Genomic DNA, 106,999 nt, shown 5'->3' on the forward strand with positions numbered 1-106,999 from the left:
GAGTTTTGTGGCTGAGTGTGACACATGCCAACGTGTCAAGGCCGATCATCAGAGACCCCCTGGTCCCTTGCAGCAGTTGAGCGTTCCAGAGTGGAAGTGGGAGCATGTATCGATGGACTTCATCGCAGGTTTGTCGAGGACTCAGCGCGGTCACGATACCATCTGGGTTATCGTCGATCGTCTGACAAAGTCGGCTCATTTCATTCCAGTACGTGCTTCCTGGTCTACGGACCGGTTAGCGAGGATATTCATTGAGGAGATAGTGAGACTGCTCTGCATCCTAGTTTTGATCATTTCAGACCGAGACTCTAGATTTACGTCTTAGTTTTGGAGGAGTTTTCAACAGGCATTAGGGGTCACTTTGCATCTCAGCACCGCATATCATCCGCAAACGGATGGGCAGACCAAAAGGGTCAACCAGATCCTTGAGGATATGCTTAGGGCTTGTATGATCGACTTTGCGGGTAGTTGGGATGATCATATGCACCTCGCCGAGTTTGCATACAACAACAGCTATCAGGCAACTATCGTCATGGCTCCTTTTGAGGCACTTTATAGCAGACCATGCAGATCTCCTAGTTGTTGGACCAAGATTGGAGAGCGTCGTCTCTTAGGTCCCGAGCTTGTGTTACAGACGTTAGAGGTTATTGATGTTATCAGGCAGAAGATGCGCACAGCTCAGAGCCGGCAGAAGAGTTTTACTGATCGTTGGCGTCGACCCCTCGAGTTCGCAGTCGGGGACATGGTGTATCTCAAGGTCTCGCCTATGAAGGGCGTGGTTCGCTTTGGTGTGAAGGGCAAGCTCACCCCGAGATTCATCGGACCTTTTGAGATTACCGAGCGCGTGGGCGCTGTGGCCTATAGGCTTACCTTACCTCCTGAATTGTCTGCGATCCATAATGTGTTCCATGTTTCTATGTTGTGGAGATGTGGGACGGACACTATTCCTGTGATTGATTGGCAGCCACTTGAGGTCCGTGAGGATGCTTCCTATATTGAGCAACCGATTCGTATCCTTGATCGGAAGGAGCAGGTCCTCATGACCAAGGTCATTCCCTTGGTGAAGGTGCAATGGGGTCATCATTCAGAGGCCGAGGCATCTTGGGAACGCGAGGCCGAGATTAGAGAACGTTATCCCCATTTGTTTGATGATTGATTGATATATGATTATTTGTATTGCCTTCCTTATATGATGATTGCTATATGATGGTGGTGTTTTGTCTTTTATTTTGTCTTAGATTATTCAATTTTGAGGATGAAATTTCTTTATTGGTGGGGAGGGTTGTGAGACCCGACCCGAGTTCGCATGTGTGCATGTGTGTGTGAGTATGCATTTCGTTCATTTTGGTCTTGCGGTCCTACCGGTCAAATTCCGGCGACCAGCGACCTTCGAATAGTGTTTGCAGTTACCATTGAGTTCGGTCATGTAAACCGACTCGGATCGAGTTAAAACCTATGCCATTGTGACCGCATCGTCGTCGTGATTCCAACGACGCATCTTGTGAGTCCATCCGATGTGTGGATCATAAGTTGTGTGCATCTCAGTTGTAGCCTTTGAGCATGATCATGTGGCCCACCTAGTGTAGAGGGCACGTTTTTCAAGGTGGCCACCCTTTTTTGTGCAAATTCCAACACACACTACCCATACACTACCTAAACCCCCCATATCCTACACCACCCACACACTACCCATCCCTACTCTAGCCTAGCAACATAGTTTATATCACCATAGGCTATGATGATTTTTCTCTTATCTAGGAGAGAGAGTGATGATTACTTTCCCTCTCTCTCTTTTCTAGAAAATTTCCATACTCTCCCTCTCATTTCTCTCTACTCTCTTCTCTCTTTCTTTCTCTCTTACAAAAAAATTCAGCCCCATTTTCCCTCTTCTCCAGCCCCTTCTCCCTCAAATCCTCTCTCATCTAACCTTCAACAATCCATCTCACCCATTGAAACAAGTCCCTTGGAACATGAAGAGAAGATTGATGTAAATTTGGAGTGGGATCCATTAAGGTGGGTGATTATAATTTTTGATCTTGTTTTCTACCCTTTGATCTTATTTATCTTCCTAGATGGATCATGTGGGACCTACCAATCCATGGTGGGGATCCCATTTGATCCCATGGATGTGGCCCTTTGGCCCATCCTACATGCATGTCATGATCCATGATGGGGCCATTCTCCAAGAACCCCATCATGATGTATTTAATGATCCACTCCATCTTAAGGTCATCTAGACCCTAAGGATCATGTTGGGATGGCATCCCAACCATCCATAGCAATTATAAATCATGCATGTAGTGATTTTATGTTGCATGTACAATCAATGTATTTGTATGGGTATGATTCATTCTTGGGAGGGCCTATTACTGGCGGGGCCCTACCCCATGGCCGAATTGTGTTTCTTCTCCATATTTTCTTTCTTGTTTTTATGGTAAATCTGATGTGTGTGTGGCCCACTTGATGTGCCATGCAACTAGGCCCAAGTGGTTAGATGTCAAGTCCCACCTTGTTGCCCCATATTCTTGTCATGCTTTAGACAACCTTTGGGCTTGATATTATGGGTGATCTTGGAAGGGGCTTGGGTCTGAGAGTTGTGTAACTCATCTAGGTGGACCTCACCTTAAGAAAATGGTGATTTATCTCCCTTTTAATTATCTTTTGGAGTGGTTTGGACAGCAACATGTTGTTGTCCAAATCTGTCTGGACAGATTTTTGGGTTATCTTGAGGCCAGATTTTGGGCATTTAGAGGGGTGTTTGGTCTCATGTAATATATGTATCTTGAAGGTGTGGACCCCACCTACAATTATACCAAATTTCAGCCCCAAATGACTCCATTTGGTTATCCAAAAGAGTGGGCTAAGAGGGGTGGTCAGCCTGATTTTCTGCTATGCAGTCCAGCAATGTAGACTGTTGTAAACTAAAATTCATAAATTATTTTGATGGTGGTGGGCCATATTTTTGGATTCTCTCTTATTTTATACATGATTAGAGACTTGATCCTTAATTTTCAGAATTTTGAAGGCCCATGACCCACCCATTAGAATGGCCCAAATTCAGCACAGTCATATTCCAGCAATACTCCACCCTGTATAGATTGTATCCTTTAAATTAATTAAAATACTTTTAAGTATCCTAAAATCATGAAAATTTATAAAGAGGTGTTCCACCCATGTTGCGACCCACCCACAAACTTTTAGGGCCAATGGACACCTGTACACACTATGGTGGTGGCTAGACCGGCCCATTACAATACGGTGTCCAGATCAGTCCAATTTTCTGGATAGTCTGTTTCATTTAAATAAATTAAAATATTTTTAAGTATCCAAAAATTCTGAAATTTTGAGAGAGTGTGACCCACCTATGTATGTGTCACTCTACAAACTTTCAGGCCCAACAGTCATTCGAGCTGATTGTGGTGTGGCCTGCAAATTTGGGTCAGTTTCGGCCAAATACCCAGGCCCATATGGGACGCCCCATGTGGGCTACCTGCTGGACTTTGGTCTAGCAGTGTGGCCCACCTACTCTCTTGTATCGTATGATGTAACCCTATGTGGTGGGGCCCTCTGACTTGATAGTTGGACCACTTAGGCTGATGTCCTAATCAAATGAAACAATTACTGGACTTCAATAGGCCTATAAACCTGTTGGGTTAAAAATCCAGCAACTTGTTATAATTATGCTTGGCCTTTGGGCTAAAATTTTGAGGGGTGGGGCCCACCGCATTGTGAAGATCTTAGAGGGAATAATTTATACCTTTGGTTCCCTAAATTTTGGGCTTAATAAATGCACTTTTGAGGCCCACTATAGTTGAATTTAATCGGGTCCATGAATGTAGCTAGTTGTTGAACTCTTTAGGCCCAATTGGGCTGGAACTTTCCAGATAGGCCCATTGAACTCTTGGGCCATTTTTCCATACCATTGTGTTGGGTTAGTGGGCCAGATTACACAAGTAGATGGGCCCTTGGTTGCCCACCAAATCAACTTTAATAATTGGGCCGGGTTGTAGGCCCAACTTACTTGACTAAGAGCATGACATTTGCCCATGTGGTTTGAGCAATGGGCTACCCACTAGGCCACCATAATATATGGGATTACTGGCCTTTATGTTGGGCCCTAACCCTTCTCCTATGGGCCCATAGTGGTATATATGGGTTGGGCTATGCGTGTTTCCCTTGGACCCATATTTTGGATAGGCCTTGGGCCACCTTTCTGAAGCCCAACATGAGTGTTTGTGGTATGATTATGGCTGCCCGTTTCTTATTTCTGATGTTGCGTGGGCCTTGGGCCTTGATCCATGATCAATTAGAGATGGGTTACCTCTTGGGAACCAATTGTGGTTGGATGTCCACATTGGTGGCCCTAAGGTAAGCCTATAGGCTTTTATGGGTGATTAAAGGTCTACTATAGACCCTTGCTAGGCCCATTTCATCTATTTAAGCCCATACCATTGTTCTTCTTAGTCTCGTGGGCTACTCCAGGTATATAGGCCCCCACTAGAGGTTGTATTCCTTATGAGGAATTGGTTAAGTACCTAGACCCTTCATGGTTAGGTAGAGAGTTCATCTTCACCTCATTGGCACCCCTATTCATCTTCATGGCTCACTCCCATACGCATCATATACATGCTTGGTTGAGGTATGATTGGCCATGGTTGTGCCATTGTGTAGGACATGTTGGTATCTCCCCGAGAGATGGATGCTTGGGATTGATGCGTGGGTGATTGTGTGATTCATGCATCTGGCATTGCATAGCTTGTGGATATCCGCCCTTACTTCATCAGGGCCTTACCTCCACAGGGGTATTCGTGGATGGCCATATGTGTGGACACCGGAAATATTAGTTGAGCATACCGGGTGCATAGGATGCCCATGGGTGAAATTTCCAAAACTTCCATGGTACCAAGGATTTGCTCTAACGTCGTAACCGAGTGAAAACTATGAGCGCACCAGGGCCTTATACCGTTAAGCCGTGACTCCCACTGTCGTATAGTCAGTTGGATAGGGGTGTGGCCTTACCTGCCTGGTGTGAGGAGGCATTGCTAGGCTGAGTCTGACCAACTCGTAAATGGGTCTGCTACCTTCAGGCCTTGTTGGTGATTGGCTGTCCACAAGCGGGTAGTGAGGTCTCTTACGCTCGTTTAACTGTGCGAGGTCTGTAGAGCGACAGTCATTCAACAGTGTAATGGACCCCGGTGATTTCCTTACGATTGAAAATGTACTTGACTTATGATTTGGATATGAGCACTGACATTACTTGCATCGCATTAGCATTGGCTGTACAAGCCCCCCCTTCATGCATTGCCTTGGTATGGCACCATTACTCATTGCATCGCGTTCATGGTAAGCCTTGGTAAGGCTAGTGATATGTTCATTAATCATGCTTCTCTCCTTATACCTCCTACTATTCTTCTGTGCACCATTGTCACACACTTACACCACCCTCTAAGCTTTTATAAGCTTATGCACGATTGATGCGTGCAGGAGACTCTAGGTAGGCGTCGTAGCAGCAGAGCGTGGAGTAGAGTTGAGCAGTGAGGACTCCAGTGTTGCTAATTTCTCTCTCTTTTCCTTTTATTCTCATGTATGTCCTTTTAGACCTTATGGATGATGTAAAAGTTTAAATTTATAGTGGATTTTGCGATGTGTGTCTTTATTATTCTCAGATGTACTTGTTGTGATCTTGGGAATGCTCGTATTGGAAATGATTATACTATTAAGAAAATCCTCCTTGTAGGATCCCAGGATTGGAACCTGCCTCAGGAGCTGAGAATGGGGTACTACGGAGGCTGTTGCGGCCAGAACCGGCCATCGGGTTCCTTGTGAGTTCGGTTACCGAGTCTGGGGCGTGACAAACACCTTCATCCTATCCTTGTAAATTCTCGAGTTCTCGTATGTGTCGTTCCAAATTTTCTCAAGTTCATTTAATTGAAGTTCGCACAACAAGCCAACGTTGTCCAACTTAAAGTTTAGATTTTTGATAGCCCAGTAGGCTCTATGTTCTAATTCCACAGGCAAGTGACAAGTTTTTCCATAAACAACTCTAAAGGGAGACATTCCAATGGTAGTCTTAAAAGCTGCACGGTAAGCCCATAAAGCATCGGTCAAGCAGATTGACCAATCCTTACGGTCATAGTTAACCGTTTTTTTCAGAATTTGTTCAATTTCCCTGTTGGAAATCTCAGCTTGTCCGCTTATCTGCAAGTAATATGGAGTGTTCACCTTATGAGAGATGTCATATTTCTTCATTAAGTTCTTAAATGGCCTATTACAAAAGTGTGAACCTTCATCACTAATAATGACTCGAGGCGTTTCGAACCAGGAAAGGATATTTTCTTTTAACAATCGAATGACTGTTCGATGATCATTATTCCAACATGGGATCGCTTTGACCCACTTAGTGACATTGTCTACCATCAATAAAATGTAGTTGTTTCCAGAGGATTGGGGGAATGGCCCCATGAAATAGATGCCTCAGCAATCGAATGCTTCAATGATAAGAATTGGGTTCAGTGGCATCATATTTCGACGAGACAATCCTCTCAATTCTGACAGCACTCATAAGCTTTTCGAAACTCATAAGTATCTCTGACATAGTGGGCTAGTAAAAGCCACACTGTAAAATTTTGGCCGTGGTCTTTTTAGTATAAAAGTGACCACTGAAATGGCCAAGCTATATGTCCTAGAGGGGGGGTGAATAGGACTATGCCAAATTAAATTTAAATACTGCGGAATATGAAACAAAGAATAGATAGCACTATACACCAATCACAATATAGGAATGGAAGGCAACCTAAAATAGAGAAATAGAAACAAAAATTATTCTAAGGACAACCTTACACCAAAAACCAAAGTTTATGGTCGGACGACCTTATTTCTAGAACAAATAGAGAAACTGAAGCTCAACATAATAAAGAGATAGCAAAAATATAATGTTGAAATGTAAATCTAAATTATTACAACATTCCCCACTGAGCTTGAAATGTAAAATTTACAACATTCTCATCCACACATACATTCCACAATTCTGAATAATAAAAGATAGGAAATATAAATCACACATCCACAACACAAAGAATTATAGTGGTTCGCCTGTGTGTTCACCAAATGTTAAACAACAACCACACAGAATGCTACTCTACTCCTAATATCCTCACATAGGGGATATTAGCATTCACTATCAAATAGGTTTTCACAGGTTCACCCAAAACCTTCACAATTGTGTCTTTTTCAAAGGGCTTACACAATTCAAAAACCCCCACTTCTGAGTTTTCTGGCTCTCCTCAAATAACCAGCAACTTTGAGATTTTTCTAGCTTAACCTCAAATAAAACCAAAGAATGTAAATTACACAAATTGTAAAATACCTGATTTTCTCCTTCATTGTAGCAGCCCAGAAGAACCAAGTCGGAGTAGAGATTTGAATGTCAAAGTTCAATGTCCAATACTCACTTTATAATGGTTCTAGGTTCTAATAGATTTTAAATTAAAACAAAAGGGCTAGCTCTAATTGATTTTGATTCCAGAAAAAAGAAAACAGCAATTCCTCTTTTTAAATTAGATTAGAATGCAAGAAACAAAATCAATTAACAAAGCTAAAGAAAGAGAATATTAAATATGCACACTTAGCTTAAATGGAGCACCGACTTATCTCTCAGAAGACCGAATTAAATTAACTTGAATTGCTTTATTTATTCTGAGATTCATGCTCTATTTATAGGTGAGCAAATCACGTCTTCGACTGGTCTAAGGACCTCTACGACTAGTTATAGAACCAACAGATATTTGAAAATTTGGGCGCGATAAGATTTGGCAGTTTCACGACTGGTCGTAGGTCTCCTTCGACTGGTCATAGGTCTCCTTCAACTGGTCGAGGTTGTCTAATTTCAACGTTATTCTTTGAGTCGTAGGTCTACGACTGGTCGAAGATGTAGTCGACACTGTTCCTACGACTGGTCGAACAGCCCCCAGGACTAGTCGAAGCCTAACAAAAAAATTTTGATTTTTGTAACAAACTTACGACTGATCCAGGAAATGTTTAGACGGGTCGAAGCAGTACTATGACTAGTCAAATAAAGTCCAGGACTAGTCTTAGAACAGACCAAACTCACTTATATAAAACATATGAATTATGTATCCAAAATGGCCTACTCTAAAGGTCAACCTAAGGTCAGTCATACCTCAATAGTAAAGTAAGGACATTGAAACTTTAAAGACGAGTGACCTTTGAAAGTAATGGAGCTTGAAGTCTTGTTATCGTTTAAACTTGAGAGCTTTTTGAGATCTTGAGATTGAACTTTAAAGCTTCTTGAGATCTTGAGTAGAGCATTGTTCTTCACAGATGCAAGCTTCATTACAATGTCTTTAGCACCACAAATTTGACAACTATAAAGGACAATAAAATATGGCACTTACAATCTGCCCCTTTATCAAATTAGTGACAAAACACACTTTCAAGATATGTTACATAACACAGAATATCTGATTAAAGAATCATGCACTAGTTGTTATATCTAATTAAAGAATCATGCACCAGTTGTTATCAACCGGCATCCTGCAGACTTGTAAATCAATATTCTGTCCACCTCTACACACCTCTGCACATACTCCCCCTGAGTAACATACCCAAAAAACACCATACAATACAATCTCCCTCCTCATGACAACATCCATATCCATATACATATCCATAACATATCCATACTCCCCCTTTTTGTCACAATAGGACAAAGGAAGCACAAATAGATAGCTGAGGAGAAATAATCAATGAGGAATATGAGAGGTAACTAGTAAAGATATGAGAACATAGCATAAGCAACACACATAATTCATAGACTGAGCTAAGTTAAAGAGAGTGACAAACTCAAAAAAACTAGTTAAGAGTAATAAAGTTATTACAGACCAATAAACTTAAAAATACTAATCTGACCCAGATGAAGGAGCAGGAATGGAAGGATCAAGTTGATGTATGACTTTATTCAAGCGCCTAAGATATTTGCGCATATATTTAAATTATAAATCATGGGCAGCAGACATGTTTTCCATCTTAACATTTAGATTCTCAACTTTATCTTCCAATGCACTCAGACGTGCATCAAATGAAGAAGGCTCATAATCTGGATCATTTGTAGAATCAGACTCAAGTTCTTCAAAAATATTATCCATGTTAATATCATCAGGAGGAAGATCACCAGCTTCTTCCTCATGCTCAGCTTCAGCACTGCCAACACCATCACCTTAGCCTGGAAGGCAATCCAGCTTCATCTTATTGATATTAGAATTGCTAAATATCAAATGATGGATAGGGGCCTATCCAATCGGCATGTCGACTGACATATGTGTAGCCAACACAGTCATCAAAAATCCAAACGGAATGTCACTGTGACCAGGATGGAGTCAAAACTGAATGATGAAGTGACAAATCAAGGATGGTAAATAAATGTTAACACCACTGACAACAGAATGAAGAATATGAATCATGAAGGACATCAATTCAGATTTATTACCCAACCGAGGATACAAATTAGAGACAAATATTTTGTGAAGAACTCTGTATTTGGGTAACAGATATTTTGAAGGAAGCGCATTCCCTTTATGCGTCCATTGTACATCCAAATTACATAAGTCCTTAGTCAGCATACGTTTTTCAGCGACAGAGGGTTTATCAAATAAAGTATGGATGGGAATACCCTCATCATTCACTAGAATATCCATAAGGGTTTAAATCAAATGATGATCAACTTCAAATGCCCCTTCTCTTATGGAGATAGAAAAAGTTAAATTTTCTAGTGAGAAAGCACATATGCATGTAAACATGGATTGGGCAATGGATCGGTATGCTGGCCCACCCCAAAGCAATAAGTTATTCCAACCTACAGATTGAAGCATAGAAAAAATATCAAAAGAAGCAACATGATTAATATCTACTGGATGTTCAACAATAACATTACGCAATCTTATGTCCTGAACATAAGATGGATCGTCCTCAGGAGCCCTAAGATGACGCTTAGTGATAGGAACTGATCTGGAAGAGGAAGACGGACCACGGGACGTTGATTTTCTTCCTTAAAAAGCCATATGCAACAAAGATTTCAAGAATATAGAGAGTTGCAAAGGACTGAGAAAAAGGTTTTCTCAAATCAGATTTTTCAAAAGAAAAACCCCAAATCTCAACCAAATTTGAAATAGATAACTCCAAGAGAGAAATAGAAGCAATCTAGACACAAATCTACAAGAAAAATGCAAATGGAGTACTAACCTTGAAGATTTTATAAGATGGGTTCGACTAGTCATATGTCGGCTCGTTGGAGAGTGAAGTTGAAATGAAGAAGAAAGTGATTTCCCCCAAATTTTAAGTGAATCCACGTGATTCACGACTGGTCGTGGATATACACGACTGGTCGTAGCACGACTGGTCATGGATACTCACAACTGGTCGAGTATAGGCCTAAAAATCTTATTTTTGGATATTTTTCAAGATTTGAAAACTAAACTAGCAAATATATATACTATGATACAAATAGGCATAATTAATCATTTTAAAATGCACATGTCGAGATCAAATTTCATTTTGTTAAACCTGCTTTTGTCAAGCGGTTTAGTGAAAATATCAACACGTTGAATCTCGGTAGGGATATATTCCAAAGATATAACCTTTTCTTCAACTAATTCCCAAATATAATGAAATCTAATATCAATGTGCTTAGTACGAGAATGATGAATTGGATTTTTTAAAATATTTATGGCACTGGAATTATCACAATATAATAACATAGAATCCTATTTAATTCCATAATCACTTAGCATACATTTTATCCAAACAAGCTATGTACACGTATTACCAACTGCGATATATTCAGCTTCAGTTGTTGAAAGTGATATAGAACTTTATTTCTTGCTAAACCAAGAAACTAAATAGTCTCCGATATAAAAACAACCACCACTGATTGATTTTCGATCATCAAGATTACCAACCCAGTCAGCATCCGAGTACCCAGCTAATTGAACACTAGTCTCATGAGGATACCAGAGACCGAGATTAACAGTACTTGCGACATTTCTTATAATCCGCTTGACAGGAGTCAAGTGCGACTCTTTAGGTTCAGACTGATATCTAGCGCAAATACCAACACTTAGAGCGATATCAGGTCTACTAGCAGTTAAATATAATAGACTACCAATCATACTTCGATATAATTTCGGATCCACATTTTTACCTGCAGAATCTTTTGAGAGTATCAAGGTTGTACTCATAGGAGTATCAAAGTTCTTACCATTCTCAAATCCAAATCTCTTAATCAAGTTCATGGCATATTTAGATTGAGAAATGAACATTCCATCAGGTTTTTGTTTTACTTGTAACCCGAGAAAATAATTCAATTCCCCAACCAAGCTCATTTCAAACTGAGATTTCATCAAATCTGCAAACTCAATAGTCATGTCAATACAGGTAGATCCATAAATGATATCATCAACATAGATTTGTACTAATAAGATGTGATCCTTATTTTTTTAATAAACAGAGTTTTATCAACTCATCCCATTTGAAAATTATGGCTTAATAAAAACTTTGTTAGTTTCTTGTACCATGCCCTAGGAGCTTGTTTTAAACCGTAAAGTGCCTTTTTAAGATGATACACATGATCAGCATTTTTGGGGTCTTCAAAACCCATTGGTTGTTCAACATAAACTTCCTCATGCAGATCGCCATTTAAAAATGCACTTTTCACATCCATTTGGTAAATCTTAAACTTTCTAAAACATGCAATGGATATAAAGAGTCTGATTGATTCAAGACGTGCTACTAGTGCAAAGGTTTCATCATAGTCAATACCTTCAATTTGAGTGTAACCTTGTACCACTAGCCTAGCCTTGTTTCTAATTATATTACCAGGTTCGTCAAACTTATTTTTGAAAATCCATTTGGTTCCAATGATGTGTTTATCTTTAGGTCTAGATACAAGATACCAAACATCATTTCTCACAAATTAGTTAAGCTCTTCTTGCATCGCAACAATCCAGTTTTCATCAGCAAGAGCTTCTTTTACGTTAGATGGTTTTATCTGGGATGTAAAACATACGTAATTGCATATATCCTCAAGTTTTCTACGGGTACAAACACCAGTGAGAGGGTTTTTAAGAATCTGTGTGGTTGGATGATCCTTAACAGTCCTCAGTTCAGAATCAGTCTGATTAGATGAAGTATCAGATTTATCAATTACTAGTATTTCATCATTATATGGACTTGAGACTGATGTATTTAAGTGATCATCAATGACTACATTGATGGACTCTTGAATCACACCGGTCCTTTTATTCAGAACCCTATAAGCTCGACTGTTTAAAAAGTATCCTAAAAAGATCCCTTCATCATTCTTCGTATCAAACTTTCTCAGATTTTCACGATCTCATAAAATATAGCACTTGCTGCCAAAAACTCGAAAGTATTTGACAGTAGGCTTTTTATCGAACCACATTTCGTAAGCTGTTTTATTATTACCTTTACTAGTGTAAACCCGGTTAATAATATAGCAAGCTGTATTGACTGCTTCAGCCTAAAGATTCTTAGAGAGCTTCATACTATTCAACATGACATTAGCCATTTCTTGAAGCACTCTATTTTTCCTTTCAACTATACCATTTTGTTGTAGATTTTTGGGCATTGAGAATTCATGTAATATTCCCTGGTCGCTACAGAACTTCTCAAAACTGCTATTCTCAAATTCAGATCCATGATCACTACGAATCTTACTGACTTAAGAACCTTTTTCAGTTTGAATCCTTTTAAGAACCTTTTTCACTTCTTCAAAGGTTTCTGATTTGTCCCTTAAGAAGACTACCTATGTATATCTGGTAAAGTCATCTACAGTTACCAAGATACCTCGACTTTCCATCCTGGTAGGTCCTACTAGGTCCATATGGAGAAGCTCGAGTGGTCTTGATATGGTATTGGAATTCACCTTTTTGTGTGAGTTCCTTATTTGTTTGCCAATCTGACATTCACCACATATTTTATCTAATTTTTATAGTTTGGGTAGACCTCTTATAAGTTCCCACTTGCTCAATCTATGTAAATTTCGGTAATGTACATGTCCAAGACGTTTGTGCCACAAATCAGTCTCTTCTGTTTGGACCATATAACATGATTGATTAGATGAGCTGGATTCGCTAACAATATAGCAGTTTTCAGACGTTCTACGTCCAGTTAGTATTACTGAACCCTTGTTGTTTAGAATCTCACAGTATTGATTAGAAAACCGTACACTATGGTTATTGTCACATATATGAGATATGCTAAGCAAGTTATGTTTTAGACCTTTAACATATAAAATATTTTTAAACAAAGGAAGGTTATAGAGTTGAACAGTACCTTGGCCCATAATCTTGCAGTTGCTGCCATCACCAAATGTGACTGAACCGTCAGTCATGTCTATGAGATCGGTGAATAAAGCCTTGTCGCCTGTCATATGCCTGGAGCATCCACTATCTAAGTACCACTTAGAATGGCTTGTTGCTTTGAAAGTGGTGTGGGCAACCAAGCAAGCGACCTTTGGAATCCGTTTCATAACCATTTTGGGTTTAGGAGGATAGCAAGTCTTCTTTTGATTGTAAGAGTTATAAGTATGACCTAGTGAGTTAGACTTTAGAAGCTCCTTAAGAAGATCAATTATCTTTTCTGCCAAAGGAATTTGGCTTTGCTTTTTATAGTTGATATGTCTTTTAGGTTTTTGAAAAGATTTATAGTTTTTATAAAACATTTGATCTTTCCCTTTTGAGTTTAAGATCTCTCCCTTTACAAACGTGGGAGAAGTATTCTTCGGTTTAAGAGGAACACTCTTGTCATAACCCAGACCGGATCGATCACCACATTTCTCGATCCAGATAAGAGTTTTTCTAATTTAGGATCACCTTGGGCATATTTTCAGGTTTTCTTTAAACTCAAGAGAGAAGAGACTTTATGTTTTAGTTGTTCGTTTTCAGATTTAAGATTTTCAAACCGGGAGGTTTTAAAATCTAAATCGCATTTTATCTTTTCAAAATAGTCTGAAATATGGGACTTTTCTAAAACAAGAGATTCATAAATATCTTTGAGTTTAGAAAATTTCTCTTTTTGAAATTTCAATTTTACAGCAATTTTACAACTTTCCTTGTATAGGGCATTGCAAGCATCTTGAAGATCATCTTCATTTTCATATTAACTATTCAGATTTTCTTCATAAGTCGAGTCATCATTATCTGAAAAAGTGAATTTGGCTAGAGTCATAAGGGCCTTAACATTACACCCTGACTCAGTTTCAGAATCTTCTGATTCAGAAGAGACTTCAGAATCAGAGGACTCATCCCAAGTAGCCATCATACTTTTCTTTTTTGACTTGCCCTTATTAGGACATTTGTTAGTTAAATGCCCATACTCATGGCAGTTGTAATATTGACTGTCTTTTAAAGATTTTCTAGTTTTAGGTTTAGGTTTCTTTTTATCAAATGCTTTTTGAAAATCAACCCTCTTTTTACTTTTAAAAATTTTATAAAATCTCTTTGCCAAAAGAGCCATATCATCCTCAGAGTTTTCTAAATCAGAGTTTAAATCATTTTCATGAAAACTATTTTTAGAAGTTTTTAAAGCAATAGATTTACCTTTTGGCACTTTAAAGGTTAACTCATAAGTCTGTAATGAGCTAACTAATTCCTCAACCTTCATATTGTTCGTATCACGAAGTTCCTGGATTGTGGTTACTTTAGAATTGAACCGTTTAGGAAGTGAGTGTAGTATTTTAGCACATATCTTACTTTCAGGAATTTTATCGCCTAGACCCCACATAGAGTTTACAATGTCATTTAATCTAGTATAGAAGTCCATGAACATTTCATTTTCTTCCATACGTATTTCCTCAAATTTAGTTATGAGGATTTATATCTTAGATTTCTTGACAATTGAAGTACCCTCATGTGTCATTTCCAATATATCGCAAGCATGTTTTGCAGAACCACAGGATATAATTCTTTTAAATTCATCCGGTGATAGTGCATAAGTAATTGCATTTAGTGCTTTAGTATTTGCACTACTCTCAGTTTTCTGAATTGTGGTCCAAGAGAAATACGATGTAATTTTCATAGATTTTGAGGAAGATCCTTATCCTGGCTTCAGTGGTAGGAGGGGTCCATTTATTCACTGTGGATAGCCACACACTTTTATCCATGGATTTGAGGAAGATCCTCATCCTGGCTTTCCAATAGGCATAGTTGGAGCCATCAAAGGGTAGAGGCCTAGTGGCTGATAAGCTATCAAAATTTGACATCTTTTATATAGCTGAGATCGTTAGCTCAGGAATTAAATCTAAATAAAAAGCAATAGGAGAGAGCTATTAGGCTCTGATACCACTTGAAATGGCCAAGCTATATGTCCTAGAGGGGGGGTGAATAGGACTGCCAAATTAAATTTAAATACTGCGGAATATGAAACAAAGAATAGATAGCACTATACACCAATCACAGTATAAGAATGGAAGGCAACCTAAAATAGAGAAATAAAAATAAAAATTGTTCTAAGGACAACGTTACACCAAAAACCAAAGTTTATGGTAGGACAACCTTATTTCTAGAACAAATAGAGAAACTAAAGCTTAACGTAATAAAGAGATAGCAAAAATATAATGCTGAAATGTAAATCTAAATTATTACAACATTCCCCACTAAGCTTGAAATGTAAAATTTACAACATTCTCATCCACACATACATTCCACAATTCTGAATGATAAAAGATAGGAAATATAAATCACACATCCACAACACAAAGAATTATAGTGGTTCGCCTATGTGTTCACCAACTGTTAAATAATAGCCACATAGAATGCTACTCCACTCTTAATATCCTCACATAGGGGATATTAGCGTTCACTATCAAATAGGTTTTCACAAGTTCACCCAAAACCTTCACAATTGTGTCTTTTTCAAAGGGCTTATGCAATTCAAAAACCTTCACTTCTGAGTTTTCTGGCTCTCCTCAGATAACCAATAACTTTGAAATTTTTCTGGTCAAATAAAACCAAACAAAATAAAACCAAACAATGTAAATTACACAAATTGTAAAATACTTGATTTTCTCCTTCCTTGTAGCAGCCCAGAAGAACCAAGTCGGAGTAGAGATTTGAATGTCAAAGTTCAATGTCCAATGCTCACTTTATAATGGTTCTAGGTTCTAATAGATTTTAAATTAAAACAAAAGTGCTAGCTCTAATGGATTTTGATTCCAGAAAAAGGAAAACAATAATTCCTCTTTCCAGATTAGATTGGAATGCAAGAAATAAAATCAATTAACAAAGCTAAAGAAAGAGAATATTAAATATGCACACTTATCTTAAATGGAGCACCGACTTATCTCTCAGAAGACCGAATTAAATTAACTTGAATTACTTTATTTATTCTGAGATTCGTGCTCTATTTATAGGTGAGCAAATCATGTCTTCGACTGGTCTAAGGACCTCTACGACTAGTCGTAGAACCAACAGATATTTGAAAATTTGGGCGCGATAAGATTTTACAGTTTCACGACTGGTCGTAGGTCTCCTTCGACTGGTCGTAGGATCCCTTTGACTGGTCGTAGGTTATCTAATTTCAACGCTGTTCTTTGAGTCATAGGTCTATGACTGGTCGAAGATGCAGTCGACACTGTTCCTACGATTGGTCGAACAGTCCCCAGGACTAGTCGAAGCCTAACAGAAAAATTTTGATTTTTGTAACAAACTTACGACTGATCCAGGAAATGTTTAGACAGGTCGAAGCAGTGCTAGGGCTAGTCGAACAAAGTCCGGGACTAGTCTTAGAATAGACCAAACTCACTTATATAAAACATATGAATTATGTATCTAAAATGGCCTACTCTAAACGTCAACCTAAGGTCAGTCATGCCTCAATAGTGAAGTAAGGACATTAAAACTTTAGAGACGAGTGACCTTTGAAAGTAATGGAGCTTAAAGTCTTGTTGTCATTTAAACTTGAGAGCTTTTTGAGATTTGATATTGAACTTGAAAGCTTCTTGAGATCTTGAGTAGAGCATTGTTCTTTACAGATGCTAGCTTCATAACAGTGTCTTTGGCACCACAAATTTGACAACCACAAAGGGCTATAAACTATGGCACTTACAACCACCATAGGCCTAAGAGTAACGAAAGGAGATAACACTCTGATGTTCATTGTCTAACCCACATCTCCTTAGAATTTGGCCTGGGCAATATTTAAACAGATAAGGATCATCCCAAAAGAACTTTTGTGCCTTGATGAAGAATTTTTTTCTTATCTTGCGTAATCCAATATGTCGGCGTAAAACCTATGGCAAGATAATTCACAATGTCAACAAACCAAGCTAATTGGGAGAGTTTAAACAATTGTTCGTCAGGGAACATATCCTTTATCGGTGTCAGCTTAAGGGATTCGGGGAAGTCGAGTCTCGAAAGATAGTCAGCCACTACATTCTCTACTCCCTTTTTATCTCGTATTTCCATATCGAATTCTTAGAGTAGAAGGATTTATCTTATCAAACAAGGTTTGGCATCCTTCTTAGGAAGAAGGTACTTCAGCACTGCATGATCAGTGTAAATAATGATCTTGGATCTGATCAAGTATGACCTAAATTTGTCCAAAGCGAACACTACAGCTAAGAGTTCCTTCTCCATAATAGAGTAGTTCACTTGGGTAGAATTTAAAGTTCTACTTACATAATAAATCACATAGGGCTTCTTTTCTTTTCTCTAGTCTACCACTGCCCCAATAGCATAGTCAGATGCATCGCACATAATCTTAAAAGGTATGCTCTAATCAAGTGGTTGCATGATAAGTATGGTAGTTAACATGCCTTTGAGCTTAGTGAAGGCTTCTTGGCATTGCTCAGTCCACTTGTATGGTGCATCCTTTTGAAGTAGATTATATAAAGGACAAGAGAGGTGGCTAAAGTCTTTTATGAATCGTCTATAGAATCTGGCGTGTCCTAAGAAGGATTTCATGACAAGTACGCTCTTGGGTAGAAGTAGGTTAGAGATAAGATTAATTTTTTCCTTGTCTACCTCAATTCCCTTGGACGAAATTATGTGTCCAAGCACAATTCCCTTGGGAACCATGAAATGGCATTTCTCCCAATTCAAAACTAAATTCTTTTCCTCGCATCGCTTCAGCACATTTTTAAGATTTTCTAAATACTTGCCAAAGGATCGACCAAAAACAGAGAAGTCGTCCATGAAGGCCTCTAAATATTGCCCCACCATGTCAGAAAATATGCTCAACATGTATCGTTGAAAGGTGGTAGGGGCATTACACAACCCGAATGGCATCCTTCGATAAACAAAGGTGTCATAGGGGCATGTGAACATTGTCTCCTCCTGATCTTCAAGGGCTATCTCTATTTGATTGTAGCCTAAATACCTGTCAAGGAAGTAGTAGTAAGAATGACCAGCTAGCCTTTTCAAAATTTGATCAATGAATGGCAAAGGAAAGAGGTCCTTCCTTGTGAAGGTATTCAATTTTCTATAGTCAATGCACATTCTCCAACCAGTAATGACTGTAGTTGACATGAGTTCATTGTCAGCATTGGCTACGATGGTGATTCCGGACTTCTTAGGAATCACCTGAGTTGGACTCACCCATTGACTATCAGATATAAGGTAAATGATACCAACATCCAACAACTTAAGTACCTCTCCTTTAACTACTTCCTTCATGTTTGGATTTAAGACGTTGTGGTTATCGGGAGGTTTTTGCATTATCCTCTAAATGAATGTGGTGAGTACAAATCAAATGATCAATTCCTTTGAGGTCCGCAATTGACCATCTAAAGGCTCCTTTACGCTCAATGAGAGTATAAATAAGCATACTCTCTTGTTCCTTCTCAAGGTAGGAAAAAATCACCACTGGGTATGTCTCATCTTGACCTAAGTAGACATTTGAGATCAGCGGGTAAGGGTTTTAGGTCAAGCTTCGATGCTTTGAGGCTAGTTGATAGAGGCACTACATCGGTTTAGGATAATTTCTCAAATTATGGCCTCCACTGGTTAACTTCAAGTACCGGTGCAGCATCAAGCATGGCACCCGTCTCCCTAATCGTGTCATCATCAAAATCAGGGGAGTGGACCAAAAACATCTCTAGAGGATCTGAGTATAGATTCAAGTTACTCTATCTTCCACAAAAGAGTCGATTATGTTAATGTCATGGATATCGTCAACATCTTCTAACTATTTGCTCATGTTAAAAAAAATATTGAGCTCCAACATTATATTTCTAAAAGATAAACTCATAACTCTATTCCTACAGTTAATTATGGCATTTGATGTAGCAAAGAATGGGCAACCAAGAATAACGGGGATCTGAGTGCTCAAATCTATGATGGGTTGAGTATCCAGGACAATAAAATCTACTGAATAGTTGAATTTATCAACTTGGACTAACACATCCTCAATCATCCCTCTCGGTACACGAACCAAACGATCAACAAGTTGTAATGTAGTTCAGGTGGGTTTTAATTCACCTAGACTCAAACATTCATATACTGAGAAGGGAATCAAATTAACGGTCGCTCCCAAGTCAAGAATAGCATGCTCAATCTAGTGATTCTCGATTATACAGGTGATAGTTGGGCTACCAGGATCTTTATATTTTTGTGGCACATCTTACTAGGGATGGCACTCACTTTTTCTGTCAGAAAAATTTTCTTTTGAATACTCTTCCGTCTCTTGGTTATATATAAATCTTTTAGAAATTTGCTGTAAGAAGGGATTTATTTTATAACGTCCAGCAGGAGGATGTTGACTATCACTAAGTCCATCATTCTTAACTTCTTTCGAGTCCTTAGGCTTTTCATCCCTCGCCAGAATAGTTTTGTCAATTGTCTTTCCACTTCTAAGAGTGGTGATAGACTTAGCTTATTCCACATATTGATTTAAAGAGCTCGGGTCGCTAATTTCACATTGTGGTTTTGGATTGAGGAGGGGTTAGGATGGAAAAGTCCCTTTCTCCCCAATCGCAAAGTGCGACTCAATCCTTTGTATAGCCATTGTAAGGTTTTGTAATACTTGGAGTGTACTTTGTTGGATGAGCTCTTGAGTTTGTGTAGAATTTTAAACCGATTCCTCATAAGGTTTCCCTTGATTTAAGAATTGGTCAGGGATTCCTTGAGAAGTAGCAATTTGTTCATTCCTCCAACTGAAGTTTGGATGATTCCTCCAACTAGAATTGTTTGTATTTGAGGTGGGTCCTTTGAAAGGCCTTTGGTAGTTGTTCACAGCATTTGATTGCTCATTCAGTATCTCTTGAAAAGCAAGAATTGTTGGGCAATTTTCAGTTGTACGTATGTTGCAAGCATAAATACTACAAACAACTTCCGCAGCTTTATCCTTCTTAAGTTTCATGGCTTCAACTTTTCTTGTGAGATTGGCCACTTTAGCACTTATATAATCTTCCTCCTTCAAAATATATATTTCGCCCCTCTCCTTTGATTGAGTAAGCTTGAAAGTGGTGTTAGGTCTTGGGATGATGTCCCATGATTGTGCATTTTCAACAAGTTTGTCAAAGTAATCCCACACATCATCGACATTCTTGTTCATAAATTTCCCATTACACATCATCTCAACCAATTGGCACATAAGAAATGTCAGTCCATTGTAGAATAAGTTTGTTATGCGCTACATTTCAAATCCATGTTGTGGGCATGAACTAATAAGATCCTTCAACTGTTCCCAACATTGGAAGGTCTCATCTTCCTTTTGGGCGAAGTTCATGATTGACTTTCGTATGGTGTTTGTCTTATGGTCTGGGAAGAATTCCTTTATGAACTCCCTTGTCATGTCGTTCCATACGCTAATGAATCATGGACGTAGTGAGTACATCCATGTCTTACCTTTCTCTTTTAAGGAGAAGGGAAAGAATTTCAGCCTGATCGAGTCGTCAAACACGTTAAGGAAGTGTAGAGTGACTATTATCTCATCAAACTCTTTCATGTGTAAGTATGGACTTTCATATTCAAGTTCATGGAACTTCGAAAGGAGTTGGATCACTCCTGGCTTAATATCCATATTTCCTGCATTGTCTGAAAAAATCATGTAAGAAGGTGTGCTCAACCAGGCCGGTTGTAAATAATCTCATAGAGTACGAGGCGGGGGTACATGATGCACCTCATTCTCATCCTAGGTTTCCTCAACTGGGTGTTGAGGTTGATGTGTAGTCATAACCTCTGTTGACTCTGAGGATCTTGAGTAATGTCTAATCCGGTGATGGATAGGCAACCCTTCAACCAATTCTCCTTCACTTAAAAGACGAAGAGTGTTGTCACGAACCTGATTAGACATAAAACACTCGCAGCCCTCAAGTAACAAAACAACTAAAAATTTAAAAAGAAAACTACAAAAATAAGAAATCTAAAAAAAAAGAGAGAATTGGAACGAAGTTACCAGATAAGAGTCGCTATGTTAGGATCCTACAAAACAGAAAACAAAGTTAATTCTAAAAAATATTTGTAAAAAATCCTAACCTAGAAGCAAAAACTTAACCTTAATCCTAAACTAATTCCAATACTAATTAATCTCAGAAAATGTAATCGTAGTCCCTGGAAATGGCACTAAAAACTTGTTCACAACCCCAAGTGTAGGGTCACGATGTAGTAATAAATCGGTGAGACCGAGGCCGAATCCACAGGGACTAAACTTGTACGTATTCTAAAAATAACTAGAAGCAAAACTCAAATCGGAAACTAAACTAAATGTTAAAATAAAAGAAGTAATTGTGAATGAGTATCAACAATCAAAAGGGAACTAGAGTGCCAAGGATCCACTTGTAGATATTAAGATGCTACCTTGTAGATATTAAGATGCTACCATGATTCAATAAACACAATTGGAATCGAAGTCCTATCCTATCCAGCTAGAAGATAAAATAATTGAAGCACAATCTAAACTTTACATTGAATTAGTTCACACATGAAGGAGTATTGTGATGATTGGAAGGAATTCCATCATCCTACCATGCCCAAGAGAAAATGATGAAAAATAAGCTTTACTGATCTCACAATCTCATAATGAAAAAGAAGATATTCAAAGCTATCGTAGCATCCATTGTAATTTGAGTCACAATAAACCATAGAAAACTAAAAATATTCCTTAAATTCAAAATAGAAATCAATGAAGTTCAACATAAATAAGAATCAAAGTAAAATAAAGATCCCAACACGCTATAAGCTTCACCTCTTACTTCTGGCTAAGAGGTTTAGTTAACCATCAACATGATTAAAACTAAATCTCTTAAACAAAACATGAAAATAAAGTAAGGAAGATGAAGAAAAACTCTTGGGAGGTTGCTTCACCCTTTACCTCTGCTTCTTGAACCCTAATTCGTCTCTAGAACTCCTTGAAAAACTCATATCTATAGCCTTTCTCTAGCCGACTTAAATCGCCTCAAATTTATGCACTCTGTGTAACACTTTCGATGCCATTGAACAGACTTCGATGCCATCGAAGGAAGAATTCAAGTTTGAATCAGATTTGAAAGTCATGCCCTTTCGCATTGTGTAAGTTGTCGATTCCATCGAGTGTCACTCGGATTCCATCAAATGTATCTTCGATGCCATCGAACATGTCCTTAATCCATCAAAAAATGTCTAGAATTTTCCAGCAAGTTGCTCCAGAATTCTCTAAAAATCTCGGTCCTATCGGACGGTCTTCGATGCCATCGAACTGGGTTTCGATGAATTAAACATATGGTCAATGCCATCGAGAAATGTACCCAATTAGTCCAGCAACCAAACTTGATTTTTACATAAGTTCCGATGTAATCAATAAGGTCCCGATGCCTTCAAAGGGTGTTTGATGTCATCGACAATGAAGCTTCAGATTTCTGGATTTCTGCACTTTGATCTGTCGATTTTCTTCCTTCTTCACTTGGTTTCGTTGAATCTTAAGGGATTAAGATTTCGATCTTGGTCTCCTAAGATCCATCATTTGCCTTGGTGGTTCTTGAGCATCAAATCCATGCTTTTAACATTCTTTTCAATCTAAGCTCTTGAACTCACCTTTTAATATAAACATATATAAAATATACTGTGGGATCCCGATCTTTTGCAACGTTGAGACCAAGTAGACACATGAGCGCAAGAGGGCTTAATACCAGGAGACAACATCTCCCACTGTGTTGTTATCGATTAGAAGGGGTTGTGGCCTTACCCGCCCGAGGGGAGGAGGCATTTTCTTGGCTGAGATGACCAGCTCATAAATGGGTCTGCTATCGACGTACCAGATAGATATTGGCTGACTATTGGCCAGGCGGATAGTGAAGTCTCTTCCGCTTACATGGTGGTGCATCCAGTGTAGGGCGGCAATGTGGTGTATAGTGTATTAAACCCCGGTGATTATCCAGAGAGAACTGTATTGATACATGTGATTCTCCAGAGATGAGCTGGATTGATATATGGATTAGTATGCTTTAGCTGCATCTTGCATATGACATTGGCTATGTAGGCCTTGCAATCCATCTATGGCCTTAGTGTGGCCGATAGCATTCATGCCTTGCATTGCATAGCCTTGGTACTGCAGATAGCATTCATGTCTTGCATCCCATAGCCTTGGTACGGCAGATAGCATTCATGTCTTACATCGCATAGTCTTGGTATGGCTGACAGCATTGTACTAGTCCATGGTGATGATCCCAAAGATGTCCAATACTGGTATTATGACACCCCGTCAATGTTGTACACATGGACGGGCACATGTGGGCGGACGCTGATGTGGGCGGGGCCTAAGGGCCTGGGCATGCTACCAGTGGTTGGCAGACACTGTGCTGGCAGGCTACTGTGTAGGGGTTGTATACTCAGCATTCGACTCATTCATTTATTCATCCACTATCCACTCGAGCTGGTGGTGCGTAACCAAGTTATTATGTGTATCTTCGCAATGGCCAAGATTTCAGTTAGGGCGCGCAACCAACCTGTGATCAGGAGTTTACCACATTGAGTCTAACTATCCAAATTTAGGTATGAGACTGGTTTGGATAGAAGTCCCTTGTGATGAACCCCACAGCTTGCGATACCATGCACTATCATCCTGACTACACACTCTAGCTCTGTCATTGTCATTCCATCGTATGCCATATAGTAGAAAATGAAATCTGATTATCTTGTCCATGATGATTGGCTATTTTAATGATTCATGGTCGCTTGTTGAGTGACATGTCTATTATTGATGTCATATTCTTAATAAACTGTGTAGTTATACGATATGCTTAATTGATAACCTGCACACATATGATAAGATGCTCGGTTGATAACATGCCTATGGTTGTTTTGGATGTGTTTACGGGAGTGCCCTGATAAGATGTGTTTTACTCCCGGCACACAATAGACTCACGAGCTGTGGTTTGCTCATACGTATGACTTACACTTTTTTAGCATGCATACAAGAGTTGTTGGAGTTTGCTATTGTTTCCTTCGTTACTGTTGAGCTGGTGCACCATACTATGTGTGACATGTCGATCAGGTTCGTCTCTACGATATGCGTTGATACCATGTACAAAATGTGTAATCGTCTAAACAGATTAATCATAAAAAAAAAATCACACTGAAAATCCTCCTTGTAGGATCTTAGAATCAGAATCTGGCATATGGGTGTTGGGAGCCGAGAATGGGATACTACGGAGGCTATCAGCACTGGATTCGACGATTAGAAATTTTGTGAGTTCAGTTTCCAAATTTGGGGCATGACATATACCCATTAAGCATTATCATATTCATAAAACCAACATATAAACATAGGAAAATATGCAATATTTGACACTCAAGAGCAGGCATTAAGAAATTGACCACTTAGAATACAATTAGTCAAATTAAAATGTCCAAAGTATGATCTAAACTATGTATATATCATGTAGAAAATATTAATATTATTTGATTAGCTAAATACTTCAAATGTTTTTATTAACAGAAGATTTCATAACCAATATTAACACCTTTTTTCATCAAGCACTAATGTAATTCTCTTCTCAGCCATATATATTTAAGCCAATAGTCAAAATACCAGGATTATCAGCTCAATGATATTTTTGAGGCACAATGCATCCAAGATGGGGCATAATAGATCAATGGTTAAGATTGTCGAATCATGGTCCCACTTATCACAATTAAAGCCTCATGTGTACCACGTAATGATGTAGACCACACATGATATCTCATGATACTTGTAGTTGTACTCTTACCGAAAGATCACGTGGAAGGGAAGAGTATAAGAGTATGTTAGCAACTAGATATCATAGAGAACGCGTGACAGCCTGTAACATGTATAAAAATTAGGAAGAAACAACTTATACTCCGCCAGAGTATGATGGTTGATACTCGGGCAATTCAAAATTGTTACATAATTGTTAGGCAGAATACATGTAATTAAAACTAAACTGCTCGAACTATCGTTGCTAGTTTAAATGTATCATGAATCGAAAATTACTCTTATTTGATAATCTGAATATTAGATTGTTGGACATTAATTGGACGGTTAAAATGAAAATATGCAACGGTCTTATTTCAAAAAAATAAGTGTCCACCAACCAAAGGTTGACAGTAGGTTCTTCAGTTTGAGTTAATATATCTTAAGTGTACTAGTTCTTAGTGCATGAGTATCATCCATCATACACCGCCAGAGTATCAAATAACACCTCAAAGTCAAGAATAAGAGTTAATATATCTTAAGTGTACTATTTTGTCATTAGCTGACTACTAAAATACATATTAGTTCACTTGTTAGGCCATGTATATGGGAGATCAGAACCGTTCAATGGGTAGATCCCACCATGATAAGGTTATGTTCAAAATGGAAGCTTCCACAAATTACCCTTTCCATATATAGACGAATAAGATTAAGGAATGCTTGGTGTATATTAACACATATTAACCGAATAATTGTAGAATGCACTGCATCAGATCTGCCCAGTGAAAATCCACCCATCTGATGGTTAAAAATGAGTGCAATTTTTGGTTCGTGGTACATCTAAACTAGGACCCAAATTTTAGTCATTTAAGTTGAGTTACTAGTACCACATGTATACAATTGCTAAGTAATATTTTAAATGCTTGTGTACCATCTACCATTCTTCGCTGAAGTATTTATTATTTACTCTTTTAATGGTTTACAACCATAGAAGCGGTTGGAAGGAGCTACACGTTTCTATAGAAAGATAGAAGAGTTGTCAGCAGCTACTTGATACTTATTGGTGCACTGTGGGGCCCACCATGGTGTTTTTTTATCCATGCCGTCCATCCATTTTTCTAAAACATTTTAGGCTATGATCCCAAAAATCAAGCATATCTTAATCTCAAGTGAACCACACCACCAAAAAAAAGGTGATTGAAAGCTGACCATTAAAAGCTCCTTAGGGCCAAAAAAAATTTGGATCAACCTGATATTTTGTTTTCCCTTAATCCATATTGATGTAACCCTATGGTGTGCTCCACTTGAGATTTGGATATAAGTTATTTTTGGGTTCATGACATAGAATAATTATACAAATTTGATAGATGGTGTGGATAAGACTAATACATTATGGTGGAGACCACAAAGAACTATCCAGCAGCAGCGATGAGTGTTACTATGTAGTCCACACTGTTTAGCTCCATTTTTTCTTTCTTAATCGTCCAATGGTAGCAATGTTTTGTGGACAGTCATTGAAATCAAGATAGATATGAAGGATCCAAACTTGGAATGAACCCCACGACAGAAATGGATAGATCTTGCTTATCTCTCCAATTAAAGCTACCCGTAGAGTTGTGCTCTTCCTATCGCCACCTTTAATCTGGAAGGTCCATGAGTAAGCATCTCCATTCAGGGTATAAGAATAGGAAATGAAAAAAAAAAAAAAAAAGGAAAGAAACGAGTCTTATGTCATCACTCGGAGATGAAATCTGGTGTTGGGTGAAGCTCTGCATCATTCTCCTTCCTATATAAGGTGTGGAAGATATCTTGTATCCAAGGATTGAATGGAGAAGATCGTATACTCCTATTCCCCTCTCCAGACAAGGTCTGCTCGAGGGCTTCAGGTGTATCAGAAAATATACGGCGACTATGAGATGGATTTCTCACTTGATACCTATACTTACATAAGTCGAAAAAACACTAGACGTCAACAATTTATGTTGGCCCAGCATAAGTGGTGTTTGATCCACACCGTCCATCCGGTCGATATGAGATCATTTTAGGGCATGATCCAAAGAATCAAGCATATCCAAAGCTGGAGTGGACCCCACGACAGAAAACAGTGTGGAGAGGGACACCCACTGTTGAAACCCACCTGAGGATCACCATCAGGTACCTTTGTGATCCAACCCATTCATGTGTTAATGCGAACATGAAAAAAAGGAAAACACATCATTCATATACTCGAAAATGGTTGTGGCCCTTACAAGGGATCAATGGTTGTCCTCGTCAGTCAATCCATTGTTCTCTGTCGTGGGGTCCACATCAAGCATTGGATTTGACTCATTTTTTGGATCATGCCTTAAAATGATCTCTAAAAAAGGTGAACAGTGTGGATACGTAACATACATCATAGCGGGTCCCACAGAAATTGGTCACATCACTTCTATAGGAAGTCTCGCGTTTCACTACAGCATATAATCCTTGCAATTCCAAGGAACTGTTATGATTCCTAAATCTAGCTATGGTATTAAATGGAAGTGACTCGAAGCTAGCTCAAGTACCAATGTGTGATTTAGTAAATCCCTCGCCCAAGTGCAGGACCCGAGTAGTCCCTTCAAACTTGCAATGGACTTCTTCCCAACAATTTATACTTTCAAACCTGAGATTTGGAAATCCCACTCCCACTGAAAACTGCCTAATCCCATGCGCCAAACACCCCCTTAGTCCATACAACCATTTTGTAATCCCACAACATGCCAACATGCACATGACCATCTCATACTTCATACTTCACATGCAATGCATCAAATTGATCAAAACTAGCCAAATAAGAGCACGGCGTAAACTAAGCAAGCCCGGTGGTTAGGCGTGAACTCTACACATAATCATGGGAGCTATGTGAGTGTTCATACCTCCCATATATACAAGTGTTCACTAAAATATATAAGGTACATATAAGTTTATCCTCATTATTTAGCACATAAGCAAATCCCAAGATCACATAGTTCAATGATCACATAGTATAGTTAGGCCACACATTCTAGTATGCTTACTTCTAGTAAACATCTAATATCATATGTTAAACATATCATCAAGTCATATAATTACGGGACCACATTTTAACACATCATTATAAGATTTAAATGGTCACATTTCCACATGTTGTCACATAGTTGAGTGGCCACAATTTATCACATTCATCTCATAGTTAAATAGTCACAATATATCACATTTTCACATAGGTAGGTAACCACATTTTTATTATATTAGCATAAGGTTAAGTGGACACATCTTCATACACTTTTAGGTGACCACTATTTATAATATTTATCACATATTTAAGCAACCACAATTTATTGCATTCATCACTACTAAGCATATAAACAAAAACTCGAAATGATATGGTTTAAAAAGAGGTCATCATTCTATGCATAATTAATCCACCTACTTGGCGTACTACCAATAGTGAAGCATCATCATTATACCGTCCCTTACTTTATATAGTTAAGTGGTCATGCATATATTACAAGTTCACCTAGAAAAGTGGTCATACACATATCATAAGTTCACATGGTCCGATGAACACCTAGATTTATATAGTTAAGCGATCACACACCTATTGTAAGGTTCCATTGTCAAATGACTATACAGTTAGCATTAATTCATATAATCAGAGGCCACACACATATCACAAGTTTCATATTCAAGAGGCCACACAATTAGTGCAGTTCATAAGTTCAAATGATCGCACGGTTATCATAAGTTCACATGACCGCATGATTATCATAAGTTCACATGATTAAGTGGTCACACGAAATCATTCATTCTACTCACCATGGCTAAGGATCTAATATCACATAATTAAATGATCTTACTACACCACAATTCACATAGCTAGATGGTCACCTATTTATCATACTTTCATATGGTTAGGTGGCCACATAATATCGCAAGTCCATATTGTTAAGCGGCCTCATATATCTCATAAGCCTACATGGTCAAGTGCTCACACCCATATCATAGGTTTACTTAGATAGGTGAACACATACACATATCAAATTTACTTGGCTTAGTGGACACACTAATACCGCAATTTCACATGATTTAGTGGTCTCGCCAATATCACAAGATCTCATGGGAAGGTCGGCTACAAAGTTATATTATCACATGGTTACTAAGTATCATAAGGTCGAATGATGTTTAGTGTGAAATATTGCATATTTTTCTTAATTATGCATTAGTTTTATATGCATAGGTATGCTAAATTAATCTAATTATGTGTGTTTTGTTATGCGATATGATTTGGAGATATAAGATAAAAATGATTATTAAATAGAAGATTTAATGCTTGAAGAATGATGAAGTGAAGGATTGGATCTATAAAGGTCAATATTAAAAATTTCGAAGAATTCAAGTGCCAAATATCCAAAAAAATCAAGTGCAGATGAGAGAGAGAAATTGAAAAAATCACACAATGTATTAACAAAAATAATAGATTGTTTAGTCACACCTAAAGTTGGTTCGATATGAATGAAAGTGCCCAGAACGGTCTAACAATAAATTATAATTTTCAGATGTAATTCGGTTCGAAGTTTAGTCCAACTGAAGACATATTCAGTGGGACCAAAGGAGAGTTCGGTGCACACAAAGGGAAACAGAGATTTCAAAAGAAATTTAAAAACATTTGGCTACAACCGAGAGGCAAATTCAGTGCGACTAACGTAATATTCGGTGCAACCGAAGGTTACAGTCATTACGATCGAAGTGTAACAAAGTATTGAAGTTGGCTCAAGGTCTGTGTGAATCAAGTCTATTGAATATGGTGATTTAGGCTCTTCTAAGTACAATTTAAAACTTGGGAGAGAGAAAGGAGTAGCAGAGCTTCTACGAAGTCGTTCCTCCTCTCCAATCTTTCGGTTCTAAGTTATTTTTTATGTTTGTTTTAGAATTTAATTTAATTATGACTATGGTTGGCTAAATCTCTTTACTATGTCTATGAGGTAAAACTTGTAGTGGTTTTTAATTTTCTAGTTTACTTTGATTCAAGTTATTGGTTTAATATTAAACAATTCATTGATATTAGTTTGAATAAACCTTTATTTTTAATTTAGTTTGGTTCATTGTAAACTTTGAACACTTTGGATGCTTATGAAGGTTAAGATTGATTGTTTATCTCTTTTGTGAATAATTGATCTGTAAAATCTATTGATCTATTGTATCCTAAGGGCGTGATAGATGCTTTGAATTCCCTATGATCAATACTTTGGTGTTTCATATGGGAACTGAATCAATTGAAATTCAAATCTATTTTGGCTTGTGAATGATGAATTAACTACTTTATTTTCCGGGTGGATAGAATATGACTTTGATTTCAATTGAATTATATAATTGAATTAAGTAAATTAGACATTAAGAATGGTAGAAGTGAATCATTAATGCTCTAGTATTTTGCTTTATTGATTTTTCTCATTACATTGTCTAGTTTCAATCATTATTTCTTCTAATTCAATTCTATAGTTAATTTAAATTTAATATTGATTCTTAAGTGTTTTAGAGAATGCATAAATATAAGTCCATATGGATTCGATCTCAGTCTTGCCGAGTTAAAACTACATCGCAGCCTTGCACTTAGGGTTGTCATCCTTTTGAATAGATCATATGGTTAGGTAGGTATATAAGTTTCACATTATTAAGTGGGTCACAAATTATAACAATTTCATATAGCTAAGTAATCAAACAAACACTACAAGACCATAGAGTTAAATGACTGCTTATACATCACCGCTTCACTTATTTAATTGGTTATTCATATATCACATGATCACATGATTAAGTGGTTGCACGGACATCACGGCTTCACAAGGTTGAGTGGTCACATGTGCATTATATAATCATATGGTTAAATACTACACATATATCACAAGCTCTCATGATTAAGTGATCATACTAGAGTCATGAGTCCTCATGGCTTGATGACCACACATGCATTACAATTTTTTATAGTTTAGAGGCCATACGCACCATATAATTACATTGTTGGATGGCTACACTTACAACTTAATTCTACATGGTCTTATGGCCCTAGATGTGTCATATAATCATAAGGTAAATGATAACATACTCATTACAAATCTCACACTATTTAAAGGTCATACATACAATATTACGTATATTGATCACATGATTATATGATTTGTGGTCATGTATAACTCACTTTTGCATATGATTAAGTGATTGTACACCCATTCCATAAACACTTGATCTAGTAATCTAACACAATACAATTGTACATAATTCAATAGCACTACACATATCACAAGGTCACATAATTTAGTAGCCCTACATAAGTCACAAGTTCACATACTAAAATAACTCGAACATGCATCTTATAAACACATGATTTTAGAGATATACCTAAGTCACATTATTCACGGAACTAAGTAACCCTACATGCATTGTATCATCATATATTTAGTGACCCTACTTACATTGCATGATCATATGTTTAATGGCCATCTATTTCTTATCATTCTACTTAATTAAGTAACCACAATCTATCACATTTACTACATTTATAGGGAGTTATAATTCATCACAATATTTTTTAAATTTTCTGGCCACAACATCATGTAATAAATTACATTTCATCACTTTTTCACATATGTGTGTGGCCACTTCTCATCACAATAACACATGATCGAGTGGCCATACTTCATCACAAGGTTTTGTGGCCATATTATAACACATTGATCATTAAGTTAGTAGCATACTCCATCATATAGTCATAAAGTTAGAGAACCATACATCCACACATTTTATACATAGCTAGGTGGTTTCTCATACCACTATGCACTAGATCGGGTGACAATAAAAACATACAACTTTCAAGGATTGAGTGGATCATATATCAGTCACTAATCATATGATTTAGTGATTACATATACATCACTTCATCACATAATTCGAAGCGCACACATACACTACAATGCGGTCCGATCAGTGGCCCTATTTAGTCCCTAGTTCACACAAGTGGTGGGCCACTTATACACAGTTCAGGCCGCAATCATCTCACACATTTACAAGATAAACGGCCCAGATTTGGTGTTACATAGTCAAGAGTATAGGACAGAATTTACAACATAATTCGTATAGTCTAGTGGACCACACTTATGCCACATTTGGCATTGTTAAGTGAGCCTACATCCATATCATTTTAAGCATGATTCAATGGGTCCCACATATACCATGTTACACCAAATCAAGGTTCAGCAAGTTAGTAAGCTATGTGGTCCACCCTACGTAACGAATTTCACACGTTCACGAGATCAAACATACATCAGAATGTACATCATGGTGGGATCCGCTATCTAAACAAACTGCATGATTTTATAGCATCTACTAATGTAGTTCACTGTTTAAATTGGGACCATGCTCTAAAATGAGCTAAAAATTTGGATGAATGACGAGGTATAAAACACATATGTCAAAGTAGGGTCCACGTGGGCCCCACACTTTGGACGGTTTGGATGCCATATCAACATTATAGCGGCCTCCGGGAAGTTTTTATTGGTGGACGTTCAATAACTACTATTTTCTGTGGTGTGGTCCACTTGAGGATCTGGATCTACCTCATTTTTGGGCTTGTGCCTAGGGGTGGGTCCCACCGACCCCCTTGAGCTGAAAATAAATGGACGACCAACGAGCCCACCCAGGTTTGAGTTGGGAAATTTCGACTGTTGGATGAACAACATATATCAAGGTGGGTCCCAACAGGGATGATGTGGGCTACAATACATACATCAGGGTTGGGTCCCACTGATGTGGGCCCACCTAAAAATGAAAAGGAAAAAATGATGGACAATTGGATATACAATACATACACTAAGGTGGGCCCCCCCTTCAGGTTTCAATGGAGGACAGATCCCCCACAGTTTTTCAGACAGTGGGGCCCACAAATGTGTTGGATCAAACTGATATTTGTAAGCCCATTAAGGGGTGAGAAGAGGTGCATTTCTCCTCTCATTGGGTACTCTTTGCACACTTGGTGTACGTGCGCTTCTTCACATGATATTGCGCAAATGTGGGGGCATGTGGGTGTAGGATTGAGTCACACACGTACGGAGAGTCGTGCTCTCACTCACAGGTTATGCATACACACACGAGGGTCGGGATACATGTGCGCAAGGGCACGGACACACATGTTGCAATCTGGGTCTATGGGGGATTGAGGAACGCACACTCGCGCACAGGAAGGAATACGGGACACGGACGGTAAGCAGAGTGTATGTACGGGAAAATGAGGCGCACATGCAGGAAGTGCAGTCGCGCGCACACACGATCGAGAAGGTTATAAGAACACATCCACCTTGACCTGAAAAAAAAAAAAAAAAACTCTATTATTCAGCCAAGGTTGGATTGCTGATTGTTGACATTGCATTGATTTAAACCATTTCATTGCTCCATTACAGCCAAGACATAAATGGTCCTTGAACAAATGAATCTTGCTAATCAAAGAATTCTTATCTTTTCAAGGATAAGTAGGTTTTCAATTTTGCTAAGTGGGACCTATAGTTTGCTAATCACAACCATTGTTCTATTGCATCTTACTCTGAATCATGCCCAAACATCTCCCAATCTTGAGACCTTTTTCAGCTGAAAGTGGACAATTGTTGTATTTTTCTTCTTACCCATCTATTCTACGCCACAAATAATAAAGGATAAACTTTTCCTATCAAGAAGATTTTTTGGGCATGATTCATCCTCAGTGGGAGGCCAAAAGGTGCTCGGGACAGGAATTTGGGTCCCACTTGTCAGGACTGGAAACCGACCCGCAGAAAAAGCTTGTAGAGAAGTAGTGACTCGGACTGTTTGATTGCCACGAGATCTTTCCTCGACAATTCTAAAAAATACCTATTTGCATCCCACCTTTTTACCGTGGCAAGCACATTTTCGGATAAATGCCATGAAATTTTATTTTTCTAGCCATTGATTAGACGACTATAATTATCGGATGATAGTGATTCACGATAGAGATGAGCAAGCAAAGGCAGACCTGACAGAACATGAAATTCAAATCAATGATCGTTTCTAATAATCAATGCAAACCGTGCATCATTCACTCCAACATCAAGCGTCATCCGGTCTACGTACCTTTTTGAGAGAGATGGGCAATCAAAGGCCCCCCCACATGATGGGTAATGAATGATAAGGCCTTTTCCACTGTAATATGTATGGACCGTTCATTTCCTAGTCATTGATCGGATGGTCAGGAAGATCTTAAGAGTTTTTTTTTTTTTTTTTTTGGAATGATGGCAAAGGTGAGCCCCACATGATGGATGATACAAATTCATGGAGCATACTTTTATTGTAACAAATTTGCACCGTTCATTTGCAATCCATTGATCAGACGGCAAATATTGATCGCCACCTTGGATGGCTGATAAACCAAATAAAAGGTCGACAGCCATGAAGGCAGTTTATAAAGAAAATACAACGACTGTTCACATTGGAGCGAAGAAAAGGACGCGGATTGCATACTGACACTGCCAAGTCGCTATTGAATGGTTGTCCACGGGCCCAACCACGATGTATGTGTTTTATCCCTGCCGTTCATCCATATTTCTGGTTCATTTTAAGACGTGAATCCAAAAATGAGGCAGATCCAGGCATCTGGTAGACCACACCGCTTACCATTAAAAACTTCCTAGGGGCCATAAAAGTTTTGGATCACGCTCATATTTGTATTTTACCTTCATCCATGCCTTTGTGACCTAATTAACAGGTTGGATGGCAAATAGAAATGACATTGTGCCCTAGGAAGTTTTTAATGGTAGGCATTTAATGAACCATTATTTTCTTGTGGTGTGGTCCACCTGAGATTTGTATCTAGAGTTGGGCATCGAGTCGAGTCGGACCGAGCTAAGGTTGACCCGACTCTATTCGATTTTGAAATATGCTTGACCTAAAATCAACCCAACTCGGTACTGAGTCCAGCGTGCCTGATCCGATCCGAGTTGAGTTGGTTTCGAATCGAGTCGAGTTTGACAGGATCGAGTTTCGAGTTGAGTCGGATCAAGTTACCGGGTAACTCGGACTCGACTCGGTTTGAGTTCGGATTGGGCGAACCCTATTCGGTTCAGACCAACTCACCTATTCGTTTCAGGTCAATTTGGATATGAACGAGTCGAGTCATCCCATGCCTAGCTCAATTTGTGTCTGCCTCTTTTTTTTATCTAATGCCCCAAAATAATGATCCAAAATGGATGGAGGGCGTGAATAAAAACACATACATCATTTTGAGGCCCACAGAACACCTTCCAATAGCGAGGTGGCTACTTGCAGTGTGAGTATGCAATCCGCGTCCCACCGAAAAGGCAAAATGTTCTACCGATGGAATCTTTAAATCTGGGGCAGGTTAAGGCCCATCAAGGTAAGTATTTAAAGTAGTTAAAACGGCCCAGCCCAATTTTACAGACCGAAAACGTTACGTTACAAACTCTCGACCGAGGCCTCGGTTTTAAAAAGGAAAATGTAAAGAGGAATTCAATCTGCCAGCTTTCAAGTATCATACAACAGAATGCTAACGCTCACACTCGCCTCACACGTGTAAATGAGGACTAAGCATGCAACATTGTAGCTGTCATCAGACGCGGTTTGGCTAGCGAGGCTGCCACCAGCCAGTTGGCTAGTGGTCGGTGCTATGTGGACCCCACCATGATGTATGTGTTTTATCCACGCCGTCCATCCATTTTCAAATATAACTTTAGGGCTTGATTCCAAAAATAAGGTAGATTTAAATCTTAGGTGGACCACACCATGGGAAAGAAGTTGTGATTGAGTGTCCACCATTAAAAACCTCCTAGGGCACACTGTAATGCTTATTTGACATCTAACCTGTTGATTAGGTCATACAGACTTGGATGAAGGGAACGAATATATATCGGCTTGATCCAAAACTTTTGTGGCCCCCAATACGTTTTTAATGGTGGTCGTTCAATCGACACCGTGCGGTCCACTTGAGATTTGGATCAACCTCATTTTTGGGCTCATACCATAAAATGATCTGGAAGAATGGGTGGACGGCATGGATGAAACACAAACATCATGGTGTGGCCCACAGATCACCGACCACTAGCCATTGGCTAGTGGCAGGGTGAGTAGCCGATCCGTTTCCGCTGCTCATCAGGGCAGTCTGCACTTTGTTGGTTACATGTCCTGAAACTCGTACCGATCTAATCATCTGGTGGGCCGCTGATCCACATGTAATTTGGACCACTGGAGCATTTCTCTTAACCGTTCATTTACTTCGCACGCGTCTAGCCTACCCAAATAATCTCGTCGGCCTGAACTTTGAGACATCTAAGATACGCAGAGGGTATCGTCTGATGAATGGCTTCAATCTCGCACACATGCTTGCGCATCCACGTGTGTTGCAAGTATTCCCTCTCACATAATGCTGGGCAGATAAGTTGGCTTATTCAGTTAATACAAGTAGCGACCATGATTAAATGATCCACACCATTCCTACCATGGACCTCAGTGGGGATGGCCAATGCACAAAACCCCACAGATTAGAAGATCCTACCCATAGAGTATTTGGCTTTTTCTAAGGTGAATGTGAACCATTACTATATTTTCACTCTTAATCATCTATTTATTGGGTCCATCCATTGAAGATTAACATACAAATATCACCCAGATTTTGAAAATATCAGTATATATATTGAGGAAAATTCATGAAGCGATATCATCATGATAATATTATGACATTTTCGAAGTCTCATCAGCTTTTAATATCTATTTTATCATGAAATTATTGTGATTTTTATCAAATAAATATCTAAAATTTTAAATTAATCCAGTTTTACCTAATTTTTAAAATTTTAATCATTTATTAATTTAATAAATATTTTAATATTCTTTTTCCAGCAAGGTTTTCCAGATATTATAGAGATAAAACGTCAAAAACTGAAAATCTCCCAAGACATTCGCTTGCTGAGAAATTGCCGAGAAGGAGATTTTTCACTAAGATTAAAATAACAATAATAATAAAATAAAACAAAAAAGATTTGTTTCTTACTAGCTATATGCTGGCGGCAGTCGACCTGGTTGATGTACTCAAAATATACAAGATCCAATAAGCGATTCGCATGGTCCTCTTTTCTTGTTAAGATATCAAGGAGGCGATTTCTTCGCTGGCTAATTCAGCTAGGTGTCTCTCTTTTCTTTTTCTTTTCTTTTTCTTTTTTTATTTTTTTTGGTTATTTAAAAGGTACTGAGAAGATAATATTAACCATCTGATTTTCCATTCAAATTTGAATAACTCCTTATTTTACTTTTAACCATTCATTCTATAGTCATTAATTGAATGGTTAGGATTGCTTGATCACTGTGATTATAGATATGCTCAATCCACAACCAAATGTGTAACTTTACAGCCACATGACCAGACGTACTTATTACGTTGAAGGGGAAACAACTAACATCACGTAGACAACGCTGCGGCCATGTTTCCTTCACGGAATCTCACGCTTCGGTAGGCAACAAGAAAAGCACCAGCCAGCCATGCAGACACGACTAACATGCTGTTCCCTCCAACTGCCAATGACATCTTGTCATTTGTCATCCTGGCCATCTTCTAAGGAACGGTGAGATGAAAGGTGATGGCATGTAGTAGGAATTTGGTTGTAGGGGCTAGTGCTAGAAAGAGAGGGGTGCCAACTTCACCTAGTCTTCCTCATCCTTTTTCTTCACTCTCATTCTCATCTATCTTCTTCCTCTTTAGAGGGAGAGAGAGCTTCCTTGAAGGAGAGCAATATGGGGAACTGCCAGGCAACAGATTCAGCTATGGTGGTGATGCATCACCCGGGTGGAAGAGCAGAGAGGATGTATTGGCCGATAAGCGTGAGCAAGGTGATGAGAAGTAACCCAGGTCACTACGTCGCACTCGTCACCTTTTGTCAACTAGAGGCGGGGAGAAACGAGAACAACAGCGTGCATGTGAAGATCCTTCGGCCAACGGATACACTTCTTATAGGCCAAGTTTATCGGCTTGTGACATCTCAAGGTTTGTCTCCATTCCATAGTTCTAAAACTCTCTGACTCAACTCAAAACTAAGCACAGGGACAAGCTGAATCATCAAGTTAATAACTCAATCGACTAGACACAACTTGCAGTGACTCAGGCCAAGTCACTTGCCCTGTTGAACTGATTTTTAACAAAATCTAAATAAGAGATGTTAGACTCCAGGTTAGAAATGGGTGTGTTGCATAAGGCACTGTTCACCACCAACTCCATTGCGCTCGTATGTTCACAGCTCTCATATCAAGCTGTTTCAGACCGACACACCCACATTGTTCAGAGGAAATACTAATACATATCAAGCCAGTTTCAAAGTTACGCATGACTTTGTAGTTTAGTTTCTTTTTTTTTTTTAATACGAATGCTATGGGCATGTTCGGATACATAGAATTCATGGAAAAGACAATAATATTCCTGTAGTGTTTTGCTTGAGATCTATTAAAGCATGGATTTCAATCTTAAGTCTTATTTGAATAGCAAGTGGAAATCTTGTATACCTCTCAAAATTCTCACTTAGTTTCTTACGCCAATAATCCAAATTATGAAAAAGTGTAATGACTATTGGGTAGAATCCATCCTTTTCGTTGCTATCCAAATCGTCATATCGAAGACAAACCCTTTTTTTTCCCATTGTTTGGCATGCAATTCATGGTTTACAAACATGTCCCACATGTAATTATTTTAAATATTCTTTACTATTTTTAGAAATTATAATTTATATTTGGTAACAACTGAGTCAATCGGGATCGACTCATTTAGCCGACCCAACCTAGATGAATATCAAGACGAGTTTTTGGGTTCTTTAACTATGCTCCGTTCTTCTTTTCGGTTTGTTGTTCATAGGTAATACTAGTAAAAACCAATCCAAATCGTCTAATATAGGCTGTTTCATCCATGAAATTGGCCCATACTGGCCTGAGATGGGGTGATACAATCCAGTTTCAGTGGTGATCGACATGGTGCACCAAAACCAATTTTGAATCTTTGGTAGTGCTTTGCTTACATGGGTAGTAGGATATGATATGTGCTGCCAAAGTATTGTATGCATTGATTTGCTCGTTTATTTACTTGTGGGTTTTAGAGGTTATGAACGATTTGTGGGAAAAGAAGTACTGGAGGATGAAGAAGAAGGAATCAGATTCAGAGAAGCAGCAGCAAAGGATAAGTAGGAGCTTAGAATGTTTGAAGGAAGAAAGCAAAAGGAGCTCTGAATGGGAGAAGAGTATTAAGGTGAATAATTCTGTATCCACTGGTTGATATGAAGCAAACTTTCTGTTTTAGGCTTTGTTTCATCTATTTATAGGAGAATTGTCTGGTGTATGACACGTACACCACATGATCGATGCATGAACTCATAATACCATCAAACAAATGTTTGAAAACCCAAATAAGACCGGACGGATCAAATACAGCTGACCATTTTTGTCTGGTGGGACCAGAGGCACGTCAATAGTCTGAGTGGAAAATTTTAGTTGTGGATGACAAGACAACCTACCAGACCTTGTCCACTCTAGCACAGACATTTTTGTTGGATGATTTTTAAACAGACATCAAGGGCGGACCGTTTTGCCTATGGTGGACCAGTTTAGACAAAAATAGGTCAGGGTCGAGTCTAACTTCTAGACCATTGCCTTAAACAATCAAACGATGGTGATGAGTTGAGGGGCTCAGATAAGCAGGTATGGCAGATTGGGATTGCAATCCTCGCCATAGACAGCAACAATGAGAGCATGAACCTTTTGTTAGTCTATGCACAACATCCACTGTAACAATTAGAGCTTTCGCAGAATGTTAGTCATTTCCCTTCATTTGTATCCAGATCAATGTTTTCAAACCTGGACCAGATAGAGACCAGTTTCTGTCCGTTATTTGATCCCAAAATGCCCAACTGACTGTTCAAGCTGTTCAACTGACTAGTCTGGTCAAAGTTTTAAAAAACTGATTTAGGCAAGACATTCAAATTCAAACATTCTGGCTAAAAATGAACAAACTCATCTAATCTCCACTTGTGTACATGAAGTCTTTAGGTGCGTCCGTGTGTGTGTGTGTGCGCGCGCGCGCGTGCAGACATGTATATCACATGCGTAGTCCTCAAAGATCTCAAAAGAAGAAAAAGAAAGTAGAAATAATGGTATATTTTTTTTCTATTGAAGAAATGGAACATTTTATATCTAGAGGAAAATCAAGTATTATAAGGTAGCTTGAGCATGTTGTTTGTGCCCGTGTGAGTGCTTGTGCTTGGGGCTGCAAGTTCGGGCAAGGTGTTCCGTATCAGTAACGGTGGTTGTAAGGGTCATGATTGTTACTGATACCGATATCGATCATAACGGCTGATACGGGAGCGTAACGACCACTACGACCCCTGTAATGGTTCAAAAAAATTTGCTCGAAAAATTCTAAAATAATATCTAGAAAATCTAGAATAATGTAAATATTACAAATCTGCATTTATTTTTTGTTTTGAACATTTTTATGGTAGCTTAACGGTCAACTCTTTGGTGAGAGTGTTGTATTAGGTTGTTTAGTGAATTTATGAACATGGTTATATATCTTTAATATTTACACATCACAATCAAGCATTACAATTAGAATTCGGATAAAAATGCATATATACCACTTTTTTTGATTTTTTGAAAAAATGGCTCTTGGAGCTTGTATTTGCCTAAATCGCTTCAATCTACTATTTTAATCCTAAAGACTATTGTACGAGTGTTTGAAATCTATTGTAGAATGATGTAGGAAAGTTTTTGGAATGAGAAAAGTAGAAAATTGAACAAAAAATGGATTTACATAGAAAGAATTGATTGTTTTTCAACCATTACAGCTGTAACGGTCGTTATGCCCCGTAACAGCTGTTACGGCCCCTGTAATAGTTGATACGGTCCCAAAAAATCAATTGCCCATTTTCACCCCCGTATCGCGTAATGGTCACAACTGTTATCTATATGTATCAACCTTTATAGCTGTATCGTAACGGATACAGTATACCTTGGGGTTGGGTCAGGTTGTCAAGGTCCTTAAGTTTGATTCAGGTTGAAAAAAGCTAACTTGATTTCAAATCGAGTTGGGTTCAAGTTGGGCAAATTCGGGCTGGGAATACTCACATGTATTTGGGTTGGGTCAGGTCAGGTCGAGCATAGAGGAATTCAGGTTAGGTTCAGCCATTCAGGTTGGGTTCAGGTTGGACACCCTGGATTGGAATTCAGGTTGGATCGGCTTACAGGTTGGGTCTTCTTGAGGTCAAGTCGGGCTCGATTTGACCCCCAACCTGCCCGAGTTGCACGGTTACTTGTGTTAACAAGCATGTATATCCAGACGCATGTATTACATGCTTTGTGTTTTCCACACCATGTCCATGTTTGCATGTTGTATGATTTGGAGAGGAGCAAGATGGAGAGACTTACTAAGCTGCTCTTCAAGGCATTTCAAGACACTCCCGTAACCATCAAACCTTTTTCAGGAGGCAAAACAAGAGCGGCATCAACCAAAGACAACACAGTGCATCATGAGGTCGAAAAGACAATGGCGTCCATCATTACAGAGTATCTCTGAAGTCGGAAGCTGATGTCATAATCTTTGAATGGACGACAGACAGATGAATTGAAAGATAGATAGTCTCACCTTGATGTTGAACCAGTCTAAATGGTTCAAACACGGAAAATAGAAGGACAATGCAATGGATGAGGCCTAGCATTGTCAGGTATCCCATAAATAATTTCGAGCAGTTGTAAACCAGAAGAACTTCACTTGAATGCAATCCTTGTGTAATGCCCAAAATAAATAAAAGGAACAGATCAGATGCAGTTGTAATCACCTACTATGTTGAAAGGAAATAAGCATTGGTACCATGATACATAATCAGTGAATGATAGGGTGCTGGTCATCATGCCACAATTACCATGCAGGGGCACCTCCCATTAATGTACATACAGCTGGCACTTTGAATCCAAACCGCCCGAATAGCAGGACCACCTTACATGGATTATAACCCAAAAGTTACATGGAAATTATGATCCTAACTAAATAATTATTGGACATCTAATGGATGGTGTTGAAAAATAATAATAAGAGAAGTAATAAACGATACAAATTCAACTAACAAATGTCCATTTAATCAGAGTCAGGATTGTCTAATAAGCTGACTCTGGGGTTCTGACTGACCTACAGTGAGTTCAACTATTTGGGTGGTCCAGATTTCAGGTAAATGCCACATGTACAGTAGGGAGTTCCTAGCATCATCGTTTTTGTACCATATATAATCAGATAGGCCCCATACAAATGATAAAAAGGGTATAAACTTTCCATGTAGTCGTTCATACTAACATTCTACATTTTCAAAGACCTATGGCAGAGTAGTTTCCTGTCCACCACAGAATAGAGTAGCTACATGCTGCTAAGTGCGAGAAATGATACCAATGGTGATATGGAACTGACCAAATCAGTTCGGTGGTTGCGAGGTCCAGATTTCCCAGTCATGATCAACGTAGTTTTGAGCCCATAAGAGAGCAGCCCGTGCAGCCATGGGAGCTCCTGCCAGTTTCTTCTCCTTGAGAACTAACAACATGTCTGTAAAAGGTTCCACCAAGAGTGTCCCTGGACCTCCGTATTCCTTATGCAAGAAGTCATTAAATATCTGGTTTTTCACAGCCACGCCAACCTAATTAGTTAGCATCAAATCAAAGTAGATATATCTAAGACATTGCCAGTATCTTGTTTCATCATCAAAGAAATTAATGACAAGGAATTATATGATCCTTCAACCCATGAAGCAGTTGCCAGATCGCTTCTTGTTTTATCATCATCACAAAAAGGATTATCTTTAGTTGATTGGGTGGTGCAAAAAGCCTATCATCAAACTAACAGTCACAAGTCCCCTCATTCCCTCTCTCCATAGATAGAAAGGAAGGGCCATCACACCCTCCTAATAAAAAACCTCTACCATGGACATGCCATGAAGAGTAGGATGAAATACTCAGCTTCATTTGCATGTAAGGAGTTTAATCAAATGCCACTTGAGGCATTGGAGGTATAGAAAGCCCAATAAGCATGTCATGCAAGGATAAGATCAGAATCGCTCATTCAATAGATCCAATAGTGAATGGTATACAAACCCAAAATCTTAAGTTCTTGAACGGTCTGAACCAGTGTTCGAGTTGTCGGTATCGCTACAAGTTTCGTTGGCCAGAGATAAAGATATAATATTGTTATCGCCGATAATATCGCCGATAACCGGAAATGCAGGAAAAAAGGGGGAAACATGGAGAAAATGGTAAAATTTTTCAGTGAAACTTTAGGACATGCATGAATACATATATTTACATATTCATGAATGAAAAAATTGCAAAAAAAAAAAAAATGCATTACATGATAAGTTTTCATTTAATGGAACACAAAAAGCATGCGATCCCATAAAAAATCACTTTAATAGCAATCAAAATGAGTTTATATATTACAAATGCAGCTGGCATACAGTAATTAAGACATGTAAAAGTGAATGAACTCAAAGATACCAAATCAAGGATGGATTGGATTATCCAATTAGGTGTGGTTTTTGCATGATAGAGATGTACGTCACAAATCCACTCCTACCATCTGTTTTGAAAGGCCACAATAGGACAATGTTCTAAAAGTTAGGTAGATCCAAAAATCTGGTGGTGGGCCATACCACTGTTTTTAATGGTGGGCATTTAATCACCACTGTTTCCCTTAGTGTGGTCCACCTGAGATGCAAATCTGTCTCATTTTGAACTCATTCCTTAAAATTATCTATCAAAATAAATGGACGACATTGATAAAATATTTATCATTATGATGCCCCTACAGAACATCGACCCATCAATCCAAAGATACAAACAAGTGACACATGCGCACCGTATAAATCAGTATGCTTATCGTACTGAGTCAACTATGCAGGGCCCATTGTGATTTATGTATTTTATCCACCCCATCCATCCATTTTACAAGATAATTTTCAGGCTTGATCCCAAAGATGAAGCATATCCAATGCTCAAATGCACCACACCATAGGAAACAATGTGAATTGAACATTCCTACGGTTGAAAAATCATTACGGGCCACAAAAGTTTTGGATCCATGTCATTTTTGTATTTTACCTTTATCTATCTCCGTGTGATCTTATGAATAACTTGGATGACAAATAAACACCACTGTGGGCCATAGCTCCTAGGAAGGTTTCAACTTGGATGACAAATAAACTTCCCTAGTCCACCGTGATGTTTATGTACATTCAAACTGTTCATGGTCCCATTCCTGCTGGGATGAATTGAAAATAAATAAATAATAAAAATAATAATAATAAATAAATAAATAATACCCCGCGTATTGACTCCCACCCACTTAGTGGTGCAAGGAGTAGAGTGGATTATGTGCAACCTTAGCTTGACATAAGACAATACAACACTTACAGTGGGGCCACGTTGATATATTTATTGTATATCTATCCTGTTCATCTATTTTAAAAAATCAATTTAGGGTATAATCTCAAAATTGGAACAGATTCAAATCTTTGGTGGACCTTTACATAAGAAACAGTGGTGATTGACCATTAAAACCTTCTCATGGGTTACAAAAGTTTTGGACCAACCTGATATTTGTTCTTTTCCATTCATAAAGGTTTATGTGACCTTATTAATGGGTTGGATGAAAAATAAACATTACAAAAACATTAATGTGGGCTTGAAGAAGTTTTTAATGGTGGAGGTTCAACCACCACTCTTCCTTAAAATATGGCCCAACTTAGATTTCTATCTGCTTCATTTTTGGGCTAGCGTCTTATAATGATCTGGAAAAACCTATGGTCAGCATGGATAAAAAATAAATACATTAAGGTGAGCCCGCCGTGAGAGCCGCACCATCATTTGTAAAGCGTAATTGCACCGAGTTCACGCTCTCAAAAGAGAGCTTTCCTCTGCGCTGGTGTACCAAGTAGTTGGGTGCATTGACGTTGGCAAGTTCTGTGGGTCCCATCATGAGGTATGTGTTATATCCAAACCGTTCATTTATTTTATGAGCTCGTATTAAGGCTTGATTCGAAAAATAACACAGATATAAAAATCAAGTGGACCACACCGCAAAAAGCAATGGGGGATTGAACGTATACCATTGAAACCCTTTTGGGGGTCACAGAACTTTTAGATCAATATTATATTTGTTTTTCCTCTTAATCCAGGTATTTTTGACCTTATGAACAGATTAGATTGAAAATAAACTTTATGGTGGGCCCTACGAATGTTTTAACGGTGAAAATCATTACCCACTACTATTTCTGGGGTGGTCCATTTGAGCTTTGGATATGATTTATTTTTTGACTCGTGCTCTAAAATCATCTTGAAAAATGAATGAACGGTATGGATGTAATAAATACATCATTTTGGGGCCCATTTAACTTTGATCTCCTTTGAACCGTTCGTACAACTCGGAGCTCGAGAAGCATCAGCGCTTGTCATCGCATGACACGTACCCAGGCTGGTGTATACAATCCCTTCCTTTCGTCTCATCTTCTCCGGAAAACTTCAATCGTTTTTTCCGCATGAAAAAAATCCCAAAACTTCTCTCGTTTTTCAAATCCTAACCCAAATCCCCTTCAACCTCGCTGGAATTGGGGTCGAATCTATTCTTTTCAAAGAAAAAAAAAAAAAAAAAGGAGATTTCTTACCTCTGAAAATCCGGCGCTATCGACCGTGATTGGCCCACCAAATCCATCCGAAAGCCACTCCAGCAGGTAGATTTTGAGAAAAAAATGGTAAGAGATTTTTTTTTTCTGCATCTATTTTGTTTTTTCGAAATAATAGGAAGAGTTGTCGCTGATACTATTTTTTTCCCGATAAAATCGAAAATATCGCCGATATTTCGTCGACATTAGGAAGAGAAACGAATTTTTGGTGTTTCGGTATCGCCGGTCCAGCGACACCGATAATATCGGCGATATTATCGATTTTTCGTCGACAATGGAAACACTGGTCTGAACCTATTAATCGGTGTCACACAAATCAAAAGGAAAAGACAATTGTCAGCAATATCACATATTCAGCATGAAAAAGTTCACTTAATTATTTGAAGATTAGGATAGTCTAATCAGGGGCAATTTTGGGTTGGTGTTGGTTAGGATATTCTATCAAGGCAGTTTTGGGCTACTGGCCCATTAATAGTGGAGCCTGTTATATGCATGGTTAGAATATCATACATGTGCCACGTGTATGGCACACGACATGGCAGCATGGAAATGGAGGAATTGGATCTCTTCCCCTGCTATTTGGGGTGAAGGATTAGGGGCAGGAAATTGTGATATCCACGAATTTCAAATCTCCCGTTTGTTTTTTGTTGGGGATTTGCCAAATCCATGGATTTCCCACATCCACAACTCCACAAATCCATGAATTTGGGGAAAATTCAAATCCCCAAAAAAATAAACAAAAGACTTTGCAAATCCTCAAAATGAGAAATCTTACAAAAGCAACAAAAGAAAAGACAAGAAAGAAAGGAAATTCCTTTGCAATAAAGGCTCCCATGGATTTGTAGCTTGATTGCAAAAACATTGGACTTTAGAATTTGCTAAATCCAAATCCAACAAGTTCATGGATGTACCAAATTCATATTCTTATTTCCTCGATCCAAACAAGGCCTTACTTAAATGGCTAAGTTGCTTGCACTAATTATGGATTAGGGTTACAGCTTCCATGCAGAGACTGGTTCCAACTATTGGATGGTGTGCATGTCAAAGATCTGGGCATAGTCAGGTAGTGTACACCCATGACATCGTGACGATTCCATGGACCAAACAATTATATTGATCCACTGATCAGGCATGTCATACTTATATGTGAAGAAATGGGTGCTTAGAGAAAAAGTCCAATTTTATGAAAGAATATGCGCTCTTTGAATCAGTGTAACAAATATCACCGAGATTTTGAAAATCCCCTGATAATATTACAAGAGATGCTCTTAAATGATATTATCGCGAGATTTTCAAAATCTTGACAGATTTTAAAATGCAGCATTTTATCGCAACACTATTATGATATTAACTTGAAAAATAGTAAAAACATTAAGGAAATTGTTATAGAAATAAATATTTAAATTTTAAATTCATATAGTAATTTACAATAAATATTTCTTATTTTCGGCAATATTTTCCCAATAATATCCTGAAAAAAAAAAACTCAAAATTTGAATCTCCCGGGAATTTCGGGGCCAGGAACTTGCCAAGAAGGAGATTTGTCACTATGCTTTGAATAGTAATAAATTTTCTTGCAGAGCTTGGCTTTGTGCTTTGTCGGGTCGTCTAAAAATCCTTTTGTGACCAATGTTTTGCTGAAGAGATATCTATACGATTGATTCAACATATGTGCGGCTCACTTGATGAGTGTCCTACCTTTATTTTTGGTATGTGGCTTATTCACAGCAGACCCCGATAGATCACAGATGTGCCATCTGGAGGTGGAAACCAGGCCCCGATAGATCACACACGTATCATCCAACAGTGGAAACCAGGCCCCACATGCTAGCTTGATGCAAAGCCCCACATTCTATCAAAGCCCTACGGATGAGTCTAAATTCCACCAACCAAACGCAAAATCCATCATGATACAATTCCAATCCACATGACACCCATCACAAAATTGGAAATCATACCCCAACCAAAGAAGTAATACCTCAGTGCAAACATTCACAACTGCATCCATGTCGTTGCCAAAAGTATCCTTGTCCTTGGAGAGCTTCTTTAGAAGCTGGCTTCGGAACTTCCTGGTTTCCTTTGGAAATCATAAAGATAACAAAACCACAAATCAAAATGTATGTTACTGTTGCTGCAGATGGTTTACCAGCCTTGAACCCTTGCCCTTAGGTCAATGCTGCGAGGCTCTCACCATCAAGACAGGGAAAGGCCAGCTCAAATCAAAATGTGCAATCTACTACATGCACAAAATAGGTCAAATTGAACAAAAGTTCATGATTCAAACCATTCATCTGATGGGCCCCCTATGATTAGGTCAACAAAGAATGTGGGAGATTCTCAGTTATCATTTTGATGTTTGAAAAATATTATCTTAAACTGTTCGTTGTCTTTTTTTTAACAGTAAATTTACTGTTTCATTCTGTCATGTTTGGATAACTGGTAAAGCGCTTACCAGGTAAATAGTTTTCTATGTTTGGCCAAAGCAAAACTGGTAATCTATTTGCATTCACAATGGTCAGAACCAAACAGGAAATGCCCACAATCAAAGAGATAGGATGGTCCAAACCGTTTGATTATAAGAGAGTGGGCCCACACACAATAGGAGAGACCCAATGAATGGTGTGGATCGCAGGACCTCTGTGACATGTTTCCGATTTTTTGCAGCCAACAACATAAAAGATGAGTTACTTGAGTCAGTGGACTGCGATGGATGATATGCACTCACTTGGAAATTTATGGCATATATCTACTAACCTGTCCAAATCATGGAGACCACTGTAGATAGGTTAGTTAACTGATTACCTACAGGTGCCTGTATTGCTATTTGTGGTACAGTGCAGTTTTAGCCAAATGATGAAAAAAAAAAAAGTTTTCTTTAAAAAAAAAAAAAAAAAATCATTTTGCATCTTGTGTCTTTCTGGCTGAAAGGCCCCGTACTGGCAAATGGTAGTACAGGCGCTTGTAGGTGATCAGTTCTCATTGTATAAACCTGAAATTATATGTTCTTTGGATAATTGTATTCTCTGACTTTCTGAAAGGTACAATCCCATACACAGATTATTTTTCACATGGACCGTCCATCAGATATCAACTAATCAAACAGTTACAGAATAGTTTCAGTATGCTTGTTTTCTAAACCATCAAGTCATTCATTGCCACATGAACAATTTTTGTTTCCCTGCATCTCATCCATCACTCTCTGTCGTAGTACAATGCTTTTCTTAGGGGCCGTTTGGATGCCTATAACTTTTCTAAAGGCCGTGTTTGGATGCACGTAAGTTTTCTAAGTTGTAAGTTACAGATAACTTACTTACAGGTGAAAGAAAGTTACAGGTAATCGTATTTGGATGTAAGTTGTAACTTACTTACAGGTAACTTAGTTTCTATGTTTAAGTAACTTATAAGTTAGTTACAAATAAAAAGTTGCATATTCATACCAACTAGAGCTTGAAGTAGGGAATCGTTTCAAAATCAGATTTACAAATGAGAAGCTTGGATAATAAGTATTCAATTTTATCAAGCCCATGTAAATGAATAGTTTGGTTGATTCTTGGGCTAAACTAATCAACAGGTGAGCCATAAAAGTTAGCTCACATATTCAAAATACTTGTAATATGGAAAAAAAAAAAAAAAAACAAAGACAGAGACAAAAAACAAAAACAAAAAAACAAAAAACAAAAAACTTAAGATTAGCAAAATAAACTACAGATTTTCATTTTCCTTCTAAAATATGTTTACAATGCTGCAAATGAAAGAACCATAAAAACAAATTGCATCAAACTAGAGTCATCCATTTCAGGAACCATATTCTCTAACCAACCATACATGCCTTTAGTTAGAGGACATACCATGAAGCAATGTATGTATAATATTCAGTCGATTCGAAAGGAACCTAAAAGCCTTATACATCATGTCCTCATCGATAGTTGTCATGTTCTCCAACTCCTTCCATAATGTCGTCGTCATAACTGTAGCATTAGTTGAAAACTTGAAGGTGACAAATTTATCTATTGACCCGCAAATGCCATCAAATCTTTCTACGATAGTCAATTCGATAATGGCCTTCTTTTTCTTCGATGGGCCTTGACCTAAGGTTCCTGCCTTCCTTTTATTAGTTCCCTCGGATTGTTGATATTCATGTTGTGTCACATCCCAAAATGCACAATCTATGAGTTCAAATGGTGCGTATTTTCCGAAGTGAACTGGAGACAATTAGATGTCATCCATTGGGTGAAATGTCACGATATCATCTTCATTAGGATCATCTGACGTTCATGCATAACTCCATGTCGCAAAATGGTCTCTATATATAGACTCGATCTGCTTAAACAGTGGGAATGGCTTATTTCTAATCTTTTTTATTTCAGGTTTTGCCTGTACAAGATGAGAAGTTCAAAATTGGAATAATATTTATAAGTATATTATAAGAGGTGTGTTAAACATTAATTGACCTTGATTAACTCATTCAAAACTACTGGTTTGGCAGTCACGTATTTTCTTTCATTATCCTAGCTGAATCCACTCTTTCTCAGTGCAAGCTTATTCAACAAATATTTTCTCTTCAACGGTCATAATCGATTCCTGCAATTTTCAGTATTCACTTGCACGAAAAAGACTTCTCCCACCATTTTGCATACCTTATTCATAGTGGTCTCTCTAAAAGTATTATCGGATTTTCTTCCTACAAGGTATTGTCAACTAGCAATTTAACCATACATTCATCCATATAAAAAGTCCAGCTGACTTATGCCTTTTGTCAGCTACTACTTGGATTTAAAAGTTGCGACATGCCTTACAAAGATATTACATTTGTACGTTACTTAAGATATATTGAAAACAGGAATAAATAGATTTAGAAACATAACTTGAAATTATTTTTGTAAAATATTACATTCATATACTAAATAAAAAATTAGGCTTTTGCCATTAATATTCATTTAAAAAATTATTTAATAAGAGACATCTAATTATTGTTATGTCATGGATTATATTTTGCCCACATAAGAGACACAAGCACGAGTCTAAAAATTTTTCATCTCTTCTTCTCCCTTTTAACTATCGCGGATTCATTCTCAAATCCGCTGTCATCCTCATCATCAATAGTTTCGATTTTTCATTATTATCTCCATCTATATCCACATCTTCTCCCATATCATCATCGATGTTATCATTGTTATAATCCAAATCAAGCTCTTAATTAAGATTCTCATTAATAATGTCATTATGCAGGATAGGATCAGAGCTATACACGAGTCAAGTTAGCTCGGTCAGCTCGCTGATTTGACTCGGAAAAGCTCGACTCGCCTCAGCTCCAAATTGGATTCGGACCGAGTCAAGTTGGCTTTTGGAGCTTGAAAAAATTTCGAGCTGAGTTCGAGCTTGCCCGAGCTCGACTCGACTTGGATCGAACCTCAACTCCAACCGACTTGGATCGAATCAACTCGGTGACTCGGTTATTTTGATATGAATGTTGCTCGCTGAGTGTTTGATGAAATGACTCAACAAAGTGTTGGCGCGGAAGGAATGGATACACCGGTTGTTTGATTTTGATATTACTCGCCCAGGTGTTTGATTTTGATGCTGCTCTCCAGGTGTTTGATGAAATACCTATGAAATGTTGTTACTGTTTTACATTCTGTGAGAAATTATTTTTTTTAGAAGCACATTCTGTGAGAAATTGAAGATGCATTCTACCTGTTTGAGCAAATGCCGAACGGGCTCGAGGACCAAGCCGAGTCGAGTTCAAGCTGGGGTTAGCTACTGGCCAAGCTGTGCCAAGCTCGACTCAATTCGACTTGTGTACAGCACTATATAGGATAGGTTGGGGCAGTCTTCAACATAGGAAATAATGCCTTCAATACGCCGAATGCACGTTCTATAATATTTTGTAACGAGAAATGGCGAAGATTAAATAACTCTTCCTTCGCCCTTGGATCGCAGCCCTGTTTGAATTCTTTTAGGTAATATTGAACTCCACGAAATGATGCTAGGAAACTGGACATATTCACAAAACTAGCATCAAATAAATAGTATTTGCCTACAAAAAACATAAGCCCAAAGTCACCTGATTTTTAAGGTACATATTAACTAATTAATATGTACTTACTGATTGACTTGAATTAATATATATCGGGACAATCAATTTGTTGTTTCAGCTTACAGCATCTGCTAACATCCGTTAATCTGATGTTGATCTTTCCCACCCCGCTAGTACATATCGAAATTTTAAATCCATTTTTATTGTGTCACTTAGCTTGCTCCTTCAAACCAACCATAGTGGACTATGTGTGACATCTTATGTCTCTAACACAACCCTAAGGAAGAAAAGTATAACTTATCGTTCCATACTTTAAGATTAAAACTATAAAATACAAAATATGTACTTACAAACCTAAAAACAAGAAGGAAAAAAAAAAAAAACTAGTATTATTCATTATCTCAGGAGACAGCCCATTCACTAGTTTTAAAAAATTAGAATGTATCCCAGCAATTGCCTTAAGCATTCTATTAAAGAGGAGACCAATTGTTTCTAAGGAATTGTTGAAATGATGTTGCATAACATAGCTCTTTACATGATGGCCAATTGTATGAAGGAAGATCATTAACTCTTCCTCTAAGGATATGCCAAATGTGCCTCGCATGTGACTTTTCTCTTGTATAATAATGTCGCGAAGGTGAAAAATGTCTCTTTGTGCATACAAATGTAATTATAGCGCGTTAACCCCGGTCCATTGCTAACCGCATATGCAGCTTGAGCGCCTATCCAAATCCATGGTTGTTGTTGTTCATGCGGCTCTTCTAACATATTATATTTCTCACGCCAATAGATCATTATTACACTTGTCACAACTACTACAACCATGAAGAGTTTCCTCTCTCTCTCTCTCTCTCTCTCTCTCTCTCTCTCTCTCTCTCCAACTCCGGCGAGGTATGTGTCCTAAAAAAAACCCTTTCATTTTTTCCCTCTTCATCGTTTTTTTTTTTTTTTTTTGGCGTCAGAGCTAAGACGAACACAGTTTGGCTAGTGACATTGTTATAGCCATGTGGCTACTAGTTGGTGCTCTGTGGGGCCTACCATCTTGTATGTGTTCTCTCCACATCGTCCATCCATTTTTCTATATCATTTTAGGGCTTGATCTAAAAAATGAGGTAGATCTAAACCTCAAGTGGACCACACCACAAGAAAACAATAGTGATTGAATGTCCATCATTACAAACCTCCTAGGGTCCATTATAATGTTTGTTTGACATCTAACCTGTTGATTAGGTCATAAAGACCTAGATGAATGGAAAAAACAAATATCAGTTTGAGGCCCCCAACAAGTTTTTAATTGCAGGCATTCAATCAACATTGTTTCTTGTGATATTCTCCACTTGAGATTTGGATCTACCTTATTTTTGGGTTCATGGCATAAAATGATCTAGAATAGATGTGTTCTATCCATGCTGTCCATCCATTTATGATTATTATTTTAGGGCATCAACCCAAAAATGAGAAACATCCAACTCTTAGGTGGACCACACCTCATGAAACAGTGGAGATATAATGCTTACCATTTAAGTGTTGAAATGACCTATTCTTGTGTAATTGATCTTGACTGTTGATACTAAAGGCCATTAATCAAATGGTTAATATTGTCAAATTGGTGTGATGTTGGCATGGTAGCCTAAGAAATGTGCGTTGTACATGATGAACAGTATAGATTAATTGATTGGGCTGTCTAAAGGTCCCAGCGCAACTAGGAGCATTGTAACTTGTGGTGCTCTAAGGGCATTCGAGCATTTCTCCATATCACTAAATTGGTTAAAATTCACACTGATAGAGATGATGAGTAGTTTTTGTCATCTAGTACGTCTTGATACATGTTAGTTTTGGAGCTGATGGATAGATGCACTGATAGTGATTTTTCAAAATATGATTGCATGGTTACTGAATGAGTAGATTTGTTCTTGCTGTTTGGGCCATTTTCTTTGGCCAATGTCTTATTGCTTAAAAGAGAACATTTAAGTACAGTCAACTTCTCTTTTCCGTACGAAAGGATCCAGTCTAAGGTAGTTGCCCAGCATTCTATATGTGTACAAGTTGCTTGCATCTTTGAGATATTGGTCGTTCAACTAGTGTGCCCTACCATTGATGGGGCATATCCCAAAAAGTCAAATTGTTTAAGCGATTCTTGCCACTTGGTAGACATGTCCATTGGATCTTGGTCATTGGTTGAACTTCCCTACTATCCAATAGGCAGATAAGATCATCCGGCCATTGTGATTCTTGGTGCACATGGCATCTATTGCAGGGCCAGTCAATGAATCGCTGGATCTCATGCATATAGGGCACATGTGTGTGTAAAGTGCTTGATAAGTAACTTAGGAGTTAGGACACTTGTTTTGCTTCAACCCATACAAATATAATTAAAAGATAAGAGACCACGATAGCCATTTGATGACTTCATACTTATTTGAACTTTTGTTGCACAAACCAAAGAGATTTTTGGGTTCAATGAAAACTTTCTAAGGAGCTTCAGTACCCAGTTTGGCACATAGTTCAAAAACCTCAAAACTTGACTCAGACTCAATGTCTAGCTGGTTTGGGTCAACCCAATGACAACATCTTTGACGGCATTCATCTTTGACAGTAGACAAGGATCTTCTCCCCAACACCTTTTTTATTATAGTAAAAGCTCTGGCAAGGGCTCTCAAAGCAAAACATCAACAATTACAATTATAAAGGTGTATGAGTTTCGGTAGGAATGTTATTGCACGTTAAACTAATTGCCTCCTTGGATACTACTTCCAATTGGATTTGTGAGGCAATTAGATTGATTATCAAGTGTTCCAGTTGGATGCATGGAATTATGATTCTCTGGACTCAAAATGTTATTGCACGTGAAACTGAATGCCTTCGTAGGAGGAGAAAAGATCCAGTTCCCATTTTCCTTTTTCCTCTCTTTTATATCTGGCCAGTCAAGAATATATCTGTCTAACCATATTTCAGTATTATATCGAGTTTGTGGCAAGAGCAACTTGTGAAATCATGCAATGCAATCAAACAAAGGCACCACTTGTACATCAAAGCAATTGCTTTGTTCCTTCTTTCTTATTTTTTACTTTCCTTCTTTTTGGTCCTTGGTGCATGTTACATGGACTTTGGACTAATTATTAGAATTCAATTTGATAGCCTATCCAAACACACCTTAAACATGTCAGAATAAAATTCTGACACGGAGCTGAATGTCTTGGTTGTAGCAGTCGTAGCAAGTGTATTAATAATATGTTGGCTTGAGAAAAATAATATTATAGAAGAACCACATGAACATCAACAGCCACGAAATTGACAGGCGCTCAAGTTGTAGATGTGATTATCAATAGATCGAATTTAACACATTACAATTACATTTATATGCACAAAGAGGCATTTTTTTGCCTTCGCGACACTATACAAGAGACAAGTTGCTTGCAAGGCACATTTGGCGTATACTTAGAGGAAGAGTTAGTGATCTTCCTTCATACGATTAGCCATAACGTAAAGAACCGTGTTTTACAAGATCATTTCAACCATTCTAGGAAAATAATTAGACGACACTTCAATAGGATGCTTAACGCAATCACTGAGCTACATTCTAATTTTTTAAAACCACCCGAGAATGGGTTGCCTCCTAAGATAATGAATAATGCGAGGTTTTTCCCTTATTTTCAGGTTAGTAAGTACATACTTTGTATTTTATAGTTTCAATCCTAAAGTATGGAAAGATAAGTTATACTTCTCTTCCTTAGGGTTATGTTGAAGCCATAAATGACACACTTATTCCAACTATGGTCGGTTTGAAAGAGCAAGCTAGTGGTGCAATCGAAAGGGATTTATCTCCCAGAATGTGTTGGCAAGTTGTTCTTTTGATTTAAAATTCCAATATGTACTAGTAGGGTGAGAAGGATCAACCTCAAATACACGGATGGTAGCAGATACTGTCAGCCGAAACAACAACTTGATTGTCCTAATAGGTATTAATTCAAGTCAATCAATAAATACATATTATTAGAGGTGGGCAAGATCCGACCCGACTCGTCGGATCCAACTCGACCAAACCAATCGGATCCAACTCACCCGAACTGAAAGCCAGGGTCAGGTCAGATCGAGTAGACCCACTCAGATCCGACGCCCGACCAAATCAAGTTCGAGTCACGTATCAACTCGATTCGATCCAATCCGAAATCCGATCCAATCCGAAACCCGATCCGAACAGGAATCGGGTAATATAAAGTCAAATTTTCTTTTCTTTTTTTTACCTTTACCCTTCATCTACCTGAACCCTAACCCTAACCGAGCCGACACCGCACCGAACTCGATCGGAATCCAGGCCACTCAGCAGCCCAACACCCTATATTCACCGGTCATCCTCATCCACTCATCAGGTAGGTTCCATTTATATGTTTTTTTTCTGTGTATTTTCAAGCTCCCGCCCTGGCTTGGGACCTCGGGTGCAGCCGTGCAGGCCGTTGGTGGCCCACCCTGGATCAGGACCTCGGTCGTGGCCTGCCCTGGATCGGGACGAATGTGGATTAGCTACTGAATCGTACCCAACTCAATCCAACTCGGTTTCCCTAACCAAGTCAGACTCGGTTCGGGTCAGGCCAGTAAGGAATCGGCTCGGATAGAGTTAGCCCTACTGGACTCAGTCCCGAATCGGATCGAGTTCGGGTTAGGTACTTGCAAAAACCGGATCGAGTCGAGTTGGACCTAATCCGATCCGACTCGACTCAATGCCCACCTCTACATATTATATAGTCAATATGTACCTTAAAAATTAAGTGACTTCAGGCTTATGTTTCTTGTGGGCAAATACTATTCACTTGATGCTGGTTTTGTGAATATACCTGATTTCCTAGCACCATTTCATGGAGTTCGATATCACCTAAAAGAATTCAAACAAAGTTGCATACCAAGGACGAAGGAAAAGTTATTTAATCGGAATGCTATATAATGTATATTCAGAGTATTAAATGCACGATTTCCTATATTGCCCCAGCCTATCCTTTACGCACACAAGTGAATATAGTCCATGCATGTTGTATCCTGCATAATCAAATCGTTAATAAGAATCTTGATCAAGAGCGTAATTTGGATTATAACAACAATAACATCAACGATGATAAGGGAGAAGATGTGGATATATATGGATCTAATAATGGAGAAGTTAAAACTATTGATAATGAGGATGAAGGCAAATTTGATAATGAATCCGCGATAGTTAGAAGAGAGAAGAGATGAAAAGATTTCAGACTTGAGCTTGCGTCTTATAGGTGGGAAAACTATAATCCGGGACATAACGATATTTAAATGTCTCTCATTAAATATTTTTTGATGAATATTAATGCCCATGCCCTGATTTTTACTTAGTACGTGAATGTAATCTTTTACAAATACAATTTAGAGTTACGTTTTTAAATCTATTTCTTCCTGCTTTCAATATATCTTAAGTATCTTACAAATGTGATATCTTTGTAAGGCATGGCACAACCTTCAAATCCAAGCAGTAGCAGTCGAAAGGCACAAGTCAACTGGACTTTCTATATGGATGAATGTACATTTAACTTACTAGTTGACGATGCCTTGTTGGGAAAATAATCTGATAATACTTTTAGAGAGGCCACTATGAATAAAGTATGTAAAATGGTTGAAGAAGTTTTTTCCGTGCAGGTGAATACTGAGTACTGCAGGAATCGATTACAAGTATTGAAGAACAAATATCTGTTGAATAAGCTTGCACTGAGCAAAAGTGGATTCGACTAAGATGAGGAAAGAAAATCGTGGTTGTTGAGCTAATAGTTTTGAACGAGTTAATCAAGGTAAATTAATGTTTAACACACTTCTTATAATATACTTGTGAATATTATTCTAATTTTGAACTTTTCCTAACTTACAAGTTATCCAAACATAGAAAATAAATCATATGTAAGTTACCACTTACATCCAAATAGAATTACGCATAACTTTCTTTATCTCATAGCCTAGGCCCCACATTGCATAAGTTAGGACTTCGGCTAAACCCCCCTCGTGAGCCCCACTTCACATGGGTTCCGCTTCACACGAGCCGCCCACCCCGAGTGTGCCCCGGCATCCCATAGGCCACCCCACTCAAGCCTGATGTGAAAAATAAAAATGCCCATGCATTAGCTTTTAGGTTCCTTTCGGATCGACCGAATCTTATCCATACATTCCTTCATAATGTGTCCCCTAACCGAAGACATGTATGGTCGGAGAACATGGTTCCTAAATAAATTACTTTAGTTTGATATATTTTATTTTTTCTGTTTTTTCCTTGTAGTATCGTAAACGTATCTTAAAAAGAAAATGAAATTTTGTAGTTGAGTTTTGCTTACCTTAAGTTTTTTGAACCTTACAAGCATTTTGAATACGAAGGCCCATTTTTATGTCCCTCATGTTGATTAGTTTAGCCTAAGAATCAGCCTAACTACTCATTTACATGGGCTCAATAAAACTGAATACTTTTCTCCAAGCTTTCCTATGCATCAATCTAATTTTTAAATAATTCCCTTCTCCAAGCTCTAGTTGGTGTGAATATACAACTTATTGTATGTAACTACCTTACAAGTTTTCCAAACACAAAAACTAAATCATATGTAAGTTAGAACTCACATCCAAACAGAATTACGCATAACTTTCTTTCACATTACTTACAACTTACAAAACTTACAAGCATCCAAACACGGCCTTAATACGTGCCACTGCATAAAGATGGTTTGCACTTGCCACCATTTATGCAATGGCAATCATCCAGTGTCAAACATGTGGCACGCGTAAGTTGATTAAGACCATCAAAAGCATCCGCGCTCCATCATGGATGGGGCATGGCTCAAAAAATCAAACTGTTGGAACACCCTATCCATCCAACATGTCCATCCAATGGGCAATTTAAAAGGTTTTCTGGAAGAAAACAGTATAAAAAGAAAATGGTCGGTTCAAATTCAATAGACAAGATCAGCCAGTCAAGGTTATCCAATCAGTGCGATTTTTTGGCTACGCTCCATCCATGGCAGAACCCACGATTTGGACGGCCTGGATTGCCCAAATATGTACGGATGAAGAACCTCAAAAAATTAAACCGTTGAGCTATCCTATCCATCCACCATGTCCATCCAAGAGGCAGTTTAAAAAGATTTCAGGACAATAAGAAAGTGGTCGGTTCAAATTCAATAGGCAAGATCACTTATAGTCAAGATTATCCAATCAGTGCGATATTTTGGCAATGCTCCATCCATGCCGAACCCCACTGTTTGGACGGTCCAGATTGGCCAAACATGTATGCGAAGTGAGATGGGTATCACTCAAAATGGCGAAAGGAAGAAGAGGAATGGAAACAGAAGAAACTTACAGCTTCAGCGAATTCGGGAATGGGGTCAGGATACACGTACTTGGGCTGCTGCGTCGACGCTCTCAGAGGCTTTTGAGAAGAGAAAGAAGGAATTGGGGAGTGATGAAGGTGGAGTAGAGGCTTCGTAGAGCTTCTCGTCCTCCATTTGGAAGGAAACGAAGGAGAGAAGGAGATGAGACTGCTTGGGTTGGAAATGAGAAGGGCCATCGTTGTAGAGACCACACAAGCGTCGCCCAATTGCAGCTCTCTCGTGGTCGGGCTCACATGTGTGAGAGATCCCTGCCGATTATCACAAGTCGTAAATTCAGCCAATTAATCAGGTGGGTTCGGGAAGAAATCGGATTGCGTACTGAGTTATTCAGTACGTTCTTATCGTACTCGGTAAGCTCAGTTGGGCCCACCTTGAATGTACGTGGTCTATCCACGCCGTCCATACGTTTTTTCATCTAATTTAACGGGTTGGGCCCAAAATTAAAGCATATCCAAAGATTAAGTGGTTCATGCAACTGGAAACAGTGGGAATAATGATTTCCAAGGTTGAAACCTTTCTAGACCCCACAGTGATGTTTATTTGCCATCCAACCTGAAAACACAAATATAAGCTTGATTTAAAACTTCTGTGGCCCTGAGAATTTCCAACTGTAGTTGTTCAATTCAACTGTTTCATGTGGTGTGGTCCATTTAAACATTATATATGCCTCACTTTTTGGCTCAAGGACTAAAATTATCTAATAAAATGGATGAACAGATCAGATAAAATACATAAATCATGGTGGACCTCACAAAGTTTACTCGGTATACTAAGCGTAGCGAGTTACCACGTAATCCGCTTCCGTTCGGGAAATGAAGCGGATTGCCTGTGACGCCGGGCGCATAGATATTCCTGTCCCCGGCGCTTTGTGGGGCCACAGGATGTCCGTGATAAATCCAATCCGTCCATCCGTTTTGAAAGACTACAATAGGACAGGATTCTAAAAGGGCATACCACACGAAATGGTGGGATTGAACGCTGGGTGAGACGATTTGTATCAGGATAATATCTGTTCCTACAATTTATCCGAGTGATAATAACCCTATGAACGGTTTGGATGGCATGTAAACAACATGGGCAGCTCCAGAAAGGTTTCAACGGTGGATCGTTTCTATTCCCAACGTTTCGTCGGTGGGACTTACCTGAATCTTGGATCCGTGTGATTTTTAGAATACTGTCTTACCATATAGCCTTTCCGAAGGCGTTTGGCGCATGGATTAGGTAGGATGAACTGGAATGGAATTGTTTGAAATCAATATTACGGACAGCTAGAGGAATTAAAAATTTTCATCACATCTCATTTTATGTTTGGAGTGTAAAAAATCTTCCATGTATATCACAGATTAATCAGATACTGTGTTTGGGTAGCTGGGTGAAAACCCACCGGCCCAGTGGAGTATTTATCTAAGTTACTTGAGCCGCAAAATGATGTATGTATTATATCCACAACGTCTATCTATTTTAGATACCATTTTAAGGTATAGGCCAAAAATGAGGCATATCTAAACCTTAAGTGGGCCACACCACATAAAGAAGTGGGGACTTAATGTCTGCTATTGGAAACTTGCCAGGGCCTACAAAAGTTTTGGTTCAAACTGGTATTTGTTTTTTTCTTCCATCGAAGTCACATAACACATGAACAACTTAGATGACAAATAAAAATCATGATGGCCTCTAGGAGGGTTTCTACCATCACAATCATTGTCCTCACTGCTTTATGTGGTGTGCTTCACTTGAGCTTTGGATCTATCTCATTTTCTTGGTTCACGGCTTAATATGATCTAAAAAAAATGGATCAACGGTATGGATATTGTTGATGCAGTTTTTCGGCAGACCCTTTGTGATTGACCCTCCTGCACCTGCACACGGGTAAAAGAGAAACAAAGGAAACTCTGGCTAGTGCAGGGGACTCTTCAATGCATAAGTCAGGAACGATGTCTTTTTATAGAGTAGAATCTCCAGAAAAGAGACACCAGTCAAATGTTAGGGTTATAGTGTACGTACCTTTGATAGTTGGGGGTACCTCTATATATATATAGGGAAGGAAGTCCAATCGTATGAGGACACGTCCCAATATCTTGGAGATCCTTTCAGATCCAGAATCTTCATAAGATTACCAGATTCCAACGTTATCGGGATATGATCTTATCCCCTGAAGATTTGGGGAGAGATCTTCGAGATTATAGGAGGTTTCTTGAATCTGTGGCTTGGATTTAGGCCGGCTCCCATAGGTGGGTGATGGCTTGGGAATGAACAATCCGACCTTCTCAACAGATCAACATTCACCATCTTTAACCAATAATCAGGTCGGAGGATCCGTGTTTATCTTTAGCTGGGTGCTAATGGTCTTTGACCTTGTCTTAGGACGTTGCTTGATCTGTGACCAGATGTTGTCCGATCTATGGCCGTCCAATGGACGAATTACGACTGATCTATAATTGGACAGTGACTGATCTAGAGTAAATATAAGGTCGACCTATATCCGACCAATGGTCGATCTGTGATCGATCTGTAATTGACCCATTAGGTCAGAACATGGTTTATCCTAATGGGCTCGTTATCGTGTTCTTTAAGCGTCCTTATAGTTACCTCGACCTCCTTGAAGGTCAAACTATTTATGGACATAGACGCCTTATCAGGCTTGGGTTTCACCAGACCCGTGCTGGTTAAGTAGAGATGGTCCATTCCATAATCCGACCTATGGACTTGTCAATTTTTCCCCTAACCGTGACCCCTCCTTACTTTTCGAGTCGATCTAGGTCATAGCTATATAAGAGAAGCCCTAACCCTTAGGGTCTTTCCTTATGCATTAATGTCAGGTAGGCCGGGTTAGACTAGGTCGAGTCACGTTGTCATTAATGTCAGGTACGGCGACCAGCACAGTAGTCGAGGCATTGTTAGTCCGCAATCATGATGTGTCGTTTCATGGCCCCATGTCACATGGGGTGTCAAGCCGTCTTTTCGATGACAGACTAATGAGATCATGACGCGTGGCGTTGTAATTGATATTGGGGTTGAGCAGCGCATGGGGTCACGCCATATGTCAAGTTGAGGTAGTCGAGGGGGCGTCATACGGACTCGCATTAATAGGCGTCTTCAATGCCTGCCACATGGCACGGCTATATAAGAGAAGCCCTAACCCTTAGGGTCTTTCCTTTTACATTTTCATTTTTTCTTTTCTTCTTCATCTCCTTGCTTCTCTCTGGGCGATTACCGGCGTCCATTTCTTCTGCAATCAGGCCAACGTCTTTCCAGTTTCCTCTCCAGTGAGCTCTATCTCTCCCTCCTCCTGTCGTTTTTCAATTTCAAGTAACCTTAATCGCAAACACCATGTCCAGCTCATTGAGCTCACGAGAGGAGGCATCTGGTGACGACAACGGGGCGAGTTCTCGCCTTAGGGTGATGTCGAACCCACCGTCGCCGCTGGTGATGATGACGGAGGCTGACTTTCAGTCGCTAGAGTCACGGGTGCTAGAGCGATCTCCTGCCCAGAGGCCGACGCCTGTGGCCAGGCCATTGAATTTGTCCCCATTGCAGAGGACCGCGCCTAGGGCGCCAATCATATCCTCGACTAAGGGCCCGATGGCTGTAGGGTGCGACCCTTCTGGGGAGGTCGATCCGGAAGAACCCGATGATGAAGAGGGCCCGAGGGGGCCGGTGCCCTTGACCTTTCCTGAGAAAGAGTTGGCCTGGATCAAGCTTGGATACCATGTCCCCAAGTCTGTGGTCCTCCGGCTTCCTTCATGGGACGAGCTTCCGAACCAACCTCTAGAGGGGGTCGTCGCAATCTTCCAGGTCGCGCTTCAGTGCGGCCTGCGGCTTCCTCTATAGGGAATAGTCAGGCGTCTGCTAGCTCGCCTTATCTTAGCACCGGGACAAATGATCCCGAACGGGTGGAGGGCTTTGTTCGGCTGCACGGTCTTGTGGGCCGAGCTAGACCAGCCCAAGCTATCTATGGACGAGTTCCTCCACCTGCACCAGTTAAAGCCGAACAATCTTCAGCCTAACTGGTAATACTTCTCCGCCTGGCGGAACACTGGCGGGGCCCTTATAACCGACCCTCCGTCCTCCAACAAAAATTGGAGAGACAAATGGTTTTGGGCTTCTGGGTGCTGCGAGACAGCCAAGCCATAATCAACTCCCATTGTCCCCCGAGCTTTCTTCAACCCAAGACAGTATTTCTATTGTAGTAGTTGTCCCTTAGTTGATCAGTTTTTACTGACATCTGACATTTGTTGCATGTGTTTTTGTTGTAGTCGTACCCAAGCATCCTCCTTTGCTTAATAGTGGATCATTAGCTCCGATCCGTGATTTGCGGGCGATCGAGGAAAGGAAGAGGTCTTGGAGAGTGCTTCTTCAGCCCAAACTACTCCTCAAAACGAGCTTGGACTCCGCTCTTACCAATAAGAGCTTCTGTAAGATCTTTGGCCGAGCCTCCTAACTTAGTACTTTTCAAGAATATTTCTGACATGTTACTCGTGTGTTATCACAGAGATGCCTTAAGCTCGGCCCTTCATCTGTCCCCCCTCTAAAGTTCGCGTTCCCCCTCGAGATGAAGCGGGGGCACTGACGAAGAAGAAATAAAAGACCTCCTCCAAGGCCAAGGGGAAGGTCGGCCCCTCTTGCCTGGTCATCTACGAGGTCGAGGGAGAGGGCACGGAAGTGGAGGTACCTTTTGGAGCGATGGGAACAGTCGTTTCTGAAGATCCAAGGGGCTTCCGAGCTTCCTACCACGACCCGACCTTCAAGGAAGGGGGAGGAGGAAGAGAGGCGAGGGACCCTTTGCCAAACTGTGGAAGAGATCCTCCCATGGGTAGACCATCATACGGTTGAAGAGGAGTACACCAGTTTGTTCGACTCTCCCATGGATAAGATTCTCGGGCACATGTTAACGACCCTCCTCGGAGTAAGTACCTCGTCCAAAGCTGATTTGAATTACATTTTTTTGTTACTTGTCCTTACTCCTCTTTTTTCCTGTAGTTCGCCCCGTGCATGTTGAGGGCGCGTGCCAAGTTTTCTCGAATGCGGACTCGGGCGGAGGTGGCCGAGTAACAGGTGGCTCACTCTGAAGCTGAGTTGTAGGCTGCGAAGACGACTCTTAAGGCGTCTTTCGCTGAGAAGGCTGAGGTAGTCGCACGCCTGGAGGAAGCCAAGGGCTTACATGACGAGTGCTATGTTCGGCTTGTCAAGACCAAGGCGAAGCTGGAGAAGCTGAGGAAGGAGACCAAGGCTATTGTCATGCCCTAGATTCGGTGACCGGAACACGTAAGAATCCTGATAGCCAACTCCGGCACTAACAGCCTCCATAGTACCCCATTTTTGGCTCCTAACACCCATTCACCAGGTTCCAATCCTAGGATCCCACAAGAAGAATTTCTATAACATAAGTCCAATCCATAAGAGCATACCCAAGATCATAACATAGTAACCACATGAAATAACTACAAGAACACATTACAAGATCCACTAAGAATTTAAACTTTTCAAGATACAAGGTGCAAAGGGAATACAAAGTCTATATAAAGGTAACTCCAAAAGGATCAGCGACATGCCCCAGCTCCTGCTCTGCTCTCTGGCCTAGAATCACCTACACGCATCAATCATGCATAAGCTTATAGAAAGCTTAGAGGGCGGTGTAAGTGTGTGTAATACCAGTGCTGGAAAGAAATATCAGAGGATGCAGGAGCTCGGCATGAACCATAAACACTATCAATGCTACTAGCCATATCATGGCTAAGTTATGACAATCATGAATGCAACAAGCCGTACCAAGGCTATACAAAGAAATACATGAGTACTAAATGCCATACTGAGGCGATGCACAAAAGGCCTATAAAGCCAATGCCAATGCAATGCAATACATGTCAGTCCCCATATCAAGTCCACAATCATATACAGTTCCACTATAAGGAAATCACCGGGGTTAAATACACTACATGTTAACTGCCGCTATCCTGGCTACGCAGGCCAACGAGTGTAAAAGACCTCACTATCCGCCTGTGGATAGTCAATCACCAATAAGACTCGACGGTAGCGGACCCATTTACGAGCTGGTCAAACTGGGCCTAGTATACACCCTCTTCACCCGAGCGGATAAGGTTACACCTCATCTCAACCAACCACGCTATAGTGGAAGTCGCGGCCTAATAGTATAAGGCACTCAGGCGCTCATGTTTTTTACTCGGTCTCGGCATTGAGGCGTCTCCTGGTACCATGAAGGTTTAGGAGTTTTCACCCATGGACATCCTACGTGCCCTAAATGCTCAAGTAACATTTTCGATGTCCAATACGGCCATTCACGATACTCCTATGGAAGCTACGGCCCTGATGAAGTAAGGATGAATATAAACCATGTAATGAAATGCAAGATGTATGAATCACGCATACCACTCATGCATCAGAGGGGAACTTCAGATGCTCAAGAGGGGAACTCCATCCCTCTGGGAAACCATCATATCTGCCCAATGGCACAACCATGACCATACACACACAATGTCAACCAAGCACACAATGATATATATGGGTCATAAAGATGAACAAGATGCGCCATGCGGTGATGTACGATGTCGTACACCTCCCCTATCCAAGTAAGGACTAAGTCTAGGTACTTAGACAAATTCTCTAATGGGGGCCCAATAGTCTGGGGTAGCCTATAAGGCTAAGGAAGGATAATGACATGGGCTTAAATAAATAAAACGGGTCTAGAAAAGGTCTATGGTGGACCTTTAACCACTCATAGAGCCAAGTGGGCCTACCTTAGGGCCACGAATGTAGATATCTAACCACTATTTGTCCCAAGAAGGTAGCCCAAACAAAAATCTTTCACGCATCAAGGCCCAAGGCCCACACATCACCATAAATAAGAGAAGGTAGCCATAACATACCATATAGAACCTCAAATAAATGGCCTAAGACCTACTTAAACATAGGTCCAAAGACAACACATAGCCCAACCCATATGCAATACTATGGGCCCATAGGGAAGGTTAGGGCCCAACATAAAGATCACCAATCCCATATATTGTGGTGGGCCTAGTGGGCAGCCCATTACTCAAACCGCATGGCAAAAAAAATCATGCTCTAGCCAAGTAAGTTGGGCCTACAACCCGGTCTAAGAATATAATTGATTTGGTGGGCAACCAAGGGCCCAACCATTTGTGAAATCCAGCCCACTAACCCAGCACAACATTATGGTGAAAATGGCCCAAGAGTCTACCAAGCCTAGCAAGAAGGTTCTAGCCCATTTGGGCCTAAAGAGTCCAACAATCTAACTACATACATGGTCCCAAATAGCCCAATCTATGATGGGCCTCAAGGGTGCATTAATTAAGCTCAAATTTAGGGATTAAGGGCATGAATTAATCCCTCCAAGGTCCTCACAGTGTGGTGGGCCCCACTCCTTAATTCTCAACCCAAAGGCAATGTATATTTACAATATATTGCTGGATTTTTGTTCCGCCAGTTTTTTTATGAGCCTGTTTGAGCCCAGAAAATGGTCCATCTGATTGGAGTAAGGATTTAGAGTGGTCCAGCATCAGGTATAGGGGCCCCACCACATAGCGAACACCCCAAATACACCAGAAATAGGTGGGCCACACTGCTGAACTAAAGGTCCAGCAGTAGCCCCACCATGGGCGTCCCACATGGGCCTGGGCATCCCAATGGGCTGGACGCCCATCCTACATGAATTCATACGGTGGGCCCCACCTTAGAAAGCTTCACACCAAGGTGGGCCACACACAAGAGGGCCTCAAAATGAATGGCCACATGGATAAAACACACATCATGGTGGGCCACAAAACAGGTTGGACGGCCAGCCTTGCTGGACGTCCCTACCATGGGCATCCACCCAGGTGGGCCAGTCCAACCACCATATCCGGAAAACTAGTGGCCCAATTGGCCTGAAACTCGGTAGGTGGGTCCTAGCAAGGGTGGGCCACCTCTAGAAAAAATTTCAAAAATTTACAAGCGTGAGAAATATTTTTAAATTAAATGGCAACCAAATATGCTACAGAAATCTAGTTGTTGCAAAATTCTAACTGTCCCTATGTTTGGGACCTTATGGAGTGGCCCTAGACCTACCCAAACCCTTGAAAATTTTGTGGAAAGGGTGGTCCTACATCTGGACAACAAGTGAGGTCCTCTGGGGTGGCCCACTTCTTCTAGAAAGTTAGGTAAACATAGTGATTTTTGTCATATAGTATTGTTAAACTGTCCAGAAAATTCTGAACAGTTAGCCATCTTTGGCCCAACACATGGGCCTCAATCATGGGAGATAGGGTGTGAGTCCCATACCACATCAAAGTAGGGTCCACGCACTACAAAAGCCCTAAAGAAATTTGGGGTGAAAGGGGCCCGAAAATAAATCTAAACATCAACCCAAAACACATAATCCAACTGGGCTGAAATCTGGACAGCAACATGTGTTGTTCATAGTTTGGCCCATACAATATAATCAAAGGACCCATAGCCCTGATTCAACATGTGAGGTCCACCTTGATATGTCAACAAAATTTCAGGCCCATAAGTTCACCCAAACCTCCATGAAAGGTGTGATTTAGAGGTCACCCAAACCATGGATGCATGGTTGGGCTTGGACGCCTAATCAAGTGGGCTTGGACGTCCACCTTACTTGCGGCCTGGGAGGTGCTAACCTACTTTGGTGGGCCACGCCTCATCAGCATACATAGAAGAAAATACAGAGAAAGGGAAGAGAAAAGGAGCAAGAATCGGCCATAGGTGGGTGATCCCGCCACTAACGGGCCACCCGCACACAATGCACACCATCATTATTCATATGAGTTACATGCATGGCAAGATACATTAAAATAAATTACTGGATGGTAGGAGTTTTTTCCTACATGCATGTAAAGGCCTATATGGCGCATGAGATGCAAGAAATAAGAGGAAATCATCATGGTGGGTCCATGGAAAATGGCCTACTATGGAATGGGTTATGTAGGATTTAGGCCCTTAGCCTTCATCCTAGGAGTCATGTAGGGCCTCCACCATGGATTGGTGGGCCCTACATGCTTCCATGCATGTAAAAGAAAGAAGAAAAGAAAGGGAATAAGAAGAAGAGGTGAAGAATGTTAGTGAAGCACCCACCTTGAATAGATGACTCCAAAACTCAAGATCTAGGTTCTATTCTTCAAAAGGGGGGTCTTTGAAGTTGGAGATGGGTTCTTAGTGGTTAGATGGTGGGGGAGAGAAGGAAGAAAGGGCTGAAATTAGGAAAAGAGGGATGGGACATCCATTGCTAAGGAGTGTGAGAATGAGAGAATGAGAGGGAGAGAGAGAGAGAGAGAGAGAGAGAGAGAGAGAGAGAGAGAGGTATAGGGAAGAAATGATTTCTCTTGCTAGAAAAGAGAGAAACCCATGATGAGTCTTGTAGGTGGTAACCAAGGCTAATGATAGCCTCTCTAGCTAGCTACTCTAGGTTAGGTTAGGTTAGGTGTGTAAGTTCCCTAGAAAAGAGCACCTAGGTGGGACCCACCATGAAAAATTGTGTGGGCCCCTATCAAGTGGGCCCCATGCATGATGAGTTGTCAAGAATTGATGGGTCAATAACATAAGATGCACATGACGGATTCACACACGAGACGGGGCGTTGGAACCGCGGCGCAAATGCGGTCGTAATGGCATAGCTTTCGAGTCGATCTGAGTCGGGTCTACGTGACTAGACTTAAGGATGACCGCAAACACTATCCGTAGGTCGTGGGTCACCGGGATTCAACCGGTAGGACCGCGAGACCTAAGGAAACGAAATGCATACTCGGGGTAGGGTCTTACAGCTATGATTGCCATGGCTCAAAAAGAGACTGTACAAGAGTTCGAACGTCTCAGGCATTCCTGGACAAGAGGGATAATCTCTTCCGCCAAGGTTACGCTGAGTGTGCGAGAGCGATAAGGCAGACTTTCCCAGAGCTCGATCTCTCTGCTTTTGATGAGGTAGAGTCAATTTCTAATGGGTCGAGTGACGAAGCAACTCCTGAGGCGACTTCTGAGGTGACTCCCGAGTAACCTTCTGAGGTTTGATGCTCAGGTTTTGCAAAGCAGTATTTTCTTCATCCTGCTCTACCTTTCCCTTTTTTTGGGCTTCAAGCACTTCAAGCGCACCTCATCCACACCTTTTTAAGCTTTGAGCACTTCAAGTGCTGCTTGCCTGTGCCTTTTTGGTTCTTAATACTAAGCCATTTGTAGATCGGTGTACATGTATTTTTCTAGGATATTACTGATGTAATCACGCCCTTTGGGCCTTTATCAATGAAAAATACTTCTGTGTCTTGAATTCCGAATTTCTGAGCTAAGTAGATAGTTTTTTTACTTCACATGAGTGTATCAGACTAAGCTTAAGTTGTAACTCGGGCATCAGTTAGATATTGTGCGGAGATTTGCTGAAACTTATCTAAACCAGTTAGTTCGAACGTAGCTCAGTCGTTGATCGGATCAAGATCGCTCATTCATTAAACCTTGGTCGGTCGTTGATCTGATCTAGATCGCCCAATCATTAGATCTTAGTCGGGAATTGATCCAGATAACGTACTTACATTTTATTAATACAATTCAGAATTGAATACATAATGAACGTTGTACCGACACAATTTAAGGGTAATAAATCTTCAAATGTTCGGCGTTCCAAGGGTGCGGGAGTAATTGTCCAGCTAAGTCCTCTAGTCGATATGAACCAGGTCGGCTTGTGCTTGAAACCACATAAGGTCCTTCCCAGTTTGGACTTAAGTTTCCTGACCCTATCTCCTTGGTATTCTGGAACGTCCTTCGAAGAACTAAGTCTCCGACTCGAAATCTTCTGACCTTCACCTGCGTGTTATAAAAGCATAATACCTGCTGTTGGCGAATGACAGTCCAAGTCCGAGCTAGTTCCCTTTGCTCTTCTAGGAGGTCGAGGCTAAGGGTTATAAGCTTAGTATTGGTTTGTTCATCAAATGAATCTATTCGGGCTGTATGCAGTCCGATCTTTACGGGAATGACTGCCTGTACTCCATATGTTAAGGCAAAAGGGGGCTCTCCGGCAGCTGTTTGGGTAGTAGTTTGATACGCCCAAAGAACTTTTGGGAGTTCTTCGGCCCATGCTCCTTTAACATCCTCGAGTTTGGTACGGAGATGATGCTTGATGATCTTATTGACTGCTTCGACCTGTCCATTCGCTTGTGGATGTCGTGGTGAAGAGTAGACATTGCGAATTTCGAGGTTCTTACACATCTCCTGGTACTGTTTGTTATCTAATTGTTTCCCATTGTCGAAGATGATAGTCCGAGGAATTCCAAACCTGCATATGATATTCTTCCAAATAAAGTCTGTGATCTTTTGCTCAGTTATCTTCGTTAATGGTTCTGTTTCTGCCAATTTGGTGAAGTAGTCGACGACCACGACGACGAACGAGGAGGAAGAGAGGCGAGGGACCCTTCGCAAGACTGTGGAGGAGATCCTCCCATGGGTAGACTCATATGGTCGAAGAGGAGTACGTCGGTTTGTTCGACTCTCCCATGGACAAGATTCTTGGGGACATGTCAATGACCTTCCTCGGAGTAAGTACCTCGTCCGAAGCTGATTTGAATTCCATTTTTATGTTACTTGTCCTTACTCCTTCTTTTTTCTTGTAGTTTGCCCCGTGCATATTGAGGGCGCGCGCTAAGTTTTCTCGGATGCAGACTCAGGCGAAGGTGGCCGAGCAACAGGTGGCTCACTCTGAAGCTGAGCTGCAGGCTACGAAGACGGCTCTTGAAGCGTCTTTCACTGAGAAGGTCGAGGTAGTCGCATGCCTGAAGGAAGCCAAGGGCTTGCATGAAGAATGCCATGCTCGACTTGTCGAGACCAAGGCGAAGCTGGAGAAGCTGAGGAAGGAGACCAAGGCTGCGATCGCCATGGTTCGGAAAGAGGTTGTCCCTGAGTTCGAAACATCTCAGCCATGCCTGGACGAGAGGGATAACCTCTTCCGCCAAGGTTACGTGGAGTGAGCGAGGGCGATGAGGTAGACTTTTCGAGAGCTCAATCTCTCTGCTTTTGATGAGGCAGAGTCAAGTTCTGATGGGTCAGGCGATAAAGCAACTCCCTAAGGCAGCTTCTGAAGTGACTCCCGAGTAACCTTCTAAGGTCTGATGGTCAGGTTTTGCAAAGCAGTATTTCCTCCATCCTGCTCTACCTTTCCTTTTTTTTTTAAGCTTCAAGCACTTCAAGCACACCTCATTCGCACCTTTTTAAGCTTCGAGCACTTCAAGTGTTACTTGCCTATGCCTTTTCGGTGCTCAATACTTAGCCATTTGTAGATTAGTGTACATGTATTTTTCTAGGACATTACTGATGTAATCAATGAAAAATACTTTTGTGTCTTAAATTCTGTATTTCTGAGCTAAGTAGATCATTTTTTACTTCACATGAGTGTATCAAACTGAGCCTAAGTTGTAACTTGAGCATTAGTCATATATTATGCAGAGATTTGTTGAAACTTGTCTAAAGCAGTTGGTTCGGATGTAGCTCAGTCATTGATTGGATCAAGATTGCTTGTTCATTAAACCTTAGTCAGTCATTGATTTGATCTAGATCGCCCAGTCATCAGATCTTAGTCAGGAATTGATCGGATAACATGCTAACATTTTATTAATGCAACTCAAAATTAAATACATAATGAACGTTGTACTGACCCAATTTAAGGGTAATAGATCTTTAAATGTTCAGCGTTCCAAGGGTGCGGGAGTAGTTGTCCAGCTAAGTCCTCTAGTTGATATGAACCAGGTCGGCTTATGCTTGAAACCACATAGGGTCCTTCCCAGTTCGGACCTAAGGTTCCTAATCCTATCTCCTTAGTATTCTAGAACGTCCTTCGAAGAACTGAGTCTCAGACTCGAAATCTTCTAACCTTCACCCGCACATTATAGAAGCGTGATACCTGCTGTTGGAGAATGACAGTTCGAGTCCAAGGTAGTTCCCTTTGCTCTTCTAAGAGGTCGAGGAGAAGGGCCATAAGCTTGGTATTGGTTTGTTCGTCGAATGAATCTATTTGGGCTGTATGCAGTCCGATCTTTACGGGAATGACTGCCTCTACTTCATATGTTAAGGCAAAAGGGGTCTCTCCAGTAGCTGTTTGGGTAGTAGTTTGATATGCCCAAAGAACTTTCAGGAGTTCTTCAGCCCACGCTCCTTTAACATCCTCGAGATTAGTACGGAGGTGATGCTTGATGATCTTATTAACTGCTTCGACCTGTCCATTCACTTATGGATGTCGTGGTGAAGAGTAGACATTACAAATTTCGAGGTTCTTACACATCTCCCGGTACTGTTTGTTATCGAACTGTTGGCCATTGTCGGAGACGATAGTCTGAGGAATTCCAAACCTGCATATGATATTCTTCCAAACGAAGTTTGTGATCTTTTGCTCGGTTATCTTCGTTAATGGTTTTGTTTTTGCCCATTTGGTGAAGTAGTCGACGGCCACAACGATGAACTTGGTTTGACCTTTACCCATGGGGAGTGGACCGATAATATCGATTCCCCACTAAGCGAATGGCCATAGCCCGGCATTGGGGTGAGCTCTTCCGGGGGTTGTCAAGGTATACTGGCGAATCTTTGACATTTTTTGCATCTCTGGACGAGTTCCATGCGCTATGCTAGATGGTTCGTCAGTAGTAACCCTGATGAATGACCTTGTGCGCTAACGCTCGTCCTCCAGAGTAGTTCCCGCAGATTCCATCATGGATTTCCCAAAAGATATATTTTTTTCCTTTGGTCAAGCACATCTCAGGTAAGGAAGGTAAAATCCTTTCTTATAAAGTATACCGTTGAGTATGGTAATCGGGCAGCTTTAGTCTTCATTCATCGTGCTTCTATCTAATCTTCAGATAGCTCGCCATTCTCGAGGTATTTGATGATTGAATCCATCCAAGTTGACTAGAAGCACGGCCGTAAGCTTGGCTTCATTAATGCTCAGTTTGGCTAGGATTTCGATCAGGATGGACCTCGAGGTTTGATCTTCGTTTGTTGTAGCGAGTTTTTCCAACATGTTAACTTTTGAGTTCTCGACCCATGGGATTAGGGCGACACTGCATTTCTAAAACTTAATAATTAATTCTTTGGCTTTTTGGAGGTAGGCTTTCATGCATTCTTTTTTAGCTTGATAAGCATCGGTTATTTAGTTGATGACCAATTGTGAGTCGCTAAAAACTTTAAGGTGTTGAGCCCTCATGTTTCCTTCCAATTTGGGTCCGACAAGCAAGGCCTCGTATTCTGTAGTATTGTTGGAGGCTTGAAATCTAAATCTCAAGGCATACTATATGCACGTATGGTCAAGAGTTTTCAGGACTATCCCGGCCTCGCTTGTCTTAGAGTTGGATGAGCCATCAATGTAGAGCGTCCACCTAAGTGGGTCAGGTATTGCCTGGGAGTCAGACGGTTTAATGATGTCTGAGGCGAGTTTCGACCTACGTAGATCTGTTGTAGCTCGGTCAGTGATCGGATCTTGCTCGGGAGAACAAGTTAACTCAACGATGAAGTCGGCCATTACTTGACCCTTGATCGCGGCCCATGACTAGTATTTTATGTTGAACTCACTTAATTCAATCGCCCACTTAGTTAGCCGACCTGAGGCTTTGGGTTTTTTGAGGACTTATTATAGTGGTTGGTCGGTTAGAACAATAATTAAGTGAGCTTGGAAATACGTCCGTAGGCGTTGGGAAGAGATCACTAATGCCAAAGCCAGCTTTTCCAATGTGGGGCATCTTATCTCTGCAGGGACTAAGGCTTTACTAATGTAGTAGACTGGGAACTATTTTCCCTCATGCTCTCTAATCAATGTCGAGCTTACTGCTGCATCGGATACAGCCATGTATAGCAACAGAGTCTCTCTTAGCTCAGGTTTAGAAAGTAAGGGCGGTCATCCTAGGTATTGCTTGAGCAGATGGAAGGCCGCCTCACATTCTTCGGTCCAATCTACTATCTGTCTCCCCTTCAACTATTTGAAGAAGGGGAGACACTTATCCGTAGCTCAAGACACGAAGTGGTTGAGGGCTGTTACTCTTTTAGTAAGCCTCTGTATGTATTTGATTGTCTTTGGTGATTGCATGTCAAGTAGGGCCTTAATTTTCTCTGGATCTGCCTCGATCCCTCGTTGGCTAACCAAAAAATTGAGGAATTTGCTCGAGCTGATGCCAAAAGCGTACTTGCTCAGATTTAATTTCATTAGGTATTTTCGAAGGACGAGGAACATTTCCTCTAAGTCGGTTACATGGTCTATAGCTGCGATGCTTTTGACGAGCATGTTATCGATATAACTTCCATAGTCTGCCATATTTGGCGGACGAACATCTTATTGACTGAAAAGGCCAAGCTATATGTCCTAGAGGGGGGGTGAATCGGCCAATGCCAAATAAAAACTTATAACAGCAGAATAATAAAGAATATGATAGCCAAAGTGAATAACAATGCAGTAAATTAAAATGACCTCAAAATTCAGATCTTGAGAGGTTGATACAAACGTTGTTCTAAGGACAACCTTACACCAAAAACAGAGTTTATGGTAGGACAACCTTATTTCTAGAAAGATCTTTGTATCAAGTCTCAAATCGAAGAGGAATACAAAAATAAATATAAACTGAATTGAAATAACTTGTAATTAAAAATGTATTGTTCTAGGGACAGCCATACACCATAAAAATGGCAGGGCAACCTTGCTGGAACAACTTTCAAATGAAATTGAAAATCAAGCGATAAAGGAATAGCAGAAAATAAATTCTAAGCTATTACAACATTCTCACAAAGCTTGAATTAAATAATTACAACATTCACCACCATACATACATCCCACAAAAGAATAATTAAAAATTAGAAGAATAAATCAATCAAGCACAAGGGTTCATAGTGGTTCGCCTGTGTGTTCACCAACTGTTAAACAACAGCCACACAAAAAGCTACTCCACTCCTAATATCCTCACACAGGGGATATTAGCGTTCACTAAAAATAGGTTTTCCCAGGTTCACCCAAAACCCTTACAATTGTGTCTTTGTATGTGGGCTTACACAATTAAAAAAAAACCTCCACTTCTGAGTTTTCCTGGCTCTCCTCAGATAACCAATATAACAAGATTTTTCTGGCAAATCTTGAAAGAAACCAAAATAGAAAGGGATTTACAATATGTAAAATACCTGAATATCTTCTTCGTTGTAGCAGCCCGGTAGAACCAAATCAAAGTAGATGATTGAATGTCCAAGTTCAATGTCCAATACTCGATTACAATGGTTCTAGTTCTAATAGATTTTAAATTAAACCAAATAGGGCTTGCCTTAATTGATTTTGATTCCAAAGAAAGGGAATAACAATTCCTCTTTTCAAATCAGATTGGAATAGCAGAAACAAAATCAATTAAAATAAAGCTAAGGAAAGAAGAATATTAAATAAGCACACTTAGCTTAGATGGAGCACAGAATTATCTCTCAGAAGTTCGACGAAGATTGGCTTGAATACTTTAATTAATTCGATGATTTCTTCTGAGATTCGTGCACTATTTATAAGTGAGAAGATCGGGTCTTCGACTGGTCTAGAGTGCTCTTCGACTAGTTGAAGTAACAACAGATATTTAAAAAATCCGGCGGGATATGCTCTGACCGTTCTACGACTGGTCGTGGGTCACCTACGACTGGTTGTAGGTTTCCTTTGACTGGTCGTAGGTCCTGTAAACCATCGCTGGACTTCGAGTCGAAGGTTTTACGACTGGTCGAAGATCAGTCGACACTGTTCTTACGACTGGTCGAACAGATTCCTGGACTAGTCGAAGGCTAACAGATTTTATCCGGAATTTGTAACAAACTCATGACTGGTCGAGGAATATCTTAGACTGGTCGAAGCAAGTCTAGGACTAGTCGAAGAAGACCTAGGACTAGTCGAAGAACAGACCAATCACATGTAAAATAAACATTCGGTTTATGTATCCGAAATGACCTACTTCTAAGGTCAACCTATGGTCAATCAAACCTCAATCATGAAGTATGGACATTGAAACATTAGGAACAAGTGACCTAGAAGTATGAGCCTTGTAATCTTGATGTAGATCAAACCTTGATGTAGTTCAATCTTGAAAGTGTACAAACTGCCTTGAACTTTTCTTGAAGTCTTGCAGCTTGAGTCTTGTCTTGTGAGCAGTTCTTTCATTCAAGATCTTGAGTCTTGTCTTGTAAGCAGTTCTTTCATTCAAGATTGATCCTTGTACTTGTGAGCTTTGCTTGATGTGAGCTTAGCTTGTTCTTGAATGTTGATCTTTGAGAGAGCTTCACTTAAGCAAGTTATATATAACATAACAGTGATTTTATCATCACAAATTTGACAACAGACAGGGATAAAAACTATAGCACTTACAATGACCAACCGCTGATAGGTCGCTCCTGCATTTTTTGAACCGAAGGGCATCACATGGTAACAATAAAGATCTTTATCGGTGATAAAAGTAGTCTTAGATTTATTGTTAAAATGCATTACAATCTGATTGTATCATAGATATGCATCCATAAAGCTAAGCAATCATAACCTGCTGTACTGTCAACTAACTGATCGATTCTGGGAAGAGGGAAGCTATCCTTATGACAAGCTCTGTTCAAATTTTTGTAGTCTACATAGACCCGCCACTTCCCGTTAGCTTTTTTAACTAATACAATGTTGGCCACCCAGTCCAGGTAGTAGATTTCTTCGATGGAACCAGCTTTGAGGAGCCTACTGACCTTTTCTTCGACCACGGCATACCTTTCAGGACCAAGGGCACGTCACTTTTGTCGAATTGATCGAGACGATGGATCGATGTTCAGTTAATGCATGATGATGACAGGATCAATTCCATGCATATCTTCATGGGACCTGGCGAAAACATCGACGTAGCATCGGGGGAGGGCAACCATCTTATTATGTAATGGTGATGTCAAGGACGATCCTAATTGGACGGTTTAGAGGGATCGGACTCGCCCAGGGGGATCGGAATGAGGTCTTCCATGGGTTAGACTCTCTCTTGAGATTCTTCACGTGGATCCAGAGATTCGATGGTTCTTGCTTCTCACGGGGCTCTCAATGCCATCGAATAGCATTGTTGAGCGTCATGTTGATTGCCTTTAATGATCCCAACTCCTTGCTTAGTCGGGAATTTTATCGCCAAGTGGTAGGTTGTTACCACAACTCGCAAGAGGTACAACGATGGTCGTCCGAGGATGGCATTATAGACAGATGGTTGGTCGACCATGAGGAAATCGACCATCTTGATGGTTTGATTTTGACCCTCCTCGGCTGAGAGGGGGAGTTGGATGGCTCCTTCGGGCTTGACTTGTCTGCCCGAGAAACCGACTAATGGAGTTTTGATAGGTTGAAATAGAGACCGACCAATTCCCATTTTGTCGAAAGCTTAAACGAAGAGCACATCCGCTGATGATCCTGTGTTGATAAGGATCCAAAATACTTTTCGGCTGGCGATGGTTAAAGTGATTACCAGTGCATCGTCATGGGGGAGGTGGATACCTCGGGTGTCCTCTTCAGTGAAGGTTATGCTATATTTTTCCATCTTTTGCTCTTTCAAAGGTTGACCGAAGAGCAGAACTTCTTCCTCAGGACGACTAATACTCCTAGCATGCACTTTTCGAGCATTATTTGAGTCGCCTCCTCTTCCGTGGCCTCCAAAGATTGTGGATTTCTCTAGTTGGCTGATTGTTAATCGGTTGTTCCTCAGCGGCCTTGGTTCGATCTCCTATGTTGTCGACATAGTCTCCGAGATGACCACTGGGAATAAATGCCAAGATTTCTAGTTTGAGGTCAAAGAAATCGCTCGTGTTATATCCATGATCTCGGTGGAAGAGACATAACTTGTTTTTGCTTCTTTTGTCAGTGTTAGACTTCAACTTATCCAGCCAACAAAGAGGATGCTTGTCCTTGATCTCCATTAAGACTTGTTCCAGCGTCTTGGTCAGAGGAGTGTAAGTCTTGAACATACAGTCGGGCCGTTTGTTCGATTTTCTGTCGTCTTGAGATCGATCGTCCTTTCTCTTCTTATTGGTTGAACTAGGCTTGACCTTCATCTACTCTTTAGCTAGAGGATTTTTGCTTTGGGCAACATCCTGTAATATCCAGGATTCCTCAGCGTTAGCATACTTTTGCGATCTGTTCAGAAACTCAGCCAGAGTGGCAGGAGGGTTCTTATCCAGAGAGAAGAGGAAATGTTTATCTCTTAGCCCGCTCATGATGGCATTCAAGGCGGTCTCGTCCGAATGTTTCCGAACTTATAGTGTTTCTAGCTTGAAGCGCTTGATGTCAGGAGTTCGCCTTTTTTTTTTTGGATTATATGAAGAAGATGAGTGAGGGCTTTGAGTTTCTTTTTTCCTCCGATGAAGTTTGTGATGAAAGCTTGGCTGAGCTCGAAGAATGAACTGATGGATCTCGGCTTTAATTGCTTAAACCATAGTCGAGCAGCGTCAGCCAGAGTTAAAGGAGAAGGCTCGACACATGACTACATCAAAAGCATCATGGAGTTTCATATAGATACAGAAGGATTCCATGTGTTCTGATGGGTCGGTATTCCCTTTGAAGGGCATGATCTGAGGCAATCGAAACTTGTCTGGTGGTCGTGCTTGCAGAATCTCGGCAGTGAATGGAGACTCAGTTTCCTCCATTGTGATCATCGTCGCGTTAGCTCAGTATGTTTGTTGCATATTGCCGATCTGATCCCTCAAGCTCTTCAACTCGACTCTCCACGGTTCCCTACTCTCGGTAGTGGCCTCGACCAGGGCCCTACTACGCCTTCTCTGATCTATCTGATAACGTAGGTCGGAGGCAGGCAAAGGTACGGTCTCGGACACGTGAGATGGGACAAGTGGGGTCGAGGTATACTGCTGGCTCGGCTGAGGAGCAATCGGCACGCCAGTAGGCTGGGAGGGATAATAATCCGGTCGTTGCTCGGCATGCACACAGGAAGGTCGGGATGGACCGTCAGTCCTCGGTGCATCTTGAGGTTGAATTTGTTCTAATGATCTCATCATGCAGCCCAAATCTGATCTGATATCCTCAACCTCTCTTTCGAGGTTGTTCATTTGACCATTCTTATCATGAGTCCACAAACCACGTCTACCCGAGCCAAAGGAGGAACCTTGATGGCTCGCTTGTGGCTTAGGCTGCCTTGGCCGCTCTAGCGGTTCCGGGGTGTGACTAGTCGTAGGTAAGGTTGTGATCGAAATTGCCACTGGAGGGGATTGGGCTTTCTTCTTTCCCCTGGCCATTGTAGATGTTGCTGGTAGAGTTGAGAATGGCTTAGAACGTCGTTCTCACAGACGGCGCCAAACTGTTAATGCAGTTTTTCGACAGACCTTCCGCGATTGACTCTCTTGCACCTACACACAAGTAAAAGAGAAATAAAGGAGACCCTGGCTAGTGCAGGGGACTCTCCGATGCCTAAGTCGGGAACGTGGTCTTTTTATAGGGTAAGATCTCCAGAAAAGAGGCACCAGTTGAATGTTAGGGTTATAGTGTACGTACCTTTGATGGTTGGGGATACCTATATATATATATATAGGGAATGAAGTCCAACGTATGAGGACTCGTCCCAATATCTTGGAGATCCTTTCGGATCTGAGATCTTCACGAGATTACCGGATTCCGACGTTATCGGGATTTGATCTTATCCCCTGAGGATTTGGGGAGAGATCTTCGGGATTATAGGAGGTTCTTTGAATCCGCGGCTCAGATTTAGGCTAGGCGGGTGATGGCTTGGGAATGAGCGACTCTGACCTTCTCGATAGATCAGCATTCACCATCTTTGACCAATAATCGGGCTGGAGGATCATTTTTTACCTTTAGCTAGGCGCTAATGGTCATTGACCTTGTCCTGGGATGTCCCTTGACCTGTGACCGTATGTTGTTAGATCTATGGCCGTCCAATGGATGAATTATGACCGATCTATGATCGGACAGTGACTGATCTGGAGTAGATATAAGGTCGACCTATATCCGACCAATGGTCAATCTGTAATTGACCCATTAGGTCATAACACGGTTTATCCGAATGGGCTTATTATCGTGTTCTTTGAGTGTCCTTACAGTTGCCTCGATTACCTTAAAGGTTGACCTGTTTTTGGACGTAGACGCCTTATCAAGCTTGGGTTTCACTGGGCTTATGCTGGTTAAGTAGAGATGGTCCATTCCATAATCTGACCTATGGACTAGTCAAATTTTCCCCCAACAGATATAATATATATGTATGTCATGTTGGGGCCCACAAAACTTGGTGGGGATAATACGTGGCCACGCAATTAGCTTCCAATTTTCTCTCCCTCTTGAATTCCTCACTCCAGCTGTGGTAAATCAAGTGGGACTGGGAGAATCTCCTGAATTCAAATTTCCATCCTATATGGTTTCCAAAGCCTTAATCTAACCCTAACAAAAGTAATAACCAAACATCAACAATATTTGCAAAAAGTGATTTTTTCAATTTAATCCCATCAAATACCATCTAATACGTTGCACCAAGCATGTTCTCAAAATACATGGTGGACTTGTCAAGGAAATCTTCATGGATCCCACATGGTTCCAGCATAGGTACATCTCATGTGCCCCTTTCAGGCTGTGCTGGGTAATTCTCACGGGGTAACTAATCCATTGACAAGCTGGATAACAATCGGTAGTTTGTGGTCGTAGGCCTCACCATGATGCATGTGTTTTATCATTTTGCCCGTTCATTCTACTAGGTTGTTTTAAAGCTTGATCTTAAAAATGAGGTAGATCTCAATTCAAGTGTAGGGAGCCATGGGAAATAATGATGATTGAATGGTTATTATTAAAAACTTTATAAGGCCACTACAATTTTTATCTGTCACCCAACCAATCCATCAAGACAAACAGACATGGATGGAGAGAAAAATATCAGCTTCATCAAATACTTTTATGTCATTTATGAAAATTTTAATAGTGGCTTCAACCACCACTAATTTTATTTTCTATGGTGTGGTCCACTTAAGATTTAGATCCACCTTTGTTTTTTTGGACTCATTCCACAAAATAAGCTAGAAGTGGATATAACACGTTCATCATGGCAGGCCCACATAAGACCCAACAGTACCTACCTCAGTAGAGGGGAATCATCCCAGCCATATCTCCAAGGGCAACTGGGCTGCAACGCCAAACCAGCTATGTGGGTGGGACGTGGCCATAGCCCACCTCAACGTATGCATTCTATGTTCATGTCGTACATTTGTTTTTCCATATTATTCTAGGACATGGCCCTAAAACTGAAGCAATGCATTCAAGTGGACCACATAACAGGAAACAATAATTATTGATCATTAAAATCTTTTATAGGCCACAAGTTTTGGATCAAGCTTATATTTTCTCTTTTCCTTTCATCCAAGTCTGTATAATCTTCTCAACAGGTCGACAGTCAATAAACATTACGGTGGAAGTTTTTAATGGTGGGCATTCAATGACCATTATTTTTTGTTGTGTGGTCCACTTGAAATTTTTGTCTACTTCATTTTTAAGACAATGCCCTGAAATAATCTGGCAAAATACATGAACAGTGTGGATATAGATTAATGCATACGAGGTGGGCCCTATGGTCACAGTGCAACCCACGGGCTGGTCCCTTATCACAGCCAAGATGCACTCGGTAACCATGGGACGCGGCGTATCTACGAAAGTCGGTCGATCCCTTACTATTGGGCCAGTGTGATTTATTTGACTTACATCCACATTGCCCAATCGTTGTGATATCTCATTTTAAAGCATGATCCAGAAGATGAAGTCAGATCCAAAACTCAAGTGGACCATACCGTAGGAAATAACCACCACTGAATACCCATAGTTAAAAGTTGGAGGCAATCGGAATGTTTATTTTCCATCCAACCTGTTGATAAGGTCACAAGGTCCGGGATGAAAGGACCACACAAATATCAGCTTGATCCAAAACTTTTGTGGCCCACAAGAAGATTTTAATAGTTAATCACCATTTTTTTTCTTTGATATAGTCCACCTGAGATTTGGATCTGATTCATTTTTTGGATCATGGTCTCAAATGGGCTTTCAAAATAGATGGATGGAATCGATGTAAGGCACATACATCACGGTGAACCCCACAGTCACTGATCCATGACCGAGGTGGATCCCTAAGCCTGTCTAGGCTCACCGGTTGTTTTGGCGGACTGAGAGGTATGGGTGTAACTTCAATGAGATACACACCATCCATTGGGTACACAATCTAAACGTAAAATTATGATCATCAAAGATCAAGTAGGCCACACCAAAGAAAACAGTTTGGACGCAACGCCCACCGTTAGTTTTCCGTAGGAATTGCCAAATGTTTATATGCCATGGATACAGATTGCATACTAATGCTCCTGGTAGCAAGACGGTGGTCAGTGGACCCAACATGATGTGTATGTATTATATCCATGTTGCCTATTTGTTTTTCAGCTTATTTTAGAGCATGAACAGAAAAAAAAAAAAAGGGAAGGCAGATTCAAATGTAGGTGAACCCACTGCAAGAAATGGTGGTTGATTGAATGCCTACCGTTAAAAAACTTCTCATAGGCCACGAAAAATTCTGGATCCAATCTATATTTGTGCTCTCTTCATCTATGTTTGTGTAACCTGATGAATAAGTTTAATGGCAAATAAACATTCCGGTGGGCCGTAGGAGGTTTTTAACGGTGTGTGTTTAATCCGACTGTTTTCATGTGGTGTAGTCCATCAGAGATTTTGATCTGCTTGGGTTCATGCGCTAAATTGAAGAAATTTACGACTGTGGACCCCACCTTTTATCCATTGGATATTCTTGAAACAATACAAACTTAGAACACGCAGTTGGACCTCCTCGTACGGACAACAAATTTCAGGACGAAAATACCCCTTCTTTTCACGGAAACCTCTGTTTCACGGAAACGGATTGGGTACGCCTCCTGCCACCCGCCCACGACGGATAGTCAGTGGTACGTGGGCCTCACCATGATGTTTGCTTTTCATCCATGCCGTCCATATATTTGTTGAGATCATTTTATGGTATGAGACCAAAAATGAGGTATATCCAAGTCTCAAATGTACCACATTACAGGAAACAGTGTTGAATGAGCGTCAACCATTGGAAACTCAGGTGGAGCCCACTGTGATGTTTGCGAGAAATCCTCCCCATCTAAGTTCATTCATAGGGTCACAAAGACCTGGATGAAGAGGAAAAACAAATTTCAGAATGATCAAAAACTTTTGTAACCCCTGAAAGGGTTTCAATGATAGACGTTCAATTCCCCACTGCCTTTTACAGTGTGGTCCACTTGATAGCTAGATCTATTTTATTTTTCGTCTCAAGCCTTAATATGAGCTCGCCAAATAGATGAACGGTTTGGATATAACACAAACCTCATGATTGGACCCACACATGCAACACAGTTAAAAAAAAAACCACAGACTGCCGAAGGTTTTTATTTTTTTTACACTGTGAGAACTTTTTCTCCCTTACATTTTTCTCTAATACATAATTATATAAATATGTATATATAAGTAAATAAAAATATTTTTTTATCTTTTAATTCATTTCTTTGTTCATGTATTCAACAAGCATATCTCCTAAATTAAAATGATTTGTTTTTTTTTTTTCACACACCCCCACACACTCACACTAGTGGAATTTTACCACCTATGGATACTCAAACGCTTGACCGGGTGTTGAAACTCCTAAGGGCCCGTTTGGCCGGGTGGATTGGGAGGGATTGAATGGTATTAGGGTGGATGGCATGGATTTCTAGGTAATAATGGTGTTGTCAGTGGATTGTCTGGAGATCCATGGGATTGCTATATCCCTGGATTGCTATTTCCAATCTGTTTGGTGCGCCCGGCCAATCCTGGGATTAAACCTTCTCATCCCTTCCAATCCCTCAAACCAAACACGTCCCATGCAATTTTGAAAGGATTAGGTTGGATTGGATGGGATTTAGAGGTAATGATGGTGTTGTCAGTGGATTGTCTTAAGATCCATGGGATTGGGATCAGATCACCGACTCTGTTTGGCATGCCAGGCCAATCCCGAGATTTGACTTTCAATTCCTTCCAATACCATCCAAGCCCTTCCAATTCGACCGGCCAAACGGGCCCTAAGAGTCTACCACCCGAGGGAGAGTAAGGATCCAAACTAGAATGATATACTTAACGTACTATATATGATTTTGGGGTAGGAGAAGTTAATTAGCGGGGCAAGCATGAAATTCAGTGGGGCAAACATGAAATTTAGCGGGGCAAACATGAAAATGAGAGGGCAAGCATGAAAATTAGCGAGGTAAACATGAAAATGAGAGGGCCAAACATGAAAATGAGCAAGGCAAGCATGAAAAAGAGTAGGGCAAACATGAAAAAGAGCGGGGTAAACTAGAAAATCAGCGGGGGAAACATGAAAAGCAGCGGGGCAAACTAGAAAAACAGCGGGGCAAACTAAAATCAGCAGGGGAAACATGAAAATCAGCGGGGGAAACATGAAAATCAGCGGGGGAAACATGAAATGCAGCGGGGCAAATTAGAAAATCAGCGGGGGAAACATGAAATGCAGCGGGGCAATTTAGAAAATCAGCGGTGGAAACATGAAAAGAAGCGGGGCAAACTAGAAAATCAGCAAGGGAAACATGAAAAGCAGCGGGGCAAACTGAAACATGAGCGGGGCAAATTAGAAAAACAGCGGGGCAAACTAGAAAATCAGCGGGGGAAACATAAAAAGTAGCGGGGCAAATTAGAAAATCAGCGGGGGAAACATGAAAAGCAGCGGGGCAAACTAGAAAAACAGCGGGGCAAACTGAAATATGAGTGGGGCAAACTAGAAAATCAGCGGGGGAAACATGAAATGCAGCGGGGCAAACTGAAATATGAGTGGGGCAAACTAGAAAATCAGCGGAGGAAACATGAAAAGCAGCGGAGCAAATAGATTGAGTGTGGATTGTTTGTGTAGAATGTACACTAGTGACGTTGGGTCTCATTTGTCCATGTCATTTCCAAGGACTCAAGCTAACAAGATATGTCGGATTTCTCTCTCCCAAATAGATTACGTTTTATGCTACATGACTTTTTAAAGGGGTAGTCTTATATTTTAGCTTGGTTTTTTAAAGAAAAAAAATAAAGTTCTTTATGATAAATAATCACGTATATAATTAATAAAATCATAGATACAAAAAATAAATCCTATATTGAAATATAATAAACTAATATAATAATGAAAATATTAGCATGCATACACCCGACCAACCCAATCAACCCATCGAGCCCTCTTGTGTTGGGCTTGGGTTGAGAATTCCCAACCCAAGATTGGGTTGGGTTAGGTCAAGGTTTAGGTATAGGAACCTTGGGTTGAGTTAGGGTTGAGCACCAACCCGAACCAACCGGCCCGACTTTCAGCCCTAATTTCATGTTTGCCTTACTCAATTTCATGTTTTACCCGCTAAATTTCTAGTTTTCCCCACTCAATTTCATGTTTGCCTCACTTAATTTCATGTTTGCCCCGTTGAATTTTCAGTTTGACCACGAAGTGATTGAAATTGACCACAAACTGAATGAAATGGATTTTTGAACATCGACCCGATGGAATCTTGGAAAATAACTAGGTTGGTTGGCTAAATTAGCTTCTCCTACTCCAAAATCATATGTGGTATGTTAAGTAAATCATTCAAGTTTAAGAGATATGCTTGTTAAATAAATAGACAAAGAAATGAATTGAAAGATAGAAAAATATTTTTATATACTTATATATACATATTTACTTAATTATATAACCCACTATGCAGTATGTGTGAAACCACCTCCATCTATTAGGTCAAAACACTTACTTTCACCATTAGCTATAGGGTCCCACTGACCCTAATTCACTAGCTTCTTTTTCTTTTTCTTTTTTCGTTACAATTCCTATGGCATTTTGTCCATTATAAGGTACGTGTTATATCCAAACCGTCCATCTATTTGACGAGCTCGTATTAAGGCTTGAGACGAAAAATAAGATAGATCTAGCTATCACCTAGATCCATAGCTCAACTGGCAGACTGAGTGAAAATACCTCGTTTCAACACTTGAGGTCTTGGTATCGATCCTAAGAGCGGGGCAAGCATGAAAAAGAGCGGGGCAAACATAAAAATGAGCAAGGTAAGCATGAAATATGAGCGGGGCAAACTAGAAAACAACGGAGTAAACTGAAGTATGAGCGGGGCAAACTAAAAAAACAGCGGGACAAACTAGAAAACAACGGAGCAAACTGAAGTATGAGCGGGGCAAACTAAAAAAACAACAGGGCAAACTAGAAAAGTAGTGAGAGAAATATGAAAAACAGCGGGGCAAACTAGAAAAACAGCGGGGAAAACATGAAAAACAACGGGGCATGTTTTTCATGTTTTTCCCCCTGTTTTTCTAGTTTTTTCCGCTGTTTTTTATGTTTCTCCCACTGTTTTTCATGTTTCCCCCGCTGTTTTCTAGTTTGTCCCGCTGCTTTTCATGTTTCCCCCGCTGTTTTTCTAGTTTGCCCAGCTGTTTTTTTAGTTTGTCCCGCTGTTTTTCATGTTTCCCCTGCTGTTTTTCTAGTTTGTCCCGCTGTTTTTCATGTTTCCCCCGCTACTTTTCTAGTTTGCCCCACTGTTTTTCTAGTTTACCCCGCTCATACTTCAGTTTGCCCTGCTGTTTTTCTATCTTGCCACACTCATATTTCAGTTTGCCTCGCCATTTTTCTAGTTTGCTCCGCTATTTTTCACGGAAATACCCCTCATTTTCATAGAAACGGATTGGGTACTCCTCCTGCCACCCGCCAATGGTGGATCGTCGCTGGTCTGTGGGCCCCATCATGATGTATGATTTTCATCCATGCCGTCCATTTATTTTTCCAAATCATTTTATGGTATGATACCAAAAACGAGGTATATCCAAATCTCAACTATACCACATTACAGGAAACAGTGTTGAATGAGCATTAACCATTAGAAACTCAGGTGGGGCCAACTGTGATGTTTGTGAGAAACCCGATAAAACTTAGGTTGGGCTTGGGTTGAGGTCTCAGGTTATCCGACCTAACCCGAACTCGATCAATATATTAGTTACTTATAAATTATAATTGAGTGTGGATTGTTTGTGTAGAAGGTACACTAGTGATGTCGGGTCTCATTTGTCCACGTCATTTCCAAGGGATCACACCACGGGAAACAATGGGCATAATGATTTCCACCGTTGAAACCATAATGGACCCAATAGTGATGTTTGTTTGTTATCAAACATATTCATAAGATCATATAGACATGGATTAATAGAAAAAACAATTATAAGCTTGATCCAAAACTTCTATAGCCCCCAAGAAATGATCAACAATAGAAGTTCAATTAAAAATTTCATTTCGTGTGGTCCATTTGAACATTGAATAAGTTTAAACATTGAATAAGTTTAGATTTATCGGCTTAAGCAATGAAAAAATCTGTTAAGTTCGCCATGCTGATTGTCTAGTTTGCCCCATTGAATTTCATGCTTGCCCTGCTCAATTTCATGTTTGGATTTTCTCTTTCCAACTATCCTTATAAACTTCGTGTGTTGGATAGGTTCTGACGACCCTTGACCCAAACCCTAGGTTGAAGCATTTAATCGGGTTTTCTCTTTCCAAATATCCGTAAAAATGTTATACATATGTTATATTTGAGGATTATATAAATATGTAAACTCACTGATGTATATTGTGTTCAACGAAATGCCTGTGTGGGCTTGATAATAACATTACTTGCTAAGTATGGTTGACAAAATGAGTTCAAACTTGGTTTTGCTAAGTGAGGTTGACAAAAAAGAAAAATGCCATCAGGATTATTGTGAAGGAAAAAAACTAAAAACACATTATAAACTCACTGTTGTGACTTGACCCGGTCGACCGGGTCGACCCCAACTCACTGTTTTGACCTGACCCGGTCGACCGGGTTGGGACCCGGTCGACCGGGTCAGAGCTTGGCCTATCGCTACGGATTATAACCGTAGCCATAACTATAGTGCTATGCACTTTTTTCTATTTTCTCTTTTTATTTTTATTTTTTTATTTTTTACATGGAGAACATTTTCCCCCTTACATTTTTCTATAATACATAATTATGTAAATATGTATATATAAGTACATAAAAATATTTTTCTATCTTTTAATTCATTTCTTTCTCTATTTATTTAACAAGCATATCTCCTGAACTAGAGTGATTTACTTAACTTACCGCATATGATTTTGGGGTAGGAGAAGCTAATTTAGCCAACCAACCGAGTTATTTTCCAAGATTTCATTGGGTTGATGGTCGAAAATCTATTTCATTCATTTCGTGATCAATTTCAATCACTTCGCGGTCGGGTTGGATCGAGTTGAAAGTCGAGTGGGTTGGTTCGGGTTAGTGCTCAACCCTAACCCAACCCAACCCAATCTTGGGTTAGAAATTCTCAACCCAAGCCCAACCCAAGAGGGCTCAACAAGTTGATTGGGTTGGTCGGGTGTATATGTGCTAATATTTTTGTTATTACATTAGTTTATTATATTTCAATATAGGACTTATTTTTTGTATCTATGATTTTATTAATTATATACGTGATTATTCATCATAAAGAACTTCATTTTTTTCTTTTAAAAACCAAGCTAAAATATAGGACTACTCCTTTAAAAAGTCATGTAGCATAGCACTCAATCTATTTGGGAGAGAGAAATCCGACATATATTGTTAGTGTGAGTCCTTGGAAATGACTTGGACAAATGAGACCTGACATCACTAGCGTACCTTCTACACAAACAATCCACACTCAATTATAATTTATAAGTAACTAATATATTGATCGGATTCGGGTTGGGTCGGGCAAACTAATTATGAGCGGGGCAAACTAATTATGAGCGGGGTAAACTAGAAAAATAGCAAGGCAAACTAGAGAAACAGCGGAGCAAACTGAATTATGAGCGGGGCAAACTAGAAAAACAGCGAAGTAAACTGCATTATGAGCGGGGCAAACTGAATTATGAGCTGGACAAACTACATTATGAGCGCGGCAAACTAGAAAAATAGCGGGACAAACTAGAGAAACAGCGGGGCAAACTGAATTATAAGTGGGGCAAACTAGAAAAACAGCGGGGCAAACTAAAATATGAGCGGGGCAAACTAGAAAAACAGCAGGGCAAACTAGAGAAACAGCGGGGCAAACTGAATTATGAGCGGGGCAAATTAGAAAAATAGCAGGGCAAACTACATTATGAGCGGGGCAAACTAGAGAAACAGCGGGGCAAACTGAATTATGAGCGGGGTAAACTGCATTATGAGCGGGGCAAACTAGAAAAACAGCGGGGCAAACTAAAGAAACAGCGGGGCAAACTGAATTATGAGCGGGGCAAACTAGAAAAACAGCGGGGCAAACTGAATTATGAGCGGGGTAAACTGAATTATCACAAAATAACATTTTTTTCAGAAATAATATCTCAAAATACTGTAGAAAAATAAAAGCTCTAAACACTCACACATAAAATCTAACAAAATCGAATATCACAGATTAACATTAGGCATGTTTTAATACAAGGAATGAAATTCTCTTGCTTCCAACAACAAGCATGAATTCCCGAAAAAGAATCTTTAAGTGTTCTAGATAGTTTATCTCATATGCCTCTTCATGGATCAGTGATGGATCAAAAATCTCCCCCATAAAAGAATCTCAGCCATCCAACCATCAGACTTCTTTTCCAATAGAAAACAAAATCAACAATATTTAAGTAAAAAAATGACCATCTTGACCCTTTCAGGTAATAGTTTCTGGCCCAAAACAAAAGACACCTCACACTCAACATAGGCGTCTTTATGCCAATGTTAGTGGTTTTGGAATTTTGAGTATTCATGATGTTGTGGTAACTCTTTAAGTAGATATAGATTAACTCATGATATGGCCTGTTCAACTGATATTTTTCCTGTTTTATAGTTGCTACACCAACAAGCTCGTAGCAATTCGATTAGTTAAGATAGAGAAAAGATTTAAAGTCTCCCAACTTATACTTTTCAATATCTTTGGAAGTTTATAAAAGAAAATGAATAAAAAATCAGTAAAAAAAACCATAGCCAAACATACATGCAATTGGAGATTTAAATGCGTTAGAGAGATTTAGAAATGTGTTGGATTGAACCAAAAGGACTTCATCAGGACACTTTGGAAAACTTGGTTCGATTTCATGCAATTGTTCATGAGTGACCGTAGGATGAAAAGTTGGACCGAGTGTCAACAATGCCTTATCTAATTAGATCGGAGTGTTGAACATGAGGTCATTGACCAGTCCCGGCAACAGCACATCTAGATCTTTGATGAATGACTCTAGATGGAAAGCTAGAGCAGATGAAGAAGAAGATGTGGCCATTGAGATAAGGAAATTGGAAAATTTTGATACAAGAGAGAAGAAGCAAAGGTAAAAGAAGAGGCGCACAGATTTAGTCTTGTTTATGTATCGGCGACAATACGTGTGCATTAATGAAAGGATGATCATGACTCCTCGTACGATACGATTTTATATGATGTGTCATATGTACAACTCAAAAGGATGAGGCAAAGGATATCTTTCGGTATAGTTTCAGTCAGGTAGAATGAATGGGCAGACAATATGTGGAACAACGATCGATTACATTTATTATATCGGACAACGGAAAAACGTCGCTTTTACCTTTTTACCAAAGGCGAACTGACGTGGGGGAAATGATGTAGCTTATTTCTGGCCATTTTGGAAAAATCCAATAGGAGAGCAACATGTGGCATTGTATGAGAAATAGGATATGGATGAAAAGATCTTCAAGATATGTGGAGCGCTTTTTGTAGAATCATAGCTGACATAAGTTCAATTTTACACATTAGTAAATGGTCGACAAAGTGATATGGCTGAGTTATTCAAAAGTCTAATGAACAAACCACTGTAGTAATGAGAGAAGGATTTGGAAAGAACAAGCTACAAGAAAACTCTATAAATAGCAGAGGAATCCAACAGAGAAAAAAATGTAATATCCAAACACAATACAATAAAAAAAAACCAACCAATCTATCCATTTACTTTTATTCCATCTTATCCTAGAAATAACAATAATCCAACAGCGATAATTCTTAGTTATAATATTTAGTTGTAATCCAAATATACACTCATACGTTGGATTTGATCTTTATTCAATATCACGTAGTCCTTTCAAGAGACACAATCTTGCAGTTGCTCCTACTAACTGATGGTGAGTTTTTCCTTTCGTTTGATTGATGTTTTTCTACTTTGCCCCCCTCATAATGCAGTTTGCCCCGCTGTTTTTCTAATTTGCCCCGCTCATAATTCAGTTTGCCCCGCTGTTTTTCTAGTTTGCCCCGCTCATAATTCGTTTGCTCCGTTGTTTTTCTAGTTTGCCCCGATGTTTTTCTAGTTTACCCCGCTCATACTTAAGTTTGCCCCGCTGTTTTTCTAGTTTGCCCGCTCATATTTCAGTTTGCCTTGCTGTTTTTCTAGTTTGCCTCGCTTATAATTCAGTTTGTCCCGCTGTTTTTCTAATTTGTCTCGCTCATATTTTAGTTTGCCCCGCTGTTTTTCTAGTTTGCCTCGATTATAATTCAGTTTGCCCCGCTATTTTTCTAGTTTGCCCCGCTCATATTTCAGTTTGCCCCACTCATAATTCAGTTTGCCCCGTTGTTTTTCTAGTTTGCCCCACTCATATTTCAGTTTGCCCCGCTGTTTTTCTAGTTTGCCTCGTTCATATTTAAGTTTGCCCCGCTGTTTTTCTAGTTTGTCTTGCTCATAATTCAGTTTGCCCCGCTGTTTTTTTAGTTTGCCCCGCTCATAATTCAGTTTGCCCCGCTGTTTTTCTAGTTTGCCCCGCTCATATTTCAGTTTGCCCCGTTGTTTTTCTAGTTTGCTCTGCTCATAATGCAGTTTGCCCTGCTATTTTTCTAATTTGTCTCGCTCATACTTCAGCTTGTCCCGCTGTTTTTCTAGTTTGCCCTACTCATATTTCAGTTTGCCCCGCTCGGGTGGTAGACTCTTAGGAGTTTCAACACCCGGTCAAGCGTTCGAGTATCCGTAGGTGGTGAAATTCCACTAGTGTGAGTGTGTGTTCATGTTTCCCCTGCTAAATTTCATGTTTCCCTCGATCAATTTTCTAATTTGCCCCACTCAATGTTTTCTCAAAGCGATCGTTTTTTATATATCGCAATGGAGAATTACATCGTTTATAGTTGAAAAGAAGAGTCAAAAGAGGTTTTCTAATCTGATGGAATATTAGAAAATAACTAGGTTGGTTGACTAAATTAGCTTCTCCTACCCCAAAATTATATGTGGTAAGTTAAGTAAATCATCCTAGTTTAGGAGATATGCTTGTTAAATAAATAGACAAAGAAATGAATTAAAAGATAGAAAAATATTTTTATATACTTGTATATACATATTTACATAATTATGTATTAGAGAAAAATGTAAGGGGGAAAAAGATCTCCATGTAAAAAATAAAAAATAAAATTTAAAAAAAAAAAGAGAGAAAAAAGTGTATAGCATTATAGTTATGGCTACGGTTATAATCCGTAGCCATAGGCCGAGCTCTGACCCGGTCGACCGGGTCCCAGCCCGGTCGACCCCAACTCGCTGGCTTCTTTTCTTCTTCTTTTTTTTTTTTTTCCCTTTGTAATCCCCACTGATTTTTGTGGGTCTCATTATGAGCTATATGTTATATCCAAACCGTCCATCTATTTGGCGAGCTCATATTAAGGCTTGAGATGAAAAATAAGACTGATCTGACTATCAAGTGGACCACACTGTAAAAGGCAGTGGGGAATGGAACGTCTACCATTGAAACCCTTTTAGGGGTTACAGAAGTTTTGGATCATTATGAAATTTGTTTTTCCTCTCCGTACAGGTCTTTGTGACCCTATGAATGAACTTAGACGGAGAGGATTTCTCACAAACATCACAGTGAGCCCCGCCTGAGTTCCCATCGCCCGACCGTCCGTCAGCGCTCGTCTCTGCATGCCTGCACGAGGAAGGCAGGGGTATTTTCGTCCTCAAATTCGGTGTCCGTACGAGGAGGTCTTGGTGCGTATGTTAAATTTGTATTGCTTCGTAAAAACCACTGGATAAAAGGTGGGGTCCACAGTCGTAAATTTCTCGCTAAATTGAGATGGAAAAATGGACGAGAAATTTGGGACTGTGGACCCCACCTTTTATCCAGCTGTTTTTATGAAACAATACAAACTTCGTTTGGGAACTTAGACCTGCTCTTACGGACAGCGAATGTGAGGACGAAAATACCCCTCCTTTCACGGAAACGGATTGGGTACCCCTGCCACCAGCTGACGGTGGATGGTCGGTGATCTGTGGGCCCTCCATCATGTATACTTTTCATCCATGCCGTCCATATATTTTTCCACATCATTTTATGATATGAGACGAAAAATGAGGTATATCCAAATCTCAAGTGTACCACATTACGGGAAACAGTTTTGAATGAGCGTCAACCATTAGAAACCTTTAGGGGGCCACTGTGATATTTGTGAGAAATCCTTCCCATCTAAGTTCATTCATAAGATCACAAATACCTGGATGAAGAGGAAAAACAAATTTCATAATGATCCAAAACTTCTGTAACCCCTAAAAGGGTTTCAATGGTAGACGTTTAATTCTCCACTGCCTTTTACAGTGTGGTCCACTTGATAGTTAGATCTATCTTATTTTTCGTATCAAGCATTAATATGATCTCACCAAATAGATGGACAGTTTGGATATAACACAGACCTCATTATGGGACCTACAAAAGCAACATAGAAAAAAAAAGACTGCCGCGGCATTGCTGGCTGCGTAGTCTGCTACAGTTATGGCTACGGTTATAATCCGTAGATATAGTGTATCAAAATTGCGGGAATTTTAAGGCCAACTCGCTGGACAGTTTTGGACTTTTTTGGACTTTCGATATATGTTACGGTTATAATCCGTAGCTATAGGATCTCATTGACCGTAAAAATCTATAAAATAATTTTCCTGTTGCGGTTGATGCCATATCAACTACAGTACCTATTGCTAGGGTTATAATCCGTAGCCATAGGTCTACGGTCATTACTCCATACTAGTTATCGATATTATCGATCATATCTCGATATTATCAATGACTTATGCTCGATGCTATCGAACATATGTCGATAATATCGAAAATTCATCCAATTTTTGAGTTTTGTTACTGGACAATTTGGCATTCATCTTCAATATCATAGAACAATGGTTGATATTATCGACAATCTCTCACTACGGTTATAATCCGTAGCCATAGGTCCACAGTCATTTTCTCCTCTCTTTTCCCCACAAGTACTATTACTTTATCAACTTTCTTCTTCACACCTGATGCAAAAAAAAAAAAAATAAAGCAAAAAAAAAAAAAAAAAAGAAAAAAGAAACAAAGAAACAAAGCATTAGGACACCATAGAGAATGTAACCTTAAAAGGCAATGTTTTGCCCGTTTGAGCTTCATGGGCAACATCTTCCTACAACATGAGCAGGCTCAAATTATGAAAGGAGCAAGTATTAACAGGATTCTTGTCCTATTCCAGAATATGATGGTGCAGTGATGAGATGCAGTCAGACCAATATTTGAATTACAATATAATATATTTTATAATATAACTCATGTAATCTGAAGTCTGTCTCAGTTTCGAACTACCATCTGCTTGGCTTCAATAAATGCCCAATGTGATGAATGTTGCTCTGGTTGCTTTGGTAGTTCACATGGTTGAAGTTGGTTATAAAGAGTGCTCCATGTAGGAAACTTTGCCATGTACTTCCTAAAAGCCAACACAAATTCTTAGGAGAAGACTAAGATAATAATGGTGATGATGATGCATTTGTAAATTCATACACATATACAAACATACATACTTATAGAAATATATAGATATGTATATGCACATATAGATATAGATACAGGATGCACATATAGATATAGATACAGGCATGTGGTTTTGATTGTATATGGCGATCACATAATGCAATTCTTGAGATTTCGGAAAAGTCCATCTTTTTCATAGCCAACAATCATAGCCACCTAAGACCTATCACTTGCCATGAAAGAGAAAAGGCCCTCAATTTATTTTCAAAATTGCAACAAACCCAAGACATCATTTCAGTAGCAATAGTGTAGGATGCGATGTAAAGTAAAAACCCACTACACCTCGTTAGAGGTGGGCATGTTGGACCCGATCAAGTGGATTCGACCCGATCCGACCCAACTCGGTACAGTTCCGAATAGAACCGACGACCTAAATCAGCCTAATCGAGTCTGTCCATCAAGATCCGATCGTTTTTTGGATCAGGTTCGGATAGTGGTGTATCCGGATAGAACCGATCCGAAAACCCGGACCGAAAGGGTCCGACCCAACCTGACCCAAGATGTAAATATCCTTCTATTTTACAAAATATCCCTGTATCTTTAGCTTTTCGTTTGGCGCCAAAAAAATCTGCCCAACATACACTTGAGCCCCCAACTCTATCTCTCTCTATCTCTCTTTATATATGTCTCTCTCTCTTTATATCTGGCTCTCCCTTTCTGTTGAAGATGAAGGCAAGTAAAAGACTAGTTAGATAAGCGGTAGATGAAATACCTCTCTTTTTACCGTTGGATTTCGGAGATTTCTCTGCTTGAGAGATATACATTGAGATACAATGGATAGCTGTGTACGGAAGAGAGAAAGAGAAAGAGACTCGCAGCAGACGTTGATCAAAGAAGGTCGGCGCACCGCTGTTTACCGACGTCGTCTTGGCAGCTAGACCCAAAGACGGAAGCGGATTGGCTACTTTAACGTTAGCAAATTTTGTGGGTCTAATCACGAGGTATGTGTTATATCTAAACCGTCCATCCATTTGGCAATATCGTATTAAGGCTTGGGATAAAAATAAAACAGATCTAACTATTAAGTGGACCACACTATGGAAAGCAGCGGGGGATTGAACATCTACCATTGAAACCCTTTTTGAGTTCACAGAAGTTTTGGATCAACATGAAATTTGTTTTTCCACTTCATTCAGGTCTTTATGACCTTAAGAATAGATTGGATGGAAAATAAACATTATGGCGGCCCTACAAATTGTTTAACGGTGAAAATCATCATCTCCGCTACAATTTATGGTGTGGTCCAGATGATCTTTGGATCTGATTCATTTTTTTATATAATGCTCTAAAATGATCTCTAAAACTAGATGAATGGTATAGATATAATAAATACATCATTGTGGGGCCATGTAACTTTGATCACCTTTGGACCGTTCGTACAACTCGGAGCTCAAGGAGCGTCAGTGCTCGTCTTCGCACGACACGTACCTAGAGCAGGTACATATAGCTGGCGTGAGCTATATTAGGCAGTACTCTCGGATTGCGCACTAAGTTACTCATCAGTACACTCTTATCGTACTGAGTAAACTCAGTTGGGCCCACCGTGAATGCATGTAGTTCATCCACGCCGTCCATTCGTTTTGCCAGATCATTTTATGGGTTCAACCCAAAATTGATGCATATACAAAGCTCTAAGTGGACCATACCACTGGAAAAAAGTGGAAGTATTGATTTCAACTGTTGAAAATTTTCTAAGGCCCTCAACGATGTTTATTTGTCATCCAACCTGTTCATAAGATCAGAAAGACATGGATGAAGGGAAAACACAAATATCAGCTTGATCTAAACCCTCGGTTGTCCCTAAGAATTTTTCAACGGTAAATGTTCAATTCACAAGTGTGGTCCATTTGAGGTTTGGATATACTCCATTTTTGGGACAATGCCCTAACATTATGTTTCAAAAGAGATGGACGGAGTGGATACAATGCATGAATGCCATTGGGGCTCACAGAGTTTACTCAGTACACAATCCGCTACCCTTCATACAAAGCTTCTTCAAGAAGCTGATTTCGCAGTGAGATATTTTATCCACTGAGCAAACTATGTGGGGCCCGTCTTAAATTTTTTTTGGTTTATCCACACCGTCCATCGGTTTTTTCAAATCATTCGAGGGATTGATTCTAAATTTTAAGTATATCTAATAATCAAGTAGATCGCACCATAAGAAACAGTGAGAATGATGATTTCCACACCGCTGATAAAAATGAACGATCCAAACCTTGCCCAACCCGATCTGACTCGGTTTTCTTGACTGAGTCGGACTCGGATCGGTCCAGGTCAGTAGGGTTTAGGATCGGATTGGGTCAGAGGACCTGGACTCGGTCCCAAATCTGATCGAGTTCGGGTCAGGCCATGCAGAACTCGGACCTGGTCGAGTTGGGCGCAATCCGATTCAACTCAGTCCGATGCCCAGCTCTACACCTCGTGAATCAATATAATTTCAAAATGAAATTACGCATGCATATAGGACTGATTTAGATAGTGGACTCAATCCAATTGCAAACGACACATTCCATCCAATTCCATTGCAAAATTATTTTAAAAAATTTCGAATCAAGATGAGAAGTATTAACAATATCCACTAATCAATGCAAAAATGATACCTATCAAGTTGAGATGTGACATGCCAAAGTATGCATATTACACCATAACTCTTTAAAGTTATTTTGAATTTTCAATAACATTCCTTCGTATTATCATGCAACAAGAAAGGCTTGTTATTTGATTAGTTACTCTTGAATTTAACAGGGACTCAACGTTTGAATCATTTTATGAACATGTTTGATAATAAACAAACATCACTGTTGGGCCTAATATGGTTTCAACGGTGGAAATCATTATGCCCACTGTTTCTCGTGGTATGATCCACTTGATCTTTTGATATGCTTCAATTTGGGGCTCAACCCTTTAAATTAGATGGAAAAATGGATGGACGACGTGGATATACTACATACATTCAATGTGGGCCCAACTGAGTTTACTCAGTACAATGGGAGCGTACTGACTAACTCAGTACGCAATCCAATTACGCTTGCTACTCAGCGGGGCAAACTAGAAATTGAGCGGGGCAAACAGGAAATTTAGCGGGGCAAACATGAAATTTAGCGGGGCGAACTGAAAAATGAGCGGGGCAAACTAGAAATTTTGTAGGGCAAACATGAAATTTAGCAGGGCAAATTGGAAAATGAGCGAGGCAAACATGAAATTGAGCGGGGCAAACATGAAATTGAGCGAGGCAAACTGGAAATTAAGCGGGGGCAAACTAGAAATTGAGCAGGACAAACTGAAAATTCAGCAGGGCAAACATGAAATTCAGTGGTTTTATATATATTAAAAAAAACTAGAAATTCAGCGAGGGTAACATGAATTTCAATGAATTTAAAATATAATTGAACTAGCCTAACACATAATTGAAATGCAATTGAACTAGCCTAACATGAATTTCAATGAACTTGAAATGCGATTGAACTAGCCAAACATCAAATTTTAAGGTCATTACTTGGGGAATTCAACCAATCATGAACCGAGAATTACAACGAAAAAAAAAGGAAGCTAGCTATCAAGTGGACCACACTGTAAAAGGCAGTGGAGGATTGAACGTCTACTATTGAAACCCTTTTAGGGGTTATATAAGTTTTGAATCATTATGAAATTCGTTTTTCCTCTTCATCCAGGTCTTTGTGACCTTATGAATAGATTGGATGGAAAATATATGTTATGGTGGACCTTACAAAATTTTTAACTGTGAAAATCAATTTTCTCGCTACTCTTTGTGGTGCGGTCCAGTTGATCTTTGGATATGATTCTTTTTTTTAAATAATGCTCTCAAATGATCTCGAAATATGGATGAACGTTGTGGATATAATGAATACATAACTGTGGGGCCCATGTAACTTTGATCTCCTTTGAGCGGGGTAAACATGAAATCGAGCGGGGCAAACATGAAATCAAGCAGGGCAAACTAGAAATTGAGCGGGGCAAACTGAAAATTGAGCGGGGCAAACTAGAAATTAAGCGGGGTAAACATAACATTGAGTGGGGCAAACTAGAAATTGAGCAGGGCAAATATGAAATTGAGCGGGGCAAACTAGAAATTGAGCGGGGCAAACATGAAATTGAGTGGGGCAAAAATGAAATTGAGCGGGGCATAGGTCTACGATCATTTTCTCCTCTCTTTTCCCCACAAGTACTATTACTTTATCAACTTTCTTCTTCACACCTAATGCAAAAATAAATAAATAAATAAAGCAAAACAAAGCAAAAAAAGAAAAAAGAAACAAAGCAATAGTACAAGGAAAAACCATGAAACCACATGGGGAATGATTTTGTCCCTAATAGTTGACCTGTATAAGGAAAAACACCCATTGACATCAGTTTCCACCAAGTAAATGATGAGAAGACCCTGCACCCTCCAAAATGATCAAAGGCCTGCGGCTCTAAAAGTACATTTTGATCATTCAAAAGGCATTCACCATCATTAGTTAGAAAGGAAGAGGCTTTTGCAATGAATGAAGTAGGCAAGAAACATATGAATAATGTAAGGGAATGAACATGTACCCAACATCATAATCCTGCTCCATTTGATTCTAAAGCTGCTCAGCCTGTTAAAAAGAAATCATAGGAGATGATCAGCAACTAAGGAATAACAGTTAAATTGCTCTTTCGTGCAGTGACATTGAATTTACTGTCTCTTCATCAATATCATCATCATCATCCAAGACTTGTGGTGGATTGAAGAAGTTGAAGAAACTATCACATTGTTCAGTTTTTGTGATAGGCTTGGCATTTTTTGGTCCCTTCTTTGGCTTCTTTTTCAGAACCTTCTGTGTCAGGCACTTTCCAGGATACCATTCAATCTCCGTCCTATAAGTACCCCAACCAAATTCCACATTATGCAAGAAATAAAATTGAACTAAATTAAACACAATAAGAAGAAGAAGACCAACTAGTAGAATTTCTTAGTCATGGAAAGTTATGAGCAATAACAGTACCCTATGACCTTCTCAAGAATAGATTCATCATCGTCAATCATGTGATATGTCTTTGTTAGAATAGTGTTCTTGAAGTATGGGTTAGGATCAAAGAAGAATTCGAGCTTGAAGCACTTGGGATCATTAACTCTGAACCACTTGATATCTTTGAGATACTTGAGAGCCCCTTCATCGCGCTCAGAAATCTAAAATGAGAAACAAGGAAAGCATAAGAACCATACTAGAAAGAAAGAAAAAGAAAAAGAAAAAGAAAATACGAGTTGGTGAAACATCATTTTTTGAGTCATTTACCTCCCCATCAACTACTTCGTTGGTTTTCATTGCAGTGAGCCAAAAATTTGGTACTCCTTTCTTTGAAAAAACAACACATAATAAGCATCCTAAACAAAGTATTTCCAATAAATTGGAGCACTCAAGGTTTGTTAAATACCTTCCGTAGCTTTATCCTCTGTCGGTGTTCCCTCTGCAGGTTCATTTGTGACACCTTCTACTTCAACAACACCATTCACAATTTCATATCTCTGCAAAATTTCCGAAATTAAAGGAATAGCTGAAGCAAAATACAAGAAAATACTGCATAATGTACTCAAATTAGAGGCAAATAAATGATGCCTGCAAGTCTACAACTAGCATATGAGCATGACAAGTGGCAAAAAATAGTAAAATAACCCATGCCACAGAAAATTGGACAATACAAATGCTTAATGGAAAAACTTGCATAAGCTTAACAGGAAAACTTGTATGCAACAATGTTACCTAAACCTTTATTTTCACTAGAGATTTTATTTTATTTTTCGTTTTGAAAGATACTGATTCATTGAGAGCCAAAGGAAAACGGAGGAGAATGTACAAAACTCAGATCAATTGTGGGAGATGATCCTACTATTAACCCTCAATGCCCAGAGCAACACAAAAAGCTACCTAAACTAAGTAATACTTGCTGTGTGTGACACAACATAATGTGTTAATCACCCACGTGCTACTGTATCAGGTAAAACAATTAACTCGATATGGCAAAACAATGAACCATGTTCAGAAAGTGTCTTTTCAATAAACAAATAAAAATGATACCTTTGCATACAATGGATCATACATCTTATGGTACTTAGCTTCAAGTGCCGCTCTCTCCTCAAAAATTTTTGCCTCCAGCTCATCATGTTGGCTCTGCAAATTGAGAAACCATTACAAGATTCAAAACTCGAATCTTCTCTCAAGTACATCCATCATAAGCAGGGAGAAGCATGCAAAGGTTTGACATGGTCAAATACTCATGACTGTGAAACTAAGTTGAAGGAAAGCAAGAAAGAAAAAACATCCTAGAAATGAAACAAGCATTGATTATATTCTGAGAACCAGGAAAATGTCAAGCAACAGACATTGAAGACATTAAACATAATAGGAATTCTAAATAGCAATACAACTGAGCAAGTGAACAATACCTTTGTGCAGTTCCACCACATCACCAAGTGTTACTTAAAGAGTGCATCAAAATAAATGCAAATCAGAAAAACTAGAACAGATATTTAACAAAGTCAAGAATAAATATCCTACAGAACTACTGGAAGAAAAGGACCTTTGTTCATAATTTTTCTTTCCAGTTTAAAATTAACAAACAGAAAATCAATTGCAGTTTGCATAAGAAGGTTAGTTAGATTCTTCTAGTAGTATCTGAGAGGGGCCTCAATATTTATGAGAATTTGTAGAAATTGGAAGTGAATGGTGACCTTAAGATGAGCCAAATGAATGAACAAATGTTAACATAGAAGCCATTGGACCAGTAGAGAAATCTTGAAAGATTGTAAACCTAATTTATTTGGTGTTGTGTGGTACCCTTTAACTAACCACAGGGCACCCTGAGTCAACTTTGTAGAATTACTGAAACACCTCCTCCAAATAAAAGGGAAAAGTCAACATGTCATTGGCGTTTTGCACTGTCAAATATGAACCAACTTAATCAGCACCGTGTCTGGGGTTCTCACAAAGCTCGCCTTGCATGGGTGACTAAGATGTAATGAGTATATACAAATTTCCTACTACACCAGTGCAGTTTGAGCCATCTTTGCAACGTAAGAAATGCAATCAACCAAACACAACCATGTGTGAAAAACCAACTGTGTGTGGCAACCTTGCCATGCTGCCAGCAACAATGAAGGACTAACAATGATATACCATGACACCAATTGAACGTGCTTTTGCTCATGTATGAATGCACGCATAAATATAAATGCATATAATCAACCTACTTATCATACATTCATTCTTATTCATCTAAACAGATCATCCAATATACCACAAAATGAATGGAAAAAACATGGTGTGCTGTAACAGCTGTTATAGGGCAATAAAGGTCATTATGTAAAGGAAACGGTGACAACTGTTACACATTACAAGGTCGTAATGGTCCAAGGTCGCCAGTGAGGTCGTGGCCCCGCACAATTTAAAGGTCGTAACACCAACAAATGAAATTCAGCGGGGCAACCTGGAAAATGAGTGGGGCAAACTAGAAATTGAGCGGGGCACACATGAAATTCAGCGGAGTAAACTAGAAATTCAATGGGGCAAACATGAAATTAAGCGGAGCAAACATGAAATTCAGAGGGGGAAACATGAAATTTAGCGGGGCAAACATGGAATTGAGCGGGGCAAACTAGAAAATCAGCCGAGCAAACAAGAAATTGAGCGGGGCAAACATGAATTTGGACGGGGCAAACTAGGAATTGAGTGGGGCAAACATGAAAATGAGCGGGGTTATAATCCATAGACATATTATCGAACTATGGTCGATATTATCAACAATCTAGGCTATAGTCATAATCTGTAGCCATAGGTCTATGGTCATTTTCTCATCTCCTTTCCTACTATTACTTTAACAACTTACTTCTTCACACCTGATGCAAAAATAATTAAATAAATAAAATAAAATAAAATAAAATAAAAATTAAAAAAAAAAAACAAAGCATTAAAACACCATAGAGAATGTAACCTTTAATATGAAAAGTTCCAAATTTATGTAATAGAGATTTCCAATCTGGAGTTTGAAGCTCTAGTTGCCTATGCAAATGGAAGAACGCCAAAAAATTACCTTTACAACAACTTTTTTACCATCATGTATGTGAGCAACATGAACCTTTGCGAGGGAAGCACTTGCTAGTGGAAAAAGATCAAACTCAACAAAAATCTACTTTAGAAACTCATGACAATATGATATGATGCAATGATCAAACCTGCACTTCAAAACAATTGACAAAATGCAACTGAGAATGGATCTTTCAACTACAAACTTTAGAAGAAAAAAATCTGATCGTTATATAACCTTTCAAGCCTTGACTTGTAAGATCCCTGTCGACATTAAGATCTCTTCCATAAATAAAGGATATGACAGAAAATGAATGTCCAATAGTCTAAAAAATGAACTGTGACACTACAACAAAATCTAAACTGATAGTGTGAGTGTAACCATTTGCATCTATCAAAGAGAAAATAGACAACAATATGTGAATCTGTTGCAGAACCAGGTCAGATCCCAGTTAACAACAAGACAGGCCTAGAAGCTCAACAGTCCACTGCCATCTCATGAGATCCCCATGGCATCCCTTCTTCTAGTGAGGTAAATTGTACAAATCTTGTGGGATGCCTATCAAACAAAGATCAAACTGAGGACTAATTCGATTTCCATAATAAATGAATCAGATTATAGAACCTAAATTGTAAATCATAGGATGTTAACCACAAGCTCATGTTATGAGAACCCAAAATATGATTCAAGATCATGATAGTCTAAGGGACACCTGAGAGCTGATTGGAGGTCACCATTCTCCCGATAACCACAGCAAAACACGTGCACAAACCTTATACTCAACTCAAGCATACCCTTGTAAATCATACATGTAAATCCCAATAACCAAAGCATTCTCCCTTTGGCTCCAACAAACCATATCCGGAAGAGTTCTCAATAACCAAAGTGTCAAGTGGAGGAGAAAAGGAACCCATAAAGCAGTTGAACTTTGTGGATACCAAAGGCCTGAGGTCATGTTGGGTCCTCTAGAGGTCATGTTGGGCTCAAGTTGCCCTCAACCAACCCAACCTACCTCTCACTACAACTTGGATTTGGATCAACTGGCCCAACTTGAGATGGGGTTAGGTTCACTCAGGTTGTCGCGGTCTTGAGCGGGGCAAGCATGAAATTGAGCGGGGCAAGTATGAAATTCAACGGAGCAAACATGAAATTCAGCAGGGCAAACATGGAATTGAGCGGGGCAAACATGGACTTAAGTGCGGTAAACTAGAAATTGAGCGGGGTAAACATAGAATTGAGCGGGGCAAACATAAAATTCAGTGAGGGAAACATGAAATTCAGCGAGGGAAGCATGAAATTCAACGTGGCAAAGTAGAAATTAAGCGGGGCAAACATGAAATTAAATGGGGCAAACATGAAATTGAGCAGGACAAACATGAAATTGAGCAGGGCAAACTAGAGAATCAGCGGGGCAAACATGAAATTGAGCGGGGCAAACTAGAAATTCAACGGGGCAAGCTAGAAATTCAGCGGGGGAAACATGAAATTCCGTGGGGGGAACATGAAATTGAGTGGGGGAAACATGAAATTGAGCAAGGCAAACATGAATTTCAGCGGGGCAAACGTGAAATTGAGCGGGGCAAAATAGAAAATCAGCGGGGCAAACTAAAAAATCAGTGAGGCAAACTAGGAATTTAGCTGGGCAAACTAAGAATTCAGCGGGGAAAACAGAAAATTCAGTGGGAAAAATTGAAAAATGAGTGGAGCACACATGAAATTCAGTGGGGCAACCATGAAATTTAGCGGGGGAAATAGAAAATTTAGCTGGAAAAACTGAAAAATGAGTTGGGCAAACATGAAATTCAGCAGGGGAAACATGAAATTCAGCGGGGTAAACTAGGAATTCAGCAGGGCAAACTAAAAAATCAGTGGGCCAAACTAGAAAATCAGCGGGGCAAACTAAGAATTCAGCTGGGCAAACATGAAATTCAGCTAGAGAAACAAAAAATTCAGCGGAAAAAACTGAAAAATCAGTGGAGCAAACATGAAATTCAGCGGGGGAAACATGAAATTCAGCGGGGCAAACTAGGAATTCGGTGGGGTAAACATGAAATTGAGTGGGGCAAACTAGAAAATCAGGGGGGCAAACATGAAATTGAGCGAGGGAAACATGAAATCAGCGGGGCAAACTAGAAAATCAGCGGGACAAATTAGAAAATCATTATGCCCACTGTTTCCCGTGGTATGATCCACTTGATATTTTGATATGCTTCAATTTGGGGTTCAACCCCTTAAATTAGATAGAAAATGGATGGACGACGTGGATATACTACAGGAAACGGATTGACTACTCCCCCTGCCACCAGCCAATGGCTGGTGTTCGGTGCTCTGTGGGCCCCATCATGATGTATGTGTTTCAACCATGCCGTCCATCTATTTTTATAGATCATTTAATGATATTATACAAAAAATGAGGTATATCCTGATCTCAATTGGACCACATTATAGGAAACAATGTTTAATGAACATCGACCATTAAAAACTTTTTGGTGGCCATAAAAGTATTGGATCAAGATGATCTTTGTTTTTAGCCTTTATCTGAGTCTTTATGACCTAATAAACATATTGGATTTCAGATGAATAGTACAATGGGCCTCAGGAGGATTTAAATGATGGATATCCAATCACTATTGTTTTCCTGTAGTGTGGTACATCTAAGATTAATATCCCTCTTATTTGTAGGATAAAGCCCTAAAATGAACTTTAAATATGGATGAACGGAATGGATGAAACACATACATCATGGTGGGGCCCACAGAGCATCAACCACCAGCCACGTATATCATGGTGGGGCACACAGAGCACTGACCACTAGCCACGGGGCTGGTGTCAAGGAGAGTAACCAATCCGTTTCCTATACTAAATACATTCAATGTGGGCCCAACTGAATTTAAAATATACCTATGTGCGTGCTTTTTTCACTGGATCAGCCATTTTCAGAAGAAGACGAAATGCTGATAAAGGGGGCCCACAAAAAGGGTTTTTTTGGTCTTTCTAATGGGGTGAGGAAATGGGTGAAAGCAATGACAGTGAAGCAGCAGTGGAAAGGGAGAGGAAAAGCAAACAGTTGAAAGGGAGTTGAAATGGAGAGGAAAAGCCACAGTACTGAAAAGGAGGGGTATTTTCATCCTGAAATTCGGTCTCCGCATGTGCGGTCTAAGTTTCAAAACAAAGTTTGTAGTGTTTCCTAAAAACAGCTGGATAAAAGGTGGGGTCCACAGTCCTAAATTTCTCAAAATGGATTGGTGTGGATAAAAACACATACACCATGGTGGGCCCAGAGGGCAAAATGGATGGCCAGCATGGATAAGACACATACACTGTGGTGGGGCTCACAGAGGTTTTCAGTGGCAGGTAGCACAGACATCTACCATGTGCTGGGAGCGGATTAGTGAGACCCCAGCCTCACCCAAGATGATGTGGCTCTTACCGTGGGGCCCACTTTGATGTGTGTATTATATATCCACCCCGTCCAACCGTTTTTCCATACTATTTTTGGTCAAGATGTGTAGTATTATGGAAAAACGGCTAAACAATTCTATTTGCGCCCTACCTTGATGTATGTGTTTTATTCTAGCCTTCCAAACATTTCACAGGATCATTTTATGGTATGATACAGAAATCGAGGCAGATCCAGATCTCAGGTGGACCACAGTACAGGAAGCAGTGATGATTGAACGCTCATCACTAAAAACTTCTTAGTC

At 39.7% G+C, this 106,999-nt stretch overlaps 3 protein-coding genes across 3 annotated transcripts; 1 reads left to right on the forward strand and 2 right to left on the reverse strand.

The window, feature by feature from the left end:
• The first annotated feature begins 37,415 nt into the window (after nt 1-37,415).
• Nucleotides 37,416-42,102, forward strand: LOC131258273 (uncharacterized). Its single transcript, XM_058259481.1, has 3 exons — nt 37,416-38,212; nt 39,309-39,457; nt 41,688-42,102. The coding sequence occupies exons 1-3, from the start codon at nt 37,963-37,965 to the stop codon at nt 41,790-41,792; spliced, it is 504 nt and encodes a 167-aa protein (XP_058115464.1). The 5' UTR covers nt 37,416-37,962; the 3' UTR covers nt 41,793-42,102.
• A 404-nt stretch (nt 42,103-42,506) lies between these two features.
• Nucleotides 42,507-59,608, reverse strand: LOC131258272 (protein PLASTID REDOX INSENSITIVE 2, chloroplastic-like). The gene is made up of 3 exons (XM_058259480.1): nt 59,309-59,608; nt 47,899-47,997; nt 42,507-42,884 (listed from the first exon to the last, which is right to left on the reverse strand). Exons 1-3 carry the CDS (start codon nt 59,513-59,515, stop codon nt 42,666-42,668), a joined length of 525 nt encoding a protein of 174 aa, XP_058115463.1. The 5' UTR covers nt 59,516-59,608; the 3' UTR covers nt 42,507-42,665.
• Nucleotides 59,609-99,393: 39,785 nt separating this feature from the next.
• Nucleotides 99,394-100,566, reverse strand: LOC131258276 (nucleosome assembly protein 1;3-like). Its single transcript, XM_058259487.1, has 5 exons — nt 100,511-100,566; nt 100,220-100,404; nt 99,914-100,091; nt 99,786-99,829; nt 99,394-99,571 (listed from the first exon to the last, which is right to left on the reverse strand). Exons 1-4 carry the CDS (start codon nt 100,538-100,540, stop codon nt 99,815-99,817), a joined length of 408 nt encoding a protein of 135 aa, XP_058115470.1. The 5' UTR covers nt 100,541-100,566; the 3' UTR covers nt 99,394-99,571; nt 99,786-99,814.
• Between the last annotated feature and the right edge of the window lie 6,433 nt (nt 100,567-106,999).

This window comes from Magnolia sinica, chromosome 10 (genome assembly GCF_029962835.1).
Source record: "Magnolia sinica isolate HGM2019 chromosome 10, MsV1, whole genome shotgun sequence".
Classification (NCBI taxonomy): Eukaryota; Viridiplantae; Streptophyta; class Magnoliopsida; order Magnoliales; family Magnoliaceae; genus Magnolia; species Magnolia sinica.

Excerpts from the sequence above, each read along its gene's own strand:
- LOC131258273 (XM_058259481.1), top strand. The coding sequence starts at position 37,963 with ATGGGGAACTGCCAGGCAACAGATTCAGCTATGGTGGTGATGCATCAC. Across the intron at positions 38,213-39,308 it reads TCGGCTTGTGACATCTCAAG|AGGTTATGAACGATTTGTGG; the intron begins GTTTGTCTCCAT and ends TGTGGGTTTTAG. Across the intron at positions 39,458-41,687 it reads AATGGGAGAAGAGTATTAAG|GAGGCAAAACAAGAGCGGCA; the intron begins GTGAATAATTCT and ends AACCTTTTTCAG.
- LOC131258272 (XM_058259480.1), bottom strand. The coding sequence starts at position 59,515 with ATGGCCCTTCTCATTTCCAACCCAAGCAGTCTCATCTCCTTCTCTCCT. Across the intron at positions 47,998-59,308 it reads TTCCCGAATTCGCTGAAGCT|GAAACCAGGAAGTTCCGAAG; the intron begins GTAAGTTTCTTC and ends TGATTTCCAAAG. Across the intron at positions 42,885-47,898 it reads TTGTGAATGTTTGCACTGAG|GTTGGCGTGGCTGTGAAAAA; the intron begins GTATTACTTCTT and ends CTAACTAATTAG.
- LOC131258276 (XM_058259487.1), bottom strand. The coding sequence starts at position 100,540 with ATGAAAACCAACGAAGTAGTTGATGGGGAG. Across the intron at positions 100,405-100,510 it reads ACGAAGTAGTTGATGGGGAG|ATTTCTGAGCGCGATGAAGG; the intron begins GTAAATGACTCA and ends TTCTCATTTTAG. Across the intron at positions 100,092-100,219 it reads ATTCTTGAGAAGGTCATAGG|GACGGAGATTGAATGGTATC; the intron begins GTACTGTTATTG and ends GGGTACTTATAG.